This window comes from Ascaphus truei, chromosome 10 (assembly GCF_040206685.1).
Source record: "Ascaphus truei isolate aAscTru1 chromosome 10, aAscTru1.hap1, whole genome shotgun sequence".
NCBI lineage: Eukaryota > Metazoa > Chordata > Amphibia > Anura > Ascaphidae > Ascaphus > Ascaphus truei.
In genome coordinates, this window is record NC_134492.1 from 14,613,722 (window position 1) to 14,757,900 (window position 144,179).

The following is a 144,179-nucleotide window of genomic DNA, read 5'->3' on the forward strand; positions in this document are numbered from 1 at the left end:
GGGGGGAGGGAGAAGTGTGGGGTGGTGGGGGGGGGGAGAAGTGTGGGGTGGTGGGGGGGAGGGAGAAGTGGGGTGGTGGGGGGGGGAGGGAGAAGTGTGGGGTGGTGGGGGGGGAGGGAGAAGTGTGGGGTGGTGGGGGGGGAGGGAGAAGTGGGGGGTGGTGGTGGTGGGGGGGGGAGGGAGAAGTGTGGGGTGGTGGTGGGGGGGGAGGGAGAGTGTGGGGTGGTGATGGGGGGGGGGAGAAGTGTGGGGTGGTGTGGGGGGGAGGGAGAGTGTGGGGTGGTGGGGGGGAGGGAGAGTGTGGGGTGGTGGTGGTGGGGGGAGGGAAGTGTGGGGTGGTGGTGGTGGGGGGGGGAGAAGTGTGGGGTGGTGTGGTGGGGGGGGAGGGAGAAGTGTGGGGTGGTGGTGGTGGGGGGAGGGAGAGTGTGGGGTGGTGGTGGTGGGGGGGGAGGGAGAAGTGTGGGGTGGTGGTGGTGGGGGGAGGGAGAAGTGTGGGGTGGTGGTGGGGGGGAGGGAGAAGTGTGGGGTGGTGGTGGGGGGGAGGGAGAAGTGTGGGGTGGTGGTGGGGGGGGAGAAGTGTGGGGTGGTGGTGGTGGGGGGAGGGAGAAGTGTGGGGTGGTGGTGGTGGGGGGAGGGAGAAGTGTGGGGTGGTGGTGGGGGGAGGGGGAAGTGTGGGGTGGTGGTGGTGGGGGGAGGGAGAAGTGTGGGGTGGTGGTGGGGGGGGGGAAGTGTGGGGTGGTGGTGGGGGGAGGGAGAAGTGTGGGGTGGTGGTGGTGGGGGGAGGGAGAAGTGTGGGGTGGTGGTGGGGGGAGGGAGAAGTGTGGGGTGGTGGTGGGGGGAGGGAGAGTGTGGGGTGGTGTGGTGGGGGGAGGGAGAAGTGTGGGGTGGTGGTGGTGGGGGGGGGGAGAAGTGTGGGGTGGTGGTGGTGGGGGGAGGGAGAAGTGTGGGGTGGGGGTGGTGGGGGGGGGGGAGAAGTGTGGGGTGGTGGTGGTGGGGGGGGGGAAGTGTGGGGGTGGTGGTGGTGGGGGGGGGAGAAGTGTGGGGTGGTGGTGGGGGGGAGAAGTGTGGGTGGTGGTGGTGGGGGGGGGAGAGTGTGGGGTGGTGGTGGTGGGGGGAGGGGAGTGTGGGGTGGTGGTGGGGGGGGGGAGAAGTGTGGGGGTGGTGGTGGGGGGGGAGGGGAGTGTGGGGTGGTGGTGGGGGGGGGGGGAGTGTGGGGTGGTGGTGGGGGGGGGGGAGAGTGTGGGGTGGTGGTGGTGGGGGGGGGGAGAGTGTGGGGGTGTGGTGGTGGGGGGGGGGGGAGTGTGGGGTGGTGGTGGTGGGGGGGGGGGAGTGTGGGGTGGTGGTGGTGGGGGGGGGGGGAGTGTGGGGTGGTGGTGGTGGGGGGGAGGGGAGGTGTGGGGTGGTGGTGGTGGGGGGGAGGGAGAGTGTGGGGTGGTGGTGGTGGGGGGGGAGAAGTGTGGGGTGGTGGTGGGGGGGGGGAGTGTGGGTGGTGGGGGGGGGGAGAGTGTGGCTGCAGTGGTGGGAGGGAGAAGTGTGGGTGGTGGTGGTGGTGGGGGGGGGTGGAGGGAGAAGTGTGGGCTTGCAGTGGTGGGAGGGAGAAGTGTGGGCTGGTGGTGGGGGGAGGGAGAAGTGTGGGCTTGCAGTGGTGGGAGGGAGAAGTGTGGGCTGGTGGTGGTAGGGGGAGAAGTGTGGGCTGGCGGTGGTGGTGGGAGGGGGGGGGAGTGTGGGCTGGTGGTAGGAGGGGGGGAAGTGTGGGCTGGCGGTGGTGGTAGGAGGGGGGAGAAGTGTGGGCTGGCGGTGGTGGTGGGAGGGGGGGAGAAGTGTGGGCTGCCGGTGGGAGGGGGGAGAAGTGTGGGCTGGCGGTGGGAGGGGGGGAGAAGTGTGGGCTGGCGGTGGGAGGGGGGAGAAGTGTGGGCTGGCGGTGGGAGGGGGGAGGAAGTGTGGGCTGGCGGTGGGAGGGGGGGAGAAGTGTGGGCTGGCGATGGGGAAGAAGTGTGGGCTGGCGGTGGGAGGGGGGATAAGTGTCGGGTGGTGGTGGGGGAAGTGTGGGCTGGCGGTGGGAGGGGGGAGAAGTGTCGGGTGGTGGTGGGGGAAGTGTGGGCTGGCGGTAGTGGGGGTGGGGGAGAAGTGTGGGCTGACAGTGGTGGTGGGGGGGGGGAGTGTGGGCTGACAGTGGTGGTGGGGGTGGGAGTGTGGGCTGACAGTGGAGGTGGGGGGGGGAGTGTGGGCTGACAGTGGAGGTGGGGGGGGGAGTGTGGGCTGACAGTGGTGGTGGGGGGGAGAAGTGTGGGCTGGTGGTGGGGGGGGAGAAGTGTGGGCTGGCAGTGGTGGGGGGAGGGGTGTGAGCGGGCAGTGGTGGGGGGAGGGGTGTGGGCGGGCAGTGGTGGGGGGAGGGGTGTGGGCGGGCAGTGGTGGGGGGAGGGGTGTGGGCGGGCAGTGGTGGGGGGAGGGGTGTGGGCGGGCAGTGGTGGGGGGAGGGGTGTGAGCTGGCAGTGGTGGGGGGAGGGGTGTGAGCTGGCAGTGGTGGGGGGAGGGGTGTGAGCTGGCAGTGGTGGGGGGAGGGGTGTAAGCTGGCAGTGGTGGGGGGAGGGGTGTGAGCTGGCAGTGGTGGGGGGGAGTGACTGACAGTGGTGGGGGAGTGGGCTGGGGGGGAGGGAGCAGTGTGTGTTGGATGGGAGGAGTGTGGGCTGGCAGTGTTGGGTGGGGGAGTGTTTTTGTGGACTGGCAGTGGTGGGGTAACTGGCAGTGGTGGGGGTGTGGGCTGGGGGGGCATCCAATTACACTGACATCATGCCTTTCTTATACTATATAATTGAAAGCACTGTATGCCTGCCTGGATGTCCGGTGTCCCTAGGGGAAATCTCATTGATCCCTTGGCCCGCCCCCGCACACCTCTCATTGGCCTGAGGCGGAGTGACGGGCCAAAGGACACACAGGGACACACACACGGACACGGACGGGGACACACACACACAATCCCCTCCCGGTGCCCCTCACTCTCCCCCGTCAGCTGGACCGCACCTCAACTTCCACACCCCCCCCCCCCCACCCTCCCTGTGCCCGAACTTACCCGGAGTCCCGTGTACACACACACACACACATTCCCACCCCCCCCCAAGCTCACACACACCTCACCCCCCCCCCCAAGCTCACACCCCCTCCCCCCCCCCCCCCCCCCAAGCTCACACCCCGGCGCCGCTACAGTCAGCGGGGGAGCGGAGCGAGCGCCCGGGACACACGCGGGGGAGCGGCCACAACACGCGGCCTCCCGCCTCACATCCACGTGGGAGCGGCCGGATGAGTGAGGCAGCGGCCGGATGAGTGAGGCAGCGGCCGGATGAGTGAGGCAGCGGCCGGATGAGTGAGGCAGCGGCAGGATGAGTGAGGCAGCGGCAGGATGAGTGAGGCAGCGGCAGGACGGGTGAGCTCCCCCTCCACATGCTACGTGCTGCTCTTGCCCCTCCGCTCCCGGCTCCCCCCTGTCACCGCGTGACAGGCCGCGGGACGTCAGATGGGAGGGGGGATGCCCCTCCGCTCCCGGCTCCCCCCTGTCACCGCGTGACAGGCCGCGGGACGTCAGATGGGAGGGGGGATGCCCCTCCGGTCCCGGCTCCCCCCTAGGCCGCGGGACGTGAGATGGGATGCCCCTCCGGTCCCGGCTCCCCCCTGTCGCCGCGGGACGTGAGATGGGAGGGGGGATGCCCCTCCGGTACCGGCTCCCCCCTGTCGCCGCGGGACGTGAGATGGGAGGGGGGATGCCCCTCCGCTCCCGGCTCCCCCGTGTCACCGCGTGACAGGCCGCAGGACGTGAGATGGGAGGGGGATGCCCCTCCGGTCCCCGCTTCACCTTCTCCCCACCGTTGTCCCCGCTGCCTGCGCAGGAGGGGGGGGAGCGGGTGTTGGTGCTGGTGTGTGAGTGTCTGTGACTGTGTGTAAGTGTCTGTGACTGTGTGAAACTGTGTGTAAGTGTCTGTGACTGTGTGTAACTGTGTGTGACAGTGTGTGTAAGTGTTTCACAGTGTGTGAGTGTGTGTAAGTCTGTGTAAGTGTCTATGACTGTGTGAAACTGTTTTGAAACTGTGAAAGTGTGTGTAAGTGTGTGTGACTGTGTGTGAGTGTGTGTAACTGTCTGTGATTGTCTGTAACTGTGTGTGTGTGTGTGTGTGTGTGTGGTGCACTGTGCAGTGTGAGCAATGAGCAGTGTGTCAGTGTGTGCAGTGTGAGCAATGACCACTGTGTGTGCAGTGTGAGCAGTGTGTGTGCAGTGTGCAGTGTGTGTCAGTGTGAGCAGTGTGAGCAATGAGCAGTGTGTGCGCACTGTGTGCAGTGTAAGCAATGAGCAGTGTGACCAATGAGCAGTGTGTGTGCAGTATGCAGTGTGTGTCAGTCTGAGCAGTGTGTGTGCAGTGTGACCATTGAGCAGTGTGTGTGCAGTATGCAGTGTGTCAGTGTGAGCAATGAGCTGTTTATGTGTGTGTGTGCAGTGTGAGCAGTGAGCAGTGTGTGTGCAGTGTGCGTCAGTGTGACCAGTGTGTGTGCAGTGTGCAGTGTGTGTCACTGTGAGCTGTGTGTGCGCAGTGTGACCAATGAGCAGTGTGTGTGCAGTGTGCAGTGTGAACAATGAGCAGTGTGTGTCAGTGTGAGCACGGTTCACATCCCGGGCAACGCCGGGTCTCTCAGCTAGTATCATATAAAATAAATCAGAAATTATGCTGCTCAGACCACAAGGAACTCAATCATATAATGTTATATTGCCTCTTCAGAAATGACCAGCTGTGCTAATTACTTAGTGTAATTATATTTTTATTGCGAAAACAGAAAAAACAAAAAGGGTCCGATTGTATGCTCAGCTGTTCTGGCTGCAAAGTGGGACTGAAAATGCAGTGATGGCTGAGGTATCTACTGTCACAGACAATGCCAAGAAGTATTTATTCACATATCAGAGCTACTGCTGTGCTACAATTGTGTTCAGCAACAGCGCCTATCCAGTCACTATTTATTACTGGGTGATGGTAGTACTGTATGTTGCCTTTTTTTTACCAGGTACATACAGTACAGTGACTAGAATGACTTCACACCAAGGAACGCTGACATTTTTTCCTTTGATAAATCTTGCAGCAGTATTGCAAGTGAAAGCCCTGCATGTTCCCTCAGGAACACAAACTCCCCGTACATATACTCCATGCTTACAGCATATATCCCCTCCCCCCTGAATCAGGGTTATCCCCACCAGCTGATCGGTGGTCCCCCAACCTCCGGGTACTCCCTGGATCCATGATGATGTTTTTTTGTGCCGGTTTTCACACAAAAAGATTAGACATGAATAGACAGTCCCAATGTCACGTCCCAATGATGTTGCAACTTTCTATTGGCTGCAAGAGTACACCGTAACCTGGAAGTCAGGGAAACATGGATCAGGAGACCCCTCAGTGTAGATAAACAGAACAAACATTGCATGCAGCGCGGCTGCTTTAAATAATATACATTTTTCTTGCATTGTGCTGACAGTGTATGCAGCACTGTACATGGTGTAATACACAGCGAGTCCCTGCTTCAGGAGCTTGCAACCTAATTTTGGTGCCTGAGACACAGGGAGATTGAGTAATTTAGCCAAGGTCACATTAGAACTGGGTTCATCAGCTTCAAAGGCTTTGACATTACCACACAACTACTCTCGTTCAGCCCCAGTATTAAAGTAACCTTTTGCCTTTCACCGCACTGGAGTTTAGGATTTCTTTTATGCACAATTTTTCAGGAGATTGGTAAACTACTTACAAACGGAGGGTCAGACCCACAAAAGGGTGCTAAGCTTTAGCACACCATTAAGGCCCGGGCCATGGTGCCTTCACCCGCACGGAGGCTGTGAAGTCACCAACGTGAACTGGGTGCTTTACCTGTCCGTGGTAGAAGGGACCGTGGGGGGCATTCCTAGGGGTGTCCCGGAGCTGGTTCGCCCACATTTGGCGTACCGCTCACGTGACCAGCATGTCGCGCCAAGAAATCAGTTTCAACTCCCTCCTGCCTCCGCCCGCGTGGTCTATGGGCGCGATCAATGCCTTAAGGCAATCTGATCGCGCTCCGCGCCGTCTCCCACACCAAGGACGTCACCTTACTCCCATTCATATGAACCTAAGCGGAGGCGTGCTAAAGCTTAGCACCCATGTGTGGATCTGGGCATATTAATGTCCTGCAGTCCTTGTTATTTTAAAATCCGCATATTTGTGACCATTGCAAGCTTAGTCAAAGCATTTCCTGTAGTGTAATCTCAATCAAATGTAAGTCAATGCACATTATTAACCAGAATGAATAACGGTAAAGATCTACCCGTTTACCACGGGCATTTAATTCATGAACCACAACCAAGCCATTTAATAACTACCGTAACGTCCCATCCTTTATTGCATCTTTCCTTGTCTTTGGTCTCTTTTATAACCTTAAATGTTTTCTTTTTATTTCCTTTTTTGTAACTGTGAAGCGCTTTGAGTCCCATTGGGAGAAAAGCGCTACATAAATAAAGTTATTATTAAAAAGGGAATTCTGAAACACAATAAGAATGCATGCATAGTGCTATGGGGTAAATTAATGGAAATAAAATACCAGTGATCGTATAAAAACTGGTCTTCTGAATGAATTGACTTTTCATGCAATCACACACATTGATACTTTCAAATATTCTCCCCCCCCCCCCCCCATTACCATTTATGCACAAGATGGACTGAAAGTTTGATTTTTGTCTATGAATCTCACCAAAAATTCTATTCTGTGCTGTACACCGTCACAATGCCTCGCACCATCTCATAACAATTATTTTGATACATTTTTCATATATAGTTATACTTCCCAATGTCCAGTTGTCCAGAGTATGTTTCACTATTTCTTCATTTTAGTCACATCCAAAACACATAGGGAATTATGTTTCAAAGTCTCCCAGGTGCACAACTGGTACAAAAATAGGCCCCAGATTTATCCAAGAAAAAATTCCAACCGAAAGCAATAATTTAAAAAACTTTGTTATACGTTCCACTGCGGTAAAATGTTCTGAAAGCCACATTGCTCCACGAGAAGTGTAAATTAGGAAGTGTGTGTGTGTGTATACATATTTTTTTTGTACATATACTGTATTGGTTGTGGATGACTTTCATACATGCATGAGTGTACATAACTGTATACTTGAAGTATTTTGGTGTAATAAGACTTAGGCAGAGTCTAGCTTAGATAGAAAAGGATGAGCTCTGTCTTGAAGATATTGATCTTCAGATGAGAAAGATATTGAAAATGTGGTATCAAAGACTAAGGAGCAGAGGATACAACTGGGGATCCATGTATAGATCTGAGTGTGAACTGCTCTGAAGAATTACTGTATGTACCAGCAGAGGCGTTAACATTATAAAACCTTAGGTAGAGGAGGAAGAGACATTAGAATGGTCTTTAGCACTGAAACTTCAAGCTTGTTTTTTTAGACCTCAATTTGATGCTATGAACACAAGACAGCCCCCAAAATTGCAGATATGAAAAACACATTCACTGGGATTCACGAAGCTCTGACAACAGGTATTGGAGCTCGATCAGGCCTTAACAACCATGGACTTGAACGGCATTTAAAGCTGACCGAGCTCCTTATCCGAGATTCGGGAATCCCAATTGTTCTTTATTGCTTTATATACACATTATTCTTCCTGCCAATTTTAATAATAGTGAAAATTATTACATGGAGACATCTGATATTCCCTGTCATGTTAGTGGGTAACTTGAGGTTGCACATACACAATAAAGACTTGAAATGTAGTTTGATGCCAAAAGACAGCTTCATCCTTTACCAACAACAAGGCAATGGTGAGGACTTTTTTCCTTCTTTATAAAGAGGAAATCCATGCAAAAACATTTACTGAAAGTGCAACAAAACGAAAGCCCCTCGCCACTATAACAGTTTCTCTATCATTTTTAATGGCTGTTTCATAATTTGTGAAAAGAATACTAACTTTGCCAATTACAGCCTGAAAATGTAAAAGTGAACACAACAAAAACAGCTCAATACAACACACGCTGTTTTTGTTAAGTGCTAGTTTTGTGCTTGTAACTAGCAGGGCAATATATGCAGGGAACAGAGTTGATTTAGTAAGCAGTTTTAAGACATTTTAAAGTGGGGCATATTTTTGATTGGTTTTGTGTAAAGTGAACATCAATCTTATTCTGTAAAAGTTGCCAAATACCTAATAATGATTATGAAATTATTTTTTTTTTAAATCAAATGTATCTGATATTTGTGACTTATCTTTTATGTAATAAGGTGGTGGAAATTAACAAGCCAGTATCATCTATTAGTGCCTTAGCCGTGTTCCTATTTCACAGCTGACATTTACAGTCTGGTATAACATTACAGCTGGATAAGTCAGACAGTGGCAGGGGTCACTTCATGACAAATATAGCAACAGGATTGCTGGCTGCACTCCTCAAGAAGGTTAAATAAATAAAATGTGTATGCAACCTTTTAAGTGCTAACGGAACCTGTGCTTGCTGAATGGGAAAAAGTATGGAAATATACACATTGCTAATATACTGTACATAAGCAAATATACTGGATTTAACAGGCGTCAAATCATTCTGAAGATTAGTTGTGTGTACAGGGCATTCAGAAACAGACAGGTCTATTTTTTGATGTGAGATGACATTAATGCAGAACCATGTTAGGGAGCGAAATGAGATCCATCTTGGAAAAGGTATTTATATTTATTTTTTTGTTGTACATAATATTTAGCAAATACATAAAATTAGCAAATAAAAAAAATGTGCTTTTATATTTAGCTGAAAATTAAGATCTCGGAGTACTCCAAATCCTTCTATTGTTTAGTTTACTGAATGCATAGTAAGTGACCAACATACCAACCCCAATGGCCTTTCTCAAGGTCAGTGGCACTAACCCCGAGGAACACCGTTGGGTCGGAAACCTTAGTCACTTACTATGTATTCATTCAACAACTAAAGACTGGAATAACTTGAAGTGCTTCCATAGCTTCATTTTCACCTTGCACTGATGACGAATGGCTGTTCTCCTAGGAGCACCTGGTAACCTCTTATATATATAATATATTATATTATATATATAATATTATACGTACCGGTATGTATTTTTTAGAATTATGCACAATATTTGATACCTACAAATGGATATAAAAAAAATAACTGCGCCCCGTGTTATAGTGTCGTCTCCCGATGTTGTCCCGCGTTTGTCCATTTTCATCGGTAACTTTTGGGTTGATGTTTATGCATATGACAATGGTTTGTGACACAATGTATGAGTGATAAAACCCAATAAAATTGAAGTTATAAAATGTTTTTTTTTAAATTACTGCAATTATCAAAAATTCTAAATGAATGTGTACCCAACATATTAAATGAATGGGTCACTATGCGCTCTATTGTATATGCTGTAAAGCCATCTTCTCCTTGCTTGGGAAGATGTAAATCCAATTAAAATGAATGAAGCTTACATCTTTCCAATAAAGTACAAGACAGTTTCCCAGCATATTACATAGGAGCATACGTTTGCATACAGTTGAGAGTTAACTAAGAATAGTTCCATGCAGTTTGTGTTTAACATGTCACAGTGCTAATCCTGAGTTAGAGAGGTTTAGTAAATGAGCTCTGTATGTCTGATACAAATCTATCCAAACATTGTAACCTAAGTTCCAACATTGTAATACCAGCTATAAGGGTTTTCATCAAGGCAACAGCAACAAATACAATGCATTTAATCTTCACATGTTCTTTTCCTTAGGTTGTTTCTATAAAATGCTTTGTATTTAGGCTGCCGCAAAAATCTGTATAGAAAAAAAACCATAATTGTTCACCACTGGATAAATATTTCTTTCAGTTGACTTTTGGCACGATTTTAATTAATGCAATCTTTGGCTATAAATCTGATATTTTAAATCATGCTTCATCCTAAACATCAATTGATTAGAAAAATGCAAATAAAACCACAATTGATTAGAAAAATGCAAATAAAACCAGAATCATTCATTTGTTTTTTTTGGGAGCTGCAATCAAAAACTCCAGTTTCATGCCATTTAAATTTAAGGCAAGACATTTTGCACACAATTATATATCCAATCTTGTCGCTCATTCAAAGGCAGGACATGTTGACAGACCTGTAATTAGAAAAAGCCACGTTAGTAAAGTGCACGGACATATGGATTCTTAAAATATATTATTTGTAATGTCAATATTATTGTTTGTTGGTATTATATAGGCTTTTCAGAGTGTTTAGAACTAAGGTCGTTTGAATATACCGTCTCTGATGCAGCTTCCTCTAAGGCTATTGGATCATGTACAGTATGTAAGAGGATAAGTCTGATATTTAAGCAAGTGATATTGTTAAATCTGATGGGGGTTTATTTAAACTGAAAGGCAGGAAAAGGAGTGTGACACCATATCAATGAACTTAACTTGTCATTTGGTACAAATTTGGCTAACAATACAATATATATTTAAAAAAAAAGTCTTACACCGAAATCAAATGGTGAAAACAGTTCTGTATGTATTCACTACACAACAAATAGTGCAAGGGAAGCCTCACTAGCGAGACTTCTAGTCTAACTACTAAACGTGATCAGGGATTTGTGTGAATAACATTCTGTTCCTCGGAGCCTTGTGTTCCGTCTGCTTTGCTACAAGTTGAGTGAATACTATACTATAATAGAGATGTAAAGCAGGAGAAATGGAGTGGTTTTTGTTTTGTTACCGTTGTTGTTTTTGGTGGCACTTCCACTGCAAACATGTTGAATCCACGGCTACTGATGCAGTTTTTACTTTGCTCGTTGTTGAGCTGCACAACCACTTTATTCTCAGACTGCCACAGGGAAAAATGACACACACATTAAGTACATTAAATTAAGCAAGCCACAATGTTTGTAGTTATTCTCAATCTTCACAACTTCATCACCAATGTGTTTGGATTTTGAGTGCTAAAAATCAGTAACAATATAGGTTTTGCTTTTACAAAACTATTTATATCTACCTAAAATAATCCCATCTGACAACAGTCCAACATATATTAACCAGAGTTATACCCTTGTGCAGGGCTGCTCAACTCCAGTCCTCAAGCTCCCGCAAACAGGTCAGGTTTTCAGGATATCCCAGCTTCGGCACAGGTGGCACAACAAGAGGCTCAGTCAAAGACTGTGCTGAAACAGGGACTGATTGACCCACCTGTGCTGAAGAAGGGATATCCTGAAAACCTGACCTGTTGGGGGGTTTGAGGACTGGAGTTGAAACCCCCCTGCCATAGTGAATGGGCAGTAATGTTTCTTCTAGCTGGAAGGTGTTGTATAGCATAGCATTGCTTAGTAAACATGGGCCACTATGTTTTCTCAATGCCATGGGATGGGCATGTCACAAACGACAGTACGGAAACTCCAATTTACAGGTATCTATTACCCCATCTGTCCATACTAGAGAAAACATTTTAAACCTTAACACAAGGGTGGAAAAGACCCTTTCGTGTGTGTCTTTTATTGAATATACACTGTGTGCAGGTACAGTATACATTCATGCACATTAAATCAAATCTACGGAAATCTCTGTACTTTGCAACATTGTGCCCAATTTTAGCGAGATAATAATAATAATGATGATATGCGAGTTAGCGGCACTCCAATGTTAACATGTTGTTCTAAAGCAGTGTTACCCGTACACAAACCGAGCACGCTGAAGATGGCAGTCTCTGCTTTCAACACCACTATTGTAACTTAAAAAAAATGTACAACGAAAGCTGAATTGTTAATGCAGACTGGTGATAGAAAACCTTTAGTTTGGCTGCCCTAAGTTAATTAGGAAGACTACGTAGCAGTGTATGGTACCTTATTCTCAATAGCTGAACTGATCCGTGTGTCATTCTTGTATGTATGGATAATGACTTCTTCATAACTATCCAAAGCCTTCGCTTCGCCTTTGAGAAGAACAGATTGACAAACAGCCCTCTGCAGCTCCCTGTTGCTGGACTCCAGGTTTACAGGTTTAATTCTTGGTTTGCATTTTTCAGCGTGAACATCAATAACAAAAGGACACGCCTGTTGTACAGGAGAAAGAATGTGACTGCATTACGTTACAGAACAGATCTCAAGAATCAATAACAATATCATATAATAACCTGATTTTATATCATGTTCAATTACAATTTTCAGAAGACTGCATAATTGGATGCCAATTTGGAGTAGAAACGTGGGTGTACATTAGACCAGGGGTGCTCAACGACAATCCTCAATACCCAGCAGGTAAGGTTATCAGCATATCCCTGCTTCAGCACAGATGGCTCAATCAATGGCTCGGACAAAGACTGAGCCTCTGATTGAGCCACCTGTGCTGAAGCAGGGATATCCTCAAAACCTGACTGGTTGGGGGGTCTTGAGGATTGGAGTGGAGCACCCCTTTGTTACACAACGCTTAGTTAGACAAACCTTGAATCCACTATTTCTAAGAATGAACTGAAATATGACAACTTGTTCTAGTGTTTATCAATTCAGTGCATTTAGTGTGCAGCATCTCTTCTAACATAATGCAGCAGTGTAGCAACTGCTTATTGTAACAGGGATTCATATTTATATATTAGATTGTAAGCTCTTCGGGACAGTGAATCCTTTCATGTCTGAAGCACTTCTTGCCATTATGTGTTATGTGTATTATTTGTTATTTATATGATTGTCACGTGTATTACTGCTGTGAACCGTTATGTACATTAATGGTGATATATAAATAAAGATATACATACATACATGTATGTAATATCAATGCAGTACCTCAGTTAATTCTAGTGCTTTGTTGTATCCCATTGATTGCAAAGTCACCCAGAGGTCACTGGGGTCCCCTTCACGATCATTAGCCTCCATAAGATTTAGATCCATGAATCCCTGTCTTGTTAATTCATTTTTCTTTGTTTCAAAATTCTCTATTGTAGAGAAGAGCATGTCATGTTAATATAAATAAAATATAAACACACTTTGTGCATAATAATAATAATAGAACCTCCAAGTGTTCTAGGTTCTACAAAACCATAAGATGTTCACTGGCGACAATGTAACCTCGTACATTACACTGCTGAGCCATGATAACATTATCGTATGAATGCACACGTTTCTCTGAAGCAGGTGTTTCAAACAAACGGCCGCTGAACGCTTTCATCCAGCCCGCAGACTACAGCCGTCGTGACCGGGAGTGCCGCATTGGAACGGCAGCTTCTGGAGGGTGTCAAAAGTGGTGCTGTGGCCCCTCACGTCTGTTCTTGCCGGGAATTGAGGTGATGTTGTGGGAGGCGCTGGGAGAGCAGCGTGAGGGAAGGGCTGTGTAGCGCCACGTCTGTCCTTGCCGTGAGGTAATGGGTGGCGTGAGTGAGCGGCGATGCGGTCAACGTGACACATGGTACCGGCCCTACTAGTGAGGGTATGTCATTTATTCCTGTGAAATTATTATTTAAAAAAAAAAGAGAGGGGAGAGAGAGGGGAGGGGGAGAGTAAGAGAGAGAGAGAGAGGGGAGGGGGAGAGTAAGAGAGAGAGGGGAGGGGGAGAGTAAGAGAGAGAGAGGGGAGAGTAAGAGAGAGAGAGGGGAGGGGGAGAGTAAGAGAGAGAGGGGGAGAGTAAGAGAGAGAGGGGAGGGGGAGAGAGAGAGGGGAGGGGGAGAGTAAGAGAGAGAGAGGGGAGGGGGAGAGTAAGAGAGAGAGGGGGGAGGGGGAGAGTAAGAGAGAGAGGGGAGGGGGAGAGTAAGGGAGAGGGGAGGGGGAGAGTAAGGGAGAGAGAGAGGGGAGGGGGAGAGTAAGAGAGAGAGAGGGGAGAGTAAGAAAGAGAGAGGGGTTGAGAGAGAGAGGGGCTGAGAGAGAGAGGGGGAGAGAGAGAGAGAGAGAGAGGGGGAGAGAGAGAGAGGGGAGGGGGAGAGAGAGCGGGGAGGGGGAGAGAGAGCGGGGAGGGGGAGAGAGAGAGGGGAGTGTGGAAGAGAGTGTAAGGCCAGGTCCCCGCTGCCTGCTGCATAGGGACAAGAGCAGCGCCTCAATGGGGCAGACCCACAACAAGGGGTGGCTGCCGCGTTGTGGGGACAATTTTTCCTGAAGAAAGGAAAATTGAGCTCGATACTGGTGACAAGCGTGGCGGTTCAGCCAATGAGGGCAAACCTGCCGGGTGATGTCATGGCCGCGCGACACGCCTCCGCCACCCCGTCTTTCCCCCTGCAGCTCACTGTAGACCGGGGATCAGAGCTGTGGGTGCAGTGCAGACAGCGGGGCCGCACGCCACCAAAAGACCATACCCCAATGAGGGAGGTCATAGAGCGCGAGACCGCGTGAAAGTGTTTCCAGCAGACAACAGAATTTGTTTTTGTCGCGCGACGGTCGGGTCATGTGAGTGGTTCAGCCACTGAGGGTAAACCAGCCTCGTGATGTCACGACCACGCCTACACGTCGCTGTGGATCTCGGGCCACAGACGGCTCGGCCAACAGGCGCGCGCAACGCCATGTGCTCCAGCACGTGCACGCCCACTATATCCGAGGCCTGAGAGACAGAGGAGAGAGAGTGTAAGGCCTCGGATTTGGTGGGCGCGCGCTACGGAGCGCATGGCATCGTGCGCGCCTGTTGGCCGAGCGCTCTGTGGACTGAGATCCACAACGACAGCGTGGCCGTGACGTCACGAGGCTGGTCCGGCCTCATTGGTTGAACCGCTCACATGACCCCGCCGTCGCGTGACAAAAATAAATGTTGTTGTCTGCTGGAAACGCTGCAGCGCACTCTATGGCCTGCCAGATTGAGGTGCGGCCTTTTGCTTGCGCCGCACGCGGTCGCGCACAGTATGGGCGTAGCCTAAGAGAGACAGAGGGGAGAGAGTGTAAGAGAGAGAGGAGAGAGTGTAAGAGAGAGAGAGAGAGGAGTGAGAGAGTATAAGAGGGAGAGTGTGAGAGGGAAAATGGGGAGAGTGAGGGAGTACAAGTGAGGGAGAAAGATGACGGAGGGAGTGGAAGGGTGGGAGAGAGGGGGGGAACATGTAGAGGAGGAGCAGGATATGAGAGCAGCATCTAAAGGAGAAACAGGTGAGGAGGGGAGCATGTGGGGGGAGGCTGGTGAGATGGGGAGCATGTGGGGGAGAGGCTGGTGAGATGGGGTGCATGTGGGGAGAGGCTGGTGTATCTTGATAATTTATGGTACGTATGGCTTCAATAAAGAACAATGAAATCTGATCAGGACCATCATATGAGTTTGACATTTCTACTATAAAGTAACAATCCCTTCTTTTATTCTTACATAGGTATTCAAACTGTACGGGTAAACCTTAAGACTTGTGGGAGGGACCTACAACTCAATCAAAATTGCTCTTTGTTGTCATTCTTTTTAAGAAAAGAACATTTGCCCATCTCCAAGATGGCGGCCAGGCAGGGGATACTATGGGCATACGGAAGCATCGCCTTTCCTGACTCACTGGCTTGTGCCCAACTTCCTTTCCATGGATCATTTTCAAAAAGTTGAGTAGAACAAATAGCTGCCAGTACCACTTAGCAAGGTATAACATTTGAATCTAGTAGATGCAATAGATCACCTGAAATGTAAATATACAGTATTATACATATAATATACCGGAAGGAGATGTGATTACAATGTTTACATTTATAGTTGGTATGGTACCAACTGATAATTTTACCAAAGGAAACAGCACTATACAGTATCAATTCCACTTATTAGCAATAATGGTTGTACATTTAGTGCTGGAGAAGCTGAAGTTCACAGGTGTACATTCCACCAAGGACATCTACACATTTTATTATTCCAATAAAAAAAAGTTAGTACCCAAGTGTGTTAACTCTAATAAAAAAGCGTAACCTCTTTGCCCTGGGCTTCATTCTAATGTATCACTGGACTGGCAAACTAATTGCATATTTTTAGAGGAGACTAACAGAACAAGGTTGTGTTAGAATCCAGGTAATTAGCATTGCAATAATGTAAGACTTTTAAACATAGGATTAAAGCAGGTGGTGTCCGGAGCTGAACCCAATTAATTTCCGCTCCAGGGACCCCTGTGCTTTCCGGGGAACTTACCTCCAAAGGGGGTGCCGGCATCTCAGCGAAGTTTAAAGCTCCCGCGTCACAAGGCCCATGGGAAGCCGAACCCGATAACGTCACGGCTTCCTACCGTATCGGCCCGCAGGGATCTTAGAAACGCCGCCACACTAACCGAGAGTCTACCGGCACCCCCTAACGAGGTATCTCCGGAAGCAGGGGGTCCCCAGAGCTGAAATGAATGGGGCTCAGCTCCAGAGACCCCTTTCTCAAATCCTATATTAAAAGAAAATTCGCAAAAAAAAAAACAAATCCGCTTGGATTGCCGCTTTAAGAAGGAACCTGATTGAAAATAAAATTAGATGAAAAAGTGCTTTTACTCTTAGAAACAATGAGTTTCACAATAGGTTCCATCGTGATTAGTAATGGCTCACTAATTTTCTGTCCAGGCCATGTGCAAAATACTATCCTCACATGTGCACTGGAGAAAACCTGCTTCAGGTGTGAAATGGTGTTTTATCAGTTCATGTTCCTCTTCATACATTGTTTACAGGCATTAAAGGACACTTTGCATGCAAAAAAAAAACAATATTTATTTCTACATTATAATAAATAAAAAAAATGTGGCCTAAATCTTCCTATTGCATAATAACAGTTATCATTATAACGTAGTAGACCTGAAGCATTGATCAGGGCATTTTTATGGGATGTTTCCTTACCGAATGTAATCCTCTTATTCTTTGTGAGAATTCAGTTACACAAACCAACTTGAACAGTGATTCTAAGATGTGTATTTTTTAGCGGAAATATACATCACAGTCCAACTATTTATAATGCATATTAAGTGTTTTTACTTGTACGGTCTTCGGTTCTTTTCTTGAAAATGCAACAATGACATGTCAGGTACCTTTTATATTTATATGACAAAATATTTCCTGTTTAACACTATTGTCTATAGAGATAAGATACATTGTAATCAGCCCCAACCCTCTCTAATAGCGCGTTCGAGATCAGATGCATTGTAAGGAACCCCAACCCTCTCTAATAGCGCGTCTGAGATCAGATGCATTGTAAGGAACCCCAACCCTCTCTAATAGCGCGTCTGAGATCAGATGCATTGTAAGGAACCCCAACCCTCTCTAATAGCGCGTCTGAGATCAGATGCATTGTAAGGACCCCAACCCTCTCTAATAGCGCGTCTGAGATCAGATGCATTGTAAGGACCCCAACCCTCTCTAATAGCGCGTCTGAGATCAGATGCATTGTAAGGAACCCCAACACTCTCTAATAGCGCGTCCGAGATCAGATGCATTGTAAGGAACCCCAACCCTCTCTAATAGCGCGTCTGAGATCAGATGCATTGTACATTTTTCTGTATTTGGTACAATTTTCGAATGACCTGGAATTTGCAGGCAACCCTTTAGAGATATCCGGAGAACCCAAGGGCTCCCAGGAACCCCTGTTGAAAAACACTGGTCTATACCGATACCTGCATCTAATATTGGTAAGATGGAAAAACTGACGTAATTCAAACAAAAGATGATAAAATGTTGTCCTCAATATGAAGTTGCTGTCCATAGATGTTTGACTATTAGCTTCATAGGAAGCAGGTGATATTAAGGTCATATTATAATAAATGTTATAAGCATGTGGCCTTTACACCAAAAGCTTTTTTTCAACATCTTGCTGAAAGGTTAAAAGAAAAGTAATTCAATTCTAATGCATTCTTAATAGAAACCATAAAAATGCAAATGTTTTGCTCAGAATTAGTGGACTTTTTACAGCCTGCAATATACCATGTATTACCAAGAAGATACTGCGACATATTTAAATCTGTTCCAAATTATCTCTGAATAACACACTTTTTTTTGTTAAATAACTGCATTAAGTGACTTCATTAATACAAAAGTGACAACTCTGAGCAAGTTGTATAAAATACAAATACAAATAAAACAGAACACACCTTTGCAAACCTCCCAGGCATCGGCATCACACTTCTCACCACTGGTTCTCAGCTCAAAGAAATTATATTCCTCCAGGCTCAAAAGACCATTGCCATCTAAATCAATAGTGTCAAACATGTCTGATAAAACAGATCTAAATTAAAGGGGAAAAGATGGAAAAAGTACCCAAGATAATACTTTTTATATAAAAAGTGGTCACTCTATTGTTCATAATACATGAAAAAGTACATACACAATGAATGTTTGTGAAAAGAACCAAGAACCATCCTATCTTTATGTACATAATCATCGCACTGAAAGGTAACTGGCAATTACAGTGAAGAACAAAAGACAAAGATACCCAGTGCTACATCCAATATGACAAAAAAACATAGTTAAATACCTCAATGACACTATTCTCATGAGTAAGGGTCATTTAGTTAAACCCTTTGGCCAAAGCGTTATAAGCCTGCAGGTTGTATGACAAGTGATACAAGGAATGGTAATTGTCTTGACAGCCATGAAAATATTACATTTTGTATGAAGTATGGCAACCAAGAGGTTAAAAAAGCCAACTGCCATGCTCCAGCATAGAAGGGGTTAACCGTTTTGCTTGGCATGCCTTTTGAGCACTGCAGTGCTTCACCACAGAAGGGGTGAATTTTTGGGGGGTTCTGTAAGACTTTCAGTTACAAGTAATCAAGCACTTAGGGAAAGGCTGTGTTCTCACAAGAACTCACAGGACAACAGCTTTATAACCAACTGTGTTACGGTGGGTGAAGCTGTGTGATGATGGGCCATCATAAAAATAGCTTAAAACCAGACTCCAAGGGGTTACCTAGGGATGAGCATATGGATAATAATTACAGGCATTTCAAAGAATTGCTGTTCTGTACAACTCTTATAATGTAAAAGTCAGGGAGCGGTGATTGTCGTCGGTCGGGATTGTGTAGAAATAAACAAAAGCACCATTAGAACGAATGGCGGATTATCCACCTCGCCTTCAAGGTGAATAAGGGGGTTGCAACATTTAATACGTGAGCGACTGGGAGGTTATCTGGAATAGGATGACGCTGGTACAGGGAATCTGATACATACTGGGAGAGCGTTAGCGTATATTTTATCATTCCTGATTAAAGACAAAATAAAATAATTCCCCTCTCCCAGACCCCAGGACATAAAACTGTCTAAGGGACAGTGACAGATGACTGTCAGCACTCGCCCTACAGGCCTGTCACAGGCTCTGCGTTCTCTCACAAGAGCACAACTGAAAATGAATATAACATCTCAGTTCTGAACACACACGTTTTAGATTCATCTCAGGGAAACACTGCGTCTATGTGGATCTCATTTCCTTCTTATGATCCCCTGGGGCAACACGTACTACAAGACATTTGAGGTGCCTGTTCAAACAGCTCAATTGGTAAATTGTAGGTCTGTCTGGTTTATCCATTTTATTTTACAGTCTGTTACCCTTTTACAGTGTGTCATTTTGTAATCTTTTTGAAGAAAGCACTAACTTTTTCTTTATATTAAATCTATAATTTAATAAGTACGGTCTGTGCTCAAATTGAACACATTTTACCTTTGAAGGGATTGTCCTCATTTTCCGACACATTTTACCAATCTTGGGTTCTTGTTACATTTGTGCATTTATCTGGTAGCAAGGGGAATCGAGGACTCCTTAGGACGGAGACGTTAAATTAATCCTACTGGTAGCAGCATAATTGGATGTGGCACGAGGATTTTGGGGTACGTGTGCTCATTTTAGTGCTTTGCAGGTAAGTGAGAGACAAACCCTTCACACACGTGTCCACTTAGGGAAGCGTGTACGTGACATTAGTATTTTTCCCAATTGCTTCATAGTGCTATGACCATACTTTTACAATTGCTCAGAATTTAAGCAGTTGCTTCAGGTCACCCAAATATTATTGTGTGTGAAGTTGGCCTTTACATAGAAATGATCTTCATCACATAACGTACAATTTCTGGAAGCAAGACGATTAATGTAAATGTACAAGAAGATGGTCCCCACAACTCACCTAAAGTCTGGCGTCAGAACTAAATCATTTTCCGCCCTATAAACCAGCTGAGCTTCTTTTGCGATTGGCTTTCTTTTTTTCCTAAGTCTACAACCGCTTGTAAATGGAATGACCCAGTAAACTCCGGGTCCAAGTTCCCCTTTCCAGCCAAAAGTCTACAGCCAAATAGAATGGAATGAGAATTACAAGGCGGTCAATGTATCTATGTAAAACTCAGCTGAGTGTCAGCGGTTTCATTTAATGCTAAGAATATATGCATTGTTATGGATTACTCACTCAAACATACAGTGCTAACCTAAATGTGTCTACTCATCACAAAGTAATAATTCAATTATTTCAGGCCATTGAATGTACCACACATGTTTCTATTAGACATGAAAAACATTGGGACATTAAAGTGCACAAGCCACTTTATGAAGCTGCTTGGTACACCAAATGTGTAGTAATCGTTTCAACCTTTAAAAAATGTAAACAAATTCACTGTTGAGCAAAATTGTGAAGGCACTACACCAGAAAGTTGAAAACCTTGCCTCTTTATTTCGGAGTTCAGTGAAGGACACCAGCTTTGGATCTGCATGGCCATCACTTTCCTTGAGAACATACAGTGAGGTGTCTACAGAGACCCACTGGGATGGCTTCCCTTTGGGAAAAAAAGAGAGGATAAGAATGAATAAATTGATCATCCTGTGTTTGTTGTAACCTCTTGCAACAAGAGAGCAATGAGTAACATGCAGTTCTATATTAATGCCACAATCTACCTACTCAAAATGTTTATGGAATTTAAACCATGGAGTTTCCTGGAGCTACATTACACTATTTGTTCATCTCTGGGGAACCCACCAGTTCCTGTAATAATTACCTTTTTATGTACCATTGTTTCTGGTCTGTTTAGGGAAATCAACATGATTGCCAGCCAAGCCTTCCTTCAAAGACCAATAGGAAGCTACCATGTCATCAGAGCGTGATATTACAGCTTCCTATTGGATGCAATTTGTTTATGTGTAATTCTAAATTAAAGTGATGTTAATCTGTAATCCCTATTGATCAATAAAGGAAATGTGATGCCATTTAGTGCCAATCTGCTGCAAAGAAACATATTGGTAAATAAGTCTAAATAACACATTTATAGAACTATAGGTAGGAATGTATAAAACTCCTGAATAGTGTATGCAGCTGCAAATCAATCTTAATAAACTTCTTCTCATAGCACAGTCAACATTTCTCACAGCTGTGCGTGGGGTAAAGTATACTGATGGTAAAACAATGGCTTTGTTCAATATGCTGTGAATTAATTCGAATTGAGTTTCTCCAGCACAGGGAAGACTGCTTTACAGTCTAATGCATAAGGGCCAATGACTCATAGTAATTTTAATAGCAAAACAACATTTAATTAGACCTGATCCATAGCCTGTATGTGTTGCCATTTGGATTATAACCTAATTCCATACTTCAACACTAGAGGGCAATGCACTCAAATTTCCACAGCCATGTCCCAAACACATACTGTACCTTCAATTTTGCTGAGGTTTAAAGGCTTGACCGTAAGATAAACTGTCGATTTTTGGGGAACATGCATTTTATAATGATGACTGATAATATCCCCGTTATCCTCCAGAAAAAAGCATCCTTTTGACTGAGTAAACTGCCAGTCCTACCAACAACAACACATTATTAATATCTTATAAAATACGTAATAAATATAATCTGTACACGGTCAAATAAAGTGACCAGGTTATAGGAGGAAACATACAGAAATTATAATATTTATCTTTTTGAGGCAATATTTAAGGTAATTTCACAAGAAGTGTTAACTGAAATTTCTCTTCACAAGAAAAACATATCAGAACTAGCTGAGAGACCCGGCGTTGCCCGGGATGTAATGTTCCCGTTCCTCTCTCTCCTCCCCCCTCTCTCTGTTTGTCCCCCATTCACATCAATCCAGTCCCCCCCCTCCCTCCCTCCTTTACAGCTTCATGTAGCGTGTGTGCGTCAGTCACTGTGTGTTTGCTCGCGCGTCAGTGAGTCTGAGGCAGAAACACAAACACACACAGACTGACTGACGCACACACAGTCAGTGTGTGCCTCAGTCAGTGTGTGCGTGCGTCAGTCAGGCTTTGTGTGCGCGTCAGTCAGTGTGTGCGTGCGTGCGGCAGTCAGTCAGTGTGTGCGCGCGGGGCGTCAAAGGCAGGGGGGGGCGTCAAAGGCAGGGGGGGGCGTAAAAGGCAGGGGGGGGCGTCAAAGGGAGGGGGGGGGGCGTCAAAGGGAGGGGGGGGGCGTCAAAGGGAGGGGGGGGGCGTCAAAGGGAGGGGGGGGGCGTCAAAGGGAGGGGGGGGCGTCAAAGGGAGGGGGGGGGGCGTCAAAGGGAGGGGGGGGGCGTCAAAGGGAGGGGGGGGGCCTCAAAGGGAGGGGGGGGGGCGTCAAAGGGAGGGGGGGGGCGTCAAAGGGAGGGGGGGGCGTCAAAGGGAGGGGGGGGCGTCAAAGGGAGGGGGGGGGCGTCAAAGGGAGGGGGGGGGGCGTCAAAGGGAGGGGGGGGGCGTCAAAGGGAGGGGGGGGGGGGGGTCAAAGGGAGGGGGGGCGTCAAAGGGAGGGGGGGGGGGGCGTCAAAGGGAGGGGGGGGGGGCGTCAAAGGGAGGGGGGGGGGCGTCAACGGCATGGATTCCTCCCCCTGCATGAGGGGGGACGCAGTGGACTGGAGGGGGGACGCAGTGGACAGGAGGGGGGGGCAGTGGACAGGAGGGGGGGGCAGTGGACAGGAGGGGGGGGCAGTGGACAGGAGGGGGGGGGCAGTGGACAGGAGGGGGGGCAGTGGACAGGAGGGGGGGGCAGTGGACAGGAGGGGGGGGCAGTGGACAGGAGGGGGGGGCAGTGGATAGGAGGGGGGGGCAGTGGATAGGAGGGGGGGGCAGTGGATAGGAGGGGGGGGCAGTGGACAGGAGGGGGGGGCAGTGGACAGGAGGGGGGGGCAGTGGACAGTGACACACACACACACACACACACACACCTCAGTTGATGCGCCCTTTCTCAGTTCCGTTTGGCGCCGGAGGTGGGGAGCGACACCTACCTGTACTTCCGGGCGCCGCCACCGTCTGACTCGGCGCCGCGAGGGAGGAAGGGGGTCCGCCATCTTACGCGCCGCATGGCAGCTGCGGGAAGCGAGGTGATTTGGAGCGGGGAGAGGTGATTTGGAGCGGGGAGAGGTGATTTGGAGCGGGGAGAGGTGATTTGGAGCGGGGAGAGGTGATTTGGAGCGGGGAGAGGTGATGCCGCTGGGGAGGGGGAAAGGTGATTTGGAGCGGGGAGGGGGAAGAGGTGATGCCGCTGGGGAGGGGGAAGAGGTGATGCCGCTGGGGAGGGGGAAGAGGTGATGCCGCTGGGGAGGGGGAAGAGGTGATGCCGCTGGGGAGGGGGAAGAGGTGATGCCGCTGGGGAGGGGGAAGAGGTGATTTGGAGCGGGGAGAGGTGATTTGGAGCGGGGAGAGGTGATTTGGAGCGGGGAGAGAGGTGATGCCGCTGGGGAGGGGAGAGAGGTGATTTGGAGCGGGGAGAGAGGTGATTTGGAGCGGGGAGAGAGGTGATTTGGAGCGGGGAGAGAGGTGATTGGGGAGAGGTGATTTGGAGCGGGGAGAGAGGTGATGCCGCTGGGGAGGGGAGAGAGGTGATTTGGAGCGGGGAGAGAGGTGATTTGGAGCGGGGAGAGAGGTGTGTGTGTGTGTGTGTGTGTGTGTGTTTTATTTATTTTTTTGGACCTTTGGCCCGTCACTCCGCCTCAGGCCAATGAGAGGTGTGGGGGGCCGGCCAAGGGGGTGGTGTGAGTGTGTGAGGCCAATGAGAGGTGTGCGGGGGCGGGCGGGCCAAGGGACCAATGAGAGGGACACCGGACATCCAGACAGGCAGGCAAACATACAGTGCTTTCACTAATATAGTATAAGATATCCAAAAAAAAAAAAAATTTTTTAAAAAAGCGCAAAAGAAGAAATGACAACGTGGAAAAATATACGCATTACTAGGATAACAATCTACCAGGTTAATATTCAAAACGGGACTCGTTCATGATCCTCCAGAGGTTTACATATAAGTGAATCCCCTTATTGGCATTTTTTTTCCACAGGTGCTCAACATAATGAATTAAATATCATCAATGAGAAGCTGTGGCTATTTTTCACTATTTTCACTTCCTAAAAGCTTTCTTTAAGGTCCCTCATAAACAGCTCATATTGTATGTGAGTATTACAAGTTGCTAAATGACAGAGGTAATGCTGATTACTCTGCGAGTTGTAGGCAAACTGCACTGTATGCGGGAAAAGGCTTTATACGCGGTAAAGGCTGTTACTATTCTCACCCTTATATTAACTGAGGTTTTCACAAAATGAGCACGCATAATGCAGTCTGGGGAATATATGCTGGAGAATTACTTTTTGACCTTCACATTAGTTATAATTCTATAGTTAAATTGTAGATTGCCTGTCCGCCACAACATTTGAAAACGAAACATCAAAAGAGGAACGTACCCTCCACGGTGTACGTGAAATTTGCCTTTGCGCCCAGCACTGATTTCCAAGCAATAGCCAGCTTTAAAAATGTAACGCAGAAAAAAAATTTCATTGTCAAGCAATTTACAATTTAAAGGACTTGAGGGTCCAACAGAAACCTGCAGTTGTTATTTGAAACAAGAACACACCTCACGAGGGCCATGATTGCAGCATTTTCAGCGGTAGTTATGATGTGGTCAGAATTATTTTATTTGCCGGAGAACTCCCCAGGTGCACATCTAAAGGTTTGCACTTTGTGTGTTAGATATTTGCAGCTATTATTTTAGGTTGAACACAAAACAGTAAAGTCAGAGTGAAAAAAATAAAAAAAAGAAGGAAAACGAAAGAACAAAGATCAATATTAACACTCTACAAATATTGACTCTGGAAAAGGACTTTGATGGCTCACCCCCCCACCCCCCAGGAGCTGGTATAGAAGTGATGTATCAAGGTAACTAAAACCAACATCCTAAATTAAGATTTAACTGGGGGTGGCTGCACAGTCCTGTTTACCAGGGGACAAGGGAGCAAGGCCGTGAGTTAGGGGACAAGGACCTGTAAATCAGGGGGGGAGATCTCACATAAGGAAACAACACATGTGTAGCCAACACAAAAGGCACACATTTCCCCCCCAAAATATTAAACTACAACCCCCCTTACACTAGTCTTTTAGATCAATTTCCATGTGTTTTTGGAACAGTGGTGAATACAACGTTCCAGGTCCAACATGGAGCTTTCATCACCATTGTTCTCTTGTATTCTCCAGTGTTATAACAATAAATGTAAAATTGATCTTAAAGACTGATGTAAGTAGAGCTCCACTACAATATTTTAGGGTGAAATCCTGTTTTTTTTCAGAATTTGAATTATGCTTTGTTAAAACAACAACAAGAATGTGGAATTACAGGAACAATAAGAATTATATTCACTGCTGAAGGGTTTAACACAGGCGGCAGGAGCAAATAAAAACCACCACTATTGTCAGAATAAATCTACTTGACACATAAGACACAGTGATTACTAGATGTGCCACTGCTCTGTCCTGCTACAAATGAGCTTTTTAGCTACTCTCAGGAACAAGAAATCTGCTCTAACTATACAAACAATTAAATTGAAAAATGTTACACGTTCTGAAATGAATAGGATATTTAACTAAAATAATAAATTACTGTAATAGTGTGGTACTATGCAGTGCAATAAAGTGAATATACAGTGTATATATATATATATATATATATATATATTGTACACATTATTTTAAGTGAATTACAGTGAGAATTTTCACATAGAATAAAAAAAAAATTAAAAAACAAGTCCAACGGAAAAGTCTCAAAATTCAGCATAAAAATATATGGAAAGATGCAGGAAGAAAAGTCTTTCAATAGCACACACAGCAAAAGTATAGAAAAGTTCTTGTATATATTGCCGGTAGATGTTTGGTCAGACAATGAGTGAGGTATTTGAGATGCAGTGAATAGGATTTTCTGCTTTTTCCCACCTTTTCTCAAGACAGGATCACCGGGTGTAGCTGCAGCTGCACGGGACGACAACCACATCCACACAGGAACCTTCGCAGGGAAGACACGCATGCTCCCATAGTAGTGTGATTCATTTTTATTTTAAGCGATTAGGGTGATCATGGTACACCTCAAGGTGTACATATTGCACCATGATCACCCTAATCGCTTAAAATAAAAATTCATCGCACTATGTACATTAATGGCGCTATATAAAGATATACATACATACTATGTATATACTATGAAAGCACACACTTCTTCTCTCTGTTTGTATGTTATTTGTCTACTCTGGGTTTTTTTTGCATAAAATATACAACAGACCGAAGGAGCAGAAACACGGACAGGGAAAAGGGTCAGTCGCATGGGCAGGAATATAATACTGAAGTTGGAGGCAGTGGATTATGGGAAAACCGAAAATGCTCAGATTACGTTAAAATACTGTTGGGGCTTCAATGTGCTAAACCTAGTCATGCCATCATCTGGAAAACAACTTTCCTGCCATTCTAATTCCTGCCACCTGTGCTGAAGCTGGGATATCCTGAAAACGTGACCTGTTGGGGGGGGGGGTGTCCTGACGACTGGAGTTGGGAACCACCAAACTAGCTAATCACCCGGCACACACTTCTCTAAGAAGATACATAAACAAACACACTCCCCATGCAGACACTGATGGGGTCTCTTCCTTTACTGTTAAACTTTTAAGACGAATTACATTTTTTGGCAAGTTAATGCTCACACAATGCAAACGTGGTTGCCAATCTAAGTTCTGCTATGTTGAAACAAGGATGATGCCGAATCGAATAAATGGCAGACAAAGTTAGCGTGGAATTCGGATTGCCGTGTTTTAGAAGTATGTTTTTTTCAGCCTCAATAACTCTAAACCTTTGCATTTCGGAAGCTACACGACTGTATCTGAGAACTTAATTTCAAATCCATTCAGAAAAATCTGGATTCTGGTCAAAGCCATTCTTCAAGTGTATGGCTTTAATTTTACAGGAATAAAAACAAAAAACAACTAATAACTCTCCCCCTCCCCCCTCCCAAACTGGACTAATACAACCACGTCACCCCAATTACTGTTCAAAAAGTTTAATCAAAATTGCAGTTTAGCAAATAAAATAAATAACCGTTGTTACAGTTTTAGAATTAGCACACAATACAGACTAAAAAAAAAAACTAAACAAATTAAATTGTGTTATTGGGCATTTCTGAATAGGGCTCCAACATGTAGGAACAGAATTCTTCAAGGAAATCCCCACAAAATCATTCGATGTAAACATATCTAAATGTGTATATACATATATGGTTAAATCACCCAAAAAAGAGAGAAGTGCCAAGTTTTTCCTATCGGGATGCAAAACTAACAACATGGCGGTGCTCCCCCCTAAGGATTCAAAACTACAATAAAATTAAAAATATGGGGGGTGTATAGCACTATTACACCTCTAACCAAATATAAAGACTTTTTGTAAGGGTGCTATTCATCCCCCATATTTTTCTTTTTGTTGCAAACGATGATTGATCTTGTTGATTACCTTTAAGTTACTGGGTTCAGCCAACGTTGAATTTCTGGTACTGATGGCTCCCATGTTGATCACTGTGGAGACGGATGCTTTATAGTTCCGAGCCGATGAAGGTTTCGAGAATTTGCTGTCAACTAAAAAACATATTTTTTTATTTATTAGTAAAATAGGATTGTGTATGATTGCAGGTTTCACTACGCTATAAACAAACCTTTATGATGGGTTACTATAAAGGAGAGCAACTCAAGTGCAGTAACACAGGGTAGGAGTAAATAGATATATTATGGACCATTTTTACTAAGCGGTGCGATCAATGGCTGAAAAACTTTGTGCCGGGGAGTAAGTCCAAATGACGGGCCCAAGAATCAGGAGGCCCACACACAAATATACACGCAGTCATGCAAACCATATACAAACTCACACGTCACATATATGCACGGCAGATTCTATACCATACATGCACCATATACTGTATCTTCACATATACATGCACCGTATATACGCAAACACCATGTGTGATATATACAGGGCTCGACAAAAGCACTCACCCAGTCGCCTGTAGCGAGTGCATTTTGGCCGCTGTCGATTGCTTACTCGAGTCCTTACCTGCGGCAGCATTTCCCGGCATTCTTCTCCTTCTCTGCAAATGTCAGTGTTTCCTCTTCAGCTCCTTTCAAAATGGCCATGCGGCGTCATTTGACATTTATATATTATTATACCACACCATGCAGGAATTGAACCCTTGATCGTTTCATATACCAGTCCACTGCTCTAAGCACTACACCACAGTGTGGATGGAAGGTTATCCTCTTTAAAGAACCCTATGGCTATTTGGATGGTGTACTCTAATTGAGCAATTGACTGAACTGTGCAGTATATGTTAAGGTTGTTTAAAGAGTTACAAGCATCACAGTGGTGTAGCAGTTAGAGAATTGCAGCAGCATATGAAGCATCAGAGATTCAATCGCATGGTTTATTATATAAAGTATATGAAAAGGGCCATGGGATGCTGGGAAGAATCAGGAGCGGCTGCGGAGCGGCACTGTGTGTGGCTGGTTGCTGCACTTATCATGGTATGTGCCTTGCACTGCTCCTTGTGTTGCCTGCCATGCACCGCGTGCGAGGCGGACGGGGCGCCCCCGGAGGAGGAATCCAGACACTCATGACAGGTGGGAGGAAGATGGACGTCTGTTGGCTGAGCAACCGGTACTATTTGATGTTGTAGGCTATATTACCGGTTTCGCTTCTACTGTGGTTTACTTACGAACGAGTCCTAATTGCAAAGTGTATAACCTGCAGGCTGGAGGTGTTTTGACAGAACTACAGTATTTTGGGCTTGGGAGTAATATAAATGGTGCAGCAATGTGATAGCTATGTGAAGGTGCGGTAATGATACAGAAGTGCTGTTTGTGTTCAGGGTGGCACTGTGTGCTCATTTGCATGTCATTTCCCAGAATCCCTTGCTGCAGTGGAAGTGCTGTGTGTTAATGGTGAAAGGTGGGGTTGCAGACCTGTCTAAGACATGCAAATAAGCATACAGTAATATTTCCATTTGATATATATATATATATATATATATATATATATATATATATATATATATATATATATATACAGTGGTTGACAAATCATCACAAAAAAATCTACTCACCACCTAGTACCAAACGTGTGCTGCTTGGCCCAATATTTACTCGCCCGGGGGTTAAATCCACTCGCCCGGAGCTAGCAAATGTATAGGTTTGTCGAACACTGTATATATATATATTGTATTCATACATAAACAGAAATACAGTACTGTATACACTTACCAGCACACTGTGTAGAAGAGCCGGGAGGTGTAGGGAAGAGCGGCTATGGAGGGCTCTGCAGTGCCATCTGCTGTCCGAAAGCTGTAGTGTTCAAACAGCCAGATAGCCCTGTTCTACTCCTCCCTGCTACCGGCCCGAATTGTTTTCATCTGATCAGCTCAATGGCCAATTCCACAAGACACATTCTTTAACCGGCTGATACCTTACGTCCCATTCACTTGAATAGACTGCAAGGTTTCCTCAAAAGCAGGAAGGTGTCTTATGGAATAGCACTGCTTCGTAAAAATGAGTCATAATGTCTTCTCTACATCTTGTCATTCAGCGTGCTATGGACTAGATATATTTGATGATAACAATAAGCAGTGGATGGTAAGTATTATAACATTTATCTGTAGACTCATTATGTGATGGTCATAGATATCCTTACCTGAAGGTGGGGTTCATTTATGAAATTTGTGGAGAACCTTCTAGATTGCGCCACAAGTCATCATTCCTTGCAGAAAATATATTGCTGTGATGCATAAAATAATTCAACATTTCACTTCCCCTCTTTTCTAAAACTCACCCTTCCTTTGTGTAGCATCTGTTTCAGAAAGCCTCTGGGTTCTTGGAGATGGTTTTGATGATGGTGAAGCAGACCGTTCAGGCGACTTTTCAACTTGGCTACCAAACTGCTGCCGTTTTGCCTTGCTGTTTGTTTCCATTTTGTCATCTGCTGCCTTGGTACATTGTTCACAGGTTGTGAAGAAGGAGTTACAGAACTGTATCAATGAGAAGTGAGCTCGGGTAAGCTGCAGAGCTGCTTATTCATGATCATTAGAATAATAATGATGGCTCAATAAAGACAGCACGTTTTTTATATGGGTGCTCAAGAATAAACAAGAAAAAAAACAGGCTTAATAGCTCTCTAATCAAAAATGCTGAAAGAGTGGCCCCAGCTTGGTTGAAATTAGTAACTCAATATCTTATAAGGACTTCAATATTTCGTCAACATTTCATAATTCCTAACTGGTTATGGCAAAATAAATAAATTAATTAATTAAAAACTAATTACGGTTCCCATTAATATAGCCCCGTTCTTGGATAAAAGATTGTGCAATAATCTTTAATGCGGCACCATATGTAAAGAAAGCCGTATATATGAAGATATTTGTGTACTCACTCCTTCACACCCCTCATAGGGATATCAGCCACAGCATGATCAGCCCAGGTAAAGTCCAGAGATAATAAGAGAAATGAAGCAGCACACAAAATCCTCTCATGCGCGTTTCGCAAGGAGTAGATAAAGTCTCGATTGGTGCGAAACGCGTTGGAGGAGTTTTTTGTATCCTTTTATTTATGGCATAAATAACATATTTTTTTATGTTTTTTAAAGCGATTTTTGTCCCTGTCTCCATTTGGCTGTGCAGACACAAAATTACATGTGCAACAAAACAGAACTTTCTGGCGCTTGGACTATGGAGAAACACAAAAGTCCTTTTATAGGATGATAGAAATTAGAAATTCAGCGCTCGTGCTGCGGATGTGAAGTTTGCTGGAAGAACTAATCCCCTTGCAGCATGGATGTGGAGCGTCTCCCCAACTAACTCCTATGACAAGGTAACCCCTAGGACAGGGGATACCTTGTAAAAACAAGAAAAAGAATGCACACAATGCGCACCAGGGATTAGAAATAGTGAAAATATATATATATTTATTAAAACCAGAATTCATGAAAAAGGAGCATCAAATGAGGGGATCCAACCCCACCTCAGTATACAAACACACATTTAATCAAATGAATAATGTAGAATGACCACATAAAAACATAAGTAGATCTATTTAAAAGACTAGGGGGCCTATGCAGAGAGCAGCGAATTTTAAAATTGGCGAATTTATTAAAAAGTAGCTTTTTTGGAGAGTTTTAATCTCCATATGCAGAAAAGTGCGAATTCTGCTATGTTTAACATGGATGCGTGTGGCGAGTTTAAATTGGCGAGATGCGCGCTTCAGAAATGTGTTAAAACAAATTCGCGGCTTTTTTTTCCCCATTGCAATGGCCGCGAGCGGCAGTTTTTTCTGGCGAGTTAAAACTGAGACAACCGCGCCATTTTATTGGCGCGAACAGCCGCTAGATGCCGTTCGCGCCTCTCTGCATACGGATATTTTTAAAACTGGCGAGATTGAGGTTCTCGCCAGCCGCGAGGCGAGTTTTATAACTAGAAAAGAAAAATTGGCGCGTTTTTCGGAACTCGCCATTTTCTGCTGCTTTCTGCGCGATTTTCTCCAAAAAATGGCGAATTTCGAAATAGCGCTGCTCTCTGCATAGGCCCCTAGATCTAAACACTACATTTACAGAAAAATAAAAAGACCTAAATGCTCAAAAATCATGGTTAATGGTGACAGGAAGATGCTAGTAGCAAGGCTGAACAATGGTCTGGGTCTGAAAAGGGGAGGCGGAAACTTACACTGAAGTGCCGAACGGGTCCCGCTGGTGAGCGTAAAGGGGTCCGGGCCATGCCTCCGCAGAGATGTTACCACCGCACGGACTTCCTGCAAGTGCCGCCTCAGTCTCACAGCATACGCGCAGAGTGACCTGTCGCAACCTCTACGCATTTCGCACTACGTGCTTCGTCAGGAGGTTACGCACCATATTTATCAAAGCAAGAAATCCCATTGTATCCTATAGGGCAGGGGTGGCCAACTGCAGTCCTCAAGGGCCACCAACAGGTCAGGTTTTAATGATTTCCCTGCTTCAGCACAAGTGGCTCAATCAGTCGTTGACTGAGCGACTGATTGAGCCACCTGTGCTGAAGCAAGGAAATCCTGAAAACCTGAGCTGTTGGTGGCCCTTGAGGACTGGAGTGGCCCACCCCTGCAGTAGGCATTTCTTTTTTGATCAATCAGGTGCCGTTTTGCAGCTGGGAGACTTTGATGCGGAATCCCACCCTTTCATTGAAAATAGTAGGAGCCCTCATCAGTGAGGGACATAACGTGGTACAGTTCATCTAAAATCAGCTTCAAGTGTAAGCCCCCAACCATTACATCTACCTCCAATTGCTCTTTTATATTCATACAGAGCAGGGACTCGCAACATTTCAGGCCGAGTATTGCCCTACCACCATGCCTAAAAAGCTATAGCAAAACAGGCATGCTGGAGAGCAAACGTTGCATGATGTCCCTGCCTCACTATGATCGTTAGAACTTGAACTTGATATTGGATGTGTTATTACAGCGATGCGCAAACTGGGTGGCATGTCCCCCGGGGGGCATTAGATTTTCTGGGAGGGGGGAGTAAGTTATACAGGTTAAATTAAATGCCGGGGATCGCGCGAGGCCTCTATAATAAACTTACCTTCCCTTCCAGCGACGCGTCGTACTGGTAACCCGGCGTCAAATGTCGCCACAGGGTCGCGTGACATCACTTTACCATGGCGATGTGATGCCACATGACCCCACGCGTCATTTGACGCCGGGGTGGGGGGGGGGGCGGCACGAGGCGCCGAGGAGAGCAGGCAGGGGTACGCACGGGGAAAAGTTTGCGCACCCCTGTGCTATTAGATCCTTTTCTGTGTTTTACATGTTAATATTACCTGAGTACAATTGGCACTCATTTTATCTACCTTAAGGATTTGAATCTGTAAATAGTAGGTTTACCTGGATAAGTGTAGTTCCCCATTTTTAATACCAAAAAGTGTGGGTAACCCTTAATAATGAAGCGGCATTTTTCCTTTGTGGGAACCCCTGGTTTAGATAGAATAGATTTGACGGTCTTTCTAGAAAGCACTTTTTGTTTTTAAGCCAATTAAACGTTTTTATTGTTTCTTCTGCAATGCCTAACCTTATATTTTGCTTGTACTTTAAAATATTCAAGATGTTCATATGTGTCTTATGTTGTTCAGGTTTTTACAGTAATAAGCAAATAAAAATATTGTTTATAAGCACATTCACATGTCTGTCTCGGACAGATCTGCAACCCTGCCTTTCCCCATTATCTCTTAGCATACACTGCTTCCACTACAGCCGGGGATTCTGGGAAATGACATGTAAATGAGCACACAAGTACAGCAATAAGTAAATCTTGTGCTGTCAACTTACATAAACCGTGCTGTTTCTGAAGAAAATGTTCACGTTAGGAAATGTATCCTTCATTGAAAACACATTGGACTTGATAATACTAAAAATGTCAATGCGCAATTACAAACCAACTCCAACAGCACTGGCCGACTGGACATACCACCTGTGCTTTACTTACCTTATTGTAGTCAAGTTTGCCATTGTTATTTGCTTCAGCTAAACGCAATACAGAATTTACTTCCTCTTGAGACATTTTCTCACCTCTCTGCGAAACATGAATAATAGAGTGTCCATTTTAATGCATAAAAAAGTAAACATATTTATTCCACCCCAAAGAATTCACCAGAAACATTACTATTTGGAGCCATCAAATTGAACTAAATATTGGTTCTGTATGTATGTAAGAGATATACATCATTGGTTGCCTTAGTACAACATCACAGGTGACCGGACAACGTGGTGGTGTTTAACACGGGAAACTTTAAATATGGAGACTCGTTCACATAAACAGTGACCCAACATTATGGGACACATACATCAAGTGCTGGTACGGGCACGGGTTATTGCACCTCGACTTGAATGGAGTGGAAGTCGGACTGGGTGTGATAATTAACCCATACCGGCACTTAATGCAGGTGCCCCTATATACTGTATTATATATATTTACCATATATTGTTGTTATTTGATAAAACAATTATGTGAGCTAAAGTAAATGTATCATATTTATATGACCATCATACAAATATAAATGATAGACCACTCAATTTGGATGAGGATGACAAAATAACTGGTGCACAAGGGAACAACAAGGAACCTTAATACCTCCACATAAACATAGTACAAAATATGAGGAAAGTTCCCAGCACTCGAGTGCTGGAAACTTTCCTTATATTGTGTACTATATTTATATAACCATCTCCCACAGCTTTGCCAAAATTCTATTCTTACAATAAATTAGCCCAACATTGCACAATTAGTTCAAAACATTTTAGGATACGTACTGTTGTCAGGATTTTAAAAAGATCGTCGTGCAAAATAAATCCTTTGTTATTAAGATCTATTTTTTTAAAAGCTTTCATAAGTTCAGTTTTCGTAGTAGGTTTCTCCCTTCTTAGGATGGTGCAAAAATCATCAAAATTGATCTCTTTAGTCCTTGCAGTCCAGTACTTATTAAGTATTCTGTTTGAAGGATTTCGGCTAGCCTGTTGAAGAACTGCAAAGAAAAAAGGGAATATTTGCATGTGTATGTATGATATACTGTATATTATATATACTGTATATATATATATATATATATATTACACATATATACACACACACGTGTATATATATATATATATATATATATATATATATATATATATATACACACACACACACATACACATATATTTATATATATACACACATATATCAGCAAAATATATATTGCTAAGAATGTATCAGCTGTAGTTTGGCTTTTGGCATTGGTACTGTATACAGCAGGGGGGGGCTCAACTCGAGTCCTCAAGCCCCACAGGGCAGGTTTTCAGGATATCTTCGACTGAGTCTCTGATTGAGCCACCTGTGCCGAAGCAGGAAATGATTGAGCCACCTGTGCTGAAGCAGAGACTGATTGAGCCACCTGTGCTGAAGCTGGGATATCCTGAACACCTGACCTTTTGAATGTCTCTGCATTATATTCTATGAGCCTTAAAACTTATGACTTTCGTTCTCCAACACCTGTTTATTGCGGCAAAAGCTGTAAGTCTGTAAATAGCAGGTTTTGGACAAGCCCAAGCCATGCCGATGTCTGTCTGTATAAATATACAGCCCTCACCTTGACAGAGGCTGCACAATTCAGCCGAAACATTGGTTTCTTGGCACCATTAAATGTTGTTGTTTAAGTCCGTTTGCCTGCACCTCTCTGTTCACTCATAGCTGTTTCTGGGATCCTTGGGCTGTGATACAGAGCAACGGCAGCTAAGTATCTACTTACTACTTTATGGAGTGCCTGCATCTCCTGTTCAACTTCCATAAATATACAAACAGAATACACAAACTTATTTACAGTCACGACTTGTGCACGATTATGTGCAGGTTCTGTAATGTTTGTGTTTAAGGCATCCTGAAATGTTTTAAGTCTGTAAAAATATTCTACTGAACCATATAAATTATTTGTAATAACATCATTCTCCTTCTGAGGGTTTGCTCTTGGCTTTTACACAGCTTATTAATTGACAGTTAATCATGGGAAAGATTTGGTATTCTAACTGCCGTGTTCTTTCTGACCTTGACTCTCACTGAGGCTCATATAATAATAAATTGGTCAATTGCTTAAGTGGCTCATGGAAAGAGATGAAAGGCACAAGAAGTAGAGAGGAGATAACATTTGTTCTCTCCACTACTATTTTTGAATCTGGGATTACAAGAAACCTGCCATTAACAAAAAAAAATCTTTTGCCATAATGTTCAAAGCTTTCATTAGACTAAGCACATCTGCTGAATGTGACCGCTTGTTAAACTAGCCATAGCGTAATTAGGGCACCAGGACTGAAAAATCCGACTTGTCATTAGAATTGATCTTTCTATCAACATACCAGAGCGCTTCAATATCAGTGCTATCGTTTTACAGTGTATCACTGTATCAAATCAATGCAAAGACAACACAATAATTACCATAACATACAGTATAAATACACAGAAGCAGATTATTATAGAAAACCGGAGATAAAATTACACTGTTGGTGATATGATGCAAAGAGCGTCACTTTCATGGTGCACTAATCTGCGTCAATGTATCAAACCACTTTGAGACAAATTTGATTCACTTGAATGTGTAAGCAATTAGTGTGTGTATGATATATATATATATATATATATATATCTATATATATATATATATATATAGATATATATATATATATATATATATATACACATGAAGGTCAGTCAGCACACTGTAGTAGAAAAGGTTGTAATAGCAGATGCTAGTCCCATAGAGAATAAGTATGATACGAACCAATCCAAAGACCAGTAAAGAGACAGCAGACCGCACGGGGTTAATCCAATCCTCAGGCACGGCCCTGAGGAAGGTCTCTGTGGGACCGAAACGTTGGCTTACGTGTATTTGATGTTGTGAATATATATTTTTGGATTAACCCTGTGCGGTCTGCTGTCTCTTTACTGGTCTTTGGATTGGTTCGTATCATATATATATATACATATATATATATACACACACACAGTATATAGATATATATTAGTGTGTGTGTATATATATATATATATATATATATATATATATATACACACACACACACATACACACATACATATACACACACTAAAAAATAACCAATATAATAATTCTGACTTCATTGTTTGAAACTCCATGGACATCAGTGACAGACCGAGGATTCATGTAATGAATACAATTATTTCCAATATGTGACGCTCACTCAAATAATAGACACTTTACATAATTAAACATCATTGTTTTGGATCTTAATGTTCAGTGAACTGCTGAAATCCTTAAATACCTAAACAGAGTTGCTCTTTCCGGGTAATGCTGTCAAGACTGCTTTTAAAAACGGTTAGGTAGGCTGCTCGGCAATTTGAGTAGAAGATTTCTTCCTCACTGGGCTGAAGTTTCCTATTTTCTTGGCGTTCACTGGCTGTATGTTTTTGACTTGCGAGTGATACATTACTTCCAGAAAGGCTTGCCATCCTACAAATTACAGAGACACAGTTAATGTGTGTTTTATGCTATATATACACATGCAACATACTGTAGTTTGTAATAGGTTTTTTTTATTTGGAGCAGAGACACCTAGCCAGGGAACTAAACTGTTCCACTCACACCAGAGAAAAGAATCTATAAAGCACTACACCACATTCCCGTGGCTATAAACCTACATGCTGCCTGATTGCATGGTGCTCGCACATATGAATGTTATATATGTGCACATACTTAGACAGAGAGGCCGCTGTGATCATTTTGATGGGACTTATATATGTCCGTATTTCCCATTGGTTCCATCAGAGCAAATACAGTACTGTGTATGACAAACTGGACTTACACTGATGTACATACATCTGCTTAGATCTTGTTTAGGTCCTTTACTTTTACAGGGGTCCAAAATACAGTGTGATGTGGAAGGGGTTATGAGTATTAATACAGTTTTGAGTTGGTGTTCTTTGATCTACCCACCGCTCCATCGCATCTTTTTCTTTAGTTTAACATATTTGTTTTCTGTTTCGCTCAGGGATTACACTCTCATCTCATAAGCTTCAGTTGATGACCAAGTGTTCTCTTTCATTCCGTTATCAATGTAACGTATAAATGTGTGCCGGAATGCATCAGCGGCTTTCCATTTCCATTTCAATTTAAACCTGTCTAACGTTTAATGCATTATTATAAAAAGGACACATTTCATGATAAGCTATACAGCTAGATGCTACAATCAGGTTAGCTGTATAATAATCGGAGCCTCCTGATAACACCTCCCCTCTGAATATCACTAGCGTCTTTGGGGGGGGGGGGGAAAGCTATTAAAACACATGGATCACAATAAGGATTGTAGCCAATCTGCTGCCCATTATAAAATAATAACAGCTACATTACTCTTTTGGAGTTATTAATTAAATTGCCATAGTGCAACCCGTGGCACTGTTATTGAAAACTCCCATTTAAAGGAATGGGAGTTTCTATGTGATAACTGCCCTGATCTGCACTTTTGCGGCATAATACATAAACCCCTTTTTATCTTGTGCCCATCCCTATGAGCAGAGATTCTGTGCTTTAGAAACCTTTATAACTTGTAGTATAACCACTGTGATGAAACAGCACGAGACATCAAGAATTATCTTACATAACCAGAACAAGCACTGGGAGGTCCCACAGTCTGGAAGTTATTACAATAAAAACAATATATTACTGATTTAAATTGTGCTCTTTATAAAATGTAGATTATAAAGTCCTTGTTTGGCATAGGCCAAAGATCTAAAACAGAACCGAGTTTAATTAGTAACAATGTTAGTTCATGATATAGTGGAAGGCTTTTTCTCTTCTATTGTCTAGTCTCTGTAGCCACAAATTGTAAGCACACCAAGGCTGACTATAAGTACTTGTAAGGCCAGGATGGTGGAACAGTAAATCTTGCTATGTTGTTGGTCTAACAGCCTCTAACATTATTTTAACAAGCTGACTTCAAGCAATATATTTCCGTATAATGAATTGAATATCTCAAGTTCAGCACCAAGACAGAGCCGCACTTAGGGTCCCCTTCAGGACTCATTGGATTCTTGCTCATGAGGTTTAAATCACATGCACCTCCCCGAGTTATAAAGGTTTTTTACACTTGGGAGAGAAAGATAATAACCGCCTATCATGGATGAAGTACCCTATTTATAATACACAGACCGCATGCCTGACACTTTCATATTACAGCAGCATTAAAAGGACCCCATAGGGATAAGATGTCACAGTCAGGCTGCTGCTAACTGGTATCATTACAAATAAGCACCATACGTACAACAAAACCGAACACGGGTACAAAATAAAAATGAGGCTTGAAAGGGAAGGCTAATATATTTCAATGTTAACATATTTTTGTTTCAAATATAAATATGTACATAAAGCTAGAGGTAGGGTTGGCCAATAACAAACATTATTATTTTTTAATTAATATGAAAACATGTTACAAATAAATATTATTTATAAGTTAAATAAGTTTTCAATAAATTACATTTGAAAATAAATAAAAACAGCCCTACCCCCCTCCTACCCCTGAAATTCAGCGATGGGGGTGGGGAATGGGTTAAGAGGGGAACATTGATTATCTTGGGAAGGAGAGGTGCCGCTGACCACGGGGGGCAAACCCATTAATATTGACAGTGCTCTTTCTTTCATTAACCCTTTGAGTGCCTCATGATGTAGCCGTTACGTCGAATGGTCTGGCACTTCAAGGGCCTCATGACGTAGCGGCCACAACATGGGATTTTTTCAGCGTGTTTTCTAGGGGACATTACGATCTGCGTGATCTGGAACGTAGGGAAACACGAGATTCCTCCTCTTCTGTAATCAGTGACGCCGGGATCACACCATGGCCCTGAAGAGCTGTCACGGGATCACGATGCGCCAGGCAGGCAATCTGGTGCCGCGGCCCCTCCGGCACTCAAGGGGTTAAAGTTGCCAATGAGTTCTGGAACTCGTTGGCAGGGAGGGCCTTTTTGTCACCAAAAGGATTCCATTCCCTGGGATGGGTGTCCCAAAAACATCGATGACTCCCATGACTGACTCATAACAATACCCCAATAGTACCATTTCCCACAATATTACTATTAAATGGGTATATTGTCCAACTCCAGCTAGAAGTTTTTATTTTATTTGCGGCGAGTTACCAGGACTATTTTATCAAAACCAGTTTTCAGAATTCGGATTACCTATTAAATTTGATGTAAATTAAGATACCGTGTAATAGACCAAAATGTGGTTCTATGTAGATGTGGTCTAAAGTAATGTACAGTATCACAACCCTGAAAACATTATACACGTATTTATCATAGCCATGGATCCCATATTCTGACATTGGAAAATACAAGACTGTACAGGACATGTTTAAAAAAACCTTACTTTCTTCCATGTTGAAAAATATAAATGAGAAAAAAATTAAATGTATAATTAATAAAGTTGCAGGTGAACACATTAAGGTTGTTATTTACTAAGGTATCTCAGTTGTAAAACTGGGGTAAATCCAGTGAAAACAACTTGCAACAAATTTTTTTAAAGAAAATTTCAACTGCTTTCAACAATGGGATGCCTTTTCTTTGATTGATCTGGTGCTGTTTTTTTTGCGCTGGGTTTTCCCCGACAGGAGACTTTAGAAGATATACACTCCTATGCTTTTAATATTATCTGAAACAGAGTCCAAATTAATGAAGATCAACAGAACTCTGCAGATGTAACATCAGGAATAAGATGCATTTCTGCCTCTAAGGCACCAAACATCAGATTGTAAGCTCTTGAGCGCAGGAAATGGTCTCTGAGAAGTCTTTGCACACACACTGCATTACTATATAAAGGAACACACATCCAGAAACACTGTAATCCGCCAAGCCGTTCAGAAAAACCGGCCTTCCCTGCTAAAGCGCACCCCTAGTGACGTGGTCGCCATTCTTATGAGAGAAGCTGGCAAGTTCGAGATAGATACCGGACTACTCTATCGGGTGGTGCGATATCACAATCACCCGGATAGACGACAACTGGTTTTCCCCAGGAACCTGCAACATATGGTCCTAAAGGCGCTACACGATGAGCACGGACATCTCTGTGTCGACAAGACGTTTGGACTCGTTCGAGACCGGTTCTTCTGGCCGAAGATCCGCGAGGCGGTGGAACGACATTGTCGACGATGCTCAAGGTGCATTCAGCGCAAGACCCTCCTGACCCAAGCAGCGCCAATGGCCCATCTGGAGAGGTCAGGCCCTATGGACTTAGTGTGCATGGACTTCCTGTGCATTGAGCCTGATGCACGAGGGATATGCAACGTGTTGGTCATTACGGACCATTACACACGATACGCTCAAGCCTTCCCGACTAAAGAACAGAAGGCCATTACATGGCGAAGATCCTCTGGGAGAAATATTTTATGCATTATGGCCTACCCAATCGCCTGCATTCAGATCAAGGTCGGGACCTTGAGAGCAGTTTAATTCGGGAGTTGCTCAAAATTCTGGATATTACTAAATCCCGGACAACCCCATACCATCCAAAGGGGGACGCTCTCCCAGAGCGGTTTAACCGGACGCTACTGGACATGCTGGGCACGTTAACCGGGGCGCACAAGACAGAGTGGAGTCGGCATGTGGAGACCTTGGTACAAGAATATAACTGCACCCGCCATGAGTCCACAGGCTTCCTCCCCCAACTTCCTTATGTTCGGGCGGCAAGCCAGGCTACCAGTGGATGTACAACTAAGGGTATCCACGGATGGAATACACAATTCCAATCATTTTCAGTACGTAAAGAGACCAAGAAAGTCTACAACAGGCTTACCAACAGGCCGAAAAGTCTGTTGAAAAACTTAATGCTAGCAACAAAAGGCGCTATGACCATAAGGTCAAACACCGGGAAATTCGCCCTGGAGACGTCGTGCTCCTCCGCAACTTGGGAATCCCGGGAAAGCATAAACTAGCCAATCGTTGGCGGGATGGCGTCTACAAAGTTGAGTCACAGATGTCTGGCCTCCTGGTCTACCGCATAAAAGACTCTGAGGGCCGAGTAAAGGTATGGCACAGAAATCATCTGCTCCCCATCCCGCAAGTGGGAGATGATGAGCCCGAGATACCAGCTACTCCCCTGGATGGTGAGCCGAACTCATCAGAGGTTGGTCAAGAAACTGTAACGGACACCACCTCTGAGGACCCTATGGAGGGACCCTATCAAAGGGGCCCCCGAACTCCAGGGGCATCTCCCGGAGGAGCTACAGGTAAAGGGCCCGTGAACAAGCACCTAATAGGGTGGCTCCCGCGAGCCAGCCTCTGGATCCGCAGAGTCCGTGGTTTGTGCCTCAAAGAGATTGTTCAGAGACATTACGCCCCTCAAAGGAAGAGGCTGAGCCTCAGGACTATGCTGGTTACTCTCCAGAGGGGGTGACTGAAGAACAGCTCCGCCGGAGCCAAAGAGTTGGTCATACTCCAATGAGGATGACCTATGATCAATTTGGGGCACCCCCTTATGAGGCTTAGCAGTGGGCCTGCAGTAAAGTGAGATCCGTCATAGTGATGTTCAGTGAAATGTACAATCTTATGTAGAGCTGATATGACATTATAAGTTGTATATATATGATAACTGCATTTTTATTATATAATATTGTGTGACGCTGTTCCCAAGCGGGAACGTTGGTGTTTTTCTCCTGGGGGAGGATGTAGACAGGTCCCCCATGGCTCCTCGGTCACCCCCCCCCCCTTACCTCTGCTGTTGCGGGGAGGTGCAGGTGGCAATGGGCTCGTCAGCGGCTCCCTCCGCAGGGCGCCGCCATGTTGGGTGGGCGCGTGTACATCACGGAGGTCCGCACATGCGCAGAGGAATCAGTGGTGGCTATTGCAGGTTCGCGCATGCGCAGTACCCTAGACGCACGCAGCAGCAATAGGGGAAGGCTCCGCAAGGGACTACAACTCCAAGTAGGGGCATGTGGATCACATGGCGGGATCGGCCAATAGGGGTATGGGCGCAATGAGAGAGGAAGGGCAGTCGGTGCTGGGACGAGGACAGGGTAGGAGGTATATGCAGGGGTCTGTGACCCTCTGCACTAGGCCAGATCCCCCCTAGGCCCCGACTCATGCAATCAGACTGTGGCTGCTACAGGGACTGGCCCTTAGGTAGGGACCCTGCCCATTAGCTATTTTGAGAAGCCAGGGACACAGCTGCAAGTTGCAAGGCCATGAGTATTGTGATCTGGGACCAGATCACCAGAGCAAGAGAGACTATCTGCGTGTGGGATCACTCTGCGGAATATCACCCCACGCGAAGGCAGACTCGTCACGGATGACATCGCTGGATCCTCCCTATTGTCTACTCGGTGCGCCCGGGTTCTGGAGCACCCGGCAGGTACCTATATTTAAAGTGCACCAACAGTATACACACACCATAGTGGCAGCGCTGACCACATATAAGGGTGTGGCGGTTATCCTTGTAGACACCAGGGTGGTTGGGAGCCTGAGGGCCCCTCAGGTACGGTGGACACGGTGTGGGTTACACGGTGGTGGGATAAAGCCCTGCGAGGCGAAGGGGTAGCAGTAACCAGTAGTTATTATCCGGCTATCACTGTTTATTATATGTTCTTCAGTAAAAGGTTATTCTTATCACATACTGTGTGTATATCAGTGTTGAGGTTCCTGGGAGGGGCTACTCCCACTACGTTGGGATCCCTCCCAGGTGGAGGCGCTGTACCAAGTTGTATTGCTTGTATCACCCCGGCTCCCCGTGGAGGAGGTTTGGGATCTCTGCGAGCCAACAGGTAAAATCAGCACCCGTAGACTACTTACCCTAGGGGGAAAGAGGGCTACAATGATAACAATGACACAGAGTTTGAATCAGGGGAACCTGGTTCAAATCCCGGTGTCGGCTCCTTGTGACCTTGGGCAAGTCATTGTTTCTCCCTGTGCCTCGGGCACCAAACACAGATCGTCAGCTCTGTGGGGCAGAGACTGTGTCTGTGTATTAAATAAAACCCGCACCCTGAATATCATTGGTGATCAATGGTCATTGGTGTACAGCAGGGGGGCTCAGCTCCAGTCCTCAAGCCCCTTGTAACAGGTCGGGTTTTCAGGATATCCCTGCTTCAGCACAGGTGGCTCAACCAGTCTCTGCTTCAGCACAGGTGGATTAAGCCACCTATGCTGAAGCAGGGATATCTGAAAACCAGACCTGTTGTAGGGGCTTGAGGACTGGAGTTGAGCCCTTGCTCCTCCCCCCCATGGTTTATTGAGACTCACATGTGAGGCCTCGGGACACGGTGCCGTCCCCTGCTTCCCCGGTATCGCCCGTACCCGGCTCTCCCCCCTAGCGCTGCTTACACCGCAGCTCCGCCGCCTTCCAGGACTCTGCGGTTGCCATGGAGACACAGAGCCGGAACTGACGTATGGTTGAAGTGGCTTTGCCATGTTTAGCGGATGGAAGTGTGGGCAGGCTTGAACCGCCTCCCGGCAACAGGTGTATCACGGTGACACCGGTGCTATCCCGTCAGCCTGCCCCCATCCTCTCTGCATGTGATCCCAGCCCATGATATTGTCACGGGGGCCAGCGCAGGCTTTACATCCTCTTTGTACTGGGGGCAGGTCCCCTACATAGCACAGTATGGGACTGGTTCTCTGCTATAGAAAGTATACAGCCATGTGATATTCCTACAGCCGTGTGATATGTCAGTCGCACGATGGCCTGTCTCTCTGTGTAATATCTGCATCAAGTCGTGTCAGTCCAGCACTGAGAAGGGGCCGACACTGTGTGAGCGCTGGGAAGGGGCCGGCACTGTGTGAGCGCTGGGAAGGGGCCGGCACTGTGTGAGCGCTGGGAAGGGGCCGGCACTGTGTGAGCGCTGGGAAGGGGCCGGCACTGTGTGAGCGCTGGGAAGGGGCCGGCACTGTGTGAGCGCTGGGAAGGGGCCGGCACTGTGTGAGCGCTGGGAAGGGGCCGGCACTGTGTGAGCGCTGGGAAGGGGCCGGCACTGTGTGAGTGCTGGGAAGGGGCCGGCACTGTGTGAGCGTACCCCGCATATCTGCATTCATTTCGCTCGGCCGCCGCGCTGTATATACTGCTATCAGCGGCAGATACGGTATGGGGGCTGAGATCTTTTTGCCCTGAACACAAATTGCAGCCGGAACCTGAGTGGCGGCGTCGCTGTTTCCGGCGGGGGGCGGTTCTTCCTTGTGTGCCTGGCGCTTATCTGCATACACCCGGCTCCCCTTCCGGCAGGCAGCTGGGGGGAATAATAACCCTGAGTATGCCGTGAGTATGGCGGTGAGAGCTGCCTGAGCACCTCGGGAAAATAATATTAAGCACACACTAAACATTAACCTCTCTCTGTAATGTAAATATGTTCTATACAGTTTCCCCCACACTTTGTGGTCTATGCACCAGGAAAATGTCAGTTTATTTCTGATGCATGGTAAATATATGCACTTTAATATAGCGCTTTTCTCCCGATGGGACTCAAAGCACTTCACAATTACATAAGGCTGAGTTCAGACAGGCTGCGATGCGTCGTGTGCGCGCACGTTCAGCACTCTTGCGCTTTGGTGTGTGTGAGTTTTCAAACTGAAAACGACACCCGCCGGCGAAGTACAGCGTTGACGCCGCTGCACTCGGAGACGACTGAAGTTGGATTTCAAGCGGCAGCCTCGTCACGTGTACTTCGCCAGCCAATCAAACACACACTTTGTTTCTTTTTTTTTAAATGAAATGGCTGAGTAGTACCGCCTCCAATCGCGTCATTCTGTCTGCTGGGCATGAGCACACATCGCCCAACAGCGGCGCGGACGTCTAGTAGCCTGTCTGAACTCAGCCTTATAGTGTGTGGTACACGGCACATAGACATTTGTATAGACACGTGTGTGTGTTCTGGTAGTTGCATTTTCAATCAATGACGTTTATTTAACCCATCCATTGCCAGAGGGGCAAAGCATTGCAAGCCCATTTGGCAGAGAACAGGCGACGTTTCTTGTGTTATGCGGGGAGTTAGATGTCGCCTCAGACCTGGCCAAGCATTTCATTCTCAGAAAAGAGAAAGGTGTGCATAAAGACAGTGACGCCCCCAATTATAATATGCGAGTCTTAACACCTCCATAACTTCTTATTTTGACACTCGTAAACCGCAAGTTGAATCACTTAATGCTAAAAAGGTGAAGAAAAATAAAAAAAATGATGCTAGGGGTGTTTGAGCTGTCTGGATGCTGTCTGTGGCTCACATATAAATGATGTTATATTAAACTTCAATTTTTCTTGGCATAAAAGACATGCTTGTAGATGCAGATAATTCTTCATTCATATGTATGACCATGGCACACATCATACACAGAAGAAAGCATGCTCCAAATGGAAAAACGTGAATTATAACAGCGCAACATATGCTGCTAATGAGTTTTTAACACCATGCACTCTTTCAATTCATTTTGAAAACACAAGTCTTTATCCAGTACATAGCCCCCAGTTTATTAGTAAACACATCTTGTAAAAATAGAAGCAAGTGGCTGCCTATGGACTGTATACAATGCCCTCTAATTACAAATACATTACTCGCTGAGCGGATTCGCCAGTTGGATACGAACATGTGGTAGATATGAAAATGTGTACTCCATACCACTATCCCCTGGGGGATGTTTATTTTCCTCTTAGGAGTGTATCCTCTTAATATGGAGTGCGTGTATTCTAATAACTATCTAGTGAGCTTTGTTCTTCCCTCTGGTTATGTTGTAATATTTTGCACCATGAATGCATTGAATTCTAGGAAAATTGATATTCTGATTTATAATGGAAGATGTGGTGTTATCTTTGAAAAAGTTCACATTCTACAGAACATCTGTATGTATTAAACCATCAGCAAGTAGGATAGCTGCTTTAAATACATTTGTAAGCCGATTGTTACTATCCAGACCTTGAGTCTGATGTTTTAGACTAGTGCATCTGGAAATGCTAATTGCAGATGTTTTGCAATGCTGTCAACACACTGCAACATCACAATAAATAGGGGAGTTAACACTGACACAATTACCCCCTAGAAATTAGTCAATGTTTGAAGGTCCTCATTAACGAAAGCATACCAGCACCATTTGTATTGTAAAGTCCCTTAATATTTTTTGCCTTTTCAGTTATTTTTCTGGTAATTCTGCTTTATATCACATTGCTGTGGTCGGTTGGTTCCTTTTTTGCATTCTTTCAGTTGCACTCCAGCCTCTACCTCTCATTCTCCTGAGTGCCAGAAATGATGATCATTTTGTTTGGCAGAGATTGGGAGATGCTGGAGGATGGGGGCATGTTAAAGCAAGGGTGACCAACCCCAGTCCTAAAGAGCTACCAACAGGTCAGATTTTCAGGAGCCACTGATTGAGCCACCTGTGCTGAAGCAGGGATATCCTGAAAACCTGACCTGTTGGTGCCCCTTAAGGACTGGAGTTGATCACTCCCGTGTTAATGGCACAATCCACGCTGGTTGTCATTTTATGTTTTTACTTTAAGAGATCTCTTCTTGCCCTTCACAATGCTTTTTTTAAAGTTATTTATTTTTTATTTGTAAAATCTGATGATCTGTTTAAGAGCGATAACCGTTTGAAATATGTGTCCGGGAGGTTAAAATAAAGCTCTCCCCAGAGCCCAGTGCAGTCCGAAGGTTACAATGTTAACCTCTAGATTGTAAACTCTCCCGGGCAGGGCCCTCGTTACCTCTCTGTATCTGTTTGTGCATGTTTGTCCTCACATGTACAGTATGTAACTGTTTATGTAAGATACATAACTGTACCCCATTGTACTGCACTGTGGCATACGTTGGCGCTTCACAAATAAACAACAATAATAATAATGGTAACCTAAAACTAAGATTTAAGATCGTTGGTTTTGTGCTAAAAAAAAACTTTCCTTTTTTTTTTTTTACCTAGCACTATGCTACTTGTATGTATAAAATGTAACATGTTGCAGGTCAGTTCAGTGTCCAGTAAGCAGGGTCCATACCCACAGAGGACTTTCACTCTTACAGTTTATTTTTGTGTGTGTTTGTGGTCCAAACAACTTATCTGAGGCTTCCTTGGTGAGATTCAAGCTTCCTTAAAGTGAAAATATTACTTGTTTGGATCTAGTGAACAGTTAGTGTTTGTATTCTCACTGGGTACTGTCATATACTTATCACATCATTATTAACTCGCACTTGGATCTTTTGGCTGCCCAAGTCAAAGCTGTCCTTACAGCCATATTACTATTCCAGGCAAGAGAATCAAGGGCAACCACGGGGTGCCTTGAAACAGGAGCAGCATGGCGAAACTCCTTAAGCCGCCCCACCACTAAGATTAGTAATACCCTCCCAAAGAAAAAAAATCCAACAAGATCCCACAGCAGCCTTATACTGTAACAGAAGAGATTAGGTAGACATGAAAAAACCCTGAAAATCACCAGAATTCATAGAAAATGTAAACGAAACAAAAAAAAACATTGCACTCCCCTGAGGAAGGTCCCGTTCAGCAGACCGAAACGTTGGATATATGTGCAAGTTTCTTTAATACAATTTATAGCTGCTTATACCTTCTGAGTGCTGTTGTCTCCTTACCTTTGCTGGTAATGTATGCTATATATATATATATATATATATATATGTATGTATATATGTGTGTGTGTATATATATATACATGTAGAGGTATCAGTACCGTGTTAGCCGAGCTTCAATAATCAAAAAATAAATAGATGATACCGTTCTGTGGCTAACGAAATGCTTTTATTTGTGCGAGCTTTCGAGATACACTGAGTGTAAAGCTCGCACAAATAAAAGCATTTCGTTAGCCACAGAACGGTATCATCTATTTATTTTTTGATTTTATATATATATATATATATATATATATATATATATAATTATTGCCAGCTTCAAGTGCGAAGATGTTTTGTGACGTTCAAGATCACTCTTGCTATAGGTATTTAGTCTTCATGTAATAAAATGCTAATGTCTGCTCTTTAGATGACAGCTGTGAGATTGAAAGCATTATAAATATTCAGCTCTCCTTTTCCAGCTTTGCTATTAACAGCTGGGCATCCAGTTCAAGAACAGATTTTGGCAAGAGAAGGAGCGCTTGGCGTGTTTCTGACTCTGTATGGTAGAACATAGTTTCTTAAGGGTCATTTACTTTATGTAGACCAATCCATCTGTTTCCAAATCGAAGAAATAACTGGCACCAGTCATTTGAACAGATAAGTCAAAGGAAACCTCTGCACCTTACCTAGATATTTATGTCTATAATACATATGCTTACTGGTTTCCATTTTGCTTCACTTTTTATTTTTTTTAGATCCGGTTTCTGCCGTGTGGTCACTCGCCAAACTGCTTCACTTGTAGAGCCATCAGCCGTATGATATTCACCTCTGTAGGCCCTTAATTGATATGCTGCTTCCTTGTGTCAAGAAACAATTGAGTCGCATTCGTTTGAATAGAGCCGATGTCTTCTCCAGCGTAGGGAAGCAACGTCACAGCATATTGTATAGGGCAGGGGTGGAAAAAGGTTGCCACTGGCGTAGTGCTGACACCTGTCAGTCACCGCTGCAACCGCCAGCTGCGCATGCTATCCTGCTTTGTGAGCATAGAGCAAGATAGGGCGTGTTGTGACAAGCCGTGGCTGCAACTGGCTGTGCAGGGGGTGGGGGGAAGGAAGGAGAATTGAGAGCGCGAAGGCACAAGGGGTGGGGGAGGGATAGACTGAGCGCCCCAGGACGCAGCCCACCCCTGCTCTCAATTCTGGACAGTGTGTCAGGGGGAAAGAGGGAGAGTTCTGGCAACACCACTTTAACGCCTACAAATTCTGTCTGGCTCCTAAGAAAGGTCCACATGTATGACCAAAACGTTGATGTTGTAAAATATTTATTTTCTTAATTTCTCATGCCCATGGGAATGCCGTTTCTCTTCCTGCATTTATCTACAAAACCTCCCTCTGCTAAGCACCCATGGCAGCTCGTTCCTTAACGTTATCCTCTATACCAAGACTAAATACCTTGCATAGGCAGGAAAAATGTGTGATGATCTGAATTGTGCATCTTCAATTTTCTTTTCAGAGTTAGAAGATCACTAAGGTTGGAGCCAATTGGGGAAGAGAATGTAAGTATTCTGTTCGTGCTTGGGTCTCTGTAACATGCTGAATGAACCGTTGCTATGCCAATCATGGCCTTCAACTCCACTGCATCTTCCTCCTGTCTCATCACCAAGGTGCGTGAAGCATCACGGCAGGGAGGACAATTCCCACCTCTCAAGTAAATTTCATTGTTGCCTTTTCCCAGGCAGTGGAGTGGCTTAGCATTCGCAGTGGAGCATATTAATTAAGTGTTTGGCAAGATGTTTTAGGCTTTCATTTGTAAGAGTTTTATAATCCGGTCTAGATCGTATTAGGTGCGTGCTTAGTGTGTGAGCTTTTACGTACAGTATAAAGTGTATTGTATTTAAAACCTGTCGACTCGATGGACCTGTAATAGAGAAAAAAGACAAGTGTATTTTTTGTGTGCCTTGAAGTCATTTTCTAAATAGAATATGTTAGAACTTGAAGGGGAGTCATTTATCAGCCCTGAGCTGTGTAATTGCACTAGCAGCAGTCTTGTCGTCTACCAGTAGAAGAATCAATATGGAATTATGATAATGTTACATTCTGCATATTAGAATATGCAAACGGGAAATGAAAACTGGATAAGCATTTTTATGTAGAGAACATAATTGTTTGCCTCAGCAAATCTGCCATAATTAAGCCATAATGGACCACCACAACTATAAATTACACCACGGTTACCACAATAAAAAATAAAACTGAACTATTACTGTTATGTTTGTAGATGCCGTCATGGTGTAGTCCCAATGCCAAATGTATCTTGGCTAATGCCAAATGTATCATGATATACTAGTTTATTATCTTCTCATGCTAATGGTGGGTGTTAGTGTGGGTATTAATGGCGAAGAGGCAGTCAAGAGGGAAGGCGATATAGCATGTATATAAAGATTATTCCTACATTCTTATACAGCCATATTAGCAGAGAATAGAATTTTGCTGGGGTTTTTTTCTGCGCTGTATTTCTCATGCCTACGAACCATGTTTGAAATCGATTGATTGCACTTTTTATGTTGAAAAAACAAAACTATACTTAACTTTGTGCCAAGATGCACTTTTTTTTATTAACTAAATTATTTAATGGGCACTTTTTGGGCAATTCCCTCTTTTAGCCGCAGTAGGACAGACATTCTTACGTAGGTAGTGGCATAAAAGATCTCCCCACCTCCTACACGATAGTCTCTTCCTCTCCTACAGCTTAGTAGGTTTTTTTGTTTTGTTAAGTAGACTTCCCTGGACTGTTAGTGCAGTTCAATTCGGATGTTGTCAATCTCTCCCCCTGAAACTCCGACACACGCAACGGTGGAGTTCGCTAGTCGTAGGCCCTTGCGACCAGGGTTAAACCGCAGAGACGTCCTGGTGGAGCACGGGGCCTTTTTGGAAAGTCTGCAGAGACCGCATCGCGTTCCACTTGTCGGCTTGATATGTGAGCACCTGAGCATGACTGAGGCCTTAAAGTAGCAATGATGTCATTATGTCGTACGACGGCACCAGAAGCTGCAGTCTGGGGGACAGCCAGAAGAAGGGACTTCAAAAGTGGCTACAGAGGCATTACTTCAGCAGAAGAAAAGGGGGGGGGGGAGGTTATCTAGTAGCGCTTATATCTAAACACATTGATTTGTGAAATACAACGTTAAGTGACTTAAATTAAGTCTAAGTGAAAACACAGTGAATATGTGAAAAAATAAGTAAAGTGAATACAAACAGGTAGGTCAAAATGCAGCTCAACCCAAGGTAGGATTACTTTCTTTAATCCAGGTGAAATCGAAGTCCAAGGCAATCAGGGAGCGCAAAGACCATGAAAAATAAAAAACATATCCAACATAGTGCAATATGTCTGATGCTAATGTTTAAACATCCAGACTATAGACATCCAATGATTTGTATACTCACAGAGTAATCTGTGTTTAAGTGTGTATAAAGGTATCTATAGGTTGCGATGAACTCCCAAATGGAAACTGCCTCTGCATGGGTCTTATGTTATCATCGCCGCTTGCATGAGATTAATAAAGAAGAACAGGCATAGTGTAGGCTGCACCAATAAAAGTTTATATGCAGTAGAATGATAAGAAATACACTCGCATGGTTTTTCATATAAAGATAGCGATTAGATCATACGATCATGAGGTGTGCACCCACAGTGGAGGTCCCTGAGACGTCTCTCAGCTCGATACACCAAACAGTCGCGTCTTCCCTCTCCCGCACTTCCGGGTTGGTAACTCGTGCAGGGAGCTCTCGCGGTATCTCGGGGCTGTCAGCTGTTCGTCTATGGGGCCTCCCTCTTTGATCCGACTGAGTATTCCGTCTATGGCAAACACTCTACGCGTTTCTCCTTATCTGAGGTTTCATCAGGAGTGTTTGACAGATGGAATAAAATGGATTTATGAATTAAACACCATGACCCCCAGTGGCCTTAATGTTGATCTGAATATGAGTGTTTTTCTTTAAATGTCCATTTGGGTTTTTTAACCACTGTCTCTTTAATTCACAGAAGTACCTGCCTTTCAGTGTAGACCTATGTTAGTTTATATACTCTTATGCATTTCTATATATATTTTTGTATTCCTTTTAATTGTTCTTTTTAAGCCTTTTAAATAAAGTATAATATGAATGTTCGTAATGAATATTATGTATTTTTGGACTCCTTACATGTTTGTTTAGGAGATGCAACATATTGTATTATCATGACGATAGTTCTCTATGCTAATTAGATGCTTGTAGATTGGTTTACCGTCCACCAATAGTATAGACAGGAGTAGTATTTATACCATTCTATTCCATCTGTCAAACACTCCTGATGAAACCTCAGATGAGGAGAAACGCGTAGAGTGTTTGCCTAGACGGAATACTCAGTCGGATCAAAGAGGGAGGCCCCATAGACGAACAGCTGACAGTCCCTGCACAAGTTACCAACCCGGAAGTGCGGGAGAGGGAAGACGCGACTGTTTGGTGTATCGAGCTGAGAGACGTCTCAGGGACCTCCACTGTGGGTGCACACCTCATGATCGTATGATCTAATCGCTATCTTTATATGAAAAACCATGCGAGTGTATTTCTTATCATTCTACTGCATATAAACTTTTATTGGTGCAGCCTACACTATGCCTGTTCTTCTTTATTAATCTCATGCAAGCGGTGATGATAGCATAAGACCCATGCAGAGGCAGTTTCCATTTGGGAGTTCATCGCAACCTAAAGATACCTTTATACACACTTAAACACAGATTACTCTGTGAGTATACAAATCATTGGATGTCTATAGTCTGGATGTTTAAACATTAGCATCAGACATATTGCACTACATTGAATATGTTTTTTATTTTTCATGGTCTTTGCACTCCCTGATCGCCTTGGACTTCATCAGCAGAAGAAAGCCAGACGGCCTGGATAAGAGAAGTGATTCCTCAGCAGAACAGTCTGAGCTCTTTCATCAAGTTTTTAAAGGAGTGTAGTGGGATTCTTCTGAGCATGGGGCTGCTGGGGAAGAATCTGATTTTGATTGAGAGCTGTTGAATGCTTTAATAAAGGCGATGAAAGAAGCTCTAGAACTGGAAGATCCAGCTAGGGAGTGTCAGAAGAAAGATAATTGTTTATGGGTACCCCTACATAAGGTCGTTGGGGAAATAGTTGGGGCTGAATAGATGCAACTGGATAAGAAACTATTAGCACCCAGATGATGTATTTCTTTTCGGATAAAGAAGTCAGGACCTGGGAGGTTCCACCAACGGTGAACGCTGTGATTAAGGGTATCGCCAGCAAAACTACGTTACTGGAGGTCTCCTTCAAAGATGCCATAGATAGCTAAATGGAGAGTGTTCCGAGAGGCATTCTTTGCAGCAGGCTCGGCAAGGCAAGATCCAAGCCAGCAGTAGCTACAGTACCGTTGTCGTAGCCATGCATATCTGGGTGGCAAATGTGGAAGAGGCATCTCTGATGAAGGTGCATGTGCACGAAACGTTGGATGCAACTCTGACTTGAGCATTAAATGACCTTTTTTGCTAAATTGGGAATTTTCCAATTGTTTGGTGTGCTTGGCTCCCTTTTGCGAAGACGCAGTAGAGAAATGTGTGAAAGGGTCTCCATTCTAAATGCCTTCGCAGAAGTAAAGTTGCGATGGACTTCATCGCTCGGGCATGGCTGGACATGGTTCATTTAGCAGCTAGATCTATAGCGCTCTCGGGGGGGAACAAGGAGGTCATTGATGCTCAGGCATTGGGTGGTGAATTCCACTTACAAGAATAACGTGTTCTAGCCTTTCAAAGCGAATATCTATTTGGAAGAAGACTACACAATAATTGGCATCCGGCGGGAGGAGTTCTTTTTTTTACCACAAGAAGGAAGAGTGGCATTTTTTGTCATGCGAATACTCGGCTAGAGAGGATGTCTGAGGTGAGGGGAGCCCTGTAGTTCACCGTAGGAGTAAAGTTGAAACAATTGAGAATTGCATGGGCTCAATCCATAAACGACAAATAGATCATCTTATCAGATAACCATCTGGAATTCATGGAGACACCACAGAGGAACAAATTCATCATTTCAAGATGCATAGAGATCAAGGCGATGAACCTCCTCATCACAGATCTGTTAAAAGAATTTAGTGATTTAGGTGCCTCACTCAAACATCTGAAATCTATTCCAAAGTCTTTAGTTCAGAAGGTGTCTGGAGGGATCAGAGTGGTACTGGAAGTCAGGAAAGGGAAGTTGTCCACAAAGAAATTAAAAATGGTGTCTCTAAGCACTATAAAGAAGTCAGAGGATTGGCTGATATCAATAGCCCTGAAAGGACCATCGAAAATACTTCAATCTTGATGAGCGTGAAACATTACCAGTATGCCGCCCTGCCCTTTTGGTTTAGCAACATCCCCAAGGGCCTTTACCATGGTACTAATCGCATTTGTGGCAGAGTTTAGAAAGATGGGTGTTCAGATATACCCTTTTCTGGATGACCTTTTAAATCACATGACCAGGAGCTTCTGCTGAGATATTACGTTTTTGGAACAACATTTCTGGTTCATAAACAGGAAGTCGTCTGCTTCTATTGCAGTCCTTGACGTTTCTGGGTGTCATCTTTCAGATGCTGCAAGGGATAGTGCGTCTTCCCCAGGACCAGGTCAAACAAATATTGGGGCAGACGAAAGAGTTGAGGAGGCCATACCAAGTATCTGCATCCGATTGCAACAGAATGTTAAGAATGTTTACTTCAACGTTAAGTATAGGGAAATGGGTGATTCAGGATGGGAAGCACAGTTGCTGAATTGGACAGGGAAGTTGGCCAAATCCTGCAAAAAATCCCCCTATCAAATATATTACACGATCCTTCTAAACATAATGCATAGAAAGCCCACACACAATATACAACATCAGCTGGCGTATTTAATAGCGATCCCCCACTACTGAAAAAATATTAGAAGAAAGGAAATCGGACAAAAATATTTTCTTTACATGTGTTCATATGCCGGGGAGTTTGTCACTTAATGGTTCACCATAGCGCATATACTCCTGAGGAAGCGACACACAGTGAAATGCATTGAGTCCGGTGTTTGGAAGCAGCACTATCCAAAGTAGAGGACCAGTGCTGGGAGAAGTGCCAGTGGTGTCATCGGGATACCGGATCTTGGAACCGACGATTGCAGAAATGGCAGAGGCTTGGAGTGGGTGAAAACGCAACTTGCCTAGCTCCCATGAGTCATGGCAGCATCTTTTATATTGTTCAATGTTTTTACTGACTACCCTTATGTAAGCATGCATTTGTAACGGGTCTATTTTGTGATGAATTCATTTTAATAGTACCATCTGCACTGTGCTGGTCTTTCTTCTTTTTCCTGGGTCCTGTTGAACCAAGCACACAGCCACCCACGTTTGCCACAGTTTTGGGATATGCCCTTATTATTCCTGCCATTTGTGAGTATAACCATTGGAGGTTACAATTCATCTGCAAGCCTACTTTGTTCTGCAATACTGTTCTATGTCCATTTTCTCTTTTCTCCTTTGGAGACGTCCCCCGCTCCCCTGCTTTTTTGGATGTTAACTGTTGAGGATATCTGAAATGTAAGATAGACGATCTAGAGAACAGGAACATGGAAAGCACTGCTCCAATAGCAAAAAACAGGGATCCAGATAGGAAAAGTTGATGAAGGTAATTTATTCACAAACCGGAACCACTAGCACCATTGAGTTGCACAAAGGTAGTCCTCTGACATGTTTCACACACGGTGCTTTTTCAAAGAGTATTTTTGCTATTGGAGCATTACTTTCCATGTTCCTGTTCTCCAGGTCTGCTATCTTCTATTGCATTGTGGAGATTGCTCGCCCCCAGGTCGGGTGCAGTGAGTAGCTTATGGCTATTGTGGCAATTATTCATTCATAGAACAAAGTCAATCTGGTTGGGGTTATCATTGGCTGTGATTTATTGAGGGAGTGGTTGCTCGGGCCGCCCTGACTCTTCACTGGACTTCAACCCAATTCGCTTATATACCCCCCCTCCTCCCCTTTCAATGCTCAGTGTTTGCTGTATACACTCGTTTTTTCTGGATCATTTCTGGACTGAATATATAGTATATCTACATCAGAGGGAACACTGTCACCAGATTTACATATATAAAATTGACTCGCCTCTCACCCATACCTATCCTTCATTACTTCCAAATCATTGAATATATGGAAATTACATGGTAATCAGTGATACTGGGATTCTGATTCAGCTGTGCAGCACTAGCTTGGGATTTTTTAGTCTCTTGACTTTTCAAAATCCTGCAAAAGTTGTCCAGGCAATATTCTGAAGCTGCAAGCAGTAGAAAACCTGGTGAACTATTTCCAGGCGTATATACAAGACAGGCGCGTAAACATGAGATCAGATAATGTTATAGTAGTCCAAGTATATCTACAAATAAGTAGGAAGCAGAAGGTTAATGAGGCCAACATCATAAATGATGACCTGGGAGGAGAAACTTCTATGTGATATCACAGCCGTTGATAAAATTTGTCAGTCGAAATGTAATACATCCTGGAGAATGGAAATTGGACAAGGTTGTGCTTCATCAAATAATAGATCGCTGGGGGTGACCCGATTTTGTAGATCTCATGGCCACATATTAAAACAGGAAGGTGGAACACTTCTACTTGACGTTATATCATCAAGGCAAGTAGATGCCCTCAGTGTTGGATCGGGTCATGTATATGATAGAAGAAAAGAACCGGCTCCGTACAGTATTAAAGCCCATTAAACAAGCGCAGTCGCTACGTCATGGGCTTTTAGAGCACAAGCATCTCCTGCCCAGATATGCAATGCAGCCAAGTGGTCGTCCTTTAATACATTTGTTTAAGTTGGACATTAAGGCCTCAGCCGAAGCAAGCTTTGGCAGAAAAGTCCTTCAGGTGGTTGTAACCAAATAAAGTGTTCAAGCATATTTTTCATTTTTTGTCTATTTCTTTCCCTCCCTAGAGTATTGCTTGATTATGTCCCAAAGGTACCCACTGCCATGATGGGAACTGGAGGAGAGAAAATTTATTTATTTTCCTGGACCCCATCCATGGCAGTGGGTAACATATTGCAAACAATGTCTTGGTTATATTTTGTTAGTTATGGGAGGAACCAAAGACAATCATGCGGGAGGAGGTGGGGAGACCTTTTTATGCCAATACCTGCAGAAGAATTTTCTGTACTACTGTGGCTAAAAGGGGCAGTGCTGCCCAAAGGTGCCCATTGCTATTAAGTCCATGAGCAACTGCCTGCTATTTAAAGGCAAGCTGGCAATGAGAGCCAAAGAGAGGCTGACTTCCTGTAAGGAACTGAGGGCAGGAATTACCAGGAGCAAGATGGCCACTGATGTATCATTGAGGGCGTGAGGCCACTTCCTGTTGGCAGCCATCTTGGGTATTCGGACAGATCCCTTATGATCCAGGGATCCCCAACTCCAGTCCTCAAGGACCGCTAACAGTGCAGGATTTAAGGATATCCTCTCATTAGCACAGGTGGCCCAATCATTTTGACTGAACCACCTGTACTCTAGCAGGGGTATCTGTAAAACCTGCACTGTTAGTGGTCCGTGGGGGATGGACTTTGGGATCCTATACTATGAAGGGTTTTTTTTTGTTGTTTTTTTTTTTTTTTTTTTTTTTTAACTCTCACTCTCTTTAACATTTAATAATTGCTGATATGTATGTGGCTGTTTCTGCACATATTGCTCCTAAGTTAAATGTGATTTCATCATTAATTTTTGCATTCCTAGTTGTAGAAGTGTTTTAAACAATTGCATTTTATCATCTGTCTCTCTTTTTTATTGTGTGACAGCATGAAATAACGCCAAGAAAGCGAAACCAGCAACGTAGTAATGCATTTTCCCCGACAACTGGAACCTGCCAAATGAGCCCGTCCTTGGTCAGTAAGAAAAATGCAAAAGGTCTTAAGCAAGTGAGAAGTGAAGGTTAGTTCGACCCCGTTTTCCTTGCTGTAGACCTTCTCCGTCACCTCCTTTTTATATATGGATATATTGGTGAAGGATTTAAAATTTATATTTTAATTGTTCATGTTTGGTTCATGGCAAATAATGTGGTTAATACATTTTTATAGATGAATATATATGTAATGGCGAACACCTGTAAAACTGATGTAGATTCATCAACAAAATGCGAAATAGTTTCTCCTCTGCGTTCCATTCAAACCGGATTTCTTCTACAATATCTCAAACGTAACATGCTGCATGATTTATATACTTTAAAACATTAAGTTAAAAAAGCATAATTGGAGCTCTCCACCAACTACATTTGTGTCCGTACTGGTGACCCCCAATGACCTCTAGCCTCATATCACCACTAGTTGTTAAAATGATCAACATATTAATTTTTTATTTATTTTTTCAAAATGGCTTCTGTGGCAAGAATGTTGGTCCATAGTGCTAATTGTATAAGTAGATGTTCTTTAAGAAGGAAGCGTTTTGGAAGTTATTGTGGCTGTACAATTAAATGAGATGGCAACCAACATTGCCAACCACTTCTCCTAATAGTTTCTAATGCAGTCATTCCCAACACGGGCTTAGGGAACCCCTAGGGTTTGCAAGGTGTTTCCAAGGGGTTCGCCCCCACAAATTCTGTAGTGGCGAATCCCAGGCATTAATTAGTTCCTGAGCATGTGGGGCCTGTACTTTGTAAGGCCCCAAACTGTGCCTTTGTGTGGGTGGCACAGCAGGCGTTTCCAAAGTCGCTCCCCACAGTGCTTTGCATCTACAATGGAATCCCCTGTAGTGAGTGACAGCTACACCACCAATGCTGTGTTTACACGCTGAGGGACGGTTTGGGGCCTTGTTAAGCGTGTGTGTTAACCCACAAGCTCAGGACACTATACTGCCTGGGATCAGTCAAACAGGTTTGTTAGCAATAGTCTGATGAATCGGCAATAAGATTTATTAATTAGGGGTTTGCATAAAAAATATTTTCTAGCAGGGGGTGCACATTATAAAAAAGGTTGGGAACCCCTGTTCTAATGCATGTGAGTGGTCTTGGTATTACTCAGACAACGGCTTGCTGTCACATTTATTTTAAAGCCTGATTAGCGCTTTAGTGGTGAAGTCCCATTCAGGAATCTTCATGAATAATGTTAACAAGTTGTAATTGTTCTGCAATAGAGTGAATGGTCCACTTCCACTAACTGGAACCAAACTTTGTTCCTTTTTATTACTGTACCAATTACTGTACCTTTAGTTTTCCCTTCAACCTGATGAACCCGCATTATAGCAAAATCCTCTTAATAGTTTTTCATTTCAGATAAATATTGATGCAAAATATTTTTATTTTTTATTTGTAGCTGGAACTTTTGTAAGAACTTCATAACTCGAATGTTATCACTGCATCTTTGGAAACACTGCACCATCAAATGTTTAGTGCTTATAGGATCCCCTATATACTTTTAAGGCCGCGCTTATAGTGCTGGCGACGCTAACATCACACTGCGGTCCCTGGAAAAATCCAATTGAAGTGACTTCCAGCGATCGCGACCAAGCCGACACTCCTACTATAAGCGCACGTGTCGGCATCAATACATTTGTTTTGACGCATCGGCGCTATCGCCGGCACTATAAGCGCAGCCTTACAAGCATTGTGTATTGCACATTTTGTGTTTGCTGTCATCCTTTTCAGAATCAGGCTTTTGGGCCTCTTAGCTATGTAAAGACGTCAAGCTGTAACAACACAATAACCGTGGAAAATGAGCTGTTAAGTTTTATACTTTCACCTCAGAACAAATCTTATATACAGTAAGTTGCTAAGTAAGGCTGCGTCCCCACTAGCGCTGAGTGGGCGGCGCTTGCCGCGGTTACTTACATATATAGATATATGTAAGTCCTCGCTCACGCGGTGTGCTCGTGCGAGGGCACACATGCTCGGCGCTTATGTAAACAAAAAAATCTAACTTTCCAACGCACTCAATGTCCCCCCAAACCACCTCCCCCCCCCCCCCCCCCGCACGCGCGTAAATGACAGGACACCCGGCGCTCATGCTTGGAGCGCTCTCAGCGCCAGCGGGGACTCAGCCTAAGGCTGCGTCCACGGTCAGCGCTTAGGCGCTGACCCGTGCTGAGGCGCGCTGACGCTTCTCAGTGAGCCCCTGCAGCCGCGATGAGAGCGGCTTTAGATGGGCTCGCGCGCGCTTCCACAAGCGTGCAGAAGCGTAGGTCTTTTTCAAAAGATAGATTTTCGCGCTCACGGGAGCGCAGGGCCGGTCACGGGAGCGGTTCGCCCAATGAGGGCGAACCAGCTCCGTGACGTCTCAGCCATCCCCCCTGTCCCCCCCCCCCCCCCGACACGCCCCCGGACGGCACGCGGACCAAGGCCAGGGAAAGCACCCGCTTTCCCTCAGCCTCCGCGCGCCTCCGCACGGCTGCAGTCCTATGGACGCAGCCTAAGACTGCACCTTTAATACTGCAGTTCCTACAGTTCCCCACTGAATAGAAGATGGTGGTGCATTAGGGAAGCTATTCATCTATAGGGTTTAATATGTTCTCCTTCATAAAGTACATGTTTGATCGGTATTGAAGGTTTGTTTTTATTATAAGAACCATACTAAACCCAACATGTCGTAATCATTCTTTCCGCATGGTCAGGCTTGAGTTTTTTTTTCCTGCCTTGTATTGGGTTCAAGCATTGAAAGCCGAAATCTTTAGCCAAGCCCCAAAGCTCTTCACAAGGGAACTTGCGCCAGTTTTGAGATTTTTCCACATGTTTAAAACTCTCAAGCACGTAAACTTGAGACTGATTTCTCCTCCAGATAAAATAAATAGCTACAACCCTGCTTGATACCTGAATATTTGTGCTCTTTCCGTGTGCAGTTGATGCTGTTGACTCCATTGAGACAGGAAGGCCCAGCAGAGGGCAGCCTCCCACAGAAGAAAAGGCAGAGTGAGTTTGATGGTATTCATTGGTGATAGAAAAAGCAACATTGGCCTGTAACTGAAGCACAAAGCCGCTTTTGGGTGTGCAGGGGTACAGTTGTTGCACCCTTTTGTAGGCTGAAGACAGTACGCACTGCAACGTGTTGCAGGCACCTCTGGGTCACTCTCTTACTTTAGAGGAGTGACTGTATTTTCACTGTTGGGAACAAGTAAAACATCATGTCTTCTTTCTACCCCCTTTGTATCTAAAGCCCTCTCCCGCCTTAAACCTTTTTCACTGACTGCCCCACACCTCTGGAATGCCCTTCCCCTCAGTACCCGACTAGCACCCTCTCTATCCATCTTTAAGACCCACCTTAAGACACACTTGCTTAAAGAAGCATATGAATAGCACTGTGGATATTCTGAACACATGATACATAAAGCTTGGCCCCCTGCAGACGCACTTACCAGAACTCCCTCCTACTGTCTCTGTCCGTTCTACCTACCAATTAGACTGTAAGCTCCTCGGGGCAGGGACTCCTCTTCCGAAATGTTACTTTTATGTCTAAAGCACTTATTCCCATGATCTGTTATTTATATTATCTGTTATTTATTTGATTACCACATGTATTACTGCTGTGAAGCGCTATGTACATTAATGGCGCTATATAAATAAAGACATACAATGTTATAAGAACAAGGTTCTCGTTATCATGGCAACAAGGGAGCCCATAACCACAGCCTAAAAGCATTAGGACAATTGTAAGTCTTGTTCTGATTTCCTTATTTGCATTTAAAGTGGCACAATCTAATGTACAAAAAAAGAACAGCGGTTCAAAATGTTCAGTTAGTTAAATGAATCCCACACATACTAGGGACAACATTCAATTCATTAAGGATTCAGTGGCAGCTTGTATTGTGTACTGGAGACTCTGATGCCATCATCTACTTAGAAATGCCTTTGAACAAGACGTATATAAAAGTATATTAAAAACACTTTTTAAAGCCTGATCAACTATGTGCAATATTTTTCTTCACTACAAACAGACCTCTCTCTCTCTCTCTCTCTCTCTCCTCTCTCTCTCTCCTCTCTCTCTCTCTCCTTCTTCTCTCTCTTCTTCTCTCTCTCTCTCTCTCTCTCTCTCCTACCATGATCCCCACCAGAGTAGAAATCACAAAGCCGCACTCAGAAGTTCATACAGTATACCACGTTTCGGTCCCAGCATAGTACAGAACTGATTTTTTTTTTTAAACACGTGTAGGATATTGCTTGGTCCGCAGCTTTAAATAAAGTAACCTCATGCTTTTTTATGTGTGGGCAAGCGTAAAACTCCTAAGCATGTCAAAGGCAGTAGGAACAATCCTTCTACTTTTTAAATACTGTACTCTTATGTATTTATGAATTGTCCTTACGGTTACTATTCTTAAGAAGCATTCTTCCTACAAATAAAGCATCTTGTTTTTTTTGGAGCCCCTGCTTTCCCTCTAACTTCCTACCTGCTCATGCATTGCCTTTTCAAACAGCATGGGAATTATATGGTGTCATCTTTGGACTGTATTGCTGCTGAAGTTATTGTAGATTTACAGCTCATCTTAACTCCGCTCGTTAACTCATTAGAAAATACTTGGCTACAGAGACATAGAAAGGAAAGAGAGGAGAGAGGCAAGAAGTGGTAATAAATGGTACTGTTTCTCTGGCAGGAACGTATATACAAAGATTATAACATCTTTAGAAACCGTGATGCTCAGACTCTCTGCGAAAGCATTATGGCTGTTTATAACTTTACAGTAGGTTTTACTGACTGCGCTTCTTTATCTCAGGCGGTGCTGAAAAACTGTGTAATGCGACAGGCATAAGCTTATAAGGGGTCCATGTTAAAATGGACATGAAGCAAAAGGTGTCACTGTGCTGATTTGCATGTCTTTACCCAGAATCCCTGGCTGCAGTGAAAGCACTGTATGCTAAGAGATAATGGCGAAAAGCAGGGCTGCAGACCTGTCTGAGACATGTGAATGTGCTCGCAAGTGATAATTTTGCTCTAAGGTTACAGCAAATAAAAATATCTTTTGATGTTCCCCACCCTTTATTTAAAAACTTTATTCAATGTGAAATGATAATTATAATAATAAAAAGATTTATGTTTGGGTGAGTACTTTAACTTAATAGAATATCTAGTATACTTTGCTAAGTGATACTGGGGCTTTAAGTCATGGTGCGTTATGAATAACATTGTTTGAGCCAGTCATATTATCTTTCAGGGAAGGTATGCTTATGATACAGTAAATCCACCTTCCCGGCTACACATGGTGATCTGTGTTACACAGCGGTGTTTGCATAGCTAACACAATAAACTCTCTACTCTTCTCTAGGGAAGAAACATTTTTTTCTGCAGAATTTTGGAGTGAGCAGCATTTTTTTTGTAGTGTGGCATTCTAAGAAATAAAATAACACAAATTCTGCTGTTAAGTGTGAACTTTCCATCCCTTAAGCAATTTACATCTTGTATAATACCCTGACATTGACATTCACATTTACTCATTTGGCAGCCATCTGTTGCAGCCACGGGAATGCAGTAAACAGCAGCTTAAGTGCCTGGTAAATGCCACTTGTAATCAGTCCTTCTGTGGGATCAAAATGGGAGTTTCCCCTTTGCCTGGATTCAGTTTCCATACTTCAATATCCATTTACAACTTAATACTGTTATTCTTAATGTAAGAGAGGTGGGAGGTTGGAATACGTTTGGAAATCTATAATGTGTGATGTTATCAGACATCTTCACTTACCGGTATTTCAAATTAAAAAAAAATGACATCTTATATACCAAACATAGCTGTACTTTGTAAATTATATTTTAACCATCCATGGGGGTATATGTATCAAGGCAATTTTCCATAGAAACAGTATTTGACAGCAGATAAAAACCTCTTGTCCCATCAGATCCCTTTATTTATTTATTTATTTTTATCTTGTGTCAATGTATCAAAGAACTTTGCTCCAATTTTTCCCCATCCCATGTGCATGATTTGGAGAATATCACAGAAGGAATTGGGGAGGATTTATGGCGTGATAATGGGACGAAGCAAATTTTTAGTCAAAAAATTGGTGATGTGTGCGGCAGAGAAAATCCTTCTGGTCCCTAATCATCTGCGTCGTGTGCAGAAATGGTTTCTTGCATTTGACATGTGTGCCAGAAAAAAATGGTGGAGCATCAGAATGCACTTATTTTATTTATTTTTACACGAATTTGTAATATTTTGTGACATGCATAATTGATTATTCATTTTGTAAATATATTTTCTTCTCTTATAGATTCCTGGAATTGTTCACACAAGTCGAGAAATCATTGGGGACCTTTTTGAAAATGAGACAAAGTTTAAAGAATTTAAAGGTCTGTTTTCACTTGATAACATTTTTTTATGGAAGAATCAAGACATGATTTCATTGTAGGTTTTTTTTTTTTTTAATAGTAATGCTCTTAAGTTTATACAAACCAACTGTATATCAATTCCATATGAGGTTTTCCATTGAAAAATGGCCTGCTCCATAAAACTCCTCACTTTAGATAAATCACTGAATTGGTAGTATAGTATATGGCAATCTGAAGTAGAGCACGCGAATGGCCAGTCTGTGTATGGGGTCAGAGCTACAGCCAGCAAACCACTTATTCTATGAGTCACATCCCTCCACTGTCCTACACGTGTGTGTTGCCCAAGAAGCCTCCAGTGGTAGACAGGACATCTGCATGCTGATTGCTTATGGTCTTCATCACCAACTCTATGCAGTATGTAGTGGCTTGGATTACCAAGCTTCAAATGGACATGCAACAAGCTGTCCCCCGGCCACTTACATACCAAGTGGAGATCTTCAGGAGAGTATGTGGGGGGCTTAAAAAAAAAAAACTGGCCTGGATGGGCTCAGACCACGGGTATGAGAGCCTGGTGTGTGCCATCATTTCAGTGCTTACCCAATTTAGAGGATAGCTGACTGCAAATGCTAGCATTTTGTCCTGGAGGTGTTGCTCTGTGTGCTACTGCTTACCCAATGTAGGAGGACGCTGTTGTAATGTGTCTGGGCTGTTAATAACAAATGCTGTGACATTTCCAGCTGCAGTTACTGCATGTATGAATTTCATGTGTGAGAGACGCAAAGCAAGGTAGGGGGGTGTTTGAATGTAAGAGGAGGGGACAGATCAATAAATATTTCTGCAGAAGCACAGTATTTAGAACGCTATCTTGCCTCCCTACAGGGTGTAACTAGATTGTTATAATCTGGGATATCATTCTAAAAAATTAAAAGCGCGGTTCTTGTTGTGAAACCTTGCTAGGTATATGTGTAAGAACACACACGGTGAAACCCGCTCTACCTACGGTGACCAGAGGTCATGAAACAGACGGGGGCACTAGGGCCGGCAATGGTGGACAAAAGGAAGAGGATCCAGGCGGAGCACAGGCACTCTGAACGGAGAAGATCGCTGTAGCAAGCACTCCATGTCTGTATGGGAGTAGTAACTCACATAAGGGTGTCGCATACACAATTTGGCAAGTGATGGTCCGCATCAGTGGTCCAGAATGCATTGCACTGAGGATTATAGTTTAAAATCAAGGTTTATTTGGTATGCATTAAAATAATGAGGACCCGGCTGTGAACAATAAAATCGTATTAAACAATATCGGCACAATGTGCTCTGGTTCTAGAAAGGCATTTGCAGAGAAGCATACATGGCTAATGGGTCAGTGCCCCTCTTCAACACTAAGGCTGTATAATGGGTTCCTATGTAGGACTGTCACGCTAGCCCAAATAGCTACAGGTGCAGTACCCCAGAATAACAAGCAGCAGCAATGCGGTCCATATTGGATACAAACAAGGAATCAAATGCTCCAACTTAAGAGACCAGGAACAGTGATATGTTGACGGCCCAGCACCTTATAACATGTGAACAGTGAATACTGGAGACCTGTGAGTTGCAGGTGCCCAGTATGTGTGCAGGGTGCTGGTGTTTCAGCAGTGTGTGCCTGCAACGTGTCCTAGAGCAGTGTGCTAGGTATATAAACAGCAGGCTACAGGTTGCATGGTGTACAAGCACTATGTCTTTAAGCAATGCAATAGGCACAAACACAACAAGCTTAGAAATACGGTCAATACCTCCTGAAGAACACTCTCCCTCAATAGCATTCCCCTACACACGGGGGAGGGATGGTGGTAGCAATGGGAGCAGGACAGAGACCCCTTTAGGCTTATCTGTGTTGTTCCTGCGGAAGTAAATAGCAATGGGCAAAAAGTCTGTAGTGTAAGGTAACATCTCCCACAGAATCTAGCCCTCAATAACATACCCGTACGTACAAGGGGAGGGGAGGGGATGGAGGCAGAGTGGAAGAAAAGGGGGGGGGGGAAATAAACCTGTTGTCAGCGTGGATACTAGCCTGCAGCTCCGTCAGCGGTTCCCTTGTTCTATCTCTGCATGCTGTTGCGTGACGTCATGGCGCTTCCCTCTGACGTACGTTTCGCTTTGGTTTCTTCCAGAGAGGGTATGTGCTCCGTCTGCATCCTCTTTCTTTTGTTGGGTATATGTGTATGTCTTTTGAACATGGTTATTTAAATGATAATTTTCCAGGACAAGCCGGCACTACAGAGATTGCAAAGCACTTACATGGTCATCCTGCAAAACCAGGATAAAACTGTGATGCATTTTATTTGCCATTGAGATGTGTTTCCAGTAGAATATGAAATATTGAGGACATTTCCCCTTGTCATGGTTACTGGAATTGTAAATAAGGCTATACGTAGAGTTGTCAGGTGTCCAGTTTTGAATCGGACAGCCCGGTATTTTGCCCCTGCGTCCGGTATAAAATTAAAGGTAATACCGGACATGTATATGCCTGGTATTAGCTCTCTCCGAACGTAGGGTGGGTGCGGGGGGGGGGCCAGCAGCCGGTCAGTGCAGTTGCCGCCATGTCCAGCTCTCCCCCGCTGCAAGCTTTTCTCTCCGTCTGTCCCATGCCGAGGTGTCTGATGCTGACACGCGCCGGGTCCTCTGACATCCGCGCCGGAAATCAGCTGGACTCAGCTTCCGGTGAGCGCCGGCGTGAGAGGGAGGCCCGACGCGCGTCCGCATCAGACACCTCAGCGTGGAACAGTCGGAGAGAGAGAAGCATGCAGCCGGGGGAGAGCTGGGCATGGCGGCATTTGCTGTGACCAGCCGCTGTCTCACTTGCATCCACTGCTCCCCCCCCCTGCAATCACTGCCCCCCACACCCCCTCTGCATAAACTGCCCCCCTCCGTGCCTCCGCCACCCTTCCGCACTCCAACCCCCCCCCCCCCCCCCTCAGAAAGCAACTCCCACCGCCCCCTCTCCACGGCTACTGTCCTCCCTCCGTAGCCACCTTCCCCCACCCCCTCCCCCCCCCCCCGCAGCCAACGGGCCCGACCTGACACCATCCCCAAGGTAAGTCTGAATTTTATATGTATTATTGGGGTGGGGTGGTGTGTGTGTGTGTTTGTGTTTGTGTGTGTGTGTGTGTATATACATATATAGATATATATATATATCTATATATATATATATATAGATATATATATATATCTTAGAATATATAAAATTGAAAGGTTAGTGCTATCTGCAGTGAATCAGATTGGTGGGTCTGATGTCACCCAACTGCCACTCTCTTCCCCCTCGGCCACATACACACACACCTCCCTCCCCGGCGCTCATTCACCTCCCTCCCCGGCGCTCACATCCCTCCCTCCCCGGTGGGGGGACAGGCAGCGGGCAGGCAGCCTGCAGCTGCCTCGCGGCGCCGAGTGCCTAAGATGGCGGCGCCCGGAAGGACCCCTTCCTCCTGCAGCTGGGAGGTGGGAAACGGAGAGGTGAGTGTGTGTGTGTGACACTGTGTGTGACACTGTGTCACTGTGTGTGTCTCACTGTGTGTGTGTGTGACACTGTGTGTGTGTCAGACACTGTAGGGTGGGGACCGGAGCTGCGCATGGGGGGGAGGAGTGGAGAGGAGGGACCCGGAAATTTTAAGCAACCCCCCTCCTGTCCACTGTCCCCCCCCCCTCCTGTCCACTGCCCCCCCTCCTGTCCACTGTTCCCCCCCTCCTGTCCACTGTCCCCACCCCACCTGTCCACTGTCCCCCCCTCCTGTCCACTGTCCCCCCCCCCCTCCTGTCCACTGTCCCCCCCTCCTGTCCACTGTCCCCCCCTCCTGTCCACTGTCCCCCCCTCCTGTCCACTGTCCCTCCTGTCCACTGTCCCCCCCTCCTGTCCACTGCCCCCCCCTCCTGTCCACTGTCCCCCCTCCTGTCCACTGTCCTCCCTCCTGTCCACTGTCGTCCCCCCTCTTGTCCACTGTCCCCCCCCCCCACTCCTGTACACCCCCCCCTCCTGTCCACTGTCCCCCCACCCTCCTGTCCACTCCCCCCTCCTGTCCACTGTCCCCCCCCCTCCTGTCCACTGTCCCCCCCCCCCCCCCCCCCCCTAGCGGGAAATTTAACTCACGGGCAACGCCGGGTCTCTCAGCTAGTGTATATATATATATATCTACAAAAACACAAAAAAAACAGGCGCACTCATAGCGTAAAATAGTATAACAATAGGTTTATGGAATGAAGGATTTAAAAATACACACTCACAAACATAGCTGATAATAAAGCATTTTTGAGTAAAACTCAGCCCGTTCAGACGCAGGAACCCAGTGAGAAGTACTTCGATGTAATGTCCGTGGTATGTCCTGCTGTAGTAGCCCCTCTGTGTCCTTGCAGGGACCGGAAACCACGAGGGACGCCGCCTTCCCCTTGCTCCGGCGTTACACAGTGAGTTCACTGATCCAAATCTCGCGTGAGCTCGGTGACGTCAGTGAGGTTTTTGCCGGAGAAGGTTCACAGGGGAAAACGGGCTGGAAGGCTGGACGGCTGATATAAATGCTAGCAGCGCAGCAATAACATGCTGTGGCACATGAGTGGAAGTATAGAATATAAAAGCTGGACAATAAACTCCACAGCACTCTCTACGCGTTTCGTCTCGAACGAGACTTCATCAGGAGATAATAGCATAGGTATTGGACGCAGTAATATAGTACATTAGACCAATCAGAGCACAGAAGACAGATAATTACTAATACAATACATATGATCAGTGTGGGGGTGAGATTAACCCCTATGTATGCCAAAACACATATAGATTTAAACTAACAATTTTAATTTTAAACATAATGACCAAACATAACAATGCATATAATAACATGCACTTTTAACAAATGCAATAAAATAAAAAGTAATACATTTAGATAATAAAACAGTTTGTATGCTTATAAATAAAGCACAAGAATTTAGTAAAATATCATTGGCAGCTAACTTACATAGTATGGTATAATACATGAAACAGATGCTAGTAAAGGGTAGCGATACCCTAAATATAAGGAGATGGCTGAATAACCACTAGATGTATAAGGAGACAAAGTAGGTATTAAAGAGATTCAGAGGGATCAAGGTGCAAAAAATGACACAATAATATACGAAAAAAAGGGGGAGGGAGAAAGCAATATGGGGGTGAGGGGGGAAAAGAGAGGAAGAGGGGGGGGAGGGGAGGGGAAGGGAGGAAGGGAAAACAGAGGGAAGGGAGCAGGTGGGGGGGGGGAAAGGAAACCAGGAGAGGGGAAAAAGGGAAGCAACTGAAAAAGGGGGGTATAGGAGGGGAAGGGGCAGGGTGGGGGGGGGGGGAAACACAATGGGATGGTAAAATATATAAAAAATATAAAAATATAAAAAATACATATATAAGAAAAAAGAAAAATAAAGAATAAAATAATGAATAATATAAATAAGAAAAAATGACGAGCGATGAAGGATACTGGACCTATGGTGGTCGCGCGCAATCAAGGCCAACGGTACCCATATATATATGTAAATAATCATGTTAGAACCATTATATAAATGAAATAGTGGAATGTATATATAAATACATATACTGAGCCACTGTGGTGATACTGGTGCCCACATGGAGGGAACGAAATAAATCGCTCAACCCAGACCTCCCTGCAGAACACCATACCCCACAGTAGGCAAGATGGTAACAATACAACTGTACTAATGTCTATTGTGTCATTGAGACCCCCCGGAACCAATGTACCAAGTTCATATATCCAGTAGGTCTCCCTGACACACAATTTTTTGAACCTATCACCCTCCGAAAGGGAAGGTGAGATGGCCTCAATACCAAAGATGGACAGAGAGCAGGGATCCCTAGTATACACATACACACACACACACTAATACAACTTGTGTAGAAAGTGTTTATATAATTTTGGGATATAGAAATATGTAGATTCTGCAGTGTGTATGTATATATATATATATAGACAGTTATAGTGGTGGGGGTATTTTGTATATGTATTGGGGAGGCGGGTATTTTGTATATGTATTGGGGAGGCGGGTATTTTGTATATGTATTGGGGAGGCGGGTATTTTGTATATGTATTGGGGAGGCGGGTATTTTGTATATGTATTGGGGAGGCGGGTATTTTGTATATGTATTGGGGAGGTGGGTATTTTGTATATGTATTGGGGAGGTGGGTATTTTGTATATGTATTGGGGAGGCGTGGGGTTTTTGTTTTATGTATTCTGGGGGAGAGGGTCGCATCTTTTACCATTGTGTTTTTTATTTTTGGACAAGCCACCTGGCAACCCTAGCTATACGTAGAAACCTAGAGTTTGCATGTGGCCCTAATCTCATATACTGCAGAATCCACATATTTCTATATCCCTAAATTATAGAAACACTTTCTACACAAGGTGTATTAGCATGTCTTCTACTCCTACTAAAACTACTACTACTGTGTTACAAATATGTTACTATACATGGAAAAAACAGGACTGCAGGTACACGTTTTGAATGTTGTTCCCCAGTGATTTAAACTTGTTCAATGTGTTGTTAAAACATTACTAGAAATATTTTGAGATTGATGATTGTTTTGGACTTTACCTCGTGTGAGAATAAACCTTTCACCCCGCTTCCTTTCCATTCACTTCCGCCGTATTTTTAAATGCAAATGTTAATGCTCTTTCTGGTATGAACGCTCGTTTTTGTATTGCGAGCAGCAGTTTCATTTGCAAACATCTGATCCTAAAATGTCTTTATTTCACATTGGGATGGAAAAAAACATAAGTAAATAGATGATCTTTGTTTCTATTAACTTGCATATATCATCCACCATATACCTTCAAAGGAAATCGGTCTTCTGGGGATGAAGTGTTAATCTGTGTTAGCAGCTGCTGATTTACAAATGAAGAAAAACTATAGAAGACGTATTATTAAACTGGCTTATTGTCATCTGCGATCGTTTAGCTGCGGTGAAAATAGCATCTAGCCTATTTGTGCTGTAATTTGGAGTCATTAGGAATGCCATTAACATAGTTTACTGTTCTACTTTTGTTTCAGGCTTTGGAGGGCAGCAGAGAGCTGGAAAATGTTGATGGGAGACCATTTGGTGATTTGAGTGCGGAGCTGCAGAAAACTAAAGTTCTGAGTAAGGAAAATATTCCCCATATTTCTAGTAGTAATTAACTTTATTTCACGTAGTGGTTTTCTCCCAATGGGACTCAACACTTCACAATTACTTTATAGCGCGCAGTATGCAGGAATCTGAATTTTTACAGATACAGTCCCTGCCCAGGTGAGCTTACAATCTATGTTTAGGGCGATAACAGTGACTTGCCCAAGGTCACAAGGAGCCGACACTGGGACTTGAACCAGGTTCAAACTGTGTCGTTATCAGTCAGTGTCTTTACTCACTGAGCCACTCCTCCGGTTGAAGATTTTCTGTTGAAAGTGTCCAGCTTTTAAAGCAGCAGGTTCACCTTCTCTGTGCTGGAGACTGGCTGGCATTGTTGGGGGACACCCCAGTCATCGTGGTTGGATGCATTACGTTTATGAGAGGTTTACAGGGAAAATGCCATCGAAATCTCATCCTGTGTACATTTTCTGCCACCTTTTGGGTGGTCTCATAAAGTCCTGTCCTTCGGAAATCTCCCATTGGTAGTCTGATCACCCAGCCATGGGGATCCAGCCCCTTGCAGCTCTTCAGTTCCAAACCCCCTCTAAGTGCAGGAGCCTAATTGGTGGAATTGGGTGTCCCTTTAAAGTGCAACCTACCATTAATTGGCCGAATAGGTGGCACTGCTGCCATAACCTTTGAGCTGCATGACTTGCCAGCAGTGCTGTGCAATGTGCCCCTCAAACAATGCAATGTGCCAAGTGGGGGATGAACTAGACTGGAAGGTTCCTGTACGCTCTGCTGCGCGCTCTGCTGCGCGCTCTGCTGCTCGCTCTGCTGCATACAGCTTTTCCCAACAGCAACAAGTGTTTCAGTTTCAGAATATCAGACATGGGGTCAAATATGGAAATCAAGTGTTATTTATTTATTTTAGCTCAATGTCCCAACTTTAACCTGATCAATATTTCACTGCTGTTTGGTTTTAGCCAACTGTGGAACTGCACCTTTAATAATTACGTTGTTATATGCGATATTCAATAAGCGGTCGGGGGATTCACAAATGAAGCACATTTAAGGTCTTTCATGGTGCTTTTAAGTGTGCTCTCTAATTGTAGCCAACATTGAATTATGTAGGACAATGGTTCTCAACTCCAGTCCTCAAGACCCCCCCTACAGGTCAGGGTTTTCGGGGTTATCCTTGCTTCAGCACAGGTGGCTCATTTTTGACTGAGTCACTGATTGAGCCAGCTGTGCTGAAGCAGGGATATTTTGAAAACCTGACCTGTTTGGGGGGGGGGGGTGTCTTTAGGACTGGAGTTGAGAGCTCCTCATGTAAGCAATATTGCACATTGAAGCCAGGATCTGAATGTAAACCATACACAATGACCCTTTCTTACAGCTAGTAAAGATGCTGTCATGTGAACCGTGAGAAAAGAATCTGCAGTAAAACGTGACGTTTCTGCATCCCGTGTCACATTTAAGATGAAAAGCTCCATGATTTTTTAACAGGTTTTTTTTTCCCCTAAAACATTGATTTTGTATTTAGTTAAAAACTATGCATTGGGAGCTTTTGTTAGATTTTTGAGTTTATTATTTGAGCTTTGTGTATAAATAAAAGTACTCCTTCACGGAGTGTACTGCCATGTGCATTATGTAGCTTTTGTTTGACTTGACACAGTGGGGTTATTAATATTTACATTTCCGCTTTAGCTGCACATTCAATAAATTCACTGCACTAGTGTGTCTGAGTAAATAAATATCACTATTTTAACCAACATATGTTGTTTCCTACCTTTTTAGTGTCTGAAGCAAAGAAGAAGGTATATTAGGACTTACAGTAATTAACGGTAAGGAGATGTAAGAAAATGAATGGCATTTTAATGAACAAGTGGATGTATTTTTTTTTTAAGTTTAAATACTGTTATTTATGTTGGATATTTTTTAAGTACAAGTGAAGGAACCGGGGGAAAAAAGTTATCTTCAACATCCAATTATTGATGCATTAATGATGCAGTATGTTACTAACATACCGTGCTTGGGAACATCAAAGATTAAAATACAATACGCCATATAACACCTTTATCATTTTTACATGTATATTTAATACCATGTCATTACATTTACATTACATTTACACACAGTGTCATGGAGAAGGAGTGGCTCAGTGAGTAAAGACACTGAGATTGCTGCAGGGGAGCCTGGTTCAATTCCCGGTGTCGGCTCTTTGTGACCTTGGGCAAGTCACTTTATCTCCCTGTGCCTCAGGCACCAAAAACATAGATTGTAAGCTCTACGGGGCAGGGGCCTGTGCCTGCAAAATGTCTCTGTAAAGCGCTGCGTACAATTAGCAGCGCTATACAAGAACATGCTATTATTATTATTATTAAGCTAAGGCGAGCGGCAATGATCAGAGCCTCGGTTTTTTTTATGTTGGAAAGGTTAAAGCTTTCTCACAAATATTATTTTCTGGGAATATTTCTGATGTAGGACAGTACTGAGGGGGTATTGCAAGTGGAATTATAACATGAAGTACATTCTAAAGACTTGTTAAGGAGGGAACGTAAAACTTAAAGTGGCTTCGTGAGTAAAGACACTGACTCTGGAAACCACACTCAGTCGTTCTGGTTCAAATCCTGGTGACCTTGGGCAAGTCACTTTATCCCCCTGTGCCTCAGGCACCAAAATCATAGATTGTAAGCTCACCTGGGCAGGGACTGTGCTTGTAACATTCCTATGCACTGCGTACCCCGCACTATGCTGTAATTGTGACGCACTTTGTGTCCCATTAGGAGAAAAGCGCCATATGAAATACAATTATTATTATTTGTACAAAATTATGTTAAAACCGAGTGAGAAATCTTCGGGAAGAAATAGTTACTGAATAAAACTGGAGCATGTTTCTTCTTCTTTGTTTTTTTTCTCTAGTATCACTGGGAAAGTACTTTAAAAAAAAGTTAGTTTTTAGTTTTTGTGTTTTAGTTTTACAAACGGCGATGTCAAGCTTACCTACTGTGGTGTGTTCTTCCTTCAAGGTGTTGTGTATGGATAACAGCGAGTGTTGAAAAGTTCTACTTTGCCCCCTACCGTGGGGTTCCCCTTTGTATTGTGATGCGGATGGCTGTGATTTCCTGCATAATCTCTGCACTTGGGGATGGAGAATGCTTTCCACTGGGCTCCACTGTGTGTATGCGCATCATAGTAGTTACACGAAACAGTGACGGATCCCTGATTTCACCGCAGTTTAGATGGAGTTATATCCTGCTTCAGAGACAAGTGCATCGATCATGACCCTTGAGAGGCTTAACCTTGCCCAGAGAAGTCATGGAAGACCTTATTTAGAATCGGGGGCCCTTGTCAGCAGCAGCCTTGTTTTAGAAAACGTATGAAAAAGGAATTTGGAAATAACTGGAACTTCTGTTGATTCCAGCACTTTAACACAAAATACAATATTTATTGCAGCTCGCTACATTTTGGAGAAGCCGTACAGAATTTATGCTTCTAGCTCAGGGATGATCTGGAAGAGCCAGCTCTACATTCAGCACTTCCAGAGCATGTCATGACTGAAGCCACAAACGCATATGCGAGTACTGTGCATATTTAATTTGTAGCATGTTAAGTACATATTCAAGGTTTGCCGTTTTTATGCACTTTGGTCCTAAACACTGTGAGAAACTTGACTATTTCTAAAACATTTTCTAATAGCAGTGTGGATACTGGAATACATATGGTAATGGGAAAATATCGAAGATAACATTTTGGTGTTATGCCTCCATGCAAGTAGTTTTGGATGTGGTTTTTCATGATTACTTTTAATTCATTATGCTGTAGACTTGAAACCCATGACCATTCAGTGGCTTGATACAGCTGGAATGTCACATTATCGTCACATGGCTAAGCATGAAATTTATTTACTTTACTTGAACAACCTCTTCTTAAAACAACTTAATGCAGAACATCACTGCATGAATGGGTGGCATTATCTTCAGGCCAGTACATCATTTTCTTGTACAAGCAGTAAAAACGGAGTCATTGTCTGTCCATGACCAGCATTTACTGTAAACAAAATATTTTTGAACAGAATGTAAGCAAACTGCCCTGCAGCTGCCAGATCTAAACGGTTTAAAATCCCAATCCCTTCTTTGTGTTATATGGGCAGAAAGGGTTTGATAATCATAATAATTATAATAATACAGTAATAGTTTGTTCTTGTATAGCGCTGCTAGTTTTACGTAGACATTTTGCAGACACAGTCCCTGCCCCGTAGAGCTTACAATCTGTTTTTTGGTGAGCATATATTAATCGTACTATAATATGACTTCATAGGAATGGTTGAGCACCAGCTCATACCTTTCGAAACTCTGGCAACCGCTGTCCTTTTCCATGAATGATAAGTAATTTACTATTCTCCGGTAGGTTGTGTGATCCTCGTTATAATTAAAGGCCTCGTTATGGATGTCAGAGGAAAAAGTAGAACAGGGACCTGAACATTTTTGCTTAAACAAAATATTTTTACTTTACACCGAGTAAAGTATGTACTGAAGCTAAGGCCTCGGACACGGTCAAAAAGACCGTGCTGAGCCGCGCTGAGGGGAAACATTACCCCTATCAGCGCGGCTTTAGACGGCGCTTCCGCAGGCGTGCGGAGGCGTGGGGAATTTCAGCCGACAACCCAATTTTAGTTTTCCCGCTGAGGAAAGCGCAGGGCCGGTCACATGACTGCCAGAAGCCAATGGCAGTCCGTGACGTCGGCGCCGTGACGTGGCGCGCTAGCTCTGCCTCCAGGCCCGCCTCCCGAAAGCCACTCACCCGGCACACAAGCGCCCTCGCTGGCGCTCATGCAGGGACAAGAAAAATCTCCTGCTTGAGCAGGAGAGCATGAGCGTCAGCGCTGCCCAGCGCTCCTCCCTGCACCATGTCCCAGGCCTAAGAGAACCCAGGCAGCAGTCTGCAGTAATAATCTCAGTGTATAATCAAGGGTATCTGCGAGCTGCTTCCTCGCAATAATGAAGCCAGCTACAAAGGTGCAACTAGGTGATAACCTGTCCTGAGCGCTTTGCTTTCGACCTCCGTGGGGTGATGGCTTCAGGAAAGCTGTGGTTCTGGTGTGTCTTAGATGTTTTGCCACTAACAGTTGCTGAGTAAGTGGCATAGCTATGTAACACTTTTTTTTCTGCCAGCGAGGCCTAGAACTCATTGCTAAGCAGTCCCCTCGTGCAGCAAGAGTTGGAGAAACTTGTGATGTGGTTGCTTTTAATTCTTTAAAGAAGACTCATGTTCTGTAAAACATTTTAAATAATTGATTATGCAAATTCACTTTTTCAATTTTGACTGTAAAGGAAATATTCTACAAAGGAGGAGGAGGGTAGAGAAATAGTTTGGGGTATGTATGTAGACTCGTAGCGCATCTATGCGCCAAATGTTATAAGCTTGTTAACTACGGGTCTTGGATTCAACACAGATCTTTAGTTGAAATAGTTTACTCCAAGTCAGACTTGACAAAGAATTGTGTCACACACATATTGTGCGTCTGGTGTCTCCTCCTATAGCCATTCCACAACAGGACACACACATGGGGCAAAAGAGCTAAAAGTCGCTGATAAATTGGTGCTTATAGATGCATTTCCAAAATGTCTGTCTTCTGGCAAAAAGGTGCGTTGTGATGCTTTATACATTGCCTCCAATATGTATATTTTGTATATTTTTATTTATATAGCACCATTTATGTACATAGCGCTTCACAGCAGTAATACACGTGACATAATAATATAACACATAATGGGAATGAGCTTCAGACATGCCAGTAACAATAGGAAGGGGGGTCCCTGCCCTGAAGAGCTTACAATCTAAGTGGTAATTAGGGAGAAGTTACAGAGACAGTAGGAGGGTGTTATGTTAAGTGTGTCTGCAAGGGGTTAAGTGTGGCTGTAAGAAAAACAAATGATTTGCTGTTCCAAATGCTACCTGTTAAGTAACAAACAATCCAGTAATGCTTTTATTTTCTGGTTTTCTGTTCATTTTGATGAACTTTCCACCATATAAATGGAGCTGTGTATTCACTCGGTATTTCCACATTGCTGGGTAACAGCGTCCTCTGGGGGGTGGGCTCGTGGTCGGTAACTACATACTGTATGTTGTCCGACGCCTCCTTAGCGTCCCACCCAAAATGCATTTCCTAGTTTATTTGTTGTGTTTGTGCCTATACTCTCACTGGGCATTGTTCTGATGAAGAGGCTGCTGCCCCGAAACGTTGGTACTGCAGATGTCCTGTCCCTGAATTATGATTATTACACATTGTGGGTTATAGCAGCCATTCAACCCCAAAAATTCCTTTTTAAAGCTTGCCCAAATGCCAAAATATTCGGATTTTTGTTTTGTGCCACAAAATTCAAATATGTCCGCGAATCACAAATATATAAAGTAGAAACGTTCTCTCCCAATCACGTTGCAACTTCTCATTTCCCGCGGAAGCGTGCTATGAGCCTTTAGTCAATTTGCCCCGGTGGACGATTGGGAACCGGGGAATACCCGGAGGTCAGGGTTCATGGGTCAGCTCCGCATTCAGGTAAGCTTGAGGGGGGGAAGGGGGCGTGAGCAGGCGGGACTGCTGGGTTAAAGCAGAGCCTGATTGGATTCAGCATTGTGCTACCTATATCTTCTCTTTAAATTGCTACTGTAGTGGTAGCCTGGTAACTCCACTCGCGGGCTTTCAAACACCAGCATGTACCTTTCCATATATTTATCTACGTGTAACCCTGTATACCAAGAGTGGCCAACTCCAGTCCTGAAGAGCCACCAACAGGTCATGTTTTAAAGATAAAACATACTTCAGCATAGGTGGCTGTCAATGTCTGAGCCATTGATTGAGCCATGTGTGCTGAAGCAGGGATATCCTTAAAACTTGACCTGTCGGTGGCCCTCGAGGACTGGAGTTGGCCAACTTATGACGTTATGGAAAAGGAACAGGCCAACGTTTCCAAAGTGAGTCTTCCATGAGGTTTGAAGAGCAGGAAGTCTTTAAGCCAAGGAGCACAGTGTTGGCAGAATTATAAGTAATCGCTCAGGGCTGGTGATCTGCAGAGGAAGACTTGGCTCAATAGGAGGGCCGTATCTCCTCCACGGGGTACGAGAAGCCCCGTCCCATTCCTGTGCTGACAGTTGCTATAAATGAAAATAAATCACGACACAGTCGTGACCCAGGGCAGGTGGGGCTCGCTCTTGATCCCGCACACCTCTGCAAATCACCTTCTCTGACCTCCTGTTTGCTGTCACTAACTCTTTGTTCCATAAATAAGTTAGAGAGCATGTGGACTGGCAGTGAGGGCTCTTAACAGTGTGTAGTTTCCCTGTGTGTGTCCCACAAAGAGAATAGTTGGGTTATTTTACAATATTTCACTTTATAAGACAGAATGATAAATAATAGTCGTGCTGTATATAGCGTTTAGTTTGGATAACAAATCTGTAGTTTAACTGGGCTTCATTATTGTTTTTCCGCCGCTTGTTTTTTTACAACCAATTTGATTTTGTCTTTGTAGCACAATTTGCCATGTTAAGTTCCAGTAAATGCAGCTTGGGTTGTTACAATGGGTAAACGTAACAGTCATTTTGAACTTCACAGTATTAAAAGTGTGATAATTTATTAGACTCCGCTTTTTTTAACATTTAGCTTAAGAAGTGATAACAATTACCTATCGTACCATTACTGGGAAGAAATGCACATACATCATCACTCTTTTGACTCTCCTAGTGGCATTCTTATATGTTGAAGACGGTATTCATTTCTGCCTATCCAGATATTACAAATATCCAGGTGCTCTGTATGTGCTGATGACAACAAAATTGAAAAGAAAGACTGTAATAATTCTGACTGGTTTTCACTGCAGAAGATATTGATTATTTGTGTGTGGTGAGAGATTTGGAAAATTCAATTAAAGGAGTTGTGCAAAGGTTTCATAAATTCTCCTTGTACAGCATGTACACAGACATTGATGCGTATTAAATCAATGCAGCACTTCACAATATATTTCCTTTGAAACATAAAAATAAATAACATTTAAACAGTTCTGCTTACTACAGAAACAAATTTTATTTTCTGTGAAGCATTTAGTCATGTGCTATCACTGACTCATACACATTTTCCAGCTGCAACAAATTTTATAGACATTTTCTCCAGAGACACATCTTATGTACTATGAATTTTTAAATGAGCAAATGGTGAAGAAGGGATGTCAGCAATATAAAAATTGATCAGTTAAAAGATAAAGGCATAAGTAAAGAGATTTGTATGGTGGCCTTAATAGGTTTTATTAAATAAAAATACTATAAAAGACAGTAATGAATAGACTGAGGATGTTAACTGTGGTTGAGGTGGAGAAAAATTATTCTGGCACAGTTAGACGGAGATTGGTTTTATATTACCTGAGACTTTATGTCCCTCTTTCCCTTTAGATCTGCTAATGCAACAGAAAATCTGATCTAAAAAATATGGGTTGCGTGTTTACCAAGATAATTGTAGAGCGTTCTTTTGCATTTCAGAACAAGTTCTTGAAGTATGCAAATGACTATTTATTGTAATTGTTACACCTATTTAAACGGGACATGTTGAGAATGCTGACAGCAGTGATTGACTTTCCATGTACCTGTTTGTAATCATTTACCTTATTCTTCAATTCTACAAAGTGTAACCTCCTTTTGAGAGCAAACGGTTAACTCTAAATTTCCTGGCGAGTCGTATTATTTAATAGGCATCAGAGAGCACGGAGTTTGTTGAAGAGAGCACAAATCAATCTGTCACGCCTACCAAGAACTAAATTATTGTGTGATGGTGTTATTGATATAGGTGTAATAAGGTGATTGTACAGGACACTTTTCTTCAAAAATCCCATCACATTTTATACCAATTGCTCCTGCGACTTATGATTTTATGTGATCAGGAGAAATATTTGTGAAATTTCAGGACTTCACAATAATAAACTACATCAAAGCACTGAAAATAGTAGCATTGCCATGCACAATTCTAGCTCTATGCCTAGAATTCCATCTTCATATATCTCCAGCCCCAGTCCAATGAGAACAATGTATATGTTAATTAAAGCATTAACACATTGAATGTAGCACTTTGACTGGATTCTTGAATACTTCTCCCCGATCCAACAATGGCCCTTACCAATACTCCTGCCATCCACTGCACTTAGGCTCCCAATGCACCAATTAGAACGTAAGGGCTTTGGGACAGGATTTCCTTTTTCTGTTATTGTAGATTTGATGCACTTATTATATTATAGTTCCCTGCATTGCAATATCTATTTTGTCAAGTGCTGCATACATTGTTGTTGCTATGTAAACACAAATATACAAGCCTATATTAACAACCATATTAAAAAAACAAGTCCTATTTATTGAAATACTTCTCATAGATCTTCCCTTGGCATCTGAACCTGTAAAGTATCATGGAATGAAGACCCTGACTCCATCAAATTCAAGCATATGCCGCCTAGATTCCCTAAAAAGTATATTGCTTTATTAGAGTAAAACCGTAAAAAACAACAACTCTATGATGGTTCATTTAGAGAGGTGAAAATGAACTGGAGAGCTATGGGAATCGTGACTGCATGCATGCAAGATCTTAGCCCAATATTTATTTAACATGCATGTTTCATACCAGCTGCTTGCATAAAGGTTATATATTGGATCATATTCACCATGTCAATCAATGATGGCGAGATAAACTTACAAAAATGAGATAATCTTGTAAGGATTCTGTTAATGGAACATTTCCAGTGAGTCATTTCTCACATCGCACAGAAATTGTAGACACTGATCCTCTCTCAGTCCCAGTGCTGACCATTCTGCACATTTTTGTGCCCGTCTTGCTTATTGGGATCCCTCTTCTTCGCCACACTATTTTGGTAGGGTCTGTTAGTTATATTTTCTGTGCCTGTGTGGTCGTCTGCTCTTGGTCTTGATCACCTTCAGCTGTCACCCAGCAGGTTCATAAACATCTCTGCTTTTACTTTTCACTGTGTAATAATTAGCCTCGGGAAACTTGCCATGACCACATTAGGCATTGTTTTTATAGGCCGTTTAAATCATAAAGTACACTTTCTGAAATACAGCCCAGGTGGCTGCTCTAAAGGTGTTATTCGCACAGATGTTTAGTAACATCTTTCATTTGTCAGTTTCCTTTCTCTTAAATGGACTAATCCCTTGTGCATAAACTTTAGTTGCTTTTTTTACTTGTACATGATTCATATTCGGAAACATTGGTAACCTTTTGTTAGTGCAGACTAGATTAACAGTAGTAAGTATGCGCAGTAGGCACACTTCCGTAATAATTAATGTTGCAAGTTTTTTGTTGAATTAATTATACTTCCTTTTATTTTACTGGATATAGATCCAATGTTGGTCTTTCTCCCTCCTAATAGAGGTAAATGAGAATTTTAATCCTAATAGAGGTATATTAGTATTTTATCTAGTAGTGTTAGGACCTGTGAACAGGGTCTGCCTTGTCGAGGCTCGCAAACTTACAATGCTTTCGCCAAAGGGTTAAACTAAATGACCCCTTTTCAAGAGAATATATAAGTATTTTACTGTGTATTTTTGTCATATTGGATGTAGCATTGGGCTTCTCTGACGCTTGTTCTATACATTTGCCATGCTCAATAGCTCTCCTTTTTCACACTTGTATACATATATATTTTGTGGGGGCTCAAGGGTTCCCAAAAAGAGCTTACTGGGGTTCTGTGTGTTGTTTGTTAATTATACTTCTGCCTTGTTTGCCAGCTCCTTATGAGCCTTTTCAAAGCGACCTCTGGGCATACAGTTTGAAATACTTGCTTTTGAAGGCCTACATCCGTATGCATCAGTTACAAATGTCAACTGCGTTTTGCTTAAACTGCTACCAGTGGACATGCAGAGACCAATTGAAGGTGTTTTTTTTGTATTTGTAGACCTGTTTTTATTTTAAAGTAACCATGTTGGTTATGACGATGTGTAGATTTTTGATACCTATTAATAGCGCATCATGTAAGTCCACTAAAAAGGATTACAGCCTACAACAAAGACCAGTTTTTAATATTCAATAATTGTTAATTTGTATAATGCTGTTGTATTTTGTTGTCCAATGTGTACCTTTTTAAAAAATTAATTATAACGGTAGCACAACTCATTTTTGCCATTTGAATAGGAACACCTATGGGGGCTATTCATAAAACTGCAATAGTTCCGATCATGGACTATTGCACAGATACTCCTATTGACTTCAGTAGGCATTTCTGTGCGATACTGCCCTGATGAGCATAAATAATACCCCATGTAATTTGTAATGGGTATAGATGGTGCTGAGCATCTATTCCTTGTATTGTAATTTCATAATGATAATGAATATGGAAATGGATTTTCTGTGGATCTTATTTCCCATGTGAATGCAAACAAAAGTGCAAATGATACACTCGTATAGAAACAATAAAGTAAAAAATCCATATCCTGAATGGGCTGCTGCTCTCGGTCTCCTCCTCCATCCAATACTGATATAAAAGTTCACAGAAGCGCAAACACCCTCAGGGAAATTCTTAAAATGTGCTCCAATGAAATGGGTCTAATTGTGGAGGTTTTACTATCCACACTGTCCAACCGTATAATGCGTTCCGGGGCGATATTCAAAACTCCTGTGTACCTCGTGTGAGAAATCAGAGAGAGAATTGACATATGTAAACTGTTTTCTGATAATCGCACATTTATATAGTAAATGAATCACACAAGATGCTAGATAAAACAAGCATTAGGTGTTTAAACCAGGGGAGCCGCGCCTCTCAAAACGACGGACTCTTTAACCCTCAGATGGTTGGATGTCCAATACGCTGGGTGGAGACTTGTGTGCCCCGTCCCTACTGGTCTACTGCTCGACTGTATCGGCCAAATCTTCAAAAGGGTCCGCCAGCCAAATGTACGGCAAGCTCACAGTTCCAAATTCAAAACCCTACGCGTTTTGCCGTTCCGTCGGCTTCCTCAGGGGCTCTGATAACTTGACATCAGTCCCTTTTTTAAAGCAGTCTAGTTGGCTTACAAAAATAAATTCATGGGAAACCAGTACCGGGTGAATCCAATCAGGTAAAGTCCGTACAAACCAAAAATGCTATGATCGGCATCTAAACGTAACTCATGCTAATATAAAAAAATAATAACCTATCTTTAATAACATATAAGTAATAATACTATATCTAAACACATTAAACTGTCATTAAAAAATAACCATTAAAACCCAAGTAAAATGTACTTATGAAATCTAGAGATTCAACAAAGGAAATATAAAGTAGCTTCATATTGGAGAGAAACCTACTAAAAAAACAAGGAATACACATAGAACAATAAAATAATTTGAATAATTAAATTATACTGTATTTAAAAAAATTCAACTCCAATATCTTAAAAATCCATTAAAAAAAGTGGAGGCACTTGGGTGAGGAAGGAGTTTAGGTCTATATCCACATTCAAACTGTGTGGACTAAGAATCCCCAATTTAAAAATCCGATATGTCTCTTTTTGGGTAGATCTTTTGATCTATTCCCACCCCTCCAATTTTTGGCAATGAAATCCATGCCGTTACTGTGTATATATAACCCCCTTACAAGTGGATTGTGTTTCTAGGCCTATCCTAATATTACCAAGATGCTCCAATATTCAGGTTCTTAACAGTGTTCTCGTGGCTCGTATTGTAGGCCGCACAGGCATTCTAAAAGATAGACTACTTAAGTACTCTGACACTTAATATAACATGGTATGTTCAAAATCTCACCTGTTCTTTTAGAATAAAAATTATCCGTTTTCATAATCCTGCAATTGTTCAGATCATGGATTATTGCAGGGGTACGCCACTCCAGGCCTCATGAACCCCCATCAGGTCTTTAGGATATCCCTGCTTCAGCACAGGTGGCTCAATCAGTAGCTCAGATTGAGTCACTTTTGCTGAAGCAGGGATATCCTCAAAAACTTACCTATTGGGGGGGGGGGGGGGCAGTGTCTTGAGGACTGCAGTTGAGCACCCCTAGTCTATTGCACAGATATTACCATTGACTTCACTATGCATTTCTGTACGATACTGCCCTGATGAGCATAAATAATCTGCCTTGTAATTACTAATGAGTATAGAGGCTGCTGAGCGTGTCTTCATTGTATTGTAATTTTATACTGATAATATGTAAATTGAGTTTGTGTGGGTCTTCTTTACCATGCTATAGAGTTCTAGTAGCCACATGGTTCCTGGAGAAATGTAGATTTGTTGTAGGTTGTAATACCTTTCAAAGGATTAACATGAGTGTTCAAGAAATCAGAGGTTATGAAATCTCTATCATTTTATCCACGTTGAAGTGTACTGACCTTTTTATGTGCCATAGAATTATTTTGTGCTTTGAAAGCCTTCTATTGAACCATTTGTGCATGAACAACACACTTGATGTGCATATGTTAATTTGGCTTCTAATTGCTTATTTCACTAACCATATTTTATATCAAACAGATTTGAAAAGAAATGTTCAGCTTGGACATAAAACTCTGCATCTGCCTTGATCATCTTAAAAGGGAAGAAGAAATGCCTGTAAATCAATCTGCCCAGCAAATACCAGTTATGGATGGCTCAGAGCGCTGGGCAGGTGCATGCCTAGATACAGTTTCTTGCATCTAATTTAAACTTGACACTGTACTCAAGCAGATAATCTCAATGTAAATAACACATTTTATGGCTACCCTGCTTGGTATCCTTTACTATATTTTGCATACCCTTTGCAGTATGAATGTTTCATGTACATGTGTGCTTGTTCAGTAGACGTGTCATAAAATGCCACCCTGCGATTTCACAAGCTTCCTTCTGAAAATCTGCTTTTGTATGTAGTATAGTTTTTACTTGAACCTTCCTGAATGTATTGTATCTGCTTCAAGCTGCTTGTTGTTCCTAGGAATTACACTATCTATGCACAGTTAAAAAAAGCTTCTGTATCTCAATGTTTTGCCCTGAAATTGTCTGTGGAATGAAGCCAAATATATCCCATATTTGATGTGTTCTTTTCACATTCATAGTCCTGCAAGCGCTTGTCTGTCACCTTTTTGCTCTGTTAATGGATAATGGGCATCCTTACCACGAAGGGTTATGTTAAACACGGATGCTATCTGGTGCACACTTTAACAGGTTTACAGAATAAGCAAATGTTTGCATACTTTATTAATGAGTTTTTGCAAACATTGCTCCCTGATATTGTATAGCTCAGTAAGTTGCTCACTGAGTGATGGCATTACTATTCTAACTAGAGTTTCAGCTTTCAGATACTTTACTGATGAAGCGCCTCGCTTGACCTTATAGGTCACATGCAATACAAAAAAGGTGACAAACTTCATATAGCCAATTTTGATGGGCAAATGAATATATTGATATTTTAATGGTCACATGTGTTTTTTCAAGTTTTCTATTTGTCACTTAAATGATTTTTTTGTACTTGGGAGGATTTAAAAAAAAAAAAAAAAATAAACTTGCACCTTGGAAATAAACGTAATGCTGCAATTGTTGTGAATTTTGATAGGTGGGTTTGTTAAACCAGCTCACAGTTTTGCATTTGTTGGATCACATGACATTCGACATATTTTCCTTAATGCACGCAGCTTTGTGTATAGAATGTAGTAGTAATAATGAGTTCATGCCACCGCTTACAATGTCATTTTTGGAACCCGATGCAGATAAAGTTGCTTGTTTAATAGTTACATGAGCACTGAGATTGTGAATAATAATACTGCTTTCACCTGTTTTAAGGGCAGTTTTACCTCTAAGCTACTTGATTTTAGCTTTATAACTATTTTAGGACGCCTGAAAATTAAAAAAAATAACAACTTTATAGGTGAAAGTGTTTTCCCATCTTATGATTACAGTGCCCTGCTGGGAATAAGACATTGTACATTTGTATCCTTTAGTTATTTTGTTGTTACATAGAACTCTGCCATCCTTTCACTGAACAGAGATGTTGCTCAGCCAGTGTTGACTTCTGGCAATGTTTCACTCCCAAAGTTATATTCCATCATTTGCAGAGAAAGCTGCGCATTATGTTCCGGATCTGCTAGGACCAATGAATCATGCACAATTTCAATATCTACTGTATGATACACAAGTGCCCACTCAGCCCTCTGAAATAATATATTCTACTGTAGATAAAAGGCACTCAGTGGGAACTTCTGACTAAGAGTGTTGAGGGTTTGCAGAAGAGTCATTTGTTCTAGTGCTTTGAGAAGAAAAAAAATAATCTTGATGCCTAAGAAATACATGACTGAGATCACACAGCCCACTCCCTAAGTGTTTATGTATTCATGTACAAACGATGTTCAGTAACCCAGTTTAAACAATTGTCTTTATGCTCCTCATAGAAAGTAGTAACAACAAACACATTGTGTTCAAGGAGTAGGTGTAATTGTACACATGGGCTATGGGCAATATCAAAAACGTTGACTTTAGTGGAAGCAGACATCCATTAATTATCCGAGACAGACGGACATTGTTTCCAACGAATGTTGAACACTTATAGGAACGTATGAACATTCCAGACGAGATATTATATACTTCTTATTTTTCATAGACATCTTCAACAACATTTGCATTTATATTATCCGAGGTTTTGCTGACATTGGGGGGAAATGTCAATGTTAGGTCCATATTGGCTATCATAATAAAGCAATACATTATTAAGGCTTCTATTTTAATGCCTATCTGGACTTTGCTGTTTTACTGCCCAACTTAAGTTTGCCCTGCCGTGGTTAGCAAAGCATTGTTTTGATTTTCTTGGTGCGAGTAATATCGCGTAAAATTAAGGTTAAGGTCCCTATAAAAACTCCAAGTACTATAACAGGATGCTGCAAAATAGGTGTATTTTAGAAATTGCCGGATTACACCCTAATCAAATACTTCACTGTTTAAACCACAAGTAGTATCGTATTTGCCTGATTTTATAGGGTGACCCTGAAAATAAGACCCCTAATTTCAGTAGCAACTGAAGAAGAAAAAATCTATCTTCCCTCCTGCCCACCCCCCTCCTTTCCCCTCTTCAGGTGCCTAAGGTGGATGATCTTCTGTTTTACCCTCCTACCACATACAGCCGACTTTTGATTGGCCCGCAAAGTGGGCGTGGCCCATTAAAAAGCAAGTGCTTTTCAACTTGACTTTATTGAGAAAAAGAAGTTGCCTTGTAAAGGCCAAAACCAGGTATTAACTGGCAAATAAATTCTGGTATAAAAATATTTTGCAGACGGGAAACTAACCTTGAGTCTGTAGAAAGCGGTATGTTATGTACTTTCTAAACATCGGTTGTTTCTGGACTTCACTTTTTAAATAAACAGAGAAGCCTATTGCAATCTCTTAAATAGGGCGATAAACATTTTTTTTATATTCGTCATTTATGGATGTTTTAGTACAAATGCAATGTATTCTTAAAGAAGCATTTGCAGATAGAACGTATTCTCTGGAGCTGGACCGCATTCATTCCCGCTCCACTGACCCCCTCCGAGATCGCCTTCATTGGTGTGCATCTAATTCAAGTTTAAATGTCCGATGTCATGCGGGCTAGCGGCAGCCCCTTCTGAGTTATGCATCTCAGTGAGAAGGGGAGAAGTTCAGCTCCGGATATAATATATATATCATTTTTCTAGAACCTGGTAAAAGTTGAATATACCAGCAACAGATGATTGTTCCCTGCAGCTGGGAGCATCACCCTTACGCTTCATAATACTACTAAAATAAAGAGCGAGGGGGGGGGGGGGAAAGGGTCACTGCTGCTTTTTCACATTTAAAACCATCCTGCCATTTTGACTACCCATACTTTGTTTTTATTTTAAACCAGGTGCAAAGGGCAGGGGACTTCCCGGAGCTACACAGTATTCTTTTTCAGCTGTGGTGGAACCCACTGGTTACTTACCGATTACATTACCAGTGTTACAGTACTTTCTATTTTCTCCAGGGACATTGAAGTGGGCGTCCAATACAAAGGGTGATGTTGCAGCATCCTGTTAGCTGAACCAGCAACATTTGAATGATTATTCATATTCCCCTGGAGAGGCAGACACTATCTAACTATCTTGCAAACAAGGGGATCCTGAGAGCTAAATAAGAACGCTGTTCTGCTCCGGGGGGGCTGGGGGTACCCCGCTTCTCATTCATTATTTTTAAATGAATGTGCAGCTGAGCTTGCTGCTTTAAGATGATTTTAGGTTCTGTTTCCAAAAGGCATAACTTTGCATGGAAATGAATTTGAAAACCTAACACAGCTCTAAAAGAAAACGTGGTATGACAAGTGAAACCAATGGGGAAGATAGATCTGACAGTGGAAGAATGAATACAGGTAGACAGAGTTTGAAGCCAAAGTAAGATGAGTACATCAGCATGTGATTTGATACAGAATCTTGGATTATAACTAGGGTGGCCTTGGAGAATTCAACGGTACTATACAGACCAATGATATAGGGTATGATAAATTGCATATTATGAATGTATAACAATACAAGAGGATAACAAACAGTTACATAACTGTAAGCATGAGTTACCTCCAATATTTCAAGAATTTAATATGGCATTAGATTAATTTGTTCAACAAACTTTTAACATTGGACCCTTTGTCCCAACACAAGGGCCAATTTAGCCAAAATTCTTAGCACATTATTATGTCAAAATTGGATATAATAAAAAGGTATTGAAATTTGCATACAACAGATATATACTGACTGTTGTAACAAAAATATTTTGCTTCGCATCATTTGAAAAGAATATTAACTGAAATGGGTATATCTATTGCCTTTTTCATGAATAATATATTAAATAACCAGCCATATTAACAAACAATATTAAAGGCGTATATGTAGGTAAAAATCATTTGTATCTCAAGATATACTTTTAGAAAATATTTGCATCAATTAAATCTGATTTAAACATAATTTAATTTTTATTTCTAGAATAGCAAGTAATATTATTTTCTAAAGAATGTGTTGAAAATATCAGATGCATGTTTTTCATTAACGTGAGAGGGAGAAATGATAGCAACTGGGGAACAACGCCATTCAATAGCTAACAATGTTTAGGCCTAAAGTGGGCACATCACTGATTTTAGGGTTCAGGACCCCAACCTACAATGTGCTGGGGTGGAATGCAGATCCATGGTCTGCACAATTCTCACAGTTGCTATATTTATAGCCATTTAAGAGCCATAAACACAGGCATTTTGATTTTACCCTGCTTGGAACAACAATGCACAGCAGGGTATATTTACAGACATCTAATAGCCAAGTTCACTTGTTAACAGGCATTCAAATGAATGTCCCATAATGAGTGCTAATGGTTATCTCACTTTAGTGAATATACCCCCCAATGAATGGATTTCTTGCTTATAACGCAGAATAAAAGAAAGGGAAAAAAAACAAACAAACTGTGGCCTAACTTGGTGTCATATTGAGATGACATTCTCACATGGCAACAAGATGCCAAGGGCACATTTATTACATTTCTGATCCTGTCTAAGATTTATAACACCCAAATTAGCCGAGCATACAAAGTCCCGCTCACTGGACCTCTTAGGTGCCCTATTACGCTGCTTCAAATAATGATATGGGTAGGAGGAAATTCTATTATAAGCATATACATTTCGCGTGCCCAGTATTTTCCCGGGCAAGACTCTTCAGCCCCCATTTAGAAATATTCTACTGCTTATACAAACGTGTACATAAATAGGTTTATACGAGCGATGCTTAGACCGTTATTATAAGGACCAGTAAATTCAGAATGTACTATGAAAAGTAGTAATTAGTCACGTACATTCAGATTTAGCCATAATCTACAGAATTTGCAGATGACTATATGATGCCCTATACTTAATAAATCTGTTGGCTATATACATTTTGAAACTGCTTAGCTCCAACATTTTGTCAAATCATGGTTGTTCACACAGTTATGTGAAAAAGACAAAAAAAAAATAATGATAATTTTCTGGTCTTTTTCTATCATCACATTAAGTGCATAATTGATGCATACGTATGTGTGTACCGTATGTATATCTATTTGTATAGTGCCGTCCATATACACAGTGCTTTATAGCAGTAATACACGTGACATAATAATGAAACACATAATGGGAATAAGTGCTTCAGACATAAAAGTAACATTAGGTAAAGGAGTCCCTTCACCCCAAGAGTTTACAATCTAAGTAAACTCTTTTGTACTCTTTATGACCACGCAATAAATCGTTTTTTATTCCTGAACTGGTTTGCAGCCCCCATTGTTTGCGTTGCAGTGCTCCGCCACCGGACCCCACACTACAATCTAAGTAAACTGCAATGTCTTTCAAATGCAGAATTAATCAGAAGAAGCATTTACAAATTGGCAATATCAGTCGGCCCCAAAGGGGACAATTTGAATGACCTGGTACATGTTAAAGCAGCAATCGTGCAAATTAGAATATGTATTGTTTAATTATCTTAACTAAGGGTCGCTGCAGAGCTGAACCAATGAACGCCTCATGTAAAGGAGCATCCTATGCTTAAGCCTAATTATTATTTTTATAGTTATGAAGCAGGGGGTCCCCAGAGTTGAACCCCTGGTTCGCGAGATACTTGCCGCCGTGGATGCTGCCGATACTTCCTGGTTCTTAAATCTCCCGTGGCACGTGGGCCAATGGAAAGCCGCAGCACCATTCTGTTATCCCCGCAGGGGATGGTACCGAAAGTGCCTTCGGAGGGAAGTATTTTGGGAACCAGACTGTCTATGGTTATTGCGGTTTATCTCCGGGGAGCGCCTGCTTCCTGCCTGGGGGAGGGGGGAGAAGGAAAAAAAGACCAACCACCACCCTTTTATGCTGCTTAGAAACCTAAGCATTAAACGTACCCATTCCTTCTTTCTAAATTATTGTTCACATACTGCAGTCAAATATCATTAACCATTTTATATGATGTCTGTTTAATTCCACAAACCCTAAATGGCAGGTCCTACACCAGCGTGGCCCGCGCAGGGCTCTGAAGTGACCCGTGGACTCTGCCTGTGCTAGTTTCATTCTAGTTGCTTGGTCAGTCAAGTGCAGTTTTTCACACTGAAACACACTTATGAATGCGTGTATGTATGTGTATATATAGATAGATATATATCTCAATAACACACACGCATCATACCCGGAAGTGGTACCGGGTTACGGAGCAAAGATCAATCTCGGCACGGAGGGAATCGGGACAACCGGACTACAGGCAAGAGGGCAACCTTGCTAGCGGAAGGAGGGACCTGGATTGAGGGGAGCGGACGCCCTTCCGAGAAAGGACCCCCACAGCAGCCGTGATAGAGCAAGCTGTGGAGACTGCAGTGCCTGGACTGAGGATTCCTCCTTATGCCTAAGCTGGAAAGCTAAAATGCAACCGCTCAGTTTTGAAGAAAGAGTTTGTGAGTTGAAAATTGCAAGTTTTCTCTTTATCTTTTAATCATTAAACAGTATTATGCTATGCTGTTTTTTGTATTCTTTTACTCAATAAAGTTTGCTGAGGAAACCTACGCATCCCCAAGGACATTCTACATTCTGAGCTAAGTACTACTTTGACACACCAAAGTATTTCAGAATGTTACATGACATTCTAGGTGTCTTTACCTTCCCATTATAGTTCTAGCCCTTTGCGCCATAAACGTCCAAATTTCTTTTTGCCATTCATCTCATGGCCCATTCTACCCTATTCATGAAGCAAAGATTAAACTCTCCCCTGACTTTAATCAGCTCATTTAAGTTATTTGCCTTTTAACACTCTAGATCTGTTAGGCCTAATATTTTCTGATCTAGGTTTTTTTTTCCCCTCGCTACGGCTGGAGAGGCTAATTAAAAATCCTCTGATAATCACTTTATGGGCCTCTCACAAGACAGAGGGTGAGATGTCTGGACATCAAGTGTGAAAAAGGACACCAACTGATCCTGTGTACAAACCCAGATTTTGGGAAAGCAAAGTAAAGTCATTGACCTTCCAAGATATGGCTGACCTCCAAGGGAGAAGGTTTTCTAATTGTAGGGCTATCATTGCATGATCAAACCATGTAATTGGGAGAATTTGTGCTTGAATGGCATGGGATACCAGTATCGCAAACAGGTAATCAATGCGGGAGTATGACCCCCAGCCTGTCCTATCTGATAATCTCCAGAAGCGCTAGAGTCTATTGGGACTTAGAGACGTTTGACCCACGATAGAATTCGCTATTTAGGATGATGTTCAGATCCCCTACTAGGATTAACGACCCCTCCCTGAATTTATCTAAAATCTTGAAGAACTTCACACACTAAAAAAAACTGTTGGTATTGGGAGGGTAAACAAGTGATTTGGATACAGAAGCAGTTTCAAGCACACATACCGTTTTAAATAATAAACCCAGTGAACACACTTGTTATAAAATAAATATATTACAACTGGAAGTAGTGCAGCTCCAGAAATGGACTCGATCCAAGTCCAAACAGGTACACTGCATAGGATCAAGAGCGCAAATACATCCAGAATTATGTGGAAAAAAGAACATAGTGCAATTTCATTTGAACCAAATTATTAGAGTGAAAGTTAATCGTTATCTCAATCACAATTGAAACGACTGTAATAGGCGGTGGGGTTGTTTAGAGTAACCAACTCTCAGTGATTTTCTTCAAATATTCTCAGAGGGTATCCCCCAGGAACAGGCTGGAAAGGATGGGTGGGTGCCCATATGTGAAGAACAGAGAGGACACACAGATAGTATAGCTTACTTTATATTAATGCAAAAATAAAGGTAATACACTTACAAATGTGCTGTAAGTACAGGCATTGGGACCACCCTGGGTCAGACGGTGGTTGAGGACTCCCAACACTCATACCTGATGGTACACCAGTGCTTACAGCACTTTTTAACACTAAAGGGAATGAGACCGCTCATCCATTAATACACAAATAGTATATCAACAAGCAGGTGCTCAAAAGCGACAAAAGTACATATTTATAACAGGGTGATCCAAGCACTTTTGTAAGTGTATTACAAATATTTTTGCATGAATATAAAGCAATCTATACTATATGTGACCTCTTTGTTCTTCACATATGGGAACCCACCCATCCCTTCCATACTATTCCTGAGGGACGCCTTCTGAGAATATTTGAAGAAAAACCTCTGAGTTGGTTACTCTAAACAACCGCACCGCCTATTAAACGTTTCAATTGTGAGTGCGATAACGACGAACTTTCACCTTAATATTAATTTGGTTCAAATGAAATTGCACAATGTTCTTTTTCTTATAACTCTGGAAGTATTTGGCCTCTTGATCCTCTGCTTCTGAGATTTGGGTACAGCCCATTTTTGCTTTCAATATCAGATATCTCCCCTCAGCAGCCGCCTGAGTTTTCCAGACAGAAAGGGGTTTGTTATGGAATAAAATTGGTAGCGGGGGGATAAGCTACCATGCATGATTCCGTAACCTGAAAGACAGCCTGGGACACCTGTATACAAACACACAGTGGCCATTCCCCAGGCAGGTGACCAAGTTGGCTCCAAGGTCTCTTGGAATGGGGCATTCCAACCACCCCTCCCCTGGATCAGACCCAAGCCCACTTGGATATTCAGCCTCCACAGCTGTGGGATACAGACGAGTGAATGCAACAGGTGAGTTCCGTAGAAATTACTAAACACGACATACAAGGGGAAATTTAAGAAGAGCACGTATGAGAAAATATATACATACACAGGAGATGGAATAGAAAGACCCAAGGGGGAATATTGGAACAGGGTGCACGAAAGGGCAACAGGCACCATAAACAATTACATTAACTGTAAAATAGGGGACAGGGTGTATACAATTATTGGGATTAACTAGCATATCTAGCCCAGGTGGGAATAGTGGGGGAACCAGATTTAAACAGGGGTCTACAACCCTCCAACGAGGCCTATTGACTATGGCTATAAAATATATACTGTGAGTGGTGTAGCGTGCTCAACCGACCCTACCACCAGTTCACGGCTAGGCCACCCAGCAGCAAACCTCAACTGCAAAAATGTGACGAATTATCCTTCCCCCCTCAAAGCCACAGCATCAACTCCAAAGACATCTTAACAGTGAAGCCCTGGAAACACGAGTGTGAGAGCTGACAGTGGCCATTTTATGCAGTGCTACAAGTGTAAATGATATGCAATATTAAATCTATAATAAATATCAAAAAAAATTTTTTAAAAAGTCACCACCTTGTCCAGCTTCTCCTCCAAGACCTGTGTACACTCTCCAAGGCAGGAAACCTTCTGGTTCACCTCCAGCATGGCTTTTTGGATTTCTTGCTGGAACATGGCTTTAATGTTAGTGTACAGCTTCTCAATATCCTTTTTAGTAAATAGTTGACTAATCATTTGAGTCCGAGACCGCCGGACGCAGCATGCCATGTTCAGGTGACCTAGCCGCATTTTCCCACCTCTTAAAGAAGTCGTCCACGACGTGGGGCTGCTGGTGTTTTTTTCCCCTATTGCAGACATACGGGCGACGTAGGCTTGCCAACGATAGCCTTCTGGGTCGTTTTTTTGTATGAATTGTCTGGGATTTGACCCTGCTAACCAAGGTGATTAGCACCCATTGTAAGCCGAGTCATGCTAGAAAAGCAGCCATTCGGCTCAACGCCTCACATGCGCCCAAAAGTATGTCGGATTTCGAATAGCATAAATCACCCAATTGTAAGCTAATAAACATGCCAGGGCCACCAGTTTCTATGGTGCTAGCTTTTAAAGGCTTTTATTTCCAATCCTACATTATTTGGAAGTGGTCAATGGCATCAGGTTGGGCCAGCTATTTAGTAACGGGAAATACACATTAGTGTGGTTGATGTTGTGAAGATAATGCACGTTTTGTATTGAATGGTCTTGCACACCCTTCTTCTGTAGATGTCAAATATCTGCTGAATACGAAAACTCAACCAATGTTCAAAAGCTGTATAGCACCACTCCGTTTGTTTTACATCTGTATGATTTTTTCATGTGGGTCCAATAAAAAGGGATCACATGCTACAATGAAGTTTAGAATTCACCTTTGAAGAAAATAGTCAGTCAATGTGGACACAGAGCTGCTTGTGTGTGGACAGGAATACAAGTGTAAATATGGTGTGTCTCACAACTTCCAAAGAATAGCATCTTTAGGGCCCCCTCTCCCCAGGTTTTATGCAAAAGATATTTTTTCTAAGGGTTCAAAAACATCACAGTAAACGGAGTTGATTTTTATTGATTGTAAATGCAAATCACATACTTAAATCAGTATGGTATTAGAAAAAGTATTTTCTCAAGTTGTTCATGATGGGCTAGGGTAGAAACAAGTTATGCAGTAGAAAAATAATTTGTAACCATGGTTTAATATACATTTAGAAAAAAAAAAAAAATTTTAAACTTAAGATATCTTTTTTCTGATTCTTTCATTAACACCATCCCAGAGATGAACAATGTTAAAGTATAACAAAAACATCAAGAAATGAATGCAGGAGACACTGGAGATTAGTACAGGAAAAAGGTCGGGAAGCCTTGTGGGTGGAGCCAGGACAACACTTATAAAGGTCAGAACAGTCATCACCGCCAACGAAGCCAGGAACTGCAAGAAGAAATGATATATATATATATCTATATCTCAACTTGCAATGGGGATGGTGTAAAAATGTTAAACCATTGTGAGGATTGAAGCCTATGCTACTCTCCCTCATCTACAACTCTATTATTTAGCTAGCATTTACAAAACTTAACTTTTGCCAGAGGGGACTGCAAGGGTTAAACCCAAAGCATTTACACATATTTCATTTAAATATATAGCACTCAAAAAGCAGATTTAGCCGTCTCATGCAAGTTCTCCTATGACCACCGGGCATTTCACACACCATCCAAGAAGCATTTAAGTGCCAAGATGATTTACTAAAGGCATCTTCTCTTGGAAGATTACTGGATCTTAAGGACCGCTGTGAGCTTGCAAAGCAGGACTAAAAAGTAGAGCCAATTTCAAATGGCATTTGAAAAATCTATCTAGTGAGAGTTTCCAGCATGTAAGTTACAAACTCCTGAAGAAGGACCAGACCAAAGAGTAATACTTACTGATATTCTGATTACATTTTCGGGAAGTCTAAACCAAGATAGGTATCTCCTTATAAAAACACAGAATGGTTTCAGTTGTAGAGACTCTTCCGAGGTTTTTTCATATATTGACATGGAAGTCCAGCTCATCAGAAGAAATGCCAGTGTCGTGACGATGTATGCCATTAACAAGCCATCCTTCAGCAAAAGCGGCAGCATGCTGTTTAAGTAATGGAGAATGATACATTATAAGCGTCCAAAGAAGAAAACTATAGTTTATTACACACTTTTTATTATCATAATTTAACCCCCATTACAAAAAAATGTGTTACCTGAATGTTGATACAATTAAAAACCACGTGGACATCAATGGAACATCAGTGAAAACTAAGCAGACTGGTCTAAATAAAACAAACGTTTATTAGAAGACACTTTTCATAATCTCATATAGGTTTATTTTATCTAAAACCAGAACGGATAGTCTGGCACTCTCACCCCAATACACAGAAAGTATAAGGTTCGGTATTACTATGTGATCGTTCAATGTTATGACTGTTAAATCTAAAAAATATTTGACATTAAAACAACCTTTTACATAGGGTTGCCAGGTAGCTTCTCCAAAAATACTAGACACAATGGTGAAAGGTGTGACGTGCTCGAGAGACACACACACACACACCTCTCTCCACTGCATGCTGTTTCCTCCTCTACTTGACCCCACCCCCAGGCTCATGACACCACCTGATTGGCTGCTGCTGGGTAATGCAGCCAATCAGGATGGCGGAAGCTGCCCAGCCCCCTAGCAACAGCCCTGATCTCACCCTGCTCAGGGAAATCCCACGGCCCCCCAAGCCAATCAGGTCATTATGTCCAGAGAGGTAATACCATTATACATATACATGTCCAGTATTACCTCAAAGATTTTACTAGATAGTGTCCAAATACAGGACAGTCCAGTTCAATACTGGACACCCTACTTTTATAGCAATTCTATCCAAAACTAGTTGAACTGAGCCACAACCACCATAAAATCATTTAAAATACCAGCCTAAAAACCGTACTCCAAAGAGCCCAACAAAATATTCAATATACAGCATTTTATTTAAAGGTTTGTTACTTGTGAACCAAGAGCATCTTAAAAGCTGAAGTTATCAAACAGTTAAAAATAATTAAGAAAATACTTACAATGAAACCAAAAGAATAGATTTTTCGTGTACTTGAAAAGAGTATAAGAAGAATGACAATGCACAGTTCACCTTGAAAACAAAAAGTGCGGGTTAGAACATATGGACACTATTTTGTAAATGTAATTCCAATATGACATCAGATTCATGAGAAGACAAGTTATAATGAATAAATACAAAGCTACCGTAAATTATTGACTGGAATATGAAAAAAGCCTAGAAAACAACTAAATAAAATAGTATGAAATACAGATACCATTGCATTTGAACTCTTCCCGTAGTCCCGAGAGTGCGTGGTGCGTGTAATAGTATAGGCATATTTATCACACCGTACATAGAAAATCATTTACAGTCATTTTAAATCAGCCATATTGCCATATAAATTATTACAGACCTTATTACTGGTATTGCAAGAGTAACAGTTCTTTTAGTAAATGCTTATACTTACTAAAGCAAATTTAAATCCTTTCAGAGATGGGTGCATAGTTAGTTTTACACACGCTGGTATCACACTTAAGACTGTGCAGAGAAAACTAAGGGGAAAAAAACAAAAAAAAACATAAAAACGTATAAACAATGGATTTTCTAAAAATGATGATACATCTCCCTCTACATAAATCTCTTCTAAAATGTCATTACCGAGAGAGACAGACGTTCAATACTATGTCCTGTACCTTTTGTTGAATGTTTCTTTAAAAAGGTACAGTAACTAAAATAGAGGACACTTTTACTGTAAATCAGGGTGGTTTGCAAATAAAAAAAAACTATGGAGCTACAACAGCAATTGCACACAAACTGCAGAAAAGCAAGTCCTTGCACAGGGGATGGTTTGATAAAAAACAAGATTATTTATACTTTAATCAAAACGGCGAATACTCAAGCACGCCGCCCCCTGAAGAGCAAGGTTGTGCCTGTGTATTAGCCAACTAGGTTTTCAATTTGGTCCAAATAAAAGCCTACTTTTATCAATCAACCCTCTGTGCAAGGACTTTCCCGCAGTTTGTGCACCATTGCGTTGCTGTGGCGTTTCCTGTCCTAAGGAGTGACGTTTCCTGACTAGGCATTGCACCTGCGAAGTTTGAGGTCTGCTGCAGCATCAGACTCTTGCTTTATTTCCAAGCTATGGCGCAACAGTGTTAATCTTTTTAGTATACAAGACTCCTTGCAGGTATTTCAGGACTGAAGAGCTTTATATTTAAAATGCTGGTTTGCCCCCAAAACAGAATACGAGGTTGGAACCGAGTTGATCACTTTTATAGATGTATTGTAGATCAGAGTGCTAGCTGTCGCACTTGTCCTTGAGAATATCTGTGTGGATTAAATAACAGCCCTGATTGATATACCTTACTGGCCTCTTATTAATGTGTAAATGGTTTTCAAGATGAAGAAGTATTAACAGTTAGACTTTTTGTGCAGTTTTTGCAGCTGTAAACTTTAAACTGTTATGTGACAAAAAAAACCCTCATAGAAATCCAGAACAATGGCTGTTTTACATTAAGACACAATAGTGCAGATCGGGGCATTATCACACAGAAACCTCCACTGAAGTTAATGGAAATTTCCACGCGACAGTGTCCTGATCAGCACTATCAGAGTTTAACGTAAAATCCCCAGTGTCGGATCTGATTTGTGATTTAAAGGGACAGGAATTTCAGACAGAACACCAAAATCTGCATTTATAATCTGCATTGCAGGCTCTTCTGGCAACAAACAGATTACCTGTAACCCATAACCTTCTCAACAGAACTTATTTGGGACACAAACTGGAAACTTTGTTCTTGAATAAAATGGAGCAGCGTACCTGAGTTTCAATTGATTATCGGGTGACAAAACATCCTTGATCTTGAAAAGGGTGCTGAAGCTGCACCAAACATTGGCCACTTTATCCTGAAAAAAAACAAAAACACATGTATATTGGTTTGTACAACTCACTGTAATAATTAAATAGTTGCTTATCCACACTTGAGAAAGGAATACGCTATGAAACCACTCTGAAGAGGGACAAGGAGCGGCTCAGTGAGTAAAGATACGGACTCTGTAAACAATGACAGAGTTTGAATCAAGGGAACCTGGTCCAATTCCCGGCGTGACCTTGGGCAAGTAACTTTATCTCCCTGTGCCTCAGCCACCAATAGCATAGATTGTAAGCTCTATGTGGCAAGGACTGTGTCTAACATTCCTCTGTGCTGCGTACCACGCACTGTCATTGTGAAATAAAGTTAATATTATTAATATCCACAACTGACACCTGATTTTCTGCATGAAAATAAATGAGTGGAGTAAAGGGGACTGCACCTTTATTACATTTTGCACAGTCCGCTCTTTTTTAATGTATCCGCTGTGGTCAGATGGGACAAATCAATTAAGAGGTGCTATTCCATAGCGTATCTTGCAGTGCCGGAGAGGCACCGTACAGCCCACTCAAGTGTCGGAATAGCCCCTGCTTGCTATAGACCACATTTTTCACTGCCAGGATTTTCCCAACAGCAGACGATTCAAACTTTATTTTTACCCCAACTGGCAATACCAATTCAAGAGAGCGCTGTAGAAACGCGCATTTATTTCAATCGCCGATGGCAGGGACAGGGTTAACCAGTCATAAATCAAGAACTCTAAAGACATTAACAGTTGTGCTAGGATCGCTTTCAAAATTAAATTTGTATCCACAGCTATCATGCTCATGAAACTCATCCCTCACACAGCTGCTGGAGTCACAGCTGTGTAGACATAACATCAAGAACGTTCCTAGCACGGGCAAATGAGCCATCTTCCCATCGCCCCAGCAGCAATACAGATTATGCTCTTTAAATTTGCTGAGGATTACAAGTGAACAGAGGGTTTGGCAGAACCAGCAAGCATACAAGACACCTACTCCTTAGCCAATGTGGGATTTGACAACCATCAGCATTTGTTACCGTTTCAGTAAATGGGAACCGATTCAAAGAACCCGTTAAGAGCACACAAGTATAAACTTACTATGCAATGCTTACGTGACCAACTTCTGTGTCCACTGATCATCCTGTGTCCGAATTGGATTTATGTTGAGGGTATTTTTGTTAAAAATGTTGAGATGTAGCACCCTTGTGTATTGCATTCTGATCTTTGAAGTGGGATACCCAATATCAACACCAGCTCAGAGTGATCTTGAGCAAATCACTGTTTACCCAAACCGCAGGTACTTAAACAGGAGATTGAAAACGTCACAGAAGACAGGTTTACGCATGCGTGGGGGAGCTATCCAATGTTGTCTATGTAAAATTAGAATGTTCACATCTATTTGTAATGTTTCTTTTTTTCTACGGAAAACGTGCATTTTTTCTGGTTGATTCGATGTAAACATCAATGCAACTATCTGAATGAAGTAAATGGGAAAGCTTTTAAAACCTGCGGTTCTTTTTGGGGAAAACTAGTACGTTATACACATTTCAAAATACTATATTTGGCTGTTTTATTGTCTTCGGTTTTACATAGTTACCCATTATTTCTGATTGAGCTACAAAACGTATTTTTTAACATTGTTCTCCTAATATAAAAGCAGTGTAAGTAAAGTCATATTCTATGGAAAAACAGTTGCTGTATTTTTAAACTCTGCTTTGCCGTTCAGTTGTATTTGAGGTTTGTAAAACACACCATTAAAAGCTATACAAATATTAAAATAAATGAAAATACAGATGCAATTAACGCTGAGCCACTGATTGAGCCACCTGTGCTGAAGCAGGGACATCCTCAAAACCTGACCTGTTGGTGGCCCTTGAGGACTGGAGTTGCCCACCCCTGCCCTATACCAAGGAGCTTACCGTCCAATTTTAGGCACAGAAAGCTACAGTGACTTAATAAAAGGTCATACAGACATAGCACAAGGTCTTGAATCTCGTGAAGTCTAGAAACACAAGGTCGGGGGGGGGGGAGGTATTCTTAAAATGGTTTGCATCATATCTTAAACTTCCCAACAGCTGTTTACAGTAGACCTATTGCTTACAGCACAGTAGGAGCTCGCTTTTTAAAGTCTTCCAGAGCAAAGCAAAATGCTTCTCAGCCAATATTAGAAAAAGAACGAAATTGCAAATCAATTTTTTTTCCAGAAAATAATTGCAGCATTAAAACAGCTGAATCATTTCTGCAAAAATAATGATGACTTAAAAAGGCAAACAATTAGCATAGCATATTACTGTACAAAGAAAAGGGAACATATTATTGCTGATACTTTTATGATCCCATTCTGGCATGGTGACTTACTACGGAATCTATTACAGTGGAAAATGTATGACTGAAGCATGGTTTTAATGATGCAATATGTATAATATCTTGGCAGATGCCACCATGTTAGGGGTTAAATACTAAATAGAACACTGGCAAGCAGGAACTGCAGAACAAGCCAGCTCAAATTACCATCCCTGTGTATGCAAGTGTCTGCACTCCTTAAGAAATCCCTAAAGGTCACCAGTAAAGGATTCCAATACATCTGAAAAATAACAGAACAAGTTACATGCACACGTACCTCAAACAGGCCCCGGCCAACAGGGAACAGTCTCCAGAAGACTTGAGAGATTTGTTCAACCTCTGTCAGAAAAGGAATCCAGCAAAGCGCAAAGGAAGCAATCACGGTAACGCCGATTTTTAGTAATAAAACCAACCTGCAACAAAGCAAAGTGGCTATTTCAAGACATATGTTCGGACAACGCAAGAGGCAATTCTTACATTAGAATTATAATGATTGTGACTCATTGAGGTATGAATACAAGGTAAACACGCAAGAGACAACCATTAAAATGAAGAGCAATACATAACCGTAATAATTGTTCTTATTTATCACTTATAGTGTACATAGGGCTGTACAAAGAAATTTGCAGGTACAATATACAGGACTGGATTGCAAAACTATGAACAACGTAGTAAACATTGGCAGTTTCACAGATACTGAAATGTTGTATTTTTTTAGACGCACGTAGTTACCAGATTAAAAATGTATTGAAATCCAGAGCCCTTCCTAGAAGTCACAGACATTAGGAAGCAATGCCTCACTTTCTAGGAAACACATTCTCTCTGAGGGACATTGGAAATCATCTAATGCCGAGCGACAAATATCATGTGCACCAACAATGTCCATTTAGGCCGATTGTAAAGAATTTTAAAATGACAGGATTCCGCCATAGGGAGACCCAGTGCTTGGGTCCGTCCAATGTAAAATTAGACTAACTTTATTTATTATTATGAACATATTTACAAAGGAAGTCAGCCCTATATAAAATGAAATACAATTATTTAATAATCACATAATTCATGCAAACCTAGAATCCATTAATGTAAATGTGGAGTCAGCCGTTAGTCTCTTAGCGTGGTTACGGTTTTACTTACCCCTTGCCTTGAATGCCCTTTTTAAAACACTTTCCCAGCAGATAGCAAAAGAATGGTAGGGAGTGGTACAGCTCCATTTGTTTATAGTTTAGGGCAAAGCAAAATGCCATTGATCCCAAGAGGTCCCAACCAAATGAGAGTGCAATGACTCCCCACACAGTCAAGCCCAGGCTTACCGAGTTGTATGTGTTTCTGTGTTAAGGACAATAGAGAAGTATAGCAGAGACACAGGTTGTTGCTACAATACAATATCCTGAATTCACATTCCCTTAAAAAACAAATAACCATCTGCTCTGCATGTAATAAAACAATTATAATGATTTTACAGTAAAGAACAAGATGATTATGATGTGTTGTTCCTTAATTATCCCTTCCAAGTTGAAGGTGCAGCCCGAGTTTGCACCATTTATCATACTCAAAGTGCTAGAGGTCAGGCAGGTAATATACTAGAAATATTATTGATTAACTTTTTTTGTATTTATTAAATCTAAAAAAAAAAAATGTTAAAAATACTATTCGGTATGGGTCCTGCAGAAATCCCAATTAGCCTAAAAATAAGCCATTAACTGCTTTTAACGGTGTTCATAATACATAGGATGTAGTATTATTGACAGTATATATATATATATATATATATATATATATATATATATATATATATATATATAATTTATTACCAAATCAATGCAGTCATATTAAAGTGCTGCCATTGTATCTGCGTTAAAGCTTAATAACTTACCCTAAAATAGTCGTTTCATACTTTCAAAGATGAGCATTTTTGTATTTTTAAACTACTTTGTCGTCAGTTATTTAACAACGTAGTATTTATTATTGAAAGATGAATGAGCACAAATTTAGTGTTCTGCACAGTTACTGACATTAGTTTGTTCTGTCGGTTGTTTTTCTCAACTTGCTCCTCTCTTACGAACAGTTGGGTGAAATAGAGACTCGCACATCTAAACTTTCTCAAGCAAAGCGACCTCTAAAAAATTGTGTTGAGTCATCTGGTTTCTGTTGACTGATGATCGCTAGCAACAAAAAAAAAAAAAAAAAAAAAAGAAGAAGAAGAAAATCACAATAATTCTTCATGCCGAGTGCTTGCAAAAAGTGGGGCATTAGTCTCACATGTTAGAACTGGAGCAGGAGGCTCTCATTTATTGGGTCTCATCACTAACAGGGACAAGTCTATACAGGGGACCAGCAGCTTCCTTAAGCAAGTCAAATTGTTTTAGAAGAAAGGCTTGATTTCTAATGTATTATATTATTCCTTTCAAACATACCATGATAGAATGTGTGATGTATTTAAGCATGTGAATATCCAAATGAAGCCAACAAGGGGTAGTTTAAATAATTACAGTATATTGTGTGTAGAAATAAAAAACACCAATATTTCGGTCCCCTTCAATGTTCCTTAAAAGGCAGAGGTTCTCAACTCCGGTCCTCAAGACCAACCCCCCTCCCCCACCCACAAACAGGTCAGGTTTTAAGGATATCCCAATTTCAGCACAGGTGGTTCAATCAGTGCTGAAGCAGGGACTGATTGAGCTACCTGTGTGCTGAATCAGGAACATTATGAAAACCTGACCTGTTCAGTTGGGGGGGGGGGGGGGGTCTCGAAGACTGGAGTTGAGAACCCCTGCCTTAAGGAGATTGAAATGTTGGTCCTTACCCTTATGCTGGGTGAAAATAGATCAGGTACAGCCAACATTTTTTTTCGTTGTTTTTCTACAATACAACGAACATCCCACTTTGACACCATCTACATGAATCTACTTAATACAATAAGTTTGAATAGTGGAAGATGTGTTCAGAATTACAAATATGCACTTACACTATGAATACAAAAACTAATTTATAGATAAGAAATGTGGAGAAAAAAAATACACACAGTATTTACAATTTTATAATAATATCTTTAAAAGAAGTAACGTGTTACTAAATGGTTTTATTTTTTTAAATGAATGGAAAAAAAGCCAAACTAGATTAAGAGAACACACACACACGTTTGTTTTTCTTTAAATAGTCATGTGGCCTCTGAATATATTCTCACCAAAATAGCTGCTATGCAAACATCACATATGAAACACGACCACTGCACAGACTCCGAAGTAAAACCTCTAAACCAGGGTGCGTAACCCCAGTCCTCAAGCCCGCCCAACAGGTCAGGTTTTCAGGATATCACTGCTTCAGCACAGGTGGCTCAATCAATCCCTGTTTTACCACGGGTGGCTCAGTCTTCGACAGCCTCTCTGCTCCATGCTGTTTCCTCCTCTACTTGGTCCTAACCTCAGGCTCCTGACACCATCTCCTGATTGGTTGCATTACCCAGCAGCAGTCAATCAGGATGGAGGAAGCTGCCCAGCCCCCTAGCAACAGCCCTGCTCTCTTCCTGCTCAGGTCACTATGTCCAGAGAGGTGATACCAGAAACATATGGCCAGTATTTCCTCTAATATTTTTTTCTAGACAGAGTGTCCAAATACTGGACACATGGCAACCCTATAAATTAGGGCCAACCAGATCATCACAGTCACACATGTTAAAGATAAACATGGATACATGGTAAGTCATTGGCTATTGGTGACATATGGTCTGGTTGATATTCCCTTAGTAAAGCATTGGGAAACACGAATGTGAATGCACAATTATACTTTTTGCCCTATAAACAACATTGCAATAACTTAACTATGGAAAAAAAAACAAGACAAATCAAGTATCTGTTACAAATCTGTGGCCCCCCTCAAAGGGTTTAATCTCACCCCTCCCCCCTTTTTAAAAGTAGCAGGTTTTTCCATGTTCCTCTGCAGGACAGGTCTATTCAGACCATTCTCCCCCCACTGCAGAAGTAAATGAGAATTTTCACAGGTAGTGTTAGGACCTGCTTACTGGTCATGCTGTGACATGGCTGCAGGCTTATAACGCTCAGGCCACAGGGTTTAACTAAATGACACACACACACACACACACAGGATTGTGTGTTCATCTGCTACAAATATTGAAGTCCATAGGAATTACCCAGCTTTTGGCATCCCCCAACATCTACCATCACAGGGTTCAAGCTCTCCAACAGTAGGTAAAAGGATACTGGAAGTGACCATAGTCAATTAGGATAAGGCCTGGATAAAGCAACGTGCAGAGCAAAGACGACATCTGAAAAAACGAAAAGAAAATTGTAAAAACAGACAAAAATAAATAATATTTTCAGATTGTTTATGTCATCAATATTGCTCACAGACCAACCTTCAACCTGGAACTATGTGGCAATCACCAAATGATTTCTCAACTATGCATTTAGGAAGGGGCCTATGCGGTCTCTTACTCTGTGTCAGGAGTGGCCAACGCCAGGCCTCAAGGGTCAAAAACTGAGCCACTGATTGAGTCACCTGTGCTGAAGCAGGCATGTCCTTAAAACCTGACCCGTGGGCAGGGGAGGTCTTGAGGATTGGAGTTGAGAACCACTGCATTAAAGAGATAAACATCTTGGTCCTTTTTCTCTGCACATTTATTATAAATTACCGCTTGTGCCTTTTTGCTTTAGTTTGTACTTTATAACACCCTTATGCTGGGGGAGAATAGTTAATAGTAGGGTGACCAGACGTCACGGTTTGTAAGCTACTGTTTTTTAAGCTACTGTCCCGTGTCCTGTATCCCAACTATCTCTTGCTATGTCCCGGCTTTGCCACTGATGTCTTCGCTATGCTATGGTCTTTGACTGAGCCAACTTTGCTGAAGCAGGGATATCTTAAAAACCTGACCTGCTGATGGCCCTTGAGGACTAAACTTGGCCACTCCTGCTGCATTGTACTTCTACTCTGTTTCATGCACTCCTTTGGAGAGTCTCCATGCACTTCAGACTTGTTTTTTGACCAAAGGGTAATTCAATACATCCAAAGTAGCCAGAAAACCCCAATTAGCGTTTTCTGCGTTTGACCGCTTCCGAGTATACTGAATTACCCGCTCAGATGCAAAATGTCAGTAAAGAACAAGCGATTCCATGTTGAACACTTACTTTTTTTTGGGAAGATATTTCTCCCAGACAGAAGCAGTACAGGATAACTGCAGGAATGTAAACTACCAAATCGGCAACTAGGACTAGAAGACAGGCAGACAGGCGTCACTCACTATTAGTAACATCAGCAGGTTATGATAACAACAAAGAATTCTTATATAGAGCTGACAATATATACATGGGGGGGGGCAACTCCAGTCCTCAAGTGCCACCAACAGGTTTATAGGATATCCCTGCTTTAGCACAGGTGGCTCTGTCTTTGACTGAGCCTTTGACTGAGCCACTGATTGAGCCACCTGTGTGAAACAGGGATATCGTGAAAACCTGACCTATTGGTGGCCCTTGGACTGGAGATGGCTACCCGTGTTGTATACCAGGGGCGCGCAAACATCTTGAGTTGCGCCCCCCTGCCCGGCAGCCCCAGTGCTCGCGCCCCTCTCCCTCCCCCCTCTCCAAGGACTTGGCATCAAATGACGCTGCGGGTCATGTGACGTCACCCCGCCGCACCATTTGACGTGGCGCATCACATGATCCCGCGCGTCATTTGATACCGCGTTGCCATGCCGAAGACCCGGCAGTGAACAGGTAAGGGAGTTAAAGAGGCCTCATGCCTCACCCGGCATTTAATTTAAATGCCGTGCGGAAGAGCGCGGGCCCTCTGTAACCGCCGCGCCCCCCCTAGAAATTCTCGCGCTCCCCAGCTTGCGCACTGCTGTTGTATACTATACCTGTAAACATAAAAATGAGCTCCAAATCAATATATGATTAACAACATATTCACAGTAGCAAAACAAAAACGTAGCACTCCTGTGAGCATAAGAAAAATCTTATTTGACTTTGTGTAACCCCTTCACACTGATGAATAACTGAGCTATGTCCCAGGCCTGCAGCCCTCTCTCATCCGCTTGAAAAAGGGCCACAAGACCAGAATCTTTGCTCAATTATTTGTATCAGTGTGAATATGTAACGCCAAATACAGTAGTGCTGTGTACATTCATTTTTGTTTGCTATTGGGAATAGGTTATTGATGGCACATTTATTCAGAGGCTTTACTAGGTGATGTTAGGTGGTTCTACGTGTACCCTCAACAACCATTACCTCAAGTGCTATTGCTGGGTGCTATTCACAGCCAGTGTTACAGCGATCGAGAAGATATTAAAATACATACCTGTTGAGCGCATGAATAGCTTGTGCTGGGGACTTTCATATCCTCGAGAGGTGTTCAAGGCAACCCAATCAGGATTTAGTAGGTGTGCACTAAAATGGAAAATGCACTAGTTTGCAGAGACTTTTGTGGCCAGTTACTAAGCAGCCACAAGGGACCGTCCGGAGCTGAAAGGCCTACTTACAGCCCGTTCAAGTCAATGAGTGGGAGGGTGTCTTCCACTGCCAGGCATCTTATGGCATAAGACAGCTAGTAAATATGGGTCAGATTGTGTGGGCTTATTATATATGAAAAGGTATTGGCCGCGCAAATACACATTATAAAAATTGCAAACCGTTCTGCCTGTATTCCATTCATGTGTTTCCGCATATTTCTTAGAGCAGGGGAGGTCAACTCCAGTCCTCAAGGGCCACCAACAGGTCAGGTTTTAAGGATATCCCTGCTTCAGCCAAGGTGGCTCAATCAGTTGTTGGCTTAGCCATTGAATGAGCCACCTGTGCTGAAGCAGGAATAGCCTTAACACCTGACCTGTAGGTGGCCCTTGAGGACTGGAGTTGGCCGCCCTTGTCTTAGAGGTTCAAATCCCCCATTCCTTAATTTAAAATTAGAATACAAGTGAAACTGGACAACTACAAGATATAGGGAGTCAATCCCAGATATAATAAATTGTTACTTCCTCCTCTCAGAAGAGAAAGAGAGAAAACCATTAGCGAGGAGATCACTGGAATAATAATTTCAAGCTTGGTCATTGACTCGTAGGAGTTTATTTGGATTCAGCCCCGCTCTTGTTCATCCTGCTGCAGTGTAGGCGGTGTTAGCAAAGACAGATGTAAACTGCACAAACTGTACTAAATAGTCATGTAAACTACGCATGTAAACTTTAACATTGCAAAGACCATAGTTTAAAAAAAAAAAATAATAACAGCTACAAAGCTGGTATGCTCGGCTTTTAAACGGTTGTTGCTCAAGGTATTCAAAAGTAAAAATGAAATGTGCTAACTTACATATGAGCACAGAGGAGACTGTGGTATGCGGTCAGAGGTGGGTAATCAAGACCCCAGTACAGAAGATTGTTGTCACTAGAGTTGGAATACCTAAATATCAAAAATACATATCTGTATTAAACAGAGTTTAAAAAAAGAGTACAGTGTATTTGCCGATAATGCTGAAAGACTCAGATTATACAAATAATTAAAAAGGAGTTGAGAGGTTTAACAAAAAAATGACACTAATGATTATTTAAAACGTTTAACAGTTTAATTAATATTTGTTTATTATAGAGGAGGGGGAGGGTGGGTTATTACAAGCCCCAAGCTATCTGGGTAAATATAGCCCAAATCCACTTTTCAAATGAAAACAGTGTAGTGTTTTGGTAGCCATACGAGTACTGTAGAAGTATAGATGTGTTGCATATTGTCACCTTTTTTACCAACATTATAATGTATAAACAAACATGGTTGTACATGAGCACAAATCTCTCCTTCAAGTATGTTTTATACAACATGCTGCATACACCTGCCTGGTCATTTGCATGCAAAGATTTAAGGAGGTGCTCAAGTTCTTATTTTCCCATCAGAGAACGGTTGTTGAGTTATTCACATAACACCTGTACTGTACAGAGTTACCTTCTGTTAAATTCACCAAGGCTCGTCACAAACGTTAGACATACATGGGCTGGGCGATTTCAGTCTCAATGTGTAGCCTATGACTGTTAAGACTGAGGTGAAGGCCAAACTAGCACAGTTTTATATAGCAAAGTCATCATTAACATGGCAACATTGCAAATTAAAAACCTTCTACACAATTTATTGAAAAACTACACAATATAATGTGTATATATACACAGACACACACACACACACCATTGCTCGACTGGTAGATGGAAAGTAATTTCTTGCCAGTGCCTTTGGGCTTCGTAGTCTCCAAACATTGGTGGTTTTCCAGCTCCTAAGATAAGATGGATATAATTGATATTTTTAGGTGGTAATGAATTCACAAACATGGCTGAACGCAGAATGCATCCCTCGCCCAAAGAGCTTGCAGACTATTTTTAGTGCGGCAGTAAGGGGAAATAAAAAGTAAACTGGCAATGTGCACAGACCAAGATCTCAATCACCGGGGACGAATACCTTTACTGTGGGGCTACTTTTCCATATATAAAATAAAAATGTATAACAGAGATGATATAGATATATAGAGATATATATATATATATATATATATATGATACGAACCAATCCAAAGACCAGTAAAGAGACAGCACACCGCACGGGGTTAATCCAAAAATCTATATTCACAACATGAAATACACGTAAGCCAACGTTTCGGTCCCACAGAGAGACCTTCCTCAGGGCCGAGACGGCCCTGAGGAAGGTCTCTCTGTGGGACCGAAACGTTGGCTTACGTGTATTTCATGTTGTGAATATAGATTTTTGGATTAACCCCGTGCGGTGTGCTGTCTCTTTACTGGTCTTTGGATTGGTTCGTATCATACTTATTTTCTATGGGACTAGCATCTGCTATTATTACCTTTTCTACTGCAGTGTGCTGACTGACCTTCATGTGTATATATATATATATATATATATATATATATATATATATATATATATATATATATATATATATATATATATATATATATATATATATATATATATATATATATATATATATATATATATATATATATATATATATATATATATATATATATTATTATCCCCCCCCCCCCACCACCACCCTACACTTATATACCAGATAGATATAAGCCCCTCACTACCGCCTAGAATAACTTGTATATTCCATGATATATTTGTATGTTTACGTTATGCTTTCCGACCAAAATGTGCAAACCTAGAAATGTATATTACAGTGAGTGTGTGTGTTCTTTATTTCCGCCAGATCTTCACTTCTTGGTTTACTCACTTATGTTCAAAGCTACTCAAACACTAAAGGAAACCCAGCTAATCTGTCCAATACTCGTAACCCCTTCCCTGCCACGTACCAGCAACACATGCTAGAAAGCATAATACAACAGGCAATGAAGGGATGGTTTTTACTTCATTGCAATTCTGATATGAAGAGATGGAAACCCTGTTTGTAGCAGGGGAACCTGGTTCAATTCCCGCTGTCAGTTTCTTGTGACCGTGGAAAAGTCACTTTATCTCCCTGTGCCCCATGCACCAAAAACATAGATTGTAATCTCATCTGGGCAGGGACTGTGTCCATAAAAAAAGTCATATGTGCTGCGTACCAAGCGCTATACTGTAATTGTGAAGCGCTTTCAGTTCTATTGGAAGAAAAGCGCTTTATGAAATAAAGTTATTATTAACGTTATTATATGTAGGGGGAATACAGGATTTTCTAGTGATCCTACCACACGTCAATAATATTTGTTACGATAAATATACATTAAACAAAGGAAAGAGCCAATTAAGAAAAATATAGTGGTAATATTTTGGTTTTAATGTGATGTTTTCTTTCAAATAAATTCTCCCACTGCATGACTTTATAGTTCCTCATATTCGTGTTATCACTTGTGTAATACAGCACCTTGCAATAATACCATAGTGTCAACAGTGTAGCATCATTATAATCACTGTCCATTCATTAAACTCAGAATAATAAGTGTGCAAAAAGGCAACATATGGCTCTACACCTTATTTAAATGGGTGTTTTCTTTTGCATCAATAAAATTAAATTAAGTTTCTTAAAATTGTTAGAATTAAGAACACACTAATGACCAACAATAAAAGCAGATCACTTAGTAAATCACAACTGTATGTACATGCAGAATCAGAAGCACCTTAGATTGTAACTTGGGGCTCTATGGGGCTTTTTAAAGTGCCCAATATAATTGCAGAGAAAAAAAAAGGTAACAAAACAGTGGTGTAGTTTATGTGCCTTGTTTTCTAGGTGTTTTGGCTGCTCATTCATGCCTAACATGATTGTGAACTTGTGCTCAGTCAGCACTGTTAGCTGGGTCTGCTTCAGGGAGTAGGATAACAGCAGCTCATAATCTCTTGATCTCTTCTGTAAAGTGTGTGGTCTCTTTGAGAGCTCTGCTGACAAAAAACATTAACCCTGTGCAAGTACTTCTAGGGAAGTGACACAAATAACTCAAAGTCATGCCCAAGAGACACAGAATGGGGCCTTATTAAGTGGAATAATTATTCTATCGTAAACGAATGGGCTGGAAAAAGTTGTCTCTGTGCGATGCCTTATGGGATCGAATCCTGCCCAACTGTTAATGTAACATGTCCTATAAAAATGGTTCCAAACTGATTTTAATCTAGATAGTATTGTGAACATTGCAAATGAAATATGCTATCAGAATTTGATTTGCAGTAAAGTTATAGACAGGAAAAGTGAAGCATGAAACATTGTTTCTAGCATTTTGCAAGTGGAACAAAGTTGAGTTTGTAGCTAGCTAATGTCTAATTATATAGGTTTTCAGTAAGTCTCGTGTCTCCATTTAAGGGTTGTGCTACAACAGAGGCTGTACTTGATACTTTGCATTCTGATATAGTAAAGTTACCATCACTACACAACCATGTGTTGCCTCAGCCATAAAATATTGCAGAAGTAATGATGACATCTTGACATCCATGCAACAGTGGCCACATGCTATGGGTGGTCTTGAGTCATTGAGTGTTTGCTAGTATCCTTACTGGTTCCAAGGCTCCCTTACAATGTCCCACTCTCTTTCCATTTCATACAATGCCTCCTTCCATGCTGTAACAGTAAGATTTCTCCCCTAGAGGTAAATATACTGTATGAGGTCTATGCCTTTCAAACAAACAGTGAGAGTGTAACCTTTAAGGCTCTCCCATGCCCTACCAGAGCAAAGATTAAATTTGAAGTTGTTGAGACTGCAAATCAATGACAGTTCACCCCTGCTGTAAATCATTTATTCGTGGAACCTATGACATTAAAGAATGCCGTTTATGCATCTAGGCATGTCTTTCAATAGTTTGACAGTACTATGGCTGGCATTGGCTTGCACCTGTTTGCTTCCAACATAAATGTTCCTTTGACCAGTAACCATAACATGACTAATATGATTAACCTCTTCATCCCATTTCTTTAAATAGAGCCATACGACCCTTATGGAATAAATGTCCATCAGCATAACAACACTTGAGTGCCTTGTTATCCATGCAACAGCAGCAAGCTTTCACACTCGCAAAGCCACCACACAAAAAGGGCTGTACAAATTGGTAGTTGGGGTCAAGGTGCTAGAACTATAATTGGGGTTGTCATCAATTCATTATTTTCTTCTAGTTTGGCTGCAGTTAAACCTCTAGTTACTTTTCTAGGACATGGAGACAGCACAACCCATTGATCTACCCTACAAATTATGTATCTTTGATTTGGCAAGAATAATATTAATAACTTATTTTCCATGGGACGTACCATTTTTTATTTTAACTTTTTTTTTAAAGAGATAAATGTACTTGATCAATGTCAAGCAGATCTTGAATTGTTTTTTTTTTTTTAATTAGTGTGTAAAATATCTAATGTGAAATGTTTCTTGGTATTATAAAATGTGGAATAGAAACCAATTTAGCATTTTTTTTTGTTCTCTTTTAAAAACCTGTATTAAAACATCCTCTGACAGAATTAACAACCTGCTCCCATCTCAAAACTGGAGGAAATCTGTGTCAAATTTATAATTGCCTTTCCATAAAGGGAATGATCTCAACCTTTCACTTAACAGGTCATGAGTTTCAATGATGACATGAAAATAATACCTTGATTAAGGACGGATTGCTTCCTTACTTAACCTTTTACGTGCAGACCAAAGTTCATGAAATGTATTTACTAACACAATTAAATACTTTTTAAAAGCCCCAAAGCATGACCAATAGTGATATTTCTAAGAACTGGATCAAAACGTTGGTATCACTGGATCAAAACGTTGGTATCACTGGATCACTCTTCTACCCTCAAGTGTGAGCCCCCAAAGAGTGGTCCTTATTTAGTGTTATATTGGCTACTGTTCAAAGTCAGGTTCGCCACCATTACATGGCTGGAAGAAAATATATGGCTGATACTTTCTTTTTATTGCAACTGCAACAGAACAGTGAATTTGTAACATTGACAAACAAAATGCATTCCCACCCCCTTCGCCTGTCCTTGTGCCAGTCTAACAGCTATCAGATAACCCTGATTGAGCCTATACCTTAGTGGCACCAAGTGCCACTAGATATTTTGGTATCCAAAAGAATACAATTAAGAATGATAGTACACTGCTTAAAATCATATGATCAAAGTGATGACCAATAATAAATATAAAAAAACATGTGCATAACAAGAATAGTACACCTCTGGGTTTAAAAAAAGAAACAAATTACTACAGGTGTGTAGACACAATGGCATTATCTACCTAATATATAGGACATTGTTTTCGTTCACTTTAAATGTGAACTTTAGTTCATTGTGATGGCATCTACATATTTAAAACCATAACTACGCCATCATTTCCCCTGTACTTTTCAATGGGACCAAACCTCTTACACCCATCATTTGCTTTTATAAATCAATATAATCAAGATCTGGGATGTCATTGTTGGAAATGAACAAGCTGGGAAATTGGAGTTAGATAAACTTGTATGGTGGTGCCAGCGGAATAAAAACTGTTTCGGATCAAATATATAAACACATGTAGGTGGTAACTTTAAATAGCTGTTACAAGACAATCGCCATTTCAATTATCTCGTATCTTCAGTTCGCTTTTAAGACATATAATTTGTACCCTATATTTGTTCAACAGTTTGGTGTTTTGACACATTACTGCTACATTTAAATAATTTTGTATTTTTTTTTATCCCATTCCACGCACACTTTTTTCATGTATGTCAGTAACACTTCATTAACCCTTGTTTAACCCACACTGGCCCACTTTGTGAAGGCACCTTCCTCATAATTTACTGTACATTTCTACTTTTTTTTCCGCTCTATACTTCCAGCCCTTTAAAAAAAAGGTAGAAGTTATATACCCGCCACTTGTTCAGCCTTATTTAACCGGCAGCCTAACCTTTACTCTAACATGCCAGCCAAACCCGTACCCCAACCATGCCAGCCTAACCCTCTCCCTCTAGGTTGTTAGCTCTCACGAGCAGGGCCCTCGTTACCACTTTGTATCCGTAACAACATGTCAGTCTAACCCTTCCCATAACCAGCACTCTCCGAATCATAATAAATCAGAGATAACCCCATTGTCCACCAAATAATGGAGAGGGAGGATGTTATAAAGACAGCCACCGTTTAAATAGACACTTTCTTCAAATAAATCCTCAGGCAATACAAGTGAATTACTCCTACCTGCAAAATAGTCATATGCTGACCACTATGGTTTAATCACAATTAATATGCATATAATAATCTAACTATAATAATGCAATCATGAATTATATGATTCTTGGCGCGCTCCCACTGGACGGGATTAAACACTTTGCAGCAATGTGTGTGGCCAACGTGAGCGAGCGCCTGCGCCTGCTGGGCGCTTAGCTGCTTGCCAAAGCAAGGAAAATTGAATTTTCCTCTCACTCGTGTGTCACCCGAGCAATTCGGCCAATGAGGGCGAACCAGCACCGTGACGTCACGGACGCGCACCTAGCTGGCCACAAATCTCTCGGCCGAGCAGGGATCGTGACGTCACAGCGCATGAGCGCCAGCTCCCTGTCTGGCCACAGCCTAATGGTATAATTAATAATAAAGATTACAATGAACAGCTTATTGGGGCAGTACCTGCCTTCCTATTGTCTCAGTTTGTCTTCACATATGTACTCTTTTGTCATACAACGTTATTTACTGTCCTGCCCCCACATTGTGCTGCATGGTAATAAGAGCCAGTGAAGCACAGCGCCGAGACCCTATCCGCGTTATATAGGAATAAGCAGTAGCAGTGAGAGGCGAGTTACCGGAGTAAGGATTGAGGGAGACGGCCCAGCGCACGGTGAGTCCCAGCAGCGCTGCTAAGGCCGCCCATGAGCGGGTCTCCATGACTGCAGCTCGCGCACCTACGGGGCCTCCGCTTCCTCACCCATCCGCCGCTCCACACCGCAGCTCGCTGACGTGTCAAACGCGACTGCGCTTCCCTGCACGCGCTGTCCTCTGACGTAACCAGGCCCGCCTGCACACCGCTTCGTGGTTACCGTGGTAACGGGGGGCGGAGTTTCCCGGACTCGCATTGGGGGGGGGGTAGAAGGAATAGGAGGATTGTAATTCGTCACTTGACAGGAAGAGTCTGCGGCCATGTTGGATTCGGGCACAAAGTAAACGGGAAGTCTGTTTTGGGTCGAAAAATGTTACCGGGGAATGACGCTGTTTTATGTACAACTCGTATTCACAATCCTATGTGAACGATTTGAAACATTTCTGACAGGATAGTATTATTTTTGTAGATATCTGCGCGGGCCATGTGCCCCAATCAAAGATGGCGGCGGATTTTTTCCCCGGTCCCTCCCAGCTTGGGCGAGTTACAGTTTCTCGGTGACCTCTCTGCCGGGCAGCCTCCTCTGTGTGGGGTCCCCCCTCCCATGTGGGGGTTCAAGCTGCTGTTGTTTAAACAAAAAATATATATTTTTCCCCATTCATTATGTGCATCAATAGAATCTGCACACTGACAAGTGATTAGCTAAGCTGCAGATCGATCTGTTCTCCTGTAATCAATCGCTTGCTCCGGGTTATTTAATTCAGTTCTTGCACAGCATTCTGGGCAATGTAGTTCCTTGAATATGATTGATTAGGCAGTTACTAGATACAATTGTTGCCCTACTAGAGAGAGGGCTGGGCTCAAGAGCCAGAGCCTATCAGAAGGGGAAAGGGCTGTCACTTTGGAAATGCTTCCTACATTAGAAACATTAAAAATGTATTTAAAACATTTAAAAAAAAAAATTAAATGCTACAAGTATTTGCTCATAGTACGGAACTGATTTATTTAAAAAAAAAAAAAAACATGTAGGATATTGCTTGAACTGCAGCTTTAAATGGAAGTCACTGCAGTGCTGGAGGGGGCTTGTCAATGTGTTATATAGGCCTACCCAGCACTGAAGAGGTTAGAGGCCTGGGTGCCAAGGAAGGCACACAGAGCCTGTGCCACATCTCCCAGGGTTTCTGGGTTTGCAGGCCGCATACTGTTCCCATGCAAGATGTAAAAAAAAAAAAAAAAGCGTGTAAGATTTCAAAGGGCTTGATCCTGATCTCACATCAAAGGCTCAGGAGATGCTCCACATGCATGGGACTAATAAACACACCCAGAGCCATCAGAGACTCAGCCCACTAGTATGTGTAGATGCATGTGAGTGTGGAGGGGGGCTTATTCTTTCCCTTCCAGCTTCTGTAGTGATTAGACTTCAATGGGGTTTGCAATGCGCATGAAATGTTTGTAGGGAGAGAGGAGTGCGGGGATTTCTGCGTGGGTCGCCTGGCGTGATTTAAAGTAAGGATACGTGTGTGTGTGTGTGTGTGTGTGTGTGTGTGTGTGTGTGTGTGTGTGTTTTGTGCTGTTGTCAAAACCAGGGTGAGCATCTTATTTGAAGCAAATTAACAACTCGCCCTGTACTTGAGATAATACTCAAATCCCTATTGTAATACTCAGACGCATGTATACTAGGTTAACTAGTGTCGGTGTCCTATGCATTAAACATAGGAGTGTTCCCCTGTGTTATAACTGGGCTGCAATGTTTGTTTATATTTATTTATAAAAAATGTTTTACCAGGAAGTAATAAATTGAGAGTTACCTCTCGTTTTCAAGTATGTCCTGGGCACCGAGTTATATGGATCAATAAGTAAGTATAGATATAGGATAAAGTATCTGTTGTCTAAATTTAGCATAGGTTGAACTTGATGGACGTACGTCTTTTTTCAACCTCATCTACTATGTAACTATGTAACATGGTTACATTAAAAGAACAGGGTTATACAGTCAATTCACAGACATTTCATGGACAGATAGAGTTGGAAAATTGGGTACAGGGGATGAAGGGCTTGTGAGTTTCCGATTTAAATATAGCAGCTATAACATCACCAAACGGCCCACACCCTTTGGCTGCCTTTCGGCTGCGCCAAAGGCTGTCCGCCTTTGGGGCAACGCAGATGTACACTGGGGTGGTTGATTTTCAATGCAGCTGTGAACAAAAAGATCTTTGTGTCCTCTTCGCTCATTCCAGTGGGTGGGGTTGACAAGCCACAAAGTACAAGCAAATGTTAACCCTTAGCACACTAGTCCTGTGCAGAGGGGAGCAGCTCTTGGGAAGCCCCATCAGGCTGTCCGCCTTTGGGGCTACGCAGATGTACACTGTGGTTTGTGGTGGGGATATCATTCTTCTGTAGTCTGTTCTAATGCTGTGAGTAATCAGGTGGTCTGGGTATGATTATTCATGTAATGTAGGATTTTTGTTTTTATTTTGTTCGCTGTGTGTTCAACTAGAATTTGATGGCAGATAAGAACCACCTGATCTGCCCATTTTCTTGTCTGCTGTAAAACCTCAAAGCCCGTTTGATTCCTGTCTTTCATATTTTGGAAAACACTTTTTATTTCCCTAGTGCAGGAGAGCGCAAACTTTTTGATCTGCGCCCCCCATCCAGCTCCCCCTTGCTCCTGCGCCCCCCCCTCACCTTGTTTGCGGCGTAAAATGGCGTGACATCACGTGATCCCGTTTCTATGGAGACGGCCGTGTGACATTGTCACGGTGACTTTATGGCAGGCTGTAATTTACACACAAATATATATAAAAGATAATATATATTTATAACTGGATCTGAACTGGGACGAGACTTAGATATGATAAAATATAATTTATTCCTTGATAAAGGTGAACACAACAGATATACAAATAACAGGCAAAATATGGACACTTACTTAAAATGGAAATGATGAAGCAGTCATATCTGGACTGACATTTCATACAGCACTCTTCATGGTCATCAAGACACCAAAGACATGAAAGACCTCTGGCATGAAGACATTGCATAGCGTTTCTCTCAGCAATCAAGATGGTATAGAACAGACAAAGGATAAAGGGTGGACAACAGTTTATAAACCTTTTGTGCCCTATCCTTAACATTGAGTACAGTGGATTGGTTTTCAATTAACTCTAGCCACTCATTAACGTGAGAACACAATTTGATACATGCCCCCCTGCTAGCTGGTACATGCGCAGTAGAGCTCTGGGGTCTCATTTCTGTAACCCCTCCTCTGCATCAGGAATGCTAGCTAGTCTACCAGATTGGATTCCTGGCAGGAAATTCTTTGTTGTGAGGTGTGAACTGGAACAATTGAAGACTGCTCTGGTTTGAGTAGTCTCCGCCCTCATGTAAACAGTAGAGGTGACAAAATCCTTTGAACCATACTTAAGTCCTAGACATTGGGTCGCCTTTCTGGCCATATGCTACCCTGGTATGCAAAGGAATTTCCTCTGGGTTTTACCCATACCTTGGAACACAGTATGAAAGATAAAATATAAACATATTAAAATATCCGGTTCCGTTGGGTCCAGCAGGTTCAAACTTCCCAGTTCTCAATGCCGGAACTGGGACACCCTATGGTCCAATTTGCGACTTGCTACGACCTTCGGAACCAGAGATACACAAATCCACTTAAAACCGTTTCACATTCTAATACAAAAATCTCCGCTGTAAATTAAATCACGTTTTTTCACTAAATCCCCATTGAAAACAACGGGCTTCGCCACCATAGACTTTCAATGGCAAACCGCCGCCGTTGGCGGCTATGGGAATCCGCCGCCATAGACTTTCAATGGGGCGACGCCGCCTTTGAAGTCAATGGGGGTTTTCCGCCATAGCCGGTCAATGGGGTTTGGCCGCCATTGGAGTCTATGGGAAAAGTCCCGAACTTTCAAGGGGGTCCATACTCCGTCGGGTTGGTCCAAGAGGGTCAAGGATGGTTCTGCAGAGATGCCGGAGCAGTGACTACAGATACCCCAAACCCTGATCCTCTGGGCCCTCCGGAACCGGAGCTATGGATTACCAAATTTCAGCTTTTGACACTTTGCCGTTTTCCTGAGCCGTTTCTGCCGCCGCCATTGGAACCTATGGCGCGACCCGCTCTTCTCGGTTCGACCCTTATCGGGGGTCCAGGATACGGGGACCCGGTTGTGGTCGAGTGGGGGGAGGTCTAGGAACTAGGGGCAGAAAGAATTTTATTTCTAGGTGCTCTAGAACTGTTTATTCCCACGCCACTTGTCGTTGAACTTGGCTAATCAGTGATCAAAGCTCTCCTATTGAAAATGTATCCACTTTGCGGTTAAGCGGTTTGGACGGCAGCCAACTCGTTCCTGGAAAGCTCCTTCGAGGATTTCCATTGAAGTCAATGAGCCCATTGACTTACAATGGGAAACCGCCGCTCCTCCTCTCGGACGCCATCTGCTGGTCTTCTCAGGAAACAGGACCCAAACAGCAAGATTCACCATTGAAACACATAGAGCTCAATGGCGGCCTATGGGAGCCTGCAAAATGGTGCCTGAAAAGGTGGGAAAATTACACAAAGGGCTATAATATTAACCCTTGTGCTCCCGGATGGGTCCTAGTGTGTGTGTGATGCAGACACTGATATAACAATAAAACGGGAACAGTGGAATATACATTTTCAGGTTATGACAAGGGTTAAATCACATTTCTGGGCCTCAGCCCAGTTAACCCCTTGTCTCCCTGGTGGGGTTAGAGGGTGGCCAATTGGGGTGTAACCCCTTTAATCCTGGGCCAAATCCTCCCCATCGTCACAGACATCACCACGCATGACACTGCGGCATCATATGACGCCACTTTGCCATGGCGACGCGTCACAGCGACTGAAACAAGGTAAATGTTTAGTGTTGCAGGGGCCTAACGCAATCCCCTGGCATTTAATTAAATGCCTCGGGGAAGAGCGCGGGGCCTCAGCAAGCGCCCGTGACCCCCCCAAAAAAATCCAGCGCCCCCCACTTTGCGCACCGCTGCCCTACTGTATCAGCCTCCACATCCTCTGCTGGGAATCCGTTCCATGAATCCACCACCCCTTTCTGTAAATAAGTACTTGCTCACATTTCCCTGTCACCCTCCAGTTTCAGAGCATGACCTCTTGTTCTAGAACTTCTTTCTCTGAAAATATCTTTCCCTCTTGTACGGTTTTTAAAATAAATCCTTGATGTATTTGAGCATTTCTATCATATCCCCCCTCTCCCTTCTCTTTTACAAGCTGTGTATATATTAATGTTCTTCAATCTTTTCTGACATGTTTCATGATGTCCACCCTGCACCAATTAGTAGCCCTTTGCACAATCTATGATTTATCTATAATATAGTCATACATTTTTTACTAACATTTCTACAGCACAATGGGGTTTAGTAAGATTAATGAGTGAATGGCACAACGTATCAGTTGCTATCACCTGTTGATCATAGCAGGCATGACAGGCTTGCACTATCTTCAGATTATTTTAGCTTTATTGATACATTTTTAAAGAACTAATAATATTGGTATCTATTTGCAATATCAACATACCAATAACCTCTCTCACTGATTTTCTGTACGTTTTTAATGGTTTGAAGTCAGTCTGATATTTTTTTTTTTAACTTCAGTTTCATAGATTTTAAAAGAGTCTTACTGAAAAAAAAAGAATGGCTTTCCATGAATATGTTGATTTTTCTCCAAAACCTTAGATCTCACTGATTTGGAATTTGACATCTCTGAAATATGCATATATATTGCAGTCTCGATAAAAAAATATAATTAATGCATGGCGTCCATGGCCGCTGGTAGCCATTCTGTCCCTACTGCGGTGAAGCTGTTTTTCTCATTACATTATTTAGCCTCTGGGTGTTTTCATGTTTTCTGCACCTGGCACACACTGCCCTGCATACATAAAGCATCGATGGAGCTTACCACACACTTTCATTCAGGTGATCTTCTGATCTTCAGTGGTAAGCAATTATACCATTATATGTACGAGCCCTTTAGTTAGCACAAATTAACCTCAAAAAAGACGTCGCGGTTTACATCATTAAACTTTACAGTGCCCTTATGACGTACTGGGTATAACTACGCCACTGGCATGCCAGAGGCCTCTATGGCCTACCAGGTACACCATAGGCATTTGCTCGTTTTCTAGGTGATGATCGGGAGCGCTCAAATGAAGAAGCCAGCTTCCATCCGGGCTCCAGTCGCAGTCATGTGATCGCTGATTGCTGCTGGAGCGCGCACATAAGCATATGTGCTGATGGTCCGGGAGTGCCGAAGTCCTTAACTAAGCTGATCATTGCTTCCCCAACGTCTGGGATCCCTTGGGTTCCAGAAACATTTGAAATTTTTTGTGCAGGATTTGAAACACACACAATGCAAGTATGGCAGCAGGCTACAAACATGGCCGCCAGGATAGGGTATTGAAAGCCGCAGCAGCTTTTGTATTGGTCCTCAGAGGTGGACTGCCAGGCCACCCTAGCCTTGCTTCTCTGGAACCAGGGAGTCCATGGAAGTCAATGGACCACCAATAAACTGGTTCAGATTAAAAGAAAATACATATAAAGTACATACTCAGGATTGCTGCTTTAACACTGTCAATTTAAAATAGCATGTGCTGTGATACACCACAACATGACATGCTTTCTCTATGGTTAACATCTCTTAGTAAGAGGCAGAGAAATTATTCTTTCTAGGGAGTACACTACATGGAAAAACACCAACTTTGAAATGGGCCAACTTTGTTCAAAATCAACCACCTTGTTACATTATATCTCTATGCATAAGATAGCCACAATTGATTGAAAATGTATCTGTGGGTAAAGATTTATTGTGTGCTATTTATGCGGACAGTGCTGCATACACTGTTATTTTCATATACAAATAATATTCACTAGAGAAGCTCAGTTTCATCTCTGAAAACTATTGATTTGTCTAATTTCATTCATTTGATGCGAGTTTCATTCAGTTACATTGTAGCCCAAAAACAATTTTATTTTTTAATCCTTGAACCATTAAATAATGTATCTAAATATATTTTACTCTGAGCATATCCCAGGCAAAAGTAATTAGGTGCTATTTTTCCATTAATTTTCCATCCTACTCTACAATGGGTAGCATAGTTATAGTTCTGTTTTTTATTTATTGAAAGTACAATGTAGTAAATCTTCTACTTTGTGTGCCCTAGTAATTCCCTCAACAAATGCTCAGATGTCTGTAGTTGGGTGGAGGGTGGAGGGAGGAGACTTCATCACTAATTTTCTGATTTAAAAAGAGTATTCATTGAGATTACATTATGTTAAGTACATAATACTCCCTTTCTTCTTTACGAAGTGCAGCATAATGAAGCACGTGGTGTTTTTTGTCATTATTGAGAGAGATCATAAAATACAATAAAAAGCACTACTGTGTCCCAATCATAAAGCCGGCTATATTCCAAGGGGTGCATGTGGTCTTTTTGTTATTACATTGATTAGTAAAAAAACAAACAAAAGTTTTATCATGTCTTGACTTAAAGAAACAATGCATTAAGGTATTTTGCTTCTGCGTTGCCTGTATTGTATTTGTTTACCAATTGCACACGATATTGAGATGTCTTCATCTGGTTCCAGTCTTATTTGTCCTTTACTTACTGTATTAGCAATGGACTCCTCCAAGTTTGACCTGATGCAAGACAAACAAAGAGAGAATATTGTTGCTAGGCCTCTGTTGCATGTGCTTCATACAGGGACTCAAAATGTTATCCCAAAATGACCAACTCCTGCTATACTAATAATCTTAACTGCTCTACTGGCTTCAGCTGGAAAGAAGAAATGTGAGTAGGCGATAAGGGTAGAAAGAAGAGAAGAGGGCATTATACACACTATGGCATTTACCAGTGTCATCAGACACCACGAATACATTTCAAGTTCTTTGTAAAACATAAAACATGTAGTGATGGAAAAAAAAGAATCTACGTTTATGGGGTTAGAACAACAGGCGCTGGACTACGCAGTTCTATTTATCATGTAGGTGGGAGTTCCAAAAACATATATTTTTCAAAATATGTTGACTCCTTGGCTGCTTTGCAAAGTGTTGCAGGCCCCTCTGTCTTCCAAGGGGTCAAAGGCCTTTCAAATTTAGGTTGGAAATAAATCACGGAATGTATATATAACCATAGTGCTTTCAGTGGAGTTGGCTTAAATGTTATCCTCACTGAAGAGTAGAGATGTGTGACGGTGTCCTGAATTGTTTCCCAAATGTTCCAATCAATTCACAGTTGTGAAAGTGCATGTTGGGTTTTTGATATTTTTCTAATCACAAAAATGTTCTAATTTTATGCACACCTTCAAGAAACTCACCCAACAAATCCTGCCAATCGCACCTGGAAAAAGATCATTTTGTGCGTTTTAGAGTCAGCAGTCTTCTGAACAAATTCTAGTCACTAAAAAAAGAGACGGATGCTTGGCTTCTCACATATCTCCAATATTTATCAAACGTAATAATGTTGTCACTTCTCTAGTGAGGAAAGAATACTGTAACGACGAAGGCTGAGTTATAAAGCCCTATTGTAACTGTCGAGATAGTAGCCATTGTTAAGACTCATAAATACTTATACATAATATTTTTCCTACACTGCAAGCTACTGGTTAATCTTTATGCAGTCAACATGTATGTATGTAAATGTGTGTGTGTATATATATGTGCACGACGTAGCGCGCGCCCGCACTATAGAACGGGCCTAATGGTCTTAACCCATTTAATTTAATAACGACTATCCTCTCAAAAGAAGCATCCCAATAGCCTGCACTCATGGCTACTATCCCACACCCACAGTTGCTACCTATCAATCATTGTGGCTAAGCACTGCCATCTACTGCACTTAGTCTCCCAACATACCACTTAGATTGTAAACTCTCGGAGCCAGGGATTTCCTTTCCTATTGTCCGACTTTGCTGCGCTTATTGTATTATTATAGTTCCCTATACTGTATTGTCTTTGTAAAGCGCTGAGTACACTGTGGGGGAAACAGACAGCAAGGAGAGGAGGAGACAGGTGAGTAGGAGAGGAGGGAGTGCTGTGAACAGAGGAGCAGACACAGTAAAGCAGTGAGTGCAAAGAGAGGGGAGGGGAGAGTGCAAAGAGGAGGAGGGCATGATGGAGGAGAAAGTAAGGCAGGCAAGAGGGGACAAGAGACAGCAAGGCATTACAGGGAGGGGTGAAAACAAGGAGTAATGTTTAATAACCTTTCAGATCTCCTAGATTGGGTACAGCCAGTTAAGTTATAAAATCTGAATAATAACTATTGATGGAAACACCAAAGTTAGTTAAGCCTGCACATACATCAGGGGGAAGGGACTACAAAATAGTATGCTCAATTGTTTCTATTAGTACTACTAAATATATTGAATGTATATTAAGAACATACATTGTTACTGTATAACAAAATCCCCCCAAATAATACATTTGCCCTTAGATTCTATGGTAGTCACGTACTGTATATACAAATAGTTAGGGCATTTTAAATATCATCCAGTAAATTACATCACAATTGGTAGTGATACTTTGGCAATAGACTTATTGCCAGGCAACAGCAAAAGTTACTGATGGAGAAGCCAGCTCTACATCATTTCACTTGATACAATTCTGTCTCCTGTATCAATATGTGCAATCTTTTTCTCTTGATAGTTTGAAAACTCTTTTTGTATACAGAATGGGTGGCTTTTGGAGAACTATAATTGAAATCAAAATTAACAAGTAGATAGCACCAGCTAGTATGCGCTTTATTTTTTTTATCAAACAGTTGCTATCACACTATTTGATTTCATTATACTACAAGTATACTCTTGCAACCTCCTTTTAGCGTGGGACATAGGAAAAAAAGGTGGCTGTGTGTTCTCAGATCTGTGCTTTAGTGCCCACACAGCAGTCGGTCGCTCCTCCTTCTCTTACCGTGCACCTCACGTCTGGAACAACCTACCAGAGAAGTTCTTTCAAGATTTCAGCTGTCACACATTTGAATCTTGTCTGTAACTGTTACATACGCCCATAACATATATTGTTTCTAACTGTCCATGAAATGTCTTTAAATATAAAATATAACATCTGTTCATTTCATGTAACTCTGTATTGTCACCATACCTCTGTGTCCAGGACATACTTGAAAACAAGAAATAACTCAATGTATTACTTCCTGTTAAAATATTTTTATAAATAAATAAAAAGTTTCTGATTTTGTCCACAGCATATTGCAAATAGAGACAAACATAGAAATTGATGGCAGCTATCGCGAGGGAGGCTGATCTCTTTTAATATAGTGTAATACAGTATCATGACACACTGATGGGAAACCCCGGTAGTAGTCTCTTTACTTTCTTCCTTCCTATTATTGTCGCTACTCGACAACCTTACCACTCCCATCACAGCACATAGTGTAGGGGGCTGCTTACCTCTTCTGGATTCCTAAAGTCGGGCCGAGGGCTTGAGGCCCTTCTAACGCAACTCTTGATAACGCTAAACTTATCTTGGGCACTTTTCTTGGCATACACCGTATGTCATTAGGGCACTGTAGGGGTCAGTACACTTTAACTCCATTAATTTGCTGAAGCTTCGTATCCTTTAGTGAATATAGACCTTGGAGACCTAATAATAATAACTTTATTTCATATAGCTTTCCTCCCAATAGGACTCAAAGCGCATCACAATGACAGTACAGTGTGCGGTAGGCATAGGAATATTACAGACAATGTCACTGTAGAGCTTACAACCTATATTATTGGTGCCTGAGGCACATGGAGGTAAAATGACTTGCCTAAGGTCACAAGGAGCTGACAGTGGTAATTGAACGAGGTTCCCCTGCTTCATAGTCATTGTTTACAGTCCGTGACTCACTGCGCCACTCCTGTGCAGATAGACATGTGTGAACTTCAGCTTTCAGCTGAGTTGTTGTTCCCCCCACTTTATATTTGTGGTTACCTCTATAGCGGTACAGGGAATGCACATAGAATAAGTTCTGCAGTTTGCAGGGTCAGCGTTTGTAATCATCGTATTACTTTGGAAAAATAACATTTTCAATATTCTTTAATATTTGCACATCCATCCTCTTCTTTTTTTTTTTTATCCTCTGCATCAAACTTCAAAATGTTTCTTTAGTAAGTTTGTTAATTTGATGCCTAGTCATTGGATTTACTGCGTTCATTTAAAGATGATTTCCCATAATTAAATATGAGCATATTCTTGGAAGTGATGTTGCCCTAATTGTTAATCAATATTAATTCAGGTTATTTCAAGCCTACTAAATTGTGAAGCGCTTGCTTTCTTTAATTCTCTCTTGTTAACATATCTTTGTAAACTTCTTAATGTAGCATAGATTTATCTTATTTCTTTAGTATCCTAAAGGAGCAGTTCATGTGGGTTTTTTTAAATTATTATTTTTAACATAGGGTTGAAGCAGGGGGTCCCTGGAGCTGAATCCCATTCATTTCAGCTCCCTGCTTCCCTAGATAAAGACCTCCATAGGGGGGTGCCGGTATCTCCTGCAAGTTTAAAGCGCCCTCGTCACGTGGGCCAATAGGAAGCCGCACCCGATGACATCACAGCTTCCTATTGGCCCGCAGGGCTAGTGAGCTTTGGAACTCTGCCATTACCTGAACCCTGCTAGCCGACTGGAGAGGCTACCATCACCGCCTACTGTGGTAAGTATCTCTAAAAGTAGGGGGTATCCTGAGCTGAAATTAAGGGAGTTCCGCTCCAGAGACCCCCTCCTTCAACCCTATGTTTTTTTCACAGAAAAAATCGCTAGCTCCTGTTGCCGTTTTGAAGGTATAATCCCTATAGGCGGCCAGTTGAATTTATTTGGGGTCTGAAGGGTGAATTGTTCCTCAAATGTTTTTTTTAACCTTATCCCACCCTGTCCTTATCAGAGAACCAATAAAGTTAAGGAGAAGTAGAGAGGGGGGACTCTGGATGCACCAGAGGAAATTAAACCCCTCCCAAGTTTAACTTTAGAAAGAAATTAAAAATATTCATAGCTGTCAGATTTTGGTTAAAAAAAAGGTATCAATTACTCAGATAAGACCCCTTCAACATGCCAATGGAATTTGTTCACTTTGGTCCTAGGAGGGATTGCCCTTTTAATGTATTTGAAAAATAATTTAGCTATGTGTTCATTTATTGACTCCAGTTCAATATTGTTAAGATTAAAGATTAATTACTTCAAAGGTGCAGAATAGCAAATAAAGATCATGTTTCAAAATTGGGCCTTGCTTTGCACATCCCGAGTAATATGGTGGTATATATAGTGAGTAAGTGGTAATGCTGCAGTGAGCAGCCTTCCTTTAACATTGTACAAGTCACTTATCAAGCCTGTAACTTCTATACGCTACTTTGTATATTGCCTTAGTACTATGTAAGGAGAGTATTAGTAAGATATACTACTTTTCTTGATGCTCCAGGCTTAACTAAAAAAAATAATGCAGGATGGATTTCAAAATTGGAGGGATCGGTGTTACATTAACAAGAAAATATTGTTCCTTTGACATTGAAAATGTTCAGAATTTGACAATATGTTATTTAACCAAGTGAAAAAATGTAAAGTAAAACATTAATAATGTGTTTCTATCTCCCAAACTGGGCAACAATGGATCAAGATTACCCATGTCAATGTGCAGTCTAACTTCCTTGTCAGTGTCCTTGGAATAACATTGGACATCCAAAATAGCAAGCGACCTACAGACTGAAATATAAGCATACATTAAAAAAAGCAGTGAACACACAAAATAAAAACAATTAAAAAAAATATGATGGATTGCTGTACACGCAGGGCCGGTTTAACCACTAGGCAAACTAGATAGCCGCCTAGAGTGGCAAAATTTGGGGGCGGCAAAAAGCTGGAGATTCCATGTAGCAGCAGGGCCACCGACAGAGGGGGATAGCTAGGTCTACTGTCCCAGCCCCACTGAGTCAGGTGTCCTGGGACCCTGCTGGTGACCCTAACTTGTGCCAGATCCCTAAAGGTGCCTCTTAGAGGGGGCCTGCTGGAAGCTGGTGGAACTGACAGGCACCCCTGCGGACAACCACTGACAGGCACCTCTGCGGGTCCCCTCCAGCAGGCCTGCTGATAGTCCCCTCTGCAGTGTGGGTCCCCTCCATCCTTGAAGGCTGCAGGTAACCACACTCTGCTAACCCCTTCCTCTATTGTGCCCCTCCCAGGTTCATACCTCCTTCTCCTTCCCCCCAGTCACATAACTATACCCCCCGTATAATGAAAATGTACAATCAGTATCATATTTTCCATTTTAATCTAAAATAAATCTGTAATTATAAATGCTAAACTTGTATTCATAAATGCACAATATTAATTTGTAAAGGTTATTTGGTGGGTGCTGGGCGCAAGGCTGAAGGTTCACCTAGGATGCCTAATACCCTTGCACTGGTCCTGTGTAGACGTGTGCGTTTCAACATGAATATACGTTATTACAGTGCAACAGCACAAAGCAGAGATACATGTAAATATCCACTTATCAGAAAGTATGATCCCTATTAAAGCTGCAGTTCAGTCAATATCCTGCATGTGTGTTTTTTTTTAATAAATCAGTTCTGTAGTAAGAAAAAATACTTTTAGCATTTTCTGTTTAAAAAACAACAACTTTGAAAGACCAATTTTCTTGTATTCTATTTTAACAAGCATGCTTGTTCCTATGGCAACGATTTACATTCCCCATATTTAAAGATGTCGCCAAACTTTGCCGATCAATAGACGGAGAACAAATTGACCGGCAGCTATGCAGTTTTTTTTAGGTAAGTAGAGATTGCCCACATGAAACTATTGAAGTTAAAAAAAAAACTAAAAGAAAAAAAGAAAAACCGGGAGCCTGAACTGCAGCTTTAAATAGTCTGTCAGGTGTCTTCCCCATGCTGGGAAATAGTCCAGCTCCATTCAAATGCCTATGTGTACAGTTGGAATACAGGTGCCACCATGTCTGGTCAACGCCTTGATGTCCTATGTAATTGCTATGCTTTTCATATATAGTGTTTCCGCAGAGGGTTTAGCCAGATCATAGCTTTCCCTACCATAAAGCTATGAGCATGGCTAGTGCTTTTAATATAATGTTTTGCACTGACTGTATAAGCACTGTAAATATATACAATAGCAAGCACAAGTCCTGCCACAAAAAGCTCAGTCTTACTTGAGACCTACCCAAACTAAAGAAGAGTTGGAACTGGGTTCTCTCACTTCAAAGAAAAGTGCCTAACTAGGTGGGACTGAGGCTTCCACCCTTTCACTTTTTGAAAGGTCTACAGCACATTGCTATGTAATCCAAAACAATATGTAAATTGCCCCTCTCACCTAATTTAGCCAGGATTAACTAATATGCAACAAGACTAGGAAAACATAAAAAAGGACAAGAACGGTGTTAGCTCTGTGCAGTTTCATTCAACTCTGATCTTATTCTTTAACAAAACCTTCAGTCTTTTGAATGTGCAATGCTCTTCAACTAGTCTTCAAATGGGGCTGTATTCACAGGGGTATTGTAATGTAATATTAGATACAATTAAAGAGTTCTAAATGATGATACAGTACTTCAACATTATGGAAGCATTAATAACATCTATACCATATGTATCTACATTACATTGGCTTACAAGTGAGTTTCAGCGGGACCAATTTCATTTACTTGAGCAATTACAATACCTCTCAATGTATTACTTCCTGGTAAAACATTTTATTTTATAAATAAATAAATACAATGAAATGAGCTGGAACAGAAAGTCCAAGGGCCATATGGAGGCCATTGAGGGGTGGATTCGACCCACAGGCCACCGATGGAAATGCCCCAAATAGATCCGTTGGTGCCAGAGGCAGAGAAGGAGTTTGGTGTCAGTGGTGTTGCAATGGATGAAACTTGTATTTACTCCCTAAGCACTGTTTTCTGAACCATTTTGAAATGATTTTCGTGGTTTATTCTTCTTAAAGTTTCCACTTCCAAAACGGTGACACCCTGTAGATATAGAGTGTATACATGTGTACATTCTGGGTACTTTTTGCATTCAAATATTTGACTTGCTGCTTCTCATAGCTTAGTTTTAGTTTACTCTTGGGATCAGACTGATTTATCAACTGAACTGTAACTCTACAAACATTTACATTTGAGTTGAGTATATTTTAACACATTTGCTGACGATGTGGAGCATCACATTTCAGTCTATTGACCCAATCACAGGCATTTGCTACAAATGTGTTTGATTATAGCAGCAATATATACATTAGGCAATTAATATCATTGTATGTGTTTTGAACTACTTGTAGACCTAGTAATTGACTTAACAATACACAGTATTAGTTACACACAAATACTAAAATACAGAGGCTTTATTAAACATGTGCCCATCATTTATGTGCCCATCATTTTGCTAATTTGTGCTGTTTATAAGACCATAGTGTCACTGATCATCTAAAAACATGGCCCTTTTTCAGATTTGAGACAGAGGATCACTGATTTTTTAACTTAATATTTTTCAGACTGACAATTTTCAGCTAAACAATAAATACATTTGATCTAAAATATGAATATGTAACCACTCAGTAAATATGAATATGTAACCCCCTCATTAAATATAAATATGTAACCCCCTCAGTAAGTATAAATATGTAACCCCTCATTAAATATAAATATGTAACCCCCTCATTAAATATAAATATGTAACCCCCTCAGTAAATATAAATATGTAACCCCCTCTGTAAGTATAAATATGTAACCCCTCAGTAAATATAAATATGTAACCCCCTCATTAAATATAAATATGTAACCCCCTCAGTAAATATACATATGTAACCCTCTCAGTAAGTATAAATATGTAACCCCTCAGTAAATATAAATATGTAACCCCCTCATTAAATATAAATATGTAACCCCCTCAGTAAATATAAATATGTAACCCCCTCTGTAAGTATAAATATGTAACCCCTCAGTAAATATACATATGTAACCCTCTCAGTAAGTATAAATATGTAACCCCTCAGTAAATATAAATATGGAACCCCCTCATTAAATATAAATATGTAACCCCCTCAGTAAATATAAATATGTAACCCCCTCAGTAAATATAAATATGTAACCCCCTCAGTAAATATTAATATGTATCCCCCTCAGTAAATATAAATATGTAACCCCTCATTAAATATAAATATGTAATCTCCTCAGTAAATATAAATATGTAACCCCCTCAGTAAGTATAGATATGTAACCCCCTCAGTAAATATGAATATGTATCCCCCTCAGTAAATATGAGTATGTAACCCCTTTAGTGCTGCATGTGGGGATGTTAATACTGGAGGCCAGCACTTACATGGGTAATGTGGATATATCATTTATATATAGTATTTTAGTTGCACAGAGTATGAAACAACATAATTGTTGGCGTTGGGGGGGCAATAAATCTGGAGGGCTATAAGGAGATTATTAGTAAAGTTAAATATTAAAATAAATAGCAATCTGTCCTTTAACATTCAAGTAATAATCAACACATGGGTCACCGGTCTCAAAGTGGTGTTTCAAAGACCTTCAATGGAAACAGTTGCCTTTTACTGTTACATGGATTTTGTTGCTATTGATGTATACTCAAGGGGTATTATTCCTTGTAAAATCTTTCACTGAAGGTAGATCTGAAGGTTGCCGTTTTGTTAATTCTTAGGTACACCTAATGATCCATATTGCAGCACCTGGAGAATACTTTACCACCTCTCTCACATTCCGAAAGCTTTGTAATCTTCATAAACTTGACAAGTGCCACTACTCCCTTATCTTGCTTACTGAATCCTGAATAAAATTAGGAAAGTTTACTTAGTTGTTTAAATAAGAATAAATGTCACATTTTAAATAGAAGGGGAACATTCTACCTTACACTGACCTATTTTCCCTCTGTGATTTCGAAAAAGGCAAGATTAGCATGGATATTGCATTTTCAAGGACCTCGCCACTATTAAATAGACTGTTAAGTGCATTTTATGGCTGGAGAGTCTGTTCCCAGCTCAGTACAGGAGACGTGCTGCTAAGTTCATCTGTAGCTGCTACATTGAACATTCACTGAATACAATTCTTTCTTGGGCGGTTAATACTTTGTGTATTGAAAGTACATCATATAAACGTTTTAAGACTGGTTAGTAAAAACCTAAATACAAAGTAACACATATCTAATCATGTTTTGCATTAATAGTCGACACATATGAGAAGCATATATGTATAAATTGTTTTTCTACAGGGAAAAGGTTTTAATTAGATAAAGTATATTGCCATTATGGGGAAATCTTAATTATTTTATTTAAACCTGTACATGAAAATTAAATGTCCCAACTCAGTTGTTTAATGCACTCAAACATGGATCGGGGTTGCTCTTCAAAGTGATACACTGTATATGGGATGAATATAAAATAAGAAGCCCATGTCCCATAGGAGTCTTAGTGGTATAGTTTGCAATCTCAAGGCTAATTCGAAATTGTAATTCACTTGCCCCTAAATGCCCCTTCCGCATGAAACATAATCTAGCCCAAAATGTCCCTTCACTGTCTCCTTATACCTGCTGTTGTTACCCTGTAAAAGGGGGGGGGGGGGGGGATTAAGCAGGGGATGAGCAGAATTGGCCTATTAATATTTAGGGACGCAAGGCACCTAATGGGAGCGTTTTTTGTTTATTTTTAGGGATTTTTTTTATTGTGTGTGCACTTCCATTCAAAATCCAGGGTTTGGGACAGCACAATCACAGTATTTTCTAAATTGTTTTTGTTATTATTCAAGATAACCCAGGAAACATTTTTGGGGTGCGGCTGAGGAGTGATCTAAATGATTGGGAATTACAGGACTCTCGATAACCCTCCCTGACCAAAAGATGGTGTCTAGGTGATCCAATTAAAAATACATTCTTGGTGTCTCTTTCTTCCATCCATCAATGAATTACCCAGTTCCTCTTTGTAGTGTGTGTGTGTGTGTGTGTGTGTGTGTGTGTGTGTGTGTGTGTGTGTGTGTGTGTGTGTGTGTGTGTGTGTGTGTGTGTGTGTGTGTGTGTGTGTGTGTGTGTGTGTATATATATATATATATATACATACATACATACATACATATATATATATACACAGTGTAAGTAGTAAAGCCAATGGCTATCTCTTCACTGCAGACCATCAGTGTTAGAAAAAAAAATCAAATCTATTTCTAAAAACATGTTTTGCTTGAAATAGGTATCAGTGCTGGCAGGCTTGGTGTCAAACATCAATTTATCATTCTGAACAAAATTGTTACTCTGTTTCAATTTATCTTTTGGGGACAAATCTTAAATGGAATGGGCCGCGTTGCTCATAGCCAGTAGTCATGTGGAAATAGCTTATAAAAAATAAATCACCTTATTAAAATTAGAGTTACTGTGGAATAAGATGACACGAGGGAAACTATGCACATATATCAAGTGTATGGGCTTACTTAATCCTTTGGAAAGTTTAGGATATCTAGTTAATTCTCATTTTTCAATCAACCTGTGCGTGCTGTTAAATGTGCTGCATTTAATGCTTAAATGCAATTAAACCTAAGTATAGTGGTAATGCACGAAATCTACCCAATTGATGGAAGGATATATACTTTTGCTATGAACGGTGGACTCTGTATGTCTCTTACTGCAGCTATTTCTCACTACAATATGTTAGCAATGGATGTGGTGTCTTTTCTCTGCGAAGCTCTTTGTTAGATTTTGGTACATATTATTGTCAGATTGCATGGTAGTTTGTGTTCAGGATGAGTATATTTTGGTAATTTTCTGCATTTTTCCCAAATGTCGTTGCACAGTCTGTGTGGCAGAGAACTCTATTGCTGGCTCTGTAGACAAGATCCACTCAACCATCAGAAAGCTGAACCTGGATTCAGTCCAGGACACATTTTTTCCACAGCTTTTGAGCTGCTCTGTGTATTTGGTAATAGATGTGCAACGTGAATTTAAAGATTCAGATACTGTGGATATGCTAAAAAAAAAATACCCACTGTACTATTGTGAAGCCAAAGAGAACCCAGCATTTTTTGCACCTTCTTATTCCCCAAATATATTTCCGAGTGTATTTTTCCATGTTCTTAGAAGTATAGGTCTGCTGCCAGCTATAATTTCATATAAAAAAGATTGGATAGAGAATGCTTAAACTTCAGCAATATACAGGCACCTTTAACATGTAGGGTCCTCACTCAAGCTACCTAGAAACAGCATTTCTGAATATTAACGCCTAATGAATGGGTTATTTTATCTTTTCCAAAAATATTTTGGTTAGTAGATTTACCGTATGGTATTCTTTGTACATCTATTTGGGATATTTTTAGTGGCATGCTGGCTATCAAATAGTGAATGTGAATGTTAAACTTGTATTTATAAACGACATGTTTCTGTTATTCTGCTTCAAACATAAAATATCGTTATTAAGAAATTATTTGTTTTTCTTACAATTAAATTACAAATCCTTTTTACAAATAGAAATATGCATTTCTAAAATATATTTATCAATGCTGTTTTAAAAAAAAAAAAATTATATTATTATTTTGCTTCGCCCATATAACTATTGGTATTTATGGTTTATCTTTCTTTTTTTAAATGTTTGGTTGAGTTTTAACATTTTTGGGCAAAGGACCGAAGCCTGGATGGATTCAACTCCAATGATGGACTCAACCTTAGTCCATTGAAGGATATTTTTGCAATTGTAGTAAATCACAAATGAAATGTTGGCTCTGTGTAGCCATATACCAACTGTTAGAGGCCAGTGCGTGGTCATTTTACCAATGTTTAGGATCTGGTTACTTTTAATACACCCAGGAGGACAGCCTGCTATGCTTTACACTAATAGGCATCTGTCACCAACAGTGTCAGGTTTTCCCATGTGTGTCAAATAGTTTATTGAAGCTGAGCGAAAAGCAGAAAATAAGACTGGATTGCTTGAACAAGTTGAGAGGTTTAGTTCTGCACTGTCTTCTGTTCTTGTTCCCTGTTAAAGTCTAGACACAGAAGCACACTTTGCTCTCACTACATTACAAAGGAAGGAGGGTCTCGTGTGGTTTGGCACTTAGAAATGTACTTTTCAGCAATTCTGCAATGATTTAAACGAAACAATTAAGCCATCACATCATCCAGTGTTGAAATATAAACGCAGAGACCGCTTAACCTTCTCGCAAGGCCAATCAACAGAAATGTATACATCATCCAATATACAGTATGGTCATCCAAGTGCAGTGTTAACGTTGTTGCTGAAATTCACGTAAACAATTTAATTTACAGTTAAAGAAAAAAACGTTCTTGTTGCTGAAAAAAAATGACATCTGGACCATTTGTCAGTTAATAAAAAGGGCTCTTTAATTGTTTTAGTTTCAGCAAAATTAGAAGTAACAAGGGAAACGAGTGACAGAGACACAAGATCTGGATGAAGCAGCCAATTTGCAGCATATTCCTTCTGCCACCTAGAGTTTCTTATCTTTATTACACAGAGATCCCCAGGATCAGCGAAACCCAAAAAGTAAGAGGTACCTGGTAACTAGTTTATTTGACCCCAAAGGACACAAAACACAGCTGCACAAACTCCTCTTTCTGTTATTCCAATAAAACTGAAGTCGGTTCTTGCTGTGATGGGAACATTTCTCTGTCTCAATATCACCCTTATTTTGTTCATTAAATCACACAACGATTTTAATTAAAAACAAACTAATTTAGGTGTCAATGCAAACTAGAAATGACCCCCCTCGCAATGGTTTAAGGAATAACCTGTAAAAGCATTACATATTTGTGAGAGCAAAACATAGTTCGTTATCTATTTATTCCCCTAATCACATAACAAAAAATAAATCCCTTTTTTTTTTTTACAAAAATAGACCATTGACTAAACAGTAAATAACGTTCCGGGTGATTTTTCTTAATGTTTCCGCTTAAAATTAAGTACAAGCGATTTATTTCCTTAAGTAAGTGATCAGCTATGGCTGAAAGCAAAGAAGAAACAGCCGGGTATATAACACATTTCAAATTAAATAAAGAAGCACAGACATCCTGAACTCTCCCCAGCTCTTGTCCAATAGATTACACAGTTCTTTTATTTTGTTTTTTTAACGCACTGTGTTTTTGAAGCCCCCTTATTCTGTTTTTTTTTTCTCTTCTTGTATGCTAAGGTTAAATAGAATAACATGCGCCTGTCCTCCTGATTCCCCCAGCCTGACAAGCGCCTGAGCCTGCCCCGTGCTGTGCACAGGCTGAGTTATTAATGCTATGCACCGAAATATGAGGGAGTAATTTTATAAGTAACAAAGGATCAGGATTGGAATGAGACCCTGTTATCCAATGTCATTTAGAAGCACAGGATCAGCAGCTTCTTGAGCCTAAAAGTGAATCCAAGAAGAGACTCCTTTCGCTTTTCCCAGGGGTATCGGCTAAATATAGAAATAACCTCTGGGTTGCACAAATCATGTACCATTTGCTGTTTGTGTAAAACCGATTAGCCAGACACAACTGTGAAACAACTTGCTACTTTTATAACAGCAACACACAAACAGATTTAGATCAGTTTAGTTTTCCCAGTGAAAAGAGATTAGGTGGTATTCATTTCGCTACTTTGACATGATACTTTTAATCTGTGCTTGGTTAAGGTGGCTGTTGTTCCTTCGTGTCAGCTGATTATCACAGCTCCTTATATATATAAAGTTCAAACTATCTCATCACCAGGCAGCGTGTTTTATTTTTGTATATTTATTCAGAGGCATAAATATTTACTCAGTGGGAGATAATATTTACCATTAACTAAAGAGCACAACACGGTATGCAGTAACAAAATATCAAATAGGAAATCATTATTGTATAGCTCAGACATTGTAATTAGACTTAAGAGTTTGTATTATTTTTTTTATTGTGTTTTCATATTTTATTCAACTTGGTGTCAGATTTTGTCAGAATTTTAAAATTAAAGTACAGACAAAATCCACGACGAGCCTAGTATCATGTTAAAAAAATGTTTAAGAAATGTAGTATTCATTCATTCTGGAGTTTCTGATTAATCGAACGGAATTGTAGAAATAGTCATCAGTTTTATAGCACTGTTAAGAAAAAAACGCATTTTTAGTTTTTCCCCACGTCTCGCCGAAATTATGAATGATCTAAAAATTAGGATTTTAAAACAAAATATTTGCAACATGTGCAAAATGTAAATATTGCTAAGTCTTAGATCTATTGCCACTGAATATATATATATATATATATATATATATATATATATATATATATATATATATATATATATATATATATATATATATATATATAATTTGCTACATACTGTTGGTCACATGTTATGGAATCGAATACACACTGATTTAAGTTTTTTTAAAATCATTATTTAATCATAGAAAAAGTCACGTGTTAAATAAAATAAATTCCTATACTACAAAACTAATGGGCACATAATAATACTGACGTTTAAACACTTGCCTAAGTGTTTAAATGCCCCATTTTAAATGTGTCCTCGTTTTCATCATTCCAATGAGTCAAAATAAGGTATCAGCTATTTAAAGTAAAAAATAGAAAATGTAAAATAAAAGGATTGATTTGAACTGGACATTTAAAAGTATGTCTTTTTTTAAATGTAAATGTGAATCTTTTCCAATTTCTTCATAACAAAGTTGAAACGTACTCGTTTTAAACACTTTCATTTTCCTAACTCAAATATTGATATTTAATTAACTGGTATATCTGACTGGAATGTATCAGATTATATATATATATATATATATATATATATATATATATATATATATATATACACATATCAGGTATTTCTTTAAATATAGAAAATACAAGACAATAAATAACATTTTAAAAATTTATTTACAAAATTGTGTACAACACGATGGAATACAATTTAGAATACATATATATTCATTCATATATATAAACAGACTTTTTAATAGAATGACAGTTTTTTTATTTTATTGAAAATTTTATATTTAAAATTTCCTTTACTTTGTACATTTGTGATAAACCGCGGAGAGTGAACCTTCAAAAAAAGTGAAAGCTCACTGCTCTATTCTACTATTTTTTCTTAAAAAAATAAAAACCCAGAAAGTAAAATTGATCATTTTTCAATACAAATATGTACAATTGGATTATTTTTTTTTTGTTTTTTTTACCTGTACAGAAAGCATTCCAGTTTTGTACAGTTTGTTTAACAATTAAGTTCATTTGAGAGTCCTGGCTTGTTATTAGTAAAGATCTGGTTTATCAAGTTCATAGTCTCTGCTTCCCATAGATTATTGTGCTTGCCATTTGGCTATTGCAGCGGCTGGTAGGAACTGTCCAGATATGAGGTTTGTGGGCATACTCAGGATTGGGGCGATGGCTGCTGTGCTTCTGCTAAGAGACAGAGGCTGATGGCTCATCAATGCTGATTGCACTGTCACTGGGGGTCTCAGGAAAGTCTGTGCAACCCCTGATGAGGTAGCCGAGACCCCAATAATGTTCTCTATGCTGAAAGAAGGTCTACTGCTGGGCTCAGACTTGATGATAGAAGCTGCACTGAGGCTGTTCAGCTGCAGCTGCAGGCTAGGGCTGAGCTGGGAGTTAAAGGCTTTCCTGCTGAGTTCACTGGAAGGCAAGAGGGGGACAGCTGGGGGCAGCATGGGCCCCACCGGCGGGATGTAGGGATACTGCAAAGCAGCGTGGTGGTGGTAGGCAGGGTGAAGTCCATAAGGGCGCCCATAGGGGCTGGCAAGGCTGTAAGCCCCAAAACTTTGCATCATCAACGCAGTGTGGTCCCTCAGGGTGTCTGCCTGGTGCCTTTTAAACCTCTTCCTCCTCCTGAGGAAGCTTCCATTGTCAAACATGTCCTCAGACTGGGGGTCCAGGGTCCAGTAGTTGCCCTTGCCCGGGTTGCCAGGCTCCCGGGGGATCTTGACGAAGCAGTCATTGAGGGACAGGTTGTGCCTGATGGAGTTCTGCCAGGCGGGGAACTTCTCCCGGTAGTAGGGGAAGCGGTTGCTGATGAACTCGCAGATGCCGCTGAGCGTGAGCTTCTTCTGGGGGCTCTGCAGGATGGCCATGGTGATCAGCGCGATGTAGGAGTAGGGTGGCTTCACCAGGCTGTTTTTGGGCTTGCCCTGGGTGCCCGCTGCCGCGCTGCCCTCCAGGTTGTCGCCTTTGCCCTCCGCCTCGCTGGCGCTGTCGCAGGGGCTCCTGGACAGCTCCTTGCCCCCCAGCTCCTCCGCCTCCTCCATGTGTTGGTGGGGACTCTCGCAGTCGCTGTCCTTCTCCAGCGCCTCGTCCCCTTCTCCCACCACATCGATGTCCACATCTTCAGCGGCGAGCACGGTCTGGCCGGACATGTCGCTGGCGCTGCTGCTGCCAGACAGGGTCATCCCAGCGACCAACAGGGACAGGGGGACAGGGGGACAGGGGAGGGGGGGGGGGGGGACAACAGATGCAGCAAAACCGTATTAGAAAAAGCAGGTAAGAGTGGACAGTCCGGATCTGGGGGCTGCAGGCCAGCCAACTTGCACCAAGTCTGCCCTTATTTAGATCCTTTGCATTGAAGCTGCCTTGTCCTGGTGTGTCCAGTTTGTCTCACTTTGTGCCCCCCTCCCTCAAAGTTTTTTTTTTTTTTTTTGGGGGGGGGGGGGGGGTCTGTAGAGGATCCAGAGGCTGATAAGGGATAGCAGAGCCACTTTTAAAGTCCCCTATTGAAAGACTGGCTGATAGATTACTTTCCAGTTAAAGATATACTAGCAGGGGCGTCACGTGACGCCGTGACGTCACCCTCCCTGCTGCTAAGCCATGCAAAACTCAAGTTGTTTCATGGAATTGTCAACAAAGAGACAACAGTAGCACTGCTCATCATCATCTGCAAGCACCATTCCAGCCCGCAGCCTGGCTTCACGCTAGCAGGGGGCTAGCAAATAGGACTATCAATCTGAAACCATTAGCTTGCCTCTGCCTTAAGATTGCACATTAGCAGCACACTCTTCATATCACATTAGGATCTGAGATTTCTTCTTCTTCTTCTTCTTTTTTTTTTTTTTTTGCAACAATTGTGATGTTGTGTACAGAGAGCCAGGAAAAGGGGGTAGGGTCAGTTGAGATTCTCAGCATAAAGATCAAAGTGAGTAGGAAGCAATAAGTGCAATCACTTGACAAGCAGGTTCTGAATTTGTAAACTGGCAACGTGTTTCTTTCTTTTTTTTAAGCTGGTTTCTTCTCTGCTGGTTTTAATGTGAGTGCAGAGGAAGCAGGATGCCCAGCAAGAACCGTGCCAGTTAATTCAGCTTCGTGTTATATTCATCAGCATCAGCTGTGAAGTGAAGATCAGAAAATGGCTATTGATTAATCTATTAGATCAGTGCTGGGAGAAATAAAAGACGTAAGATAACAAAGGGAAACTATAAATAAAGGCTCTTTAACTAGTTCTGCAAAGGTGTTAACGACTTAATCATTGCAAGTGTTAGCATATGAAACAGTAGGAAATGAGGGAGTGTGGGTGAATGTGAAGCCTCTATTCACCGAAACCAAGGTAAGCTTGTCCTGAACAGGCTCCCAGCAGCAAAGGAGGCGAAAACCACCAAGTTTGCTGCAAAATCTGCCTGCCTTCTCGCTTAGGGATTTGTTCAAATTCAAAACAACACATCCGAGAAGCCAAAGTCGGAAACAGCAATTTACTCAGTAATTATTCTTGTGTCTTTTGTGTAAATCAAGCATGTTACTCTTAAGAAAACATTAGGATTGGAAGTGGAAATGTAATTGCCTACAAAAATACAAACATAATACACATCGTTTAAGTATATATATATATATATATATATATATATATATATATATATATATATATATATATATATATATATATATATATATATATATATATATATATATATATATACATTGAACCACAAGGTGTAACTTTTGAAATTCATTTCAATTGATTGTGTGTCTGTGTACTATTTTCCTTCCTGCATTAATTAAAATATCTATAATTGACAAATGGATCAATTCTTCGTTCCACCTCTCTATTAACACCCAACAAAAGAGTGTGAATGACTTTACGATAGGGACTTTGAATAACCCGTTAACCCTGACAGGGTTTATTCCGTTCAAACAAACCCTCCCCAAGCTAAGTGTGGGAAGGGGGTGTTTGGCACCGCAGAGAAGGGCTGCTTAGTGAAAGAAGGAGATGGGGCTGACCCCTTAAGAGGTGTGAATTGAGAGGCAAATATTGGTGAGAGGCAATAGATTAACGAAATGTTAGATTAAAAAAAAAAAACCTGATTGTATTTGTACTTTCTCTATTTTACAGATAGATCTAATATAGAGGATAAATAACACACCGTATTTTGAATCCGGACACTATATTTCTCCTGATCCATTCTAGCATTCGATAGACACAAAAATGCTAATCAGTGTTATCCTGTTTATTATTTATTTACGATATGTTTCATGTTTTTCTTACGATCATGTACTAGACTTAATTTATTACAGAACATTTGAACGCTGATTAATTATTTGTAATAAACAGAATTGAGCTAAAAAAAAAAACAAACCCTGAAATATCGCAATCGATATTATGTATATATAGCGCTTCTTTCACGACTTAGTAATTATTTATGTGATATATACATATATATGTATATATTGTATGCATTTTAGAATTAGCATTGTGTCTGTTTTGTGTTTGCGTGAAACTGTTTTGGGAATTGTCAGCTGTTAGCTAGAAATCAGAGCGGGAAAGGGAATGGTGTCAATGTTAAATTATTCCATTCATAGATAGTACGCCAATTGTGATCCCCTAATTTTTCTTCTCTGATTTGAGTTTATTAATTGGTTGTCAGTCTTCCTGTGCAATCTTTTCATTCCTACCAAATGATCCTAATTTCAATTTTGCCATCTGGACTACAAAGCTGATGAAACTGCCCGGGCCAGTTAGTATGCGGGATTTCTGCTCCTGTCATCTGTCCTAAGTGGGGTCTCCCTTAAAAAAAATCCATGAGAGGGAGGAAAAGGTACAGGGGGGAGGGGGGGGTGGAAGATCCACCAGAAATCAGGATTTCATTTGTTGCTGGTTTTGTGGACACAATAAAAGTCAAATTAATTGATTCATACCATTAATTACGGTGCTTAGCGTGAAAAGACACGTTTCCCGTCGATTAGAGATCTATTGTGTTAATCTCTTGTTCAATCAGTGTACCATCTGATCCAATGAACAGCCCTTGCAAAAACTTTCAGGAGGGGACGATGGAAAACAACACAACATATTCACAACTAATACATTCACACTCATCCACTGAAATATGTTTTCATTGTTATTGCAATGTATTATTATCCAATTATCTTCGCATTTATATAGATTGTAGGCATTTACTTCACTTTCAACATATTTTCATGTTTTCATTATATGGGGTGTTGAACTTGTAGGGTGTTTCTGAATATTAACTCTAGTGTTTTGGTTATACTACAGTATTTGATAGTATGAGATGATCTGAAGCTGCTTTGAATAACACTTGTTCGTAAACAAGTTCGTATTTTTGTTGTGCAAGTGTCTTAGTGTTAAGTAAATCCTGTTTTAAGCCTAATTGCAGTTTGCTATTAAAACCCACAAGTCTTCAATCACTAGTCCTCAGCTTAGCCAGGAAAAACCCTTTTACAATAATAAGCAAGCCTCAAAGAGGCTGAAGAGGGAGGTGACATCTAATTTTAAATAGTAATGCAATAAACGAGAGGATTTGCTGAAATATTCGAATTCTCTCCATGAAATCAGTGCCATGTTAAAGGAATCTGGGAGTTAACTAAAAACCTTAT

The 144,179-nt window shown here is 41.9% G+C and overlaps 4 protein-coding genes across 13 annotated transcripts; 1 reads left to right on the forward strand and 3 right to left on the reverse strand.

Annotated features, from left to right (window-relative positions):
• Positions 1–8,708: 8,708 nt before the first annotated feature.
• On the reverse strand, positions 8,709–44,716 carry EFCAB7 (EF-hand calcium binding domain 7). 5 transcript variants are annotated; one of them, XM_075615921.1, is made up of 14 exons: positions 44,698–44,716; positions 36,970–37,157; positions 34,450–34,661; positions 33,626–33,712; positions 29,957–30,152; positions 27,596–27,717; positions 21,521–21,662; positions 20,542–20,651; positions 20,012–20,166; positions 17,990–18,123; positions 12,795–12,943; positions 11,859–12,068; positions 10,742–10,849; positions 8,709–10,148 (listed from the first exon to the last, which is right to left on the reverse strand). In XM_075615921.1, the coding sequence occupies exons 2-14, from the start codon at positions 37,154–37,156 to the stop codon at positions 10,074–10,076; spliced, it is 1,887 nt and encodes a 628-aa protein (XP_075472036.1). In that variant the 5' UTR covers position 37,157; positions 44,698–44,716; the 3' UTR covers positions 8,709–10,073. The 5 variants fall into 5 exon arrangements, with proteins under 5 accessions (XP_075472036.1, XP_075472034.1, XP_075472033.1 ...); XM_075615919.1 differs by lacking the exon at positions 44,698–44,716 and adding an exon at positions 44,248–44,471; XM_075615918.1 differs by lacking the exon at positions 44,698–44,716 and adding an exon at positions 43,928–44,208.
• On the forward strand, positions 44,115–86,154 carry ITGB3BP (integrin subunit beta 3 binding protein). 6 transcript variants are annotated; one of them, XM_075615929.1, is made up of 9 exons: positions 44,974–45,096; positions 49,732–49,882; positions 58,060–58,192; positions 61,088–61,157; positions 64,443–64,521; positions 68,893–68,943; positions 71,568–71,655; positions 73,423–73,469; positions 85,133–86,154. In XM_075615929.1, exons 2-8 carry the CDS (start codon positions 49,829–49,831, stop codon positions 73,449–73,451), a joined length of 504 nt encoding a protein of 167 aa, XP_075472044.1. In that variant the 5' UTR covers positions 44,974–45,096; positions 49,732–49,828; the 3' UTR covers positions 73,452–73,469; positions 85,133–86,154. The 6 variants fall into 6 exon arrangements, with proteins under 6 accessions (XP_075472042.1, XP_075472043.1, XP_075472040.1 ...); XM_075615927.1 differs by lacking the exons at positions 44,974–45,096; positions 73,423–73,469 and adding an exon at positions 44,115–44,435; XM_075615928.1 differs by lacking the exons at positions 44,974–45,096; positions 73,423–73,469 and adding an exon at positions 44,783–44,936 and having other exon boundaries at positions 49,732–49,774.
• A 9,692-nt stretch (positions 86,155–95,846) lies between these two features.
• On the reverse strand, positions 95,847–116,519 carry ALG6 (ALG6 alpha-1,3-glucosyltransferase). The gene is made up of 14 exons (XM_075615932.1): positions 116,334–116,519; positions 110,268–110,352; positions 109,410–109,499; positions 108,409–108,497; positions 107,241–107,323; positions 106,317–106,381; positions 103,234–103,419; positions 102,377–102,512; positions 99,680–99,765; positions 98,327–98,411; positions 97,880–97,950; positions 97,027–97,095; positions 96,716–96,914; positions 95,847–96,224 (listed from the first exon to the last, which is right to left on the reverse strand). The coding sequence occupies exons 1-14, from the start codon at positions 116,413–116,415 to the stop codon at positions 96,027–96,029; spliced, it is 1,524 nt and encodes a 507-aa protein (XP_075472047.1). The 5' UTR covers positions 116,416–116,519; the 3' UTR covers positions 95,847–96,026.
• Positions 116,520–139,253: 22,734 nt separating this feature from the next.
• Positions 139,254–141,010, reverse strand: FOXD3 (forkhead box D3). The gene has a single exon (XM_075615508.1). The coding sequence runs from the start codon at positions 140,750–140,752 to the stop codon at positions 139,649–139,651; it is 1,104 nt and encodes a 367-aa protein (XP_075471623.1). The 5' UTR covers positions 140,753–141,010; the 3' UTR covers positions 139,254–139,648.
• Positions 141,011–144,179: the final 3,169 nt, after the last annotated feature.

Excerpts from the sequence above, each read along its gene's own strand:
- FOXD3 (XM_075615508.1), bottom strand. The coding sequence starts at position 140,752 with ATGACCCTGTCTGGCAGCAGCAGCGCCAGCGACATGTCCGGCCAGACC.
- ALG6 (XM_075615932.1), bottom strand. The coding sequence starts at position 116,415 with ATGGAGACCCGCTCATGGGCGGCCTTAGCAGCGCTGCTGGGACTCACC. Across the intron at positions 108,498-109,409 it reads AGTCTCCTCTGTGCTCATAT|TGCACACCTACTAAATCCTG; the intron begins GTAAGTTAGCAC and ends TTTCCATTTTAG. Across the intron at positions 103,420-106,316 it reads ATTGACTATGGTCACTTCCA|ATACAACTCGGTAAGCCTGG; the intron begins GTATCCTTTTAC and ends ACACAGAAACAC.
- ITGB3BP (XM_075615927.1), top strand. The coding sequence starts at position 49,829 with ATGCCAATCATGGCCTTCAACTCCACTGCATCTTCCTCCTGTCTCATC. Across the intron at positions 64,522-68,892 it reads AAAGTTTAAAGAATTTAAAG|GGACCGGAAACCACGAGGGA; the intron begins GTCTGTTTTCAC and ends GTGTCCTTGCAG. Across the intron at positions 71,656-85,132 it reads GCAGAAAACTAAAGTTCTGA|ATTTGAAAAGAAATGTTCAG; the intron begins GTAAGGAAAATA and ends TATATCAAACAG.
- EFCAB7 (XM_075615919.1), bottom strand. Across the intron at positions 30,153-33,625 it reads GCAAACTTGACTACAATAAG|TTCTGTAACTCCTTCTTCAC; the intron begins GTAAGTAAAGCA and ends TCATTGATACAG. Across the intron at positions 10,850-11,858 it reads GTTCAGCTATTGAGAATAAG|TCTGAGAATAAAGTGGTTGT; the intron begins GTACCATACACT and ends TCCCTGTGGCAG.